The 144,179-nt window shown below is 46.4% G+C and overlaps 5 protein-coding genes, 1 long non-coding RNA gene and 4 pseudogenes across 11 annotated transcripts; 1 reads left to right on the top strand and 9 right to left on the bottom strand.

Moving 5' to 3' along the window:
* Nucleotides 1-17,939: 17,939 nt before the first annotated feature.
* LOC127310761 (uncharacterized) lies at nt 17,940-18,641 on the bottom strand. The gene has a single exon (XM_051341406.1). The coding sequence runs from the start codon at nt 18,639-18,641 to the stop codon at nt 17,940-17,942; it is 702 nt and encodes a 233-aa protein (XP_051197366.1).
* Nucleotides 18,642-35,470: 16,829 nt separating this feature from the next.
* On the bottom strand, nt 35,471-37,431 carry LOC127308808 (uncharacterized). The gene is made up of 2 exons (XR_007856809.2): nt 36,234-37,431; nt 35,471-35,935 (listed from the first exon to the last, which is right to left on the bottom strand). It is a non-coding gene; the product is annotated as an uncharacterized lncRNA (long non-coding RNA).
* Nucleotides 37,432-39,274: 1,843 nt separating this feature from the next.
* LOC127308809 (uncharacterized) lies at nt 39,275-41,659 on the bottom strand. Of its 2 annotated transcripts, none has more exons than XM_051339710.1 (5): nt 41,309-41,659; nt 41,002-41,214; nt 40,143-40,226; nt 39,898-40,005; nt 39,275-39,746 (listed from the first exon to the last, which is right to left on the bottom strand). In XM_051339710.1, exons 1-5 carry the CDS (start codon nt 41,537-41,539, stop codon nt 39,612-39,614), a joined length of 771 nt encoding a protein of 256 aa, XP_051195670.1. In that variant the 5' UTR covers nt 41,540-41,659; the 3' UTR covers nt 39,275-39,611. The 2 variants fall into 2 exon arrangements, with proteins under 2 accessions (XP_051195670.1, XP_051195669.1); XM_051339709.1 differs by having other exon boundaries at nt 39,275-39,749; nt 41,309-41,658.
* Nucleotides 41,660-58,289: 16,630 nt separating this feature from the next.
* LOC127308810 (protein ALWAYS EARLY 3) lies at nt 58,290-71,012 on the top strand. 3 transcript variants are annotated; one of them, XM_071821408.1, is made up of 20 exons: nt 58,290-58,569; nt 58,990-59,115; nt 59,190-59,285; nt 59,538-59,600; nt 60,038-60,115; nt 60,650-60,839; nt 62,834-63,072; nt 63,169-63,541; nt 64,284-64,367; nt 65,558-65,862; nt 65,964-66,011; nt 66,510-66,821; nt 66,917-67,095; nt 67,162-67,444; nt 68,301-68,459; nt 68,633-68,797; nt 69,101-69,241; nt 69,335-69,559; nt 70,195-70,485; nt 70,570-71,012. In XM_071821408.1, exons 2-20 carry the CDS (start codon nt 59,008-59,010, stop codon nt 70,741-70,743), a joined length of 3,513 nt encoding a protein of 1,170 aa, XP_071677509.1. In that variant the 5' UTR covers nt 58,290-58,569; nt 58,990-59,007; the 3' UTR covers nt 70,744-71,012. The 3 variants fall into 3 exon arrangements, with proteins under 3 accessions (XP_071677509.1, XP_071677507.1, XP_071677508.1); XM_071821406.1 differs by having other exon boundaries at nt 62,822-63,072; XM_071821407.1 differs by lacking the exon at nt 58,290-58,569 and having other exon boundaries at nt 58,975-59,115; nt 62,822-63,072.
* Nucleotides 71,013-72,906: 1,894 nt separating this feature from the next.
* LOC127310448 (heavy metal-associated isoprenylated plant protein 27-like) lies at nt 72,907-73,392 on the bottom strand (annotated as a pseudogene).
* A 4,662-nt stretch (nt 73,393-78,054) lies between these two features.
* LOC127308811 (heavy metal-associated isoprenylated plant protein 27) lies at nt 78,055-78,811 on the bottom strand. The gene has a single exon (XM_051339715.2). It carries the CDS (start codon nt 78,702-78,704, stop codon nt 78,231-78,233), a length of 474 nt encoding a protein of 157 aa, XP_051195675.1. The 5' UTR covers nt 78,705-78,811; the 3' UTR covers nt 78,055-78,230.
* A 4,051-nt stretch (nt 78,812-82,862) lies between these two features.
* LOC127308812 (vacuolar sorting protein 3) lies at nt 82,863-89,340 on the bottom strand. 3 transcript variants are annotated; one of them, XM_051339716.2, is made up of 15 exons: nt 88,269-89,337; nt 87,487-87,762; nt 86,837-87,033; nt 86,602-86,743; nt 86,120-86,398; nt 85,956-86,028; nt 85,593-85,641; nt 84,675-84,939; nt 84,482-84,537; nt 84,255-84,323; nt 84,035-84,146; nt 83,851-83,940; nt 83,512-83,682; nt 83,313-83,410; nt 82,863-83,214 (listed from the first exon to the last, which is right to left on the bottom strand). In XM_051339716.2, the coding sequence occupies exons 1-14, from the start codon at nt 89,214-89,216 to the stop codon at nt 83,318-83,320; spliced, it is 2,820 nt and encodes a 939-aa protein (XP_051195676.1). In that variant the 5' UTR covers nt 89,217-89,337; the 3' UTR covers nt 82,863-83,214; nt 83,313-83,317. The 3 variants fall into 3 exon arrangements, 2 of the variants coding, with proteins under 2 accessions (XP_051195676.1, XP_071677506.1); XM_071821405.1 differs by having other exon boundaries at nt 82,863-83,410; nt 88,269-89,336; XR_007856810.2 differs by lacking the exons at nt 82,863-83,214; nt 83,313-83,410 and having other exon boundaries at nt 83,544-83,682; nt 83,851-83,954; nt 88,269-89,340.
* A 5,894-nt stretch (nt 89,341-95,234) lies between these two features.
* Nucleotides 95,235-98,644, bottom strand: LOC127310763 (phytosulfokine receptor 1-like; annotated as a pseudogene).
* Nucleotides 98,645-114,225: 15,581 nt separating this feature from the next.
* On the bottom strand, nt 114,226-117,628 carry LOC127310764 (phytosulfokine receptor 1-like; annotated as a pseudogene).
* Nucleotides 117,629-133,241: 15,613 nt separating this feature from the next.
* On the bottom strand, nt 133,242-136,788 carry LOC127310765 (phytosulfokine receptor 1-like; annotated as a pseudogene).
* Between the last annotated feature and the right edge of the window lie 7,391 nt (nt 136,789-144,179).

Below are 144,179 nucleotides of genomic sequence, written 5' to 3'. Positions count from 1 at the left end.
TCTCTCGATCGGGAATGTACTCTCCCTTTCTGACCTTTTCAATTGCATCTACAAGCTTCGGTACAATTGCCTCAATTTTTTCCTTCCATTTTCCCTTCGCAACGATCAACCCTGTCTTTGGGTCCAACCCTGCCCCATGAGCGAACAACCAGAACTTGGACCGTTCGGGCCAGTCCCATGTCTGTGGAGTGATTCCATGATCCATCAGTTTATTCTCAAACGCTGTCCACTTCGGAATGGCACTCTTGTAGCCACCTGACCCCAAATGATGCGGAAGTTTCTTCTTTGCAGCATTTTCGGTATTTTTCTTCGATCGGGACACAAAAGTAGACGATTTCTTATACTCCTTAAATGCGGCCCAGTGATCTTTTATCTTCACTAGATTATCATCGAATACTGGATCTTCATTCTTATATTTGTCCCATAAATTTTTCTTGAAGCTCTGGAATTGTATGGCCATCTTCTTCCATGTCCATTCCTTGACTTTATTCTTCTGGCCTTCCGTCATGTCTTCCGGTAGGCTGAACTTTGTCATGAGCGTGTCCCAAAGAAATTTTTTCATCGCGTCGTTGACATAACTAGCACCACTCTCCGGGTTCTTCGGCTTATGCCACTCTTGAATGCTGATCGGTACATGGTCCCTAACAATAACTCCGGATTGACTTGTAAATTTGCGGCAAAACTCCTTGGGCTCCACTGGTTCACCATTATCCTTGAATGCCGTGAGGGCTAACCTGCCCTCGCACTTTAGCACCCGCGTCGGGCCTCGTTTTGATCTAACAGACTTGCTCGATGATCCAGAAGGCTAAAAGAAAAAATTATTCGTTAATAAGTGTAATACAAATAAATGAATGCATCTAGGGATGAACATATAGACTAATTGATACATAGATATACACCTCGCCGGAGTTTGTGATGGACACTTCGTTGTCTCTTCTAATTTGTTCAGACTCAAGTCCCTCGCCGAAATCATTCAGAAAGTCTTGGAAATCGTTGTCATCTCCATCGTCGGGTTCCGGACCACGGGCACTCTCATAGATCAATTGCTGCACCGCTTCTTCCCCCTCCTCATCTCGGACGAAGGTGCCGTCCTCCATACCTCAATGTCACTACAAAATTAAGAAAGCAATTGTATTTCATTCATCATGTAATGATCATGTAACAAATTAGAAGAGTGTGCAAGGGTTTCATACATAGCAAAATTAAGTGGGGTGTTCGAATATAGCAAGAAATAGTGGAACACCCTCACATAGCATTTAGTTCTTGTTGCAATTTTAATTTGGCCGAACTAGAGATGATGTCAATGATGCATGGCATGACGATATTTGAAATCCTCATGTTTTTCTGATGCAATAAGATATAAAGTTTGTGCAAAGTGTAGTTTTAAATACTTTGAAAAGTATCCAGATTTCAAATTTTTAGAAACAACAAAAAGAAATAAAAAAGGGTTTTGGTTTAAGCCGATGCGTGAGGGGGCAGGGTTGCATCCAGGCATGCCGGTCACGGCGAGGAGCGTCGCCAAGTTGCTCCCGGCGGCGCCATCTGACCCGCCTCGCTGTAGGATAACGTTGCATAGAAAACAAAAATTTTCCTACCGCGAACACGCAATCCAAGCCAAGATGCAATCTAGAAGACGGTAGCAACGAGGGGGTATCGAGTCTCACCCTTGAAGAGATTCCAAAGCCTACAAGAGGAGGCTCTTGTTGCTGCGGTAGACGATCACTTGCCGCTTGCAAAAGCGCGTAGAAGATCTTGATCACGATCGGTTCCGGCGCCACGAACGGGCAGCACCTCCGTACTCGGTCACACGTTCGGTTGTTGATGAAGACGACGTCCACCTCCCCGTTCCAGCGGGCAGCGGAAGTAGTAGCTCCTCTTGAATCCGACAGCACGACGGCGTGGTGTCGGTGGTGGTGGAGAAATCCGGCGGAGCTTCGCTTAAGCGTGCGGGATGTGGTGGAGGAGAGAGACCGCTAGGGTTTGGGGAGAGAGGGGGAGGCTAGGGCGCCGGCCAAGGGCAGCCCTAGGTGGTGCGGCCAAGAGTGGGCAGCCCCCTCCCTCTCCTCCTCATTATATAGGTGGAAATCCCCAAGTGTTGGTATCCAAGTCTTCGAATAAGACCCCAACAATGAAACCTCCCATATGTAGGGAAACCTACCCAAGGTGGGAATCCCACTTGGGGTGGGATTCCCCCCTTCCATGAGGGGGGTTGGCCGGCCACCCTAGGGGAGTCCACCTTGGACTCCTCCCCTTTAGGGTTGGCTGGCCATGCAAGGTGGAGTCCCTCCGGGACTCTACTTTCCATGGTGATTTCTTCCGGACTTTTCTAGAACCTTCTAGAACCTGCCATAAATGCACCGGATCATTTCCAAACTTGGAATATGACTTCCTATATATGAATCTTATTCTCCGGACCATTCCTAACTCCTCGTGATGTCCGGGATCTTATCCGGACTCCGAACAAATATTCGAACTCCATTCCATATTCAAGTACTACCATTTCAACATCCAACTTTAAGTGTGTCACCCTACGGTTCGTGAACTATGCGGACATGGTTGAGTACTCACTCCGACCAATAACCAATAGCGGGATCTCGAGATCCATAATGGCTCCCACATATTCAACGATGACTTTAGTGATCGAATGAACCATTCACATACGATACCAAATCCCTATGTCACGCGATATTTTACTTGTCCGAGGTTTGATCTTCGGTATCACTCTATACCTTGTTCAACCTCGTCTCGACAAGTACTCTTTACTCGCATCCGTGGTATGTGGTCTCTTATGAACTTATTCATATGCTTGCAAGACATTAGACGACATTCCACCGAGAGGGCCCAGAGTATATCTATCCGTCATCGGGATGGACAAATCCCACTGTTGATCCATATGCCTCAACTCATACTTTCCGGATACTTAATCCCACCTTTATAGCCACCCATTTACGCAGTGGTGTTTGGTGTAATCAAAGTACCTTTCCGGTATAAGTGATTTACATGATCTCATGGTCATAAGGACTAGGTAACTATGTATCGAAAGCTTATAGCAAATAACTTAATGACGAGATCTTATGCTACGCTTAATTGGGTGTGTCCATTACATCATTCATATAATGATATAACCTTGTTATTAATAACATCCAATGTTCATGATTATGAAACTAATCATCCATTAATCAACAAGCTAGTTTAAGAGGCATACTAGGGACTTCTTGTTGTCTACATATCACACATGTACTAATGTTTCGGTTAATACAATTATAGCATGATATATAAACATTTATCATAAACATAAAGATATATAATAACCACTTTTATTATTGCCTCTTGGGCATATCTCCTTCAGTCTCCCACTTGCACTAGAGTCAATAATCTAGTTTACATTTGTAAAGATATAACACCTTGGCCTTCTGGTGCTTTATCATGTTTCGCTCACGGGAGAGGTTTTAGTCAACGGATCTGACACGCTCAGAAACGTATGTATTTTGTAATTCATTTGCGTCTCAACGCATCACTCATTTTCAAATGAGTCGGCATTAAATATGTTTGGTCTTCTGGTGGAACCTTAATTCCGCGGTCTGAAATATGTCACTAATATTGTCACACACAATATAGCTTCAAAGTTCTGACTCTGTCGGAAATACACCAAGTTCTCAAAGAACCTCTTGACTTAACATCCTATGTCATTGTCAAAACAATGACATACTCTGCCTTCTTTTGTAGATTCCGTCACAATATTTAGAATTCTTCTAAATCTAGCATAGACAACTTCTAGCTCATTGTTCTACCTTTTAAATAACACTTAGTCTAATTTGAGATTGAAATTATATTTTATATGTGACAAAAACAATATCGGTGTAACACCTTACAGCGATTTGTTTGTCATTTCTTCATACAAAAATATATATGTATCCTTAGTTCTTCTAAAGTACTCAAGGATATTCTTACTGTCGTCCCATGATCATCTTATGAATCATTCCGGTATATGCTCATAACATTTTAGAGCACAAGATATCTGATTTTGTACATATTATTCGTGATCTAAAATCACTCATGTGTTTTTACTCATCGAGTGTCAGATACACTCAAATCTTGTTAAACCTTCACATGACAAGAACATTTTCTTAATATTTCTATATTGAACTATTTCAATATCCATTCTATGTACTTTGACTTAAACTTATTTTGTGTTTCAATCTATCTTCATAGATCTTGATACTAAATTTGTTTCAGTCCATATCCTTTCATTGAAGTTAATTCTCAATGAAACCTTTTAATCAAGTATATAATTACATCATTTATAACCAACTATATGTCACCTACATAAAGTATTATAAATGTGTCTTAGCGCTCCCACTTAATTTCTTGCAAATGCAAGCCTCTTCATCGTCTCTGACGAATTCAAAAACTCTTTGACTATTTCATCTGGTGAAGAATCCAACTCCGCGATACTTACTTCATCTAATTGAAGTTTGTATACCTATCTAGTATTTCACGGACCAGCAAAACTCTTGGTTGTATCTTGTATACACCTTTAATACACACTTCTGTTAAGTAATGTATTTTGCCATCCTACTAGCATATCTTATAAAAGAAATATGTAGTGATTACTAGAATAATCCACATAGACTATAAGCATTACTACGGAAGATCTAATCTTATCGTAGTTAACTCTTTGAACTTTGTCGTAAACAATTTTTCGACAAGTCGAGCTTCTTTTAAGGATATTTCATCCAAGTCTATAGATCCATTTACTTTCAAAAAGTATTCATCTATTATGGATTTCATGGCGTATGGCCATTTTAACGGAGTCAGGGCCCATCATAACTTCTTTGTTTGTAGTTGGTTTATCATTGTTCAAAATCAATCCTTTGTCCACAAATCATTTATTTGATCACAAAGTAAACCATACCTACAAGGTTCAATATGTACTTCGATTTCCATGGCTAAAACACTTTGTAGTCATGGGAGCCATGATCGTCGTGGTCGCTTCCGGAATCAATTTCCGATGCTGCGCTACACTGATCATTATGCTCAGGTTCATAAACCTTATCAAATTATATTGTCCTCCCACTCAAATACTTCACTAGAAACAATTTCTTGGAAATAAGAAACATTGACAAACACTTTTGTCTTTGTCTACATAGTGGGAAGAATTCCCAATCAATTCTCTGGGATAACCAACAAAGACATTCATCCGATTTTGGTTGTAAACTTATTTACTTATGCTATGCATACCAAAATTTTAAGAAAAGACTATTAGGATTCATACCCATACCATAACTCGTATGGTGTCATTTCAACGGATCATGATGATGCTCTATTAAGTGTAAAAGCGGTAGTCACTAAAGCATAATCCACAAAAATATAATGGCATCATAAAATTTTATCTCATCATTAATCCAACAAGGTTTGGATACATCTCTCGGATACTTCATCATCACTATGATACTCCAAGAAACGTGAGTTGTAGAACAATTTCATAACTCTCTTAGATGTTCGCTAAAACTCGTAACTCAAATATTTCCACCATGATCCAATCATAGATATTTGACTTTTCTATTACGATGATTTCCACTTCATGCTGAAATTTATTTGAATCCATTCAAAATGTTTCAAACTTTTCCTTATTGAATATATCCACATATATACTCAATTCATTGTTTTGAAAGTTTTCATGAAGTAGAAGAATCTCCCGCACACAACTATGCCCAGTGAACCACATACATCATCATGTATTTTTCACTAAGTTAGTTGCCCGTTCAACTTTTGGCCTATGAACGGTATTTTAATCACTCTCTTTAGAAAAGATTTGCAAGCGCCAAATGATTCAAAAATCAAATGACTCCAAAAATCCATTTGCATGGAGTTCCTTTATGCGTTCCTTTCTAACATGACCTAAATGGCGGTTCCACAAATAAGTGGAATTCAAATCATTTGCCTTATGGCATTTTAGCGTCTTTGTTATGTATGTGTGTTTCACCATTAAGATTTATAATAACTTATCCATCGTACATGGAGTAATGTCATAATTTAAACAACTCATTGTTTTTATTTGACCAGAGCAAAATAACAATTTATTAAGCTCTTTATTATAAATTCTAAGGGCTAGATAGAATGCCAATGACGAACATAATAACACTTTATTTTTGTTCCTGACGTGCATTCCTATCATATTCCTTGTCACCACTTAGGCCATTGTATTCTTGTATTGCGTTGTTTTGTATGACACTTCATACCAACCAATATAGTACTAATACCCAAGAATTTCATAGTGTGAGTTAACTAGGAATACAACCATAACATGTATATCATTTATATACACTTGAGCTAGACTTTCTAGTCTTCTCTTTTCTTTTTGCCAAAATATCTTTTGCAGTTTCTCTTTTAGCTTTCCTCATTATTCAGAAAAACACTTCAACATCATTAACTTCTAGGTTTGTTGGTCAAATACCAATAACCTTGAGGTTCTTACTTTGAAGTTGATCATCATATGACAAGTGTTCCAGATTTCACTATTAGTAACTTTGTAATATGATGAACAATTTCACTCATAATTTTATCCATCATATCATGACGACTTTCCGAGACCATGTCTCGTACATGCTAGGCTCGTAAAGTTTTAACCTTGGTATTTGCATGTGCAAATCTAGCTTGCACCCGTTGTATGCACACGTAGAATCTATCACACCCGATCATCACGTGATGCTTCGAAACGACGAGTTTTAGTAACTGCATATTAAGGATGGTCACTTCATGGATGTGCGAATATCCGTAGTGCCCCAATAGTTGGAGGATTGTGACGCCTTGCGTCTTCAACCTTCGTACATTCCCATAAAACTTATGAGTTCATGTAGTCTCACCAAATTATATTCTATCATCTTGCAATAAGGTCTTAGATATCACATATATCTCATACCTTGATTATTTCTGAAAACTAAATTTTCAGCTCCTTACTTTTCAAACAGATTTGAACTTCAAGTTTCACGGAGACAAGATAACTTTAGGTACTAATTGAAATCACAGCTCTTTGAATCAACAATGTGAGGTTTACTAAAAGTTTGCAATAGGACTTAATCAATTCTTGATTCATTAACAATACGGTACCAAACCGTAAAGTTTCTTATCAGATTTTAACAGTATTTCTATCTCACTAACAAGACTAGCGCATGGTAGAATATGGATGCCAATACTACAAAATTAATTCAAAATACTACTCAGACTATGTTTATGATAATTAGTTCATGTTTTAATCTAATTACTAATGAACTCCCACTTAATACAACATCCCTCATAGTTGTTAAGTGGTACACGATCCAAATTCACTACACCAAAAACCGATCATCACGTGAGATGATGTAGCTTCAATGGTGAACATCAACATGTTGATCATATCATCCATATGACTCGTGTTCAACCTTTCGGTTTCCGTTGTCCCGAGGCCATGTCTGTACATGCTAGGCTCGTCAAGCAAACCCAAGTATTCCGCGTGTGCAACATGGCTTACACCCGTTGTATGTGAATCGTTGAATCTATCACATCCGATCATCACGAGAGCTTCGAAACGACGAACTCAAGTTACAACGGTGCATACGAGGGAAGAACACTTTATTATCTTGATATTAATGTGAGGGATCATCTTATAATGCTACCGTCGCGATCTAAGCAAAATAAGATGCATAAAAGGATTAACATCACATGCAGTTCATATGTGATATGATATGGCCCTTTTGTCTTTGCGCCTTCGATCTTCATCTCCAAAGCACGGACATGATCTCCATCATCAACGAGCATGATCTCCATCATCGTCGGCGTAGCGTCAAGGTTCATGGCGCCGTCTTCATGATTGTTCTCCATGTAGCAACTATTACAACTACTTTGAAATACTACTCAACATGAAATTTAAAGACAACCATAAGGCTCCTGCCGGTTGCCACAATACAATAATGATCATCTCATACATATTCATCATCATATTATGGCCATATCACATCACCAAACCCTGCAAAAACAAGTTAGACGTCTCTAATTTGGTTTGCATATTTTACGTGGTTTAGGGTTTTCGAGAGAGATCTAATCTACCTACGAACATGAACCACAACGTTGATACTAATGTTTTCAATAGAAGAGTAAATTGAATCTTCACTATAGTAGGAGAGACAGACACCCGCAAAGCCTCTTATGCAATACAAGTTGCATGTCGAACGAGGAACAAGTCTCATGAACGCGGTCATGTAAAGTTAGTCCGAGCCGCTTCATCCCACTATGCCACAAAGATGCAAAGTACTCAAACTAAAGATAACAAGAGCATCAACGCCCACAAACCATTGTGTTCTACTCGTGCAACCATCTATGCATAGACACGGCTCTGATACCACTGTAGGATAACGTTGCATAGAAAACAAAAATTTTCCTACCGCGAACACGCAATCCAAGCCAAGATGCAATCTAGAAGACGGTAGCAACGAGGGGGTATCGAGTCTCACCCTTGAAGAGATTCCAAAGCCTACAAGAGGAGGCTCTTGTTGCTGCGGTAGACGATCACTTGCCGCTTGCAAAAGCGCGTAGAAGATCTTGATCACGATCGGTTCCGGCGCCACGAACGGGCAGCACCTCCGTACTCGGTCACACGTTCGGTTGTTGATGAAGACGACGTCCACCTCCCTGCCTGGCCGGGCAGCGGAAGTAGTAGCTCCTCTTGAATCCGACAGCACGACGGCGTGGTGTCGGTGGTGGTGGAGAAATCCGGCGGAGCTTCGCTTAAGCGTGCGGGATGTGGTGGAGGAGAGAGACCGCTAGGGTTTGGGGAGAGAGGGGGAGGCTAGGGCGCCGGCCAAGGGCAGCCCTAGGTGGTGCGGCCAAGAGTGGGCAGCCCCCTCCCTCTCCTCCTCATTATATAGGTGGAAATCCCCAAGTGTTGGTATCCAAGTCTTCGAATAAGACCCCAACAATGAAACCTCCCATATGTAGGGAAACCTACCCAAGGTGGGAATCCCACTTGGGGTGGGATTCCCCCCTTCCATGAGGGGGGTTGGCCGGCCACCCTAGGGGAGTCCACCTTGGACTCCTCCCCTTTAGGGTTGGCTGGCTATGCAAGGTGGAGTCCCTCCGGGACTCTACTTTCCATGGTGATTTCTTCCGGACTTTTCTAGAACCTTCTAGAACCTGCCATAAATGCACCGGATCATTTCCAAACTTGGAATATGACTTCCTATATATGAATCTTATTCTCCGGACCATTCCGGAACTCCTCGTGATGTCCGGGATCTTATCCGGGACTCCGAACAAATATTCGAACTCCATTCCATATTCAAGTACTACCATTTCAACATCCAACTTTAAGTGTGTCACCCTACGGTTCATGAACTATGCGGACATGGTTGAGTACTCACTCCGACCAATAACCAATAGCGGGATCTGGAGATCCATAATGGCTCCCACATATTCAACGATGACTTTAGTGATCGAATGAACCATTCACATACGATACCAATTCCCTTTGTCACGCGATATTTTACTTGTCCGAGGTTTGATCTTCGGTATCACTCTATACCTTGTTCAACCTCGTCTCCTGACAAGTACTCTTTACTCGTACCGTGGTATGTGGTCTCTTATGAACTTATTCATATGCTTGCAAGATATTAGACGACATTCCACCGAGAGGGCCCAGAGTATATCTATCCGTCATCGGGATGGACAAATCCCACTGTTGATCCATATGCCTCAACTCATACTTTCCAGATACTTAATCCCACCTTTATAGCCACCCATTTACGCAGTGGTGTTTGGTGTAATCAAAGTACCTTTCCGGTATAAGTGATTTACATGATCTCATGGTCATAAGGACTAGGTAACTATGTATCGAAAGCTTATAGCAAATAACTTAATGACGAGATCTTATGCTACGCTTAATTGGGTGTGTCCATTACATCATTCATATAATGATATAACCTTGTTATTAATAACATCCAATGTTCATGATTATGAAACTAATCATCCATTAATCAACAAGCTAGTTTAAGAGGCATACTAGGGACTTCTTGTTGTCTACATATCACACATGTACTAATGTTTCGGTTAATACAATTATAGCATGATATATAAACATTTATCATAAACATAAAGATATATAATAACCACTTTTATTATTGCCTCTTGGGCATATCTCCTTCACTCGCCCCATGGATGCCATGTCCTGCCTCGCGCCGCACCCGGCGTCCTTCCTCCCGAACACCTCCTCGCAGGCCTACTACACCGACGCCGCCATCGCGCGCGCGCTGAACAGCTCCATGCCCGACCACTACTCCCCGGGCACCGCCTCCACCTCCTCCCCGTCCTCCTCCTCCTCCCTCCTCGCCGACCTCCCCTACTCCGACGGCACCAACGTGCGTTCCGGAGCAAGCGCGCCGACGTGCCGCTCCCGGCCGACCCGGACCTCGACGTCGTCACCTTCCTCGCCACCCGCCGCCACTCGGGCGTGGTCGCGCTCGTCGACGCCGCCACGGGCCGCACGACCACCTTCGCCGAGCTCGGCGCGCGGTGGCCGGTGCCGCCACCGCGCTCTCCGCGCCGCCCTTCTCCATCGCCAAGCCTCGCGTCCTTACGTCGAACAGGTGGTGGGCGGCCGCTGCTGAGGGCATCGCCGCACGCGCCACCGCACGCAGCCGTGTGCGCTCCTCCGTTGGTGCGGCGTAGCGGCGGTGGCGAGGTGGGAGGAGGCCGCGCTGCGGCGTAGGCGGCGGCGGCGGCGGCCGCTGTGGCAACGGCGCCGGAGAAGGGAGGGAGCGAGGCGACGGGGGCGGCGCACATACTGCAGAGGCGCGCGCGAGAGGTGCGGGCGGCGGCCGACGGCGAGGCTGCGTCGGCGACGGCGAGGAGCGTGCGTCGATGACGGCGACGGCGAGGAGCGGCGCGGGCGCGGTCGTCGCTCTGTGCGTGTGAGGAGGGGATTTGGGGAAAAATTCCGCGCGCGGCTAAGTCTAATACAGGAGAAGACCCTTTCGTACCGGTTGGTACCACCAACCGCATTTAAAGACCTTTCGTACCGGTTGGTGATACCCACCGGTACCAAAGGTATTTTTTTTGTTTTCTTTTCTTTTGCTGTTTTCTTTTCTGTTTCTTTTTCTTTTCTGTTTCTTTTTCTTTTCTGTTTCTTTTTCTTTTCTGTTTATTTTTCTTTTCTGTTTCTTTTTATTTTCTATCTCTTATTTCTATTTCTCCTTTTTTTCTTTTGTTTTCTATTTCTTATTTTCTATTTCTTTTTATATTTCTTATTTTCTATTTCTTTTTCTATTTCTTATTTGCTGTTTCTTTTTCTTTTCTTTTTCTTTTTTCCTTTATGTTCATTTTTTTTCTATTTCTTATTTTTTTGTTTTCTATTTCTTTTTCTTTTTCCGTTTGTTTTCTTTTCTATTTCTTTTCTATAACCTTTTTTATATTTCTTTTCTACTTATTTTCTATATATTTTCTAATTATTTTTATATTTCTTTTCTATATATTTTCTTTTTATATTCTTTACTCCCGCCACGACGCCGTCCGCGCGGGAAAGTTTGCCGCCACGTACGATGTCGCGCGGGAAACTTTCCCGCCACGACGCCGCGCGTGGGAGGAAAAAGGCGGGAAAGAAAGGGCGGGAATAAAATTTTATTACGATTGAACTCGAATTAAAAGTACATAGCTTAACTGAAAATTAAAGATACATGGCCAAATTCTACTGTTGGAGTCATTCAGTCATACTCGTGCCTAGCCCTGTAGTAGTCGCCACTGTAGTCGTCGTAGTCGCCGTCATCATCGTCGCTGGCATCGGGGTCGCGGTACTCGAACGTCGGCGGATGAGCACGCGTGGGCTGGGACTGAGGGTAGCGCAGGCGGGGGCCACGGTAGGCCATGACGCCCTGGAGAGTCCGGCCGCGCCACCACAGCCGACGGCCGGCCTCGTTGAAGTTCGAAGGAGGCGGGCCGCCCTCCTCGTGCCTGGAAAGCGCCCTCTCACGCCGATTGATGAAGAAGCTTTCCCAAGTCGGGTTGTAGTCGGGATGCCCTTGGTGCACACGCCCTATGGCATCTTCGGAAGTTCCGCCTCGGAAAAATTTCCCTGCAAGCCCGTGGAAGACTCCATCTCCTCTAACAATGTTGGGGAAAGGGTTGGGAAATCTCCCGTGGCGGAACTTGTCGAAGATGCCCTTGGTGCACACGCCATATGGCATCTTCGGAAGTTCCGCCTCGGAATTTTTTTCCTGCAAGCCCGTGGAAGACTCCATCTCCTCTAACAATGTTGCGGAAAGGGTTGGGAAATCTCCCGTGGCGGAACTTCTCGAATATGCCCTTGGTGCACATGCCCTATATATGGCATATTCGGAAGTTCCGCCGAAAAATTTCCGCAAGCCCGTGACTTAACTAGTAAAACAAGCCAACCATCTCCATTGTTAATATCTTACATACAAGAACATCATTACACAAAAGTCAATTCCATATTGAGATCCACAACTTATGATCCCAATATGTAGCTAGCTAGTCTTCTCGAGTTTTCTTCGCCCGTTTCCCTTTCTTCATCGCGACGCAACCATGGACAATCTTCATTGTTTAAGATGATGCTTGGGTCAATTTTTACCTTGAAGGGTGGAATATCGTCAAACTTATTATAATCTTCGACATGTCCGTCTTGTCCTCTACTCCCACGATGTTTCTTTTTCCCCGAAAGAACTATGTGCCGCTTTGGCTCATCGAATGATGTGTCCTCTTGCCTTTCTTTTCTTTTTTTCGGTTTGCTAGACATATCCTTCACATAAAAAACCTGAGCCACTTCACTGGCTAGGACGAATGGTTCGGTGTCGTACCCAAGATTCTTGAAATCCACTGTAGTCATTCCGCATCGCGGGTCTACCTGTACCCCGTCTTTCAAAGTTGAACCATTTACACCGGAACAAAGGGACCTTGAAATTAGGTCCATAGTCAAGTTCCCATATCTCCTCTATGTACCCATAATATGTGACCTTGTTCCCATTGCCATCTTCTCGCATCAAAGCGGACACCACTGTTTTGGTTGGTGCTCTTTTTGTCTTGGGCGAAAGTGTAAAATGTGTTTCCATTAATCTCGTGCATCTTGAAAAGTCGATATAGTAGAAGATGGTTGCTTGGCCAACAAGTACAGCTGCTCGTCATCGGTGACATTCATGAGACGTGTTTGCAACCAACCGCCGAAAGTCTTCATGTGTTCTCCATCAATCCAATCTTCACGTTGCTCCGGTATTTAGAGCGTAAGATCTCCTTGTGTTCCTCTTTGTACGGAGCCACCAACATGGAATAAAGAAGAACTGTGTATTGTGCTTGAGTGAAAGAATGTCCGTCCATACACGAAGCTGATATCTTTCCTAGCGAGCCTTTTCCACGCAGTCTCCCCTCATAGCGCGATTCAGAACACCGATCAGCTTAAGGTCAGGAATAAAGTCAACACAAAACTCAATGACCTCCTCTGTTCCATAGCCCTTGGAGATGCTTCCTTCGGCCTAGCACGGTTATGAACGTACTTCTTTAAGACTCCCATGAATCTCTCAAAGGGGAACATGTTGTGTAGAAATACAGACCGAGAACGCCAATCTCTTCGACCAGGTGAACTAGGAGATGTGTCATAATATTGAAGAAGGATGGTGGGAACACCAACTCGAAGCTGACTAGACATTGGACCACATCCTTCAGAATTTTGTAGAGTAAGTGGATTGATCACCTTCGAGAAATTGCATTGAGGAACGCACATAGCTTCACAATGGGTACTCGAACATTTTCCTACAGAAGCCCCTCAATGCAACCGGAAGTAATTGTGTCATAATCACGTGGCAGTCATGAGACTTTAGGTTTTGAAACTTTTTCTCCGACATGTTTATTATTCCCTTTATATTCGACGAGAAGCCGACGGGACCTTGATGCTACTCAGGACTTCAAAAAAGATCTCCTTCTCCTCTTTGGTAAGAGCATAGCTGGCAGGACCTTGATACTTCTCTCGGATTCAGGTTGTTTCCTTCGTGGATACTTTGCTGGTCCTGCAGTGCATCCGGTGTATCTTTTGTCTTCCCATACACGCCCAAGAAGTTTAGCAGGTTCACGCAAAGATTTTTCATCACGTGCATCACGTCGATTGCAGAGTGAACCTCTAAGAATTTCCGTAGGGTAGCTCCCAAAATATCGACTTCTTCTTCCACATGGGTACGTGTCCGTCAACATCATGCGGAATGATTGTCCGCCGGGACCCTTTCCAAAGATCACTTTTAAATCCTTGACCATATCATATATAACTTCCCCATTAGGGCGGGTAGGCTTCGCTCGGTTATCTCGCCTCACCTCCGAAATGCTTTCCTCTCTTTCTTACGTGATGTTGTTTTGGAAGAAATCGACGATGCCCTGTGCACACATTCTTGTTTCCCAAATAATTACTATCAGCCTCACCTAAACAAGTGTGTGCATGCATTGTATCCCTTGTTTGACTGCCCTGAAATGTTACCAAGAGCAGGCCAATCATTGATGGTTACAAATAACAACGCTCGTAGGTTAAATTCCTTTTGTTCGTGCTCATCCCACACAGGCACACCTTCGTCACGCCACAACTCTAAAAGTTCTTCAACCAATGGCCTCGTGTACACATCAATGTCGTTGCCGGGTTGCTTCGGGCCCTGGATGAGCACCGGCATCATAATGAACTTCCGCTTCATGCACAACCAAGGAGGAAGGTTATAGATACATAGAGTCACCGGCCAGTAAGCAGGATCGGAGCTCGCTCTCCCGAAAGGATTAAAGCCATCTCGTACTTAGACCAAATCTTAAGTTCCTTGCGTCATCCGAAAATGACTTGAACTCTCTCGTCGATTTTTCTCCACCGCGACCGTCGGCGGGGTGTCTCAGCATCACATCTTTCTTACGGTCCTCTTTGTGCCATCGCAACAACTTGGCATGCTCTTTGTTCCGGAACAAACGTTTCAACCGTGGTATTATAGGAGCATACCACATCACCTTCGCAGAACCCTCTTCCCGGGGGTGGACTCACCCTCAACATCGCTGTGGTCATCTCGCCTGATCTTATACCTCAATGCACTACATACCGGGCATGCATTCAAATTCTCGTACTCCCCGCGGTAGAGGATGCAGTCATTGATGCATGCATGTATCTTCTGCACCTCTAATCCTAGAGGGCGTATAACCTTCTTTGCTTCGTACGTGCTAGAGGGCAACACGTTCTCCCCGGAAGCATCTTCTTTATTATTTTCAGCAACTTTTCAAATCCCTTGTCAAGTACCATTCTCTCGCCTTCCATCGCAAAGAATTCCAGCGTGGTACCCAGCTTTTTCGACCATTTTCGCAATTTGGGTACAACAGTTTGTTGTGATCCTCTAACATTTTCTCCAACTTCAACCTCTCCTTTTCATTTCCGCAGTTCATCTTCGCATCAAGAATGGCCCGACCCAAATCGTCATCCGGGTCATCAAAAATCGGCTCATCGAAAATGAGCTCTTCTTCAGCTTCGTCTTCCCCCATTCTACTACCACCGTCTTCGTGAATAAGGGATAGTTGTCACTATCCTCTTCTTCTTCGTTGTCTTCCAATATAACCCCTCTTTCTCCGTGCTTGGTCCAACAATTATAGCTGGGCATGAAACCATTCTCCAAAGGTGGACGTGAAGGGTCTTCGAGGTAGAGTAATCCTTCATATTCTTACAGAACTACATGGACAATACATGAAACCATTCGATCGCCTTTGTTTGCCTCAGCCACGTTGAGAAAATAATGCATGCCAGTAATGAACTCGGGATGGCACCGGTCACCGTACATCCATTGTCGACTCATCTGCATTTTATATGTATATCAAAAATCATTAAGTACACAACATCATGGATATATGAGTGACCAACTTAATTAATATTCAAGTTCATCACATAAAACTAAGTTTTTTTATAAAAAAGAAGAGGCTCACCGAGGTTGTACGGTGCCGGCTAGGGGACGACGCTAGCGATCGACGGCGGTGAGGACGGGGATGATACTAATTAAAACCTACAAAATATACCATAATTTCAGCTCAAATTGATTATAAAAAAAGTAAAATCCCTAACTTAGGCATTTCATCAAACACCTTGCTAGCACTAGAAAAATAGTACGAGTTAAACTACCAAAGAAATGAGCTAAATTAGGAACGCCGGAAGAAAGGATGATATTGCTAACCCTTGGATAGATGGAGGTCGTTAATCTTGTTAAAATGGTGGAGAAAGAATGAAAATTTGTTGGAGTGTGAGAGGTGCAAAAGTTTTAGAAATGTGAGAGAGATGAAAATGAGAATGGATCGGGGGCGGGGCAGGGGCAGTGAGCATATGAGGCACCCTTTAGTACCGGTTGCTAACACAAACCGGTACCAAAGGTCCAACCTTGGCCCCACCCTCACCTGCCATTCTGGCCGAAGACCTTTCTGCACTTGCCTTCCTAACACTAACCGGCATTTAAAGTCAGAATCTAACCGGTACGAATGCCTGAGCGTCCGAACCGGTACAAATGCCTCCTTTAATACCGGTTCGTAAGGGAACCGGTATTAAAGTCTTAGATGGATGAGAGGTTTTCTACTAGTGGTGGAGATGCTCTGAAAATCACATCGGGGTGTCTTGTTAGATCTGAATGCGTAGAATTTGGATGCGTTGGGTTGGCTTTGACCAGTGCAAATCCACTGCCATTTGAGGTTGACTCTTAGACTCCTGATAAGCCGGTCTTTGAGGATACAATAATATACTAGTATCATGCATATGATACTAGTGTATGGTAATATCTCTATAACATGTGATATCATGTACTAGCATCATAGTTTGGCGAGATGGTTCGAGCGGCCACTCAAACCTGGCCTTAACCACCTCTCCCATCCTCTGTCACCCTTCCCACCATCGCCGGCGGTTGCCGCCGGGCAAAGAATCTTGTACGGGAGGGGGAGACCATTGTTTCAACGAAAAATATAAGGTTTAGACGGCAATAAATATGATTATTTTATCACTCATCAGCATCCCCAAGCTTAAACAAAATATTATTACGGAGCCTCGAGAAGGAAGAAACTAGCATCAATTGTATTCTGAAGTTTAGATTAAAATTTGTGCAAATATATTTGAATTGATAAAAGCTATAATTGTAAATTGATATGTCGTTACAATGTCTAGGTGGCCAGATAAGGGAAGTTCAGTTAGATGTAAGCCAGGTGAAATCAGAATTCTAAGAATGTGTGTAGTGTTTTCGTACACGAGGATTCATAATATTTATTTTCTATATAAATTTTACAAAATATTAGCACAAGGAATCTAATGGAACACTTACATGTACATCCTCGCTCGCGTAAAGATGCACACATGCAAACATGTTGCAAATATATCCTAAAATAGAGAAGGCGTGATCCAAATAGGAGCCGATTCATCCAGCCAAGGAAATAACCTAGGCCACGCTTCACGAAGGTCCTGGAGGCTCCTCTTTTCAAAGTTCCAGATACCTAGGTCTTGTCGCACTATCTGGCCGAATTCGGAGCAGTCATCCGTGAGATAGGCGCACTTTGGTTGAAATGCCGGAAAGTCTATGGCTGATAGGCAGACGGCAGAGTTGTACCCAAGGAACAATGCGTGCTCTCCGATGCTTCGCAACTCCACCAGCTTCTGCCTTTCAATGTCGACCTTGAAGACTAGGAGCTCGCCCGTGGAGACCGCTATCTTCTGCAAAGACTCGCTTGTAGTATCTTCTTCCTCCTCTGTCTCTAGTTCACCTGCAGGATCATCTCTGCCGGTGAAATCAATGCAACCTTGGGATGTATAATGAGGGAGGATTTTGTAGATCCGGCGATGCTTGATTTGGGTGTGTGCCTCGCCCGTATCCCAGATCCTCCACACTTGGCAGAGCTCGCCAGACGGGGTGATGACGAGGTACTTGGCAGGGTCGCTAAGTGTTGTTACCCCACGCATGATCTTTGTCACGACCGGTGAAGTCTCGCCGCGCGAGATCAAAAACATAAACAGAGCCATCGAAACGCAGGCCATAAAACAATCCATTGCTGTCGTTGTAATGGACATCGTCCAACCATAGATCACGGGACAGCAATGTCCACCGCTCGTCGCCCGGCTTGGCAAAGGACAGCATATGGCGTGGCAGGTGCACTACCAGGACAGTGCATGTTGCCGCCGCATCGTCGCCCGCGGCGGAGATGGCCACCCTCCAATACGCGTTATCCCTCGCCCACTCGATGTCTTCTTCGGAGGGTTTATATTCTTCATAGGGGTTACCATTGTCGTCCAAGGAGATCTCTATGCATGGTATTGTCTTCACTGGCGGGAGCATGGCCTGGTCGCCGGTGACGGGGTTGAGGAGGTACGGGTCGGCGACCTCGTCGGTGGCGAACACCCAACCGTTTGAGGAGAGGAAGCGTCCCCTACCGTGGTGCCGGAAGGGGACGCGGAAGGTAGTGTTGGTGGAAGGGCAGTACAGGGCGGCGTGGTTGGGTCCGTACTCGTCGCAGGCGTACAGCAGGCACGGGGCCTGCTTGGGCGACCGGCAGCGGAGGGCGCGGAAGGTGGAGTAGGCGTCGTGCCAGGAGGTGCAGACGGCGCCGGATCGGATGAGGCTGGGGATATCGAGCGCCGCCATGACGATCAGCAGGAGGTCCTCCGTCAAGATCGACCAATCGGCGCCGCCGACCGCATCCGACCTGCTGCTATGTTGCGCGTGGACGAAGCGGACACCCAGATCAGACGTACGTGGAAAAAGTTGTTCGATGAGACGTACGCGGAAAAAGTTGTTCCAACGTGGACGTAGACTCTGCTCTACGTAACACAATTCAAACTGAAAAAACTGGGGACTCGCATTTTTATGCTTGCTGAAGAGATACAAAGACAAAGAGAGAATGAATGTTTTTTATTAATAGGGACCTGGGGTATTTATAGTACTCAACAGTCGTGAATACAAGTCGGTTCCTTTACATGCGTCTGTTCAGAGGGACGTAACTTTTCATAATGCACAGCGATTGGACAAAACTCTAACTGCTAGGTAGTTATGCTAGGGAAAATCCTAACTGCTATATTAGCCTAGATCTGACACTAAGATCTAACTGCTAATATTTCCTAACACTCCCCCTTGAACAACGCTGTATTCTAATCTTCATTGTCTCGATAATCTTCACATATCTCCGAGTGATGGAAAATCTGTGTAAGATCCCTGATGATTCTCGATCTTGAATAACTAACTTTTCTAGACATTGTAGAGTTGATATCCTCCGACGAATCCTGTAAAATTATAAGGAGAAAATATAGGAATCCGATATACCGTTCGTATAATAATTGTGCCAATAAACCTATATGAGAAATCGGTTGGAAAACTCATAAGGAAAAGTACAATATATTGTTATCGGATGATAAATACGGAGTACTAAGTTCAGTCCTGGGAAATTTCTCCCCTGAACTTTGCAAATTTCTAAGTCGTCTCATACCAATGCCACGAATGTATTTTTCAAACGCAGCTGTTGGTAAAGACTTAGTGAACAAGTCTGCAAGATTGTCACAAGATTTTGTTTGCAAAATATCAATTTCTCCATTTTTCTGTAATTCATGAGGAAAAAACAGTTTTTGAGCAATATGTTTTGTGATATTACTTTTAATATATCCCATATGCATTTGAGGAACACATGTAACATTATCTTCATAGATAGTCGTTGGTGATTCTGATGAACCTATACCGCATGAGGTCTGGATGTGATTAATCACTCTGCGAAGCCATACACGCTCACGTGAAGCTTCATATAATGCAATTATTTCAGAATGGTTAGTGGAAATTGCTACTAAAGTATGTTTAGTTGACTTCCATGAGATAGCAGTTCCACCGAATAAAAATACAAATTCAGTTTGTGATCTAGCATTATGGGGATCAGAAAGATAGCCGGCATCAGTATAGACAGTCAAAGTCATATCTTGACTCTTCTTATAGAATAAACCAAGATCTTTGGTACCTTGTAAATACCTGAAGATATTCCTCACTCCAGCCCAATGGCGTTTTGTTCGAGCTGCACTATGTCTAGCCAGTGCGAAGGCAATATCTGGTCTAGTACAATTAGCAAGGTACATTAGTGCTCCTATCGCACTAAGGTAAGGAAACTCAGTCCTAATACATCTTCGTTATCATCCCTAGGCCTAAAAGGATCCTTTTCCATATCAAGAGATCTAACGACCATGGGTGTTTTGGACGGATATGATTTATCCATATTGAATTTTTCCAAAACTTTCTGAACATATACAGGTTGATAAACGAGTATTCCTGAGGGAAGATGCTCAAGTTGTAAACCTAAACAGAATTTGGTTTTTCCCAAATCCTTCATCTCAAACTACGTCATTAAATGATTGCGTGCTACAGATATATCTGTCGCGTTACCAATGATGTTGAGGTCATCAACATAAACTGAGATGATGCAAAATCCTTTTGAGGATTTCTTTATGAAAACGCATGTGCAATCATCATTATTTGAGTATCCTTTCTGAAGAAGGAACTCACTAAGCCGGTTATACCACATTTTACCCGACTGCTTTAAGCCATAGAGTGACTTTTGTAATTTTACACAATACATGTTGTGATTTGTGTTTGGATTAGGGATTTTAAGTCCATCAAGGACTTTCATATAAATATCCGTATCGAGTGACCCATATAGATATGCGGTCACTACATCCATTAACTGCATTGATAAATTCATTTGTACTGCCAATGATATTAAGTAGCGAAACGTAATTCCACTCATTACAGGAGAATATGTATCGTCGTAGTCGATACCGGGTCTCTGCGTAAACCCTTGTGCTACTAGACTCGCTTTATATCTCACCACCTTATTATTTTCGTTCCTTTTTCGAACGAAAACCCATTTAGCTCCCACAGGGAAGACTTTTTGAGAAGTAGGTATTATTTTAGAGAATACCTATCTTTTATTAAGCGAGCACAGTTCTGCCTCAATTGCCTCCTTCCATTTAGGCCAATCCGAGCGCTTCAGACACTCTTTCATAGATTTGGCTCTGGATCCAGTTGAAGGGTTTTAGCAATTTTAGAGGAGAAATATGTGTCGACAAGTGTAGTCTTTCTATTGTACGATTCTCCCGAATCGATATAGTTTATGGAAATTTCATTGATTTCTTCAGGCACCGTGTGATTTTCCACAACAACGACGCCTGGTTGTTTCGATGTCCCAGCATTAGAATTCGTGTGCACATTTATGCTAGATTCTTGATGTTGAACATCATCTTGGTGTCTATCAACTTCAGGTTGATTTGCATTTACCGTCATAGATTTCCTTTATTTCCGCGGTGGCTTTGGAGAATCCTTTTCCCTTGAGACCAGATTTCTCCCCCTTTTATTTGCAATTGGGAGTTGAGTAGTTTTATTTGGTACCTCTACTCGTTCTGTTGCATTGACTGCAGGAATATATGATTTAGTGACACCTTTGTGATCATTAAATGCGTCTGGCAAGTTATTTGCAAAGTGTTGCAAATCTATTATTCTCTGAACTTTAGATTCAGATTCTTTAGTACGTGGATATAAGGATTGGATGCCTGTTACATTCCAATCTATTTCCTGGCATTCTTTGTGGTTTGTTTCTCACCCTAATGCCGGGAAATGATCCTCGTCAAAAATTGAATCAGCGTACCGGGCTGTAAGCAGGTCCCTGTTAGGGGTTCTAAATATTTTATAATTGACGGAGATTTATTTCCCACATAGATTCCAATTTTTCTATGGGGGCCCATGGAGGTACGCTGCGGTGGTGTTATCGGTACGTATCCAGCGCAACCGAATTTTCGCAGGTGGGAAATACTTGGCTGGTTGTCTCGTACTATTTGAAATTGGGAAGTTTCATGATATGCAGCTGGTCTGATTTGCATCAGATCTGCGGCGTGTAAAACCCCATGTCCCCAACAAGAGGTTGGTAAATTGCAATTTGAAGGAGATATGCCCTAGAGGTAATAATAAAGTGGTTATTATTTATATCTTTATGTTTATGATAAATGTTTATATATCATGCTAGAATTGTATTAACCGAAACATTAGTACATGTGTGATATGTAGACAAACAAGAAGTCCCTAGTATGCCTCTTAAACTAGCTTGTTGATTAATAGATGATTAGTTTCATAATCATGAACATTGGATGTTATTAATAACAAGGTTATGTCATTGTGTGAATGATATAATGGACACACCCAATTAAGCGTAGCATAAGATCTCGTCATTAAGTTATTTGCTATAAGCTTTTGATACATAGTTACCTAGTCCTTATGACCATGAGATCATGTAAATCACTTATACCGGAAAGGTACTTTGATTACACCAAACACCACTGCGTAAATGGGTGGCTATAAAGGTGGGATTAAGTATCCGGAAAGTATGAGTTGAGGCATATGGATCAACAGTGGGATTTGTCCATCCCGATGACGGATAGATATACTCTGGGCCCTCTCGGTGGAATGTCGTCTAATGTCTTGCAAGCATATGAATGAGTTCATAAGAGACCACATACCACGGTACGAGTAAAGAGTACTTGTCAGGAGACGAGGTTGAACAAGGTATAGAGTGATACCGAAGATCAAACCTCGGACAAGTAAAATATCGCGAGACAAAGGGAATTGGTAATTTATGTGAATGGTTCATTCGATCACTAAAGTCATCGTTGAATATGTGGGAGCCATTATGGATCTCCAGATCCCGCTATTGGTTATTGGTCGGAGTAAGTACTCAACCATGTCCGCATAGTTCTCGAACCGTAGGGTGACACACTTAAAGTTGGATGTTGAAATGGTAGTTCTTGAATATGGAATGGAGTTGGAATATTTGTTCGAGTCCCGGATGAGATCCGGACATCACGAGGAGTTCCGGAATGGTCGGAGAATAAGATTCATATATAGGATGTCATTTTATGTGAATAAAATGTCGCGGAAGGTTCTATGGAAGGTTCTAGAAGGTTCTAGAAAAGTCCGGAAGAAACCACCAAGGAAGGTGGAGTCCACAAGGGACTCCACCTCCATGGCCGGCCAGCCCTAGTGGGGGTGGAGTCCCAAGTGGACTCCACCATAGGGGGCCGGCCACCCCCACATGGGAGGTGGGAATCCCACCTTTGGGTGGGAGTCCTAGTTGGGCTAGGTTTGCCCCTCCTATGGAAGGTTTTGGTTTCGGGTCTTATTCGAAGACTTGGACACCAACACTTGGGATCCACCTATATAATGAGGGGCCAAGGAGGGGGCCGGCCACCCCAAGACCATAGCTTGGCCGCCCCCTTGAGTGGCCGGCCACCCCTCCCAAACCCTAGCTTTGCTCCTCCACTTCATATTTCCCGCGTAGCTTAGCGAAGCTCCGCCGGACTTCTACACCGCCACCGACACCACGCCGTCGTGCCGTCGGATTCAAGAGGAGCTACTACTTCCGCTGCCCGCTGGAACGGGGAGGTGGACGTCGTCTTCATCAACAACCGAACGTGTGACCGAGTACGGAGGTGCTGCCCGTTCGTGGCGCCGGAACCGATCGTGATCAAGATCTTCTACGCGCTTTTGCAAGCGGCAAGTGATCGTCTACCGCAGCAACAAGAGCCTCATCTTGTAGGCTTTGGAATCTCTTCAAGGGTGAGACTCGATACCCCCTCGTTGCTACCGTCTTCTAGATTGCATCTTGGCTTGGATTGCGTGTTCGCGGTAGGAAAATTTTTGTTTTCTATGCAACGTTATCCTACAAAGTGGTATCGCAGCCGTGTCTATGCATAGATGGTTGCACGAGTAGAACACAATGGTTTGTGGGCGTTGATGCTCTTGTTATCTTTAGTTTGAGTACTTTGCATCTTTATGGCATAGTGGGATGAAGCGGCTCGGACTAACTTTACATGACCGCGTTCATGAGACTTGTTCCTCGTTCGACATGCAACTTGTATTGCATAAGAGGCTTTGCGGGTGTCTGTCTCTCCTACTATAGTAAAGATTCAATTTACTCTTCTATTGAAAACATTAGTATCAACGTTGTGGTTCATGTTCGTAGGTAGATTAGATCTCTCTCGAAAACCCTAAACCACGTAAAATATGCAAACCAAATTAGAGACGTCTAACTTGTTTTTGCAGGGTTTGGTGATGTGATATGGCCATAATGTGATGATGAATATGTATGAGATGATCATTATTGTATTGTAGCAACCGGCAGGAGCCTTATGGTTGTCTTTAAATTTCATGTTGAGTAGTATTTCAAAGTAGTTGTAATAGTTGCTACATGGACGACAATCATGAAGACGGCGCCATTGACCTTGACGCTACGCCGACGATGATGGAGATCATGCCCGAAGATGATGGAGATCATATCCGTTCTTTGGAGATGAAGATCAAAGGCGCAAGAACAAAAGGGCCATATCATATCACATATGAACTGCATGTGATGTTAATCCTTTTATGCATCTTATTTTGCTTAGATCGCGACGGTAGCATTATAAGATGATCCCTCACTAAAATCTCAAGATAATAAAGTGTTCATCCTTAGTAGCACCGTTATCAAGTCTTATCGTTTCGAAGCATCTCGTGATGATCGGATGTGATAGATTCGATAAGTACATACAACGGGTGCAAGACAGTTTTGCACATGCGGATACTAAGGTGGCCTTGACGAGCCTAGCATGTACAGACATGGTCTCGGAACACGTGATACCGAAAGGTAGAGCATGAATCATATGGTTGATATGATGAACACTTTGAGTGTTCGCCATTGAAATCACACCTTTTCTCGTGATGATCGGGTTTAGGTGCGGTGGATTTGGTTCGTGTGATCACTAAGACAATGCGAGGGATATTGTTTTGAGTGGGAGTTCACTTAGGTTTTTAATTATGTTGAATTAAAATTTGAACTCAATATGTCATAAACTTAGTCTAAACTATTGCAAATATATGTTGTAGAGATGGCGTCCCCAATCAATTTTAATCAGTTCCTAGAGAAAGAGAAACTTAAGAGCAACGGTAGCAACTTCACCGATCGGTTCCGTCATGTGAGGATCTTCCTCTCTCGGCGGAAATCTGCAATTTGTGCTTGATGCACCGCTAGGTGACCCTCCCGCAGAAGATGAATCCGATGAAGTAAAAGCTGTTTACGCGACTCGGAAAACTCGGTACTCTCAAGTTCGGTGTGCCATCTGTGCGATGCTGGAATCCGATCTTCAAAAACGTTTTGAGCACCATGATCCTCACGAGTTGATGAATGAGCTGAAAGCTATATTCGAGACTCATGCGGCGATGGAATGCTATGAAGCATCGAAACATTTCTTCACTGTATGATGGAAGAAGGCAGCTCCGTTAGTGAGCACATGCTCGCCATGACCGGGCATGCGAAGAAACTCGATGACTTGGGAATAGTGATTCCTAACAGATCGGGGATTAATCGTGTCCTTCAATCACCGCCACCAAGTTACAAGAACTTTGTGATGAACTACAATATGCGAGAACATGAACAAGGAGTTACCCGAACTCTTTGTCATGCTAAAAGCTGCTGAGATTGAGATCAAGAAAGAGCACCAAGTGTTGATGGTCAACAAGACCACCAGTTTCAAGAAACAGTGGCAAGTCTAAGGGAAAATTCAAGAAGGGTGGCAAGAAAGCTGCCACGCCTCCTATGAAACCTAAGAACGGCCCTAAGCCCGATGCCGAGTGCTATTATCGCAAGGAGAAGGGACACCGGGAAGCGTAATTGCTCCAAGTATTTGGCAGATCCGAAGAGCGGCCTTGTCAAGAAGAAGAAAGAAGGTATATCGATATACATGTTATAGATGTTTATCTCACTAGTTCTCGTTCTAGTACTGGGTATTTGATACTGGTTCGGTTGCTCATATTTGTAACTCGAAACAGGAACTAAAGAATAAACGACAATTTGAAAGATGAAGTGACGATGCGCGTTGGAAATGGATCCAAGGTCAATGTGATCGCAATGCAGCACACTTCCTCTACATCTACCTTCGGGATTAGTTTTAAGCCTAAATAATTGCTATTATGTACTGCGTTGAGCATGAACATTATATCTGGATCTTGTTTAATGCAAGACGGTTATTCATTCAAGTACGAGAATAATGGTTGTTCTATTTTTATGAATAATATCTTTTATGGTCGAGCACCACAAAAGAATGGCTTATTTCGTTAGATCTCGATAGTAGTGATACGCACATACATAACAGTGATGCTAAGCGAATTAAACATAATGATCATTCTACTTATATGTGGCATCGTCTTGGTCATATTGGAGTGAAACGCATGAAGAAACTCCATCTTGATGGATTACTTGAATCACTTGACTTTGAGTCACTTGATAGATGCGAAGCATGTCTAATGGGAAAAATGACAAAGACTCCATTTTCTGGTTTGATGGAGCGAGCCATCGACTTATTAGAAATCATACATACCGATGTATGTGGACCAATGAGCGTAGCATCGTATGCGGTGGTTATCGTTATGTTCTAACCTTCACAGATGATCTGAGTAGATATAGGTATATCTATTTCATGAAACATAAATCCGAAACTTTAGAAGTTTAAGGAATTTCAAAGTGAAGTAGAAAATCAACGTAACAAGAAGATCAAATTTCTACGATCTGATCGTGGAGGTGAATATCTGAGTTATGAGTTTGGCATGCATTTAAAGAAATGCGGAATACTTTCACAATTGACACCGCCGGGAACACCTCAACGAAACGGTGTGTCCGAACGTCGTAATCGAACTCTCGTAGATATGGGTCGTAGGATGATGTCTCTTCCTGGTTTGCCGTTATCATTTTGGAGTTATGCATTAGAGACAGCCGCATTCACTTTAAATAGAGCACCATCAAAATCCGTAGAAACGACACCGTATGAATTATGGTTTAATAAGAAACCTAAGCTGTCGTTCCTGAAAGTTTGGGGTTGCGAAGCCTATGTAAAGAAGTTACAACCGGACAAGCTAGAACCCAAAGCGGAGAAATGCGTCTTCATAGGATACCCTAAGGAAACTATAGGGTACACTTTCTATCACAGATCCGAAGGCAAAATCTTTGTTGCTAAGAACGGAACCTTTCTTGAGAAAGAATTTCTCACTAAAGAAGTGACTGGAAGAAAAGTAGAACTCGATGAGATTGATGAATCTATACTCGTTGATCGCAGTAGCGCATGATCACGGAAGTTGTACATGCATCGCCTACATCGGCAACAGAGGAAGCTAATGATAATGATCATGAAACTTCGAACGAGGAAACTACCGAACCTCGCAGAGCGACCAGCGCACGTGCCACTCCTGATGCCTATGCTCCTTGTCTAAATGTCATGATTGTGGATAACAATGATGAGGACCTGCGACGTATGAAGAAGCGATGATGAGCCCAGATTCCAACAAATGGCAAGAAGCCATGAAATCCGAAATGGGATCCATGTATGATAACAAAGTATGGACTTTGGTAGACTTACGATAGCCGTAAGGCTGTCGAGAATAAATGGATCTTCAAGAGAAAAACAGATGTCGATGGTAATATTCGTCTATAAAGCTCGACTTGTCGCAAAGGGTTTCCGACAAATTCAAGGAGTTGACTACGATGAGACTTTCTCACCCGTAGCGAAGCTAAAATCTGTGAGGATTTTGTTAGCAATAGCTGCATTTTTCGATTATGAGATTTGGCGATGGATGTCAAAACGGCGTTCCTTATTGTTGACATTGAGGAAGAGTTGTATATGGTACAACCCAAAGGTTTTGTCGATCCTAAAAATGCTGAAAAAGTATGCAAACATCAGCGTTCAATCTATGGACTGAAGCAAGCAAAAAGAAGTTGTAACCGACGCTTTGATAAGGTGATCAAAGACTTCGGGTTTATACAAGTGTCATGGAGAGGCTGTATTTACAAGAAAGTGAGTGGGAGCTCCGTAGCATTCCCGATATTATATGTAGATGACATATTATTGATCGGGAATGATATAGAACTATTAAGCGTTGTTAAAGGTTATTTGAATAATAGTTTTTCAATGAAAGACCTTGGTGAAGCATCATATATATTAGGCATCAAGATTTATAGAGATAGATCAAGACGCCTAATAGGGCTATCACAGTAGTACATATCTGGACAAGATTCTAAAGAAGTTTAGAATGGACGAAAGTAAGAAAGGGTTCTTACCTATGTTACTGTGCAAGGTATTGAGTAAAACTCAAGGACCGGCTACGGCAGAAGAAAGAGAAAGGATGTGTAACATCCCCTATGCCTCGGCAGTAGGATCTATCATGTATGCCATGCTATGTACTAGACCGGATATAGCACATGTCGTTAGTTTGACTAGCAGATATCAAAGTGATCCGGGAATGGAACATCGGACAATGGTCAAGAATATCCTCGAAGTACTTGAAAAGAACTAAGGATATGTTTCTTTGTTATGGAGGTGACCAAGAGCTCGTTGTAAACGGTTACACCGATGCAAGTTGGAACACCGATCCCGATGACTCTAAGTCACAATCTGGGTACGTGTTTATATTGAATGGTGCTGCGATGGTCGGGCAAGCTCGAAGCGGTGCACGGTGGCGAAGTCTTCAACAGAATCGAGTACATAGCGGCTTCGGAGGCTTCATCGGAAGCGGTATGGATGAAGAGGTTCATTGTAGAGCTCGGTGTGGTTCCTAGTGCATTGGACCCATTAATCATTTCTTTGTGATAACATGGGTGCCATCGCCAATGCACAAGAGCCAAGGTCACACAAGAGGCTGAAGCATATCAAGCTGCGTTATCACTCGATTCGCGAGTACATCGAAGATGGAGAAGTAAAGATTTGCAAAGTACACACCGATCCGAATGTAGCAGATCCGTTGACTAAAGCTCTCCCTAGGGCAAAGCATGACCAACACCGAATGCCATGGGTGTTAGGTATATTACAATGTAATCTAGATTATTGACTCTAGTGCAAGTGGGACCTGAAGGAGATATGCCCTAGAGGTAATAATAAAGTGGTTATTATTTATATCTTTATGTTTATGATAAATGTTTATATATCATGCTAGAATTGTATTAACCGAAACATTAGTACATGTGTGATATGTAGACAAACAAGAAGTCCCTAGTATGCCTCTTAAACTAGCTTGTTGATTAATAGATGATTAGTTTCATAATCATGAACATTGGATGTTATTAATAACAAGGTTATGTCATTGTGTGAATGATATAATGGACACACCCAATTAAGCGTAGCATAAGATCTCGTCATTAAGTTATTTGCTATAAGCTTTTGATACATAGTTACCTAGTCCTTATGACCATGAGATCATGTAAATCACTTATACCGGAAAGGTACTTTGATTACACCAAACACCACTGCGTAAATGGGTGGCTATAAAGGTGGGATTAAGTATCAGGAAAGTATGAGTTGAGGCATATGGATCAACGGTGGGATTTGTCCATCCCGATGACGGATAGATATACTCTGGGCCCTCTCGGTGGAATGTCGTCTAATGTCTTGCAAGCATATGAATGAGTTCATAAGAGACCACATACCACGGTACGAGTAAAGAGTACTTGTCAGGAGACGAGGTTGAACAAGGTATAGAGTGATACCGAAGATCAAACCTCGGACAAGTAAAATATCGCGAGACAAAGGGAATTGGTAATTTATGTGAATGGTTCATTCGATCACTAAAGTCATCGTTGAATATGTGGGAGCCATTATGGATCTCCAGATCCCGCTATTGGTTATTGGTCGGAGTAAGTACTCAACCATGTCCGCATAGTTCTCGAACCGTAGGGTGACACACTTAAAGTTGGATGTTGAAATGGTAGTTCTTGAATATGGAATGGAGTTGGAATATTTGTTCGGAGTCCCGGATGAGATCCCGGACATCACGAGGAGTTCGAATGGTCGGAGAATAAGATTCATATATAGGATGTCATTTTATGTGAATAAAATGTCGCGGAAGGTTCTATGGAAGGTTCTAGAAGGTTCTAGAAAAGTCCGGAAGAAACCACCAAGGAAGGTGGAGTCCACAAGGGACTCCACCTCCATGGCCGGCCAGCCCTAGTGGGGGTGGAGTCCCAAGTGGACTCCACCATAGGGGGCCGGCCACCCCCCACATGGGAGGTGGGAATCCCACCTTTGGGTGGGAGTCCTAGTTGGGCTAGGTTTGCCCCCTCCTATGGAAGGTTTTGGTTTCGGGTCTTATTCGAAGACTTGGACACCAACACTTGGGATCCACCTATATAATGAGGGGCCAAGGGAGGGGGCCGGCCACCCCAAGACCATAGCTTGGCCGCCCCCCCTTGAGTGGCCGGCCACCCCCTCCCAAACCCTAGCTTTGCTCCTCCACTTCATATTTCCCGCGTAGCTTAGCGAAGCTCCGCCGGACTTCTACACCGCCACCGACACCACGCCGTCGTGCTGTCGGATTCAAGAGGAGCTACTACTTTCGCTGCCCGCTGGAACGGGGAGGTGGACGTCGTCTTCATCAACAACCGAACGTGTGACCGAGTATGGAGGTGCTGCCCGTTCGTGGCGCCGGAACCGATCGTGATCAAGATCTTCTACGCGCTTTTGCAAGCGGCAAGTGATCGTCTACCGCAGCAACAAGAGCCTCATCTTGTAGGCTTTGGAATCTCTTCAAGGGTGAGACTCGATACCCCCTCGTTGCTACCGTCTTCTAGATTGCATCTTGGCTTGGATTGCGTGTTCGCGGTAGGAAAATTTTTGTTTTCTATGCAACGTTATCCTACACAATTCTGCAATAATGGTCTAGCAATTAATTTTACTCTTTTGATTAAAGATTCAGCCAATCCATTTTGAGTATGAACATAAGGTACATAATGTTCTAGATGAATGCCTAAGGCCATACAATAATCATAGAATGCGCGTGAATTGAATTCAGCCGCATTGTCTATTCTTATTGTTTTAATCCTGTGTTCAGGATGATTTGCTCTTAATTTGATAATTTGAGCTATTAATTTGGCAAAGGCATGGTTACGTGTTGATAATAAACACACATGTGACCATCTAGTAGATGCATCAATTAACACCATAAAGTACCTAAATGGTCCAGATAAAGGTTGTATTGGACCACATATATCTCCTTGAATTCTTTCAAGAAAATTAACTGACTTATTTTTAACTTTGAGGTAGGATGGTCTAATAATTAATTTCCCGGTAGCACATGTGGTGCATACAAAATCTGATGACTTGGGAAATCTTTTCATTGGTAAATTATGACCAATAGAATTGCTTATAATTTTTCTCATCATACCTATTCCAGGATGACCAAGGCGATCATGCCAAGTCTTGAATTTATCAAGATTTTGAAAAATTATTTTGTACGCAACATAAGGTATGGGTTTGATGTATGTAAAGTATAATCCGGATGAAAATGAAGGGAATTTTTCAAGAGTTTGTTCCTCATATCCGTCGCTTTTTGTTAAAAGCAAATATTCTTTCTTATCCATCTTAACAGTTTTAAGATGGAAATCATTTGATCGGATATCTTTGAAACTTATAAGGGTACGTGTTGATTCAGGGTACAAGAGTGCATTCTGAATTACAATAGTAGTACCCATAGGGAGTGTGAATGTGGCTCTTCCTGAACCAATTATTGCTTTGTTACTCCCGGTTATAGTCATAACATCTTCCTTTCTCTTAGTAAGAGTTTGGAAGTATTTTGTTTCCCTTAAAATTGTGTTAGTGGTAGCACTATCCACTAAACATAATTCTTCTTCCATCGGATTTTTCCCGTAAGATTTCTTTCTCTGTTCTTTCTCCTGTAGCCTATCGATGGGGACAAAGCAGAGTGCTGATGACGTGAAGAGATACAAAGACAAAGAGAGAACGAATGGATGCTTTTATTGATAGGGACCTGGGGTATTTATAGTGCCCCAACAGTTGTGAATACAAGTCGGTTCCTTTACATGCGTCTGTTCAGAAGGGACGCAACTTTTCACAATGCACAGTGATTGGACAAAACTCTAACTGGTAGGTAGTTATGCTAGGGAAAATCCTAACTGCTATATTAGCCTAGATCTGACACTAAGATCTAACTGCTAATATTTCCTAACACTTGCATTATGACGACCAAGTTCTTTTTACAAGGATGGATCTTTCTCTATCAAAAACTGAGAAGATAAGTGGCTTAGTAATGTCAATCTTTGCGAACAATATCCTGATATTACGTGTCATAGATTGGATACTTTAGTAAATGTGATGCAAACTTCACTTCCGACTACGATGTTTAGACTAAGAAGGGCAATGGGTAAGGTATAGACAGGGTAGAGTAATATTATATTCATACCCATATAGTCAATTGGCACAATCTTCTACCCATACCCGTATCCACAGGTATAAAACTTCCCAACGGTTACCCGGTGGGTTAATTAAATAGTATACAAATTGTTCACAATTTTACATTTATCGATAGCAAATTTTATAAAAAATGAACCGTCTCAACTCAATAGCATATAGTTGAGTACATAACAATTATTAAAATATAGAAATCACAATCTCATATTCTAACTTATAAGTCAGCAAGATTAGAAGTGTCATGAAAAATCGATAATAGATGGGTAGGGTAGGGGTATACCTGCAGGTACAAGGTTGTATCCGCGCCCTACCCATAACTGATCAGGTGGTAGGGTGAGAGTACTACCTGCGGGTATAAAAGTGTACTTATACCCTACCCATGCGGGCACGGTACCCATATCAAATGTACGTGGAAAACGTTGGGACGTAGGCACTGCTCTACTTTTTTCGATATAAGGAATATATTAATATCAGGAAGATACAAAATACACCCAGCCTCTGCAATAATTTAATACCTTAATAGTAGTACGGATACACATAACCAAAAAAGAGAAAAAGAAACCAAGAAATAAAAGTCTTGCTATAGTATTCCGGTCCTAACAACAATAATATGTCCACCAACAAGACAACACCTGAATTCCAGGCTCTCCAAAAGCGACGCCTTCAAGAAGGAAACAGTGCACAAGCGTTATCATCGCCCGGTCAAAGATCTTAGGTTTTCATCCTAAGATAGTCCCCCTCTCAAAATAAGGCCTTCAACAAGGCCATTGCCATGCACAACCAATTAAGGCCAGAGCTTAGATTTTCACCATGAAAGGTCAGACTCTGAAGTTCACCTATGTTATCGCCTCCACATTCATATTGTTGTTGCGAAGCCCGGAACACCAAGCAAGCCCCTCAACAGCGCAGAGACTTGAACCTCCATTGCTAGTCCTCCAATCGGGTCTTCATGATATTCTTCGCATCTTACTTCACCATGGACCAAAAATTCAGCTAATGGCAGCTCCCTCCAGAACTAAACGGTCGGAATAAAAGCATGTGTGTGCATGACCGAATACCACCCGATCCAGCAAACTCCACGCTAGAGGTGCATTGTTACATTCGCCGGTGGAGCCTTTCAGAACTCAACACTCCAACCAGATCAAGAAGGACATGCCTCAGGCGCACATGTCTTCATATTCGCACAAGAGAAACCCTAGGGCCGCCACCTATATTCAGGTCAGGCCCCAACGCCGTCGACCATCCCATGTGGAAAGGGAAGCGCAACGATTTCCAGCCATGAGGTCGACAGGAACACCGACGCGCCATTGTGGCCCTCTAGGCCCCGACGGGACCAGATCAGGTCCAGCACCGCGCCACTGTTGCCCACCAGCCGTCGTAGCAGATAACACAATTCAAACTTAGGTAGAAAATGTGGGGATTCACACTTCTAGGCTGGACTTATGGCGACAAAAGGCTTTTTTATATGAGTCTTTTTGGGTAGATAAGTGGCTTGGTCATGCCAACCATCATGAACAATATCCTGTAATATACAATATTGTGTATCAAAACTTGAATAATTTAGCAAAGTTGATGGGAACTTCACCTCCCTCGTCTAGGGCATAAGCGAAATTCTAGGCAGTGCAACCAAGAAATTTTCTTTCTCAATAAAAAAATTTATACCATACTTCACGAACGAGCTAGATGGACATTATTCTGAAGGTAATTATTAAAAATATATGCATTTTCCTTATCTAGATTAATGTGTAATCACATATAACAACCCATATACATTTGTTGGTATAAATTATTTTGGCCTAGGCTGCCTAGGATGCTTAAGCATCGCCTAGACACTAGGCGAAGGCCAACCGCCTCGTTTACGCCAGCCTAGGATGCTTAAGCATCGCCTAGACACTAGGCGAAGGCCAACCGCCTCGTTTACGCCTAGCGCTTTTTCCAACCCGGGCATTATTACAAAGAACAATAGTTTGCCATGCTAATTGTGCCAAACCGTCTAGTTGCTTTATGGTAGGGCCAGTTTGTGATTTTAAGATGGCATTGTTGTTTAGTGCAACTCAATATGGTGCTGGAGATACGTTTCACCTCATGGAAACATCAAACATATATAGCTACGGTATTCTTATACTTGAGATGGTTACTAGAAAAAGGATCGAGCTTTCGTAATTTCGTGGAGATGTCCTTAGAAAGCAGAGTGTTGGACATTGTCGATGCGGAGTTGGTAAAAGAGCTTGAAAATGGTCCGGCGACAGCAGATGATCCAACAAACCAAAGAAAGATCAACTCCATGATTTCTCTACTTAAGCTTGGGGTGTTATGCTCGGAGGATATGCCATTCAGTATAATCTCAACCAAAGACATCATCAAGGAGCTTCATGCAGTAACATGTTAAAGCAGAACAGCATGATGACTAAAGTTGAAAATACCATCCCAACCGTTACAGAAAAAAAAATACAGTATATAGTAATTTGCAGCAAGTATATAGTAATTTGCAGCAAGAGATTGTGACATGTTGTGTATTTATAGAATGTTGAAAATCAACACAACAAAGCCGCCCAAAATTAGCATAGATTTGCAGACTTCAATAGGTTGTATGTATTACCTTGATTCAAACTGTATTTTTGTAAAATAAGCCGAGATATGCAACTTTGCTATCTTTGAAATTTAACTTCTAGGTTCTTTGGTTGATCTATGAGTGACTTGTAAATCGAAACAAAAATTAGTTGTGACTTGCACACCAAAACGCATTCCTAAAGTTATCTGTTTGCGAAGACTTGAAAGGAAGAGACCACAGCGCAGGACTTAGAAGGAAGCTGAGAGGATCGTGGAGTGAGCTTAAGATTTTTGTACTCTGCAGAGCCAAGAAAGGTGATCCCTGAACACTGCTTCCACAAGTGTGTGCATCAACAATATGACTCCCTTTCTTCAGCTCATTTATCGAACAACATTATATTGGTGCAAGCATTGCATAACATCTATGAGAATGATGAGATGCAGACTTAGGACAGAATGGTAGCAAAACAACCTCAGCCATAAAGAGAGCGCAGGTATAGATTTATGTTTCAACAGAGACAAAGACAGAGATGTTGAATTTCTATATCTACAAGGAACTGATAGACAAATCCTTTATAATTAGTAGTGTTATTTATATATAATATCTACAAAAAGCCCAGGAGGTGCTCAGAAACTAGTAGGCATTTTTACCCTTGAAACAAATCCTTGATACATAGGAATGGAAATCATAGTTAGACATGTCAATATTCCAACAATTAGGCATGTCTGAAACTCGGTCTCCATATGACACATTAAGGTTTCAGCACACCAAAAATGTCTGAAACTCAATTACACAATTTTAACCTTTGAAACTAATGACACTGCATTATCTAGTTTAGCATCCCTATTAGCTGCATGCCTAAACAATGCATTAGCAATTGTACTCTAAATCGAATGGTTGGGCTTCCCACATGCATCTTGACTATGCAATTAGCAATTTAGCACCATTGGTGATACTACAAAAACAAACACCATGCTTTCACAGATCAGCACAAGATCATCTGCCCAATCACCTAATGCTGCTCTTGTTGTAGGAGATTTTTGTGCACCTTCCTGCATGAATTTGTATTCCTCTGAGGCTCTTTATACCTGCACAGCAAAAAGGGCTTCAGAAACCTGAAGTATAAATTATTTGGAAACATCAAAAAAGCTCATTCGATGTTACGAGTAGAAAAATAGGAAAAAAAACAATAAATGCTAAATCATAAGGGAAACATGAAACAAGAGAGTGAGACGAGTACTATTACTCATCCCAAACTTATCTTCATAGTTTCTTCTGAAAAACTTTAAAATTGAAGATGGAACTTGAAATATACTAGAACCCTAGGACCAGGACGAAAATTGATTACATCAACAATATCAAAATGGAGGGTAATCATGACTGTACCACACTGGGTGAATCATAGTCTCCGTGCCTCAATTGAGTGATAAGACTTCCATGCCTTATGGATATGTGTTTTTGATAATCTCCTGAACATTTAAAATAAAGAGTAACTACCAGAGAATAAGTAGCTCCAGACATCCAGGAATATGGAATGTAGATGACATACCTGAGTGGTACCCATCAGTGCTAATATGATAGAATGGAATGCAAAGAACCTAGAGCCACAGAAATGAAAAAAAAATAGCAAAAATGAAACAGTAGGTTGAGACTTGTAATATTCCTTCTCCATCCATGTAGAGCCTTAACGTGTACTATAAAAAAGAGAATAAACAAATAAATAGCTGCTCTCAGTAACAACTTTTCATAAAATTGTGGCTCTAGTTACCCTTCCATGTTGACTATTTCAAAGCATGTAAGTTCCACTCAGATATTTGGCAAGTTGTTTCTAATTCTAATGTACAGAACTGCAAGGATACATATCGTACATACCGAAAAATATCATCAGCACAACACAGAGTCTCACAGACTACCAACGACAAAACAAAACTGTGATAACCTTCCATCCAAGTTCCTTGAATTTTCCAAGTATTTACTGTTAGCTTATAGCTATGAAAGGAATGAGAACATGAATATTGCACACCATACGAGATCACGAAATTTCAGTGTCCGGAACCACCGCCAAGTCAGTGCTAGTAGTTTTTCCCGCAAACTGCCGAAGGATAAATGGTTCGGACTCTACACTCTACTGTAACAGGGTGAGTAAGATCTCGCAGATGTCTTACTGATGCTCTAGAAATAATTTACCGACAGGCTAGGGACAGGTTTCCAAACTTACAACATGAGATGAGAACCATAGATCTATATATCCCAGAACAAGCGAAGGTCCTACAGCAAGAGCAAACGGATCCAAACACCTTCAGTTCAGAGCCGGCCGCTGGGTGTCCGGAGGAGACGGCCGAAGAAGACGGGCCGTCAAATCGGCGGCGCGCTGCAGCAGGCGCCGATGAGCAAGCCTGCCTGCCTGCCGTGCGTATGAAAGATGGGCGCCGCCACCTGATTTTCAGCTCGGGGCATGGTTTTGAAGTAGGTGACAGCAAGCGGCTGCGGCAGAGCCACGCTGCTCGCTGTCGCCCTCTTCAAAAGCATGGCCCTCGCTGTATTGCCCTGGTGATGCTGGGGAGAGGCTCCAATGGAGCTCACATCTTTGCTGGAACAAGGTGAAAGGATAATGGCGGCGGCAGCCGGCAGGCGGAAGATAAATAGGGATGAGGCAGAGGTGGTACGGGAACGGGAGCGATTAGGGCTAGGAGTTGGGCCCAGGCCGCGTTTATGGGCTGTTAGAGCAGTGCACGATTGTCATCAGAATGGGCCGTACGAGAGAAGCAGCGGCTACAGGGATGACTGAACCTGACTACCTGAGGTTCTGCTAAAAAAAAAAAGACTGAATCTGAGGTATGGACAGGGATTACTGAACCTGAGGTTCTCGAAGCCATGGCGGTGAGATAAGGTCTAAATCTCTCAAAGATCAGGGTAGCCAGCGACTATCTGGCCGTTATCACCATGAAGGAGCAAAACCTCGGCGGCTACAGTCGATCATCCAACAAAGAGCCGCATGATCTAGCTCGTTTGGTATGGGGCTTGCAGATTGGCCGATATACTTGGTGATCCGTCTGATGGCATTTGTATTCCCCGATTTTTGACATTTGAATAAAGATGCTGAATGATTTTAAAAAAATGTAAATAATCATGCAGGCTGCAGCATAGCCTTAATATTTTTAAGAATAAGTGCTTGCTTAGGTTTATTTTTCAATATCAGTTGGCTTACAGAGGGCACCGATACTATTTTGCAACCACAGAAATACAAGTAGAAATCTAGAGAAGACATCATCTCATTCTCAGACGGTTCTCATCTTCTCTTATGATTTCATAAGACACCCGTTGGAGATCTTGGTCTTGAAGGAGACCTCCCTCTTCCTGGCTTCCTGCTGACCTTGGACAAGTTGCTGCAGCTGCAGTTAATTATCTGCTTCTTCCAGCACTTTCCTCTTATTCTACTGTCGGGCTCCGGTAGATCCTCCACCACGCCTTGAAGCACCCAACTATCCGACTGACATATTTCTTGATATGGACTTTTGACAGAACTAATGCCTCATCTCAACCCTCGGGCAAAATAATTTCCGAATCTAGCCCCGGGGCTTAAAAAAAGGGATGGAGCCAAAGTTTTCAGGTTGGCGCCAAGAAAAAGCAGCCCTGAAGCAGGTTGGCACCAAGCCACACGCGCCGAAGTGAGGTCGGCACCAAGTGCAATGGCACCAAACTCCCAAGATTGCTTCGGAGCTGCTTTTCCTTGGCGCCAACATGCACAACTTTGGCTCCATACAAGTTGGCGCCGAATGCAGGTGTCAGCATTTTTCATCCATGATCTGATCGTTCAGTGGAAACATATGATTAATGACGAGGGCATACCTGATTGGAGGCAGTTGGGCCATGAGGCTGGACATATCGCACTCTGGATGTCACTCCTGATCATTGTCATCGCATCTCAGAGTGGAGCAGAGATCATCCATGATCCTACCCTGCCGCACTAGAGAAGGTAGTGAAGTTTGCTTCTAATACTCCGCATACAACCAGTCAAGTAGAATAAGATGGAGTACATTCTCAGTCTGTTGGAGCACAAGTACAAACGGACCAAGGAGAACAAGCTGCAATATAAGTACCAGTACAAAAAGTAGCATTTATCAACTAGACAATTTGTTGACATTCCAGTTAATTACTAGTATATCACCCTTTTTCGCCTTCCCTTTGCACGTATATCTGCTTGCCCCCTCACCTGTATACAAGCAACTGTAGTCTGTAGAGTACTATCTTTCATCTGCTCCAGTAATTCATGAAAATTCTTGTCTCCAACAAGAAATAAACATTTACGGTCATGCTCCCTGAGACGGATAATATCTCAGGATGACAAACTGTTCACACATCTGCCTGATGCAAATTTATACTTCCTATACGAAACTCAAATATCCATAGCTGACATAACACCAAAATGATATATCCATGACAAACGGACCACGATTAGGATCAAATTAACACTTCCACAACAATCTCTCACACATTTATAATTTATCACAGGCATGGAGCAAGCAGTGAGCTCAGCAGATTTTACGACTAACTTATGGAGAGTAAGATAAGTCTTACCATGAAAGAATCATGGCAACTGCAGCTACTAAAACAAGAAAACCTAGGCTACATGATTTTGGTTCTACCATCAAGAACCCAGCTAGTTGGTTAGATCAATGAAGCAGCACGCCACAGCCCTCAATGATGCCTAATTCTGGATATTCAGTTGAAGCCACTTAGAAGAAGATGTCAGAACGGCCGGCTTCACTTTTTGTGCACCCTGCAGTCTGGAGAGTTTAGCGGCAAGGGTGACAACGGATGCCTTGATGCATCCACGCTGTTGAAATCAATAGCCAGGCTGACTGGGCTGGTGTCCTTCAGACTTGATGATTTGCGCTTCTGCTGCAAGCAAAGCAACACGTTATTGCATCGCATCAACCATCTAATCAGTATAGTGAGAAAATAGGGTAATCCTAGTTCCTACCAACAAAATTTCTACCCCACGTGTATTGAAAATCAGTAAACACTTGATTTATGACAGGCATTTTACCTTGGTCGAATTACTGGCAGAGTGCTTTCTTTCAGATCGATTCAGTAAACTAAGCAGCCTTTTGTTTGCTTCATCAAGGGTTCTGTTCTCCTCGAATAGCAACTTAACCTTGAAGGAAAAAATGCAAGAAACTTGTAACCATCAGAACCACATTAGTGTTGCACAATATGATATACACTGAGAATACGATAAGTTGCAGCTACAAAACATAGCTGCAAGGACAAGAGTGCTTCAGTATGCAATACCTCCTCCTCTGCTTTGTTTAAATTAGTCTTGAGTATTTCCCTGTCCCTCTGCAGAACTTGCACTTCATTCTTTAATGCAGTAAGCTGGACATGGAGAATAACACAGATAAGATGAATACTGAAGTTTAAACAGCATCACATACATAGGTGGACAGCCACTGCGTCAGTAATTTCAAACACTCACCACACGAGCCTATATCTAGGAGCTAGGTAAGTACACGAGGGGTAAAAGGGCTTCTTGCAAACAGAATCTTATATCAATGTTGATCCACAATCACATATGCCAGACTGTCATTTGATTGATATCAAAGTTAGCGTCAACAGACTTTCAAATTTCATTTTGGATGCTAAGAAGAATTAATGCAACTATTGTACACTGTACAGAAATAGGGATAGGAAATGTACAACTTTCTTTGCTCCCCTGCTGCAACTTGCTACCATGAAATGTTCATGCCAAATGTTATGTATAAACGTCAAGATAGCACCGGTACATGTGTGGTTTTTAAACAATTATTTTGTGAAAAGCAAAGCTCAGTTCCCCCTAATAGTTAGATGTAGGTCCAATATCAAATCATCTGATGGAGCTGTATAGATCCCAGAACAAAAAAAAAACATGCAACATAATCAGCCAAACTGAATATGCAAGAACTGTGGATGATAGAATTCTCCAGCAGCCATGTATGTGCAACTAATTATCATCACACTGAGAAGAACCCACAAGCATGGACTCCAAAATTGGGATCGAGATCAAATGTAAACTATCCCACTGGGGGGCGAATCACTGGTTACTAGTCTAATAAGACTGGAACAGAAATTCTCGAGAAACTGAAACCGAGAGTGGCGGGCGCGGGGTACGGACATCGTTGGCGTCCTTGAGGCGCGCCCGGAGGTCGTCGTTCTCCCTGGCGAGGTCGTCGCAGGACTCCATGGCGCGCTCGAGGTCGCGCTCGTAGAGGGTGACCTCCTTGTCGAGCTTGGCGGCCTGCGCGGCGACCTGGGCGCGCGCGGCGGCCATGGCCTCCTTCTCCTCGACGCAGCGGCGGATCCCCTCGGCGTTCATGGCGGACTCCTTCTGCGCAATCACGTGGAGGAAACAGGTCGGTGAGACGAGATGAGATGAGAGGAGGAGGTGACGGAATGGACGGGGAGGGGGAGAGGGGACGGACCTTGAGGAGGTCGATGCGGCGGGCGGCGGCGTGGAGGGCCTCCTCGAGGGAGAAGACCTGGTCCTGGAGGCGGCGGCGGAGGTCCTCGGAGGCGAGGAGCTGGAGGCGGAGGGAGCGGTCCGGGACGGGAAGGCCGAGGGAGGCCCTGATGGAGTCGCGCACGTACTCGTCGGCGCCGCCCGGGAGCGCGGGCCTCGAGTGGGGGCCGTCCTTGTCTTCGTCCGGCGCCATGGATCCCGTCGCTGTCGCCGACGATGAGGAGGACGGCGACGAGGCGGCGGCGGTGATGAGGGAGGGGTTTGATTTTGAAATCGCTGCTGGTGTCTGGCGTCTCTGGCTCTCTGCTTATCGAAACGTGAGGAAGGGGAAGAAGAAGAGAGATCCGTTGGCACTTGTTAGCGGGCCGTTTTAGGCGCTGTCCGTATGGGGCTTCTACTCTCTTCTCTTGCTGCTTGCTGGCCCATCCCAGCCAGTTATAGTAATTTGTTTCTTTTCTTTTTCTTTGTTATTACTACTAGCAAGTAGCAACTACCCCTCCGTGCACAAATATAAGATGTTTTAGAAATTTCAAGTTAACTAAAATAAACTGAATACAAATGTGTATTTTCATCATGCCTAGATGATGGTTCTTGTGCCTTGGAACTTTGCTTGTGGCGCCTTCTTGAACTCGGAGAAGAGTGTCGATGTAGATCATGTTGGGGACGTTCTTGATGATCTATATGATGAGCTCGATGAAGATGATCATGTGCATAGTAACTCTCATTGTGGCATCGTCTTGAAGGTCCTTTATCCTCATAGTACTTCACGTAATCCTCCGTAGCATGTTCCTCGCTATCCATTTTAGTCACAAGGCAAGGTGTATAACTAACTGGTGCACCATGGTGCCTGTGATCTGGCACCCACGATGTAATTGTACGGTCATGATGTATGGTGCCTGGGCACCATGGTGCCCCAATTGAGATTCCTATATATGGTGGAAGGAAACTAAAAAAAGGTCAAAACTCACAACAAAATTGAAAAGGTGGTCCACGTCAGAGAACAACCAGTATGCACTCACGCACACAAGAACACACACAAAAGGCTAAATTTCTATATGGTGTTAGGTATGGATGTGGAAAGCAAACAGAAAGAACCAAAGAAAGAATCTATTGTCAAATGTGGGTAAAATCCAAAGTCAAAGTGTCAAGAGTGGTGATCTAATGTTACGAAAACACGGAAATACACACAATTGGAAAACCGGACGTTGGGTCGGACTGACCGACAGCAAAATCGGCAGGCCGGTTTGTGGCCGAAACACGTTTCGGTATATGATACGTCTTAAATGTATCTATAATTTTTTATGCTCCATGCTTGTTTTACACCAATTTATATATGTTTTGCTCATGCTTCGTTGCACTTTTGTATATTTTCCGGCACTAACCTATTAACAATAATTCCCTGTTTTCTACTGTTTTGTATTTCAGAAAAATTGTACATAAAATATTCTCGGAATTGGACGAAACAAAAGCCGAACTCAATATTTTTCCGTAACAAAGACAGACTTCAGAGGGGAGTCGAAGGGGGGCAGCAGGGCGGCCACGCCAGCCCTGGCCCGCGCCTAGGGGTGGTGTGGACCACCCTGGCCTCCACCGACATCGCCCCTCCGCCTATTTATTCACGATCTTGGAAAAACCCTGAGTCCCGATGACGGATAGATATACTCTGGGCCCTCTCGGTGGAATGTCGTCTAATGTCTTGCAAGCATATGAATAAGTTCATAAGAGACCACATACCACGGTACGAGTAAAGAGTACTTGTCAGGAGACGAGGTTGAACAAGGTATAGAGTGATACTGATGATCAAACCTCGGACAAGTAAAATATCGCGTGACAAAGGGAATTGGTATCGTATGTGAATGGTTCATTCGATCACTGAAGTCATCGTTGAATATGTGGGAGCCATTATGGATCTCCAGATCCCGCTATTGGTTATTGGTCGGAGTGAGTACTCAACCATGTCCGCATAGTTCACGAACCGTAGGGTGACACACTTAAAGTTGGATGTTGAAATGGTAGAACTTGAATATGGAATGGAGTTCGAATATTTGTTCGGAGTCCCGGATAAGATCCCGGACATCACGAGGAGTTCCGGAATGGTCCGGAGAATAAGATTCATATATAGGATGTCATTTTATGTGAATTAAAATGTCGCGGAAGGTTCTATGGAAGGTTCTAGAAGGTTCTAGAAAAATCCGGAAGAAACCACCAAGGAAGGTGGAGTCCACATGGGACTCCACCTCCATGGCCGGCCAACCCTAGTGGGGGTGGAGTCCCAAGTGGACTCCCCCTTAGGGGGCCGGCCACCCCCCCATATGGGAGGTGGAACTCCCACCTCTAGTGGAGTCCTAACTTGGGTAGGTTTTCCCACCATATGGAAGGTTTTTGGTTCGGGTCTTATTCGAAGACTTGGAGACCAACTCTTGGTAATCCACCTATATAATGAGGGGCCAAGGGAGGGGGCCGGCCACCCTAAGACCACAAGCTGGCCGCCCCATTGAAGTGGCCGGCCACCCCCTCCCAAACCCTAGCCGCCCCCTCTCCTCCATATCTCCCGCGTAGCTTTAGCGAAGCTCCGCCGGAGTTCTCCACCACCACCGACACCACGCCGTCGTGCTGTCGGATTCAAGAGGAGCTACTACTTCCGCTGCCCGCTGGAACGGGGAGGTGGACGTCGTCTTCATCAACAACCGAACGTGTGACCGAGTACGGAGGTGCTGCCCGTTCGTGGCGCCGGAACCGATCGTGATCAAGATCTTCTACGCGCTTTTGCAAGCGGCAAGTGAACGTCTACCGCAGCAACAAGAGCCTCATCTTGTAGGCTTTGGAATCTCTTCAAGGGTGAGACTCGATAATCCCCTCGTTGCTACCGTCTTCTAGATTGCATCTTGGCTTGGATTTCGTGTTCGCGGTAGGAAATTTTTTGTTTTCTATGCAACGTTATCCTACAGTGGTATAAGAGCCGTGTCTATGCATAGATGGTTGCACGAGTAGAACACAATGGTTTTGTGGGCGTTGATGCTCTTGTTATCTTTAGTTTGAGTACTTTGCATCTTTGTGGCATAGTGGGATGAAGCGGCTCGGACTAACTTTACATGACCGCGTTCATGAGACTTGTTCCTCGTTCGACATGCAACTTGTATTGCATAAGAGGCTTTGCGGGTGTCTGTCTCTCCTACTATAGTGAAGATTCAATTTACTCTTCTATTGACAACATTAGTATCACCGTTGTGGTTCATGTTCGTAGGTAGATTAGATCTCTCTCGAAAACCCTAAACCACGTAAAATATGCAAACCAAATTAGAGACGTCTAACTTGTTTTTGCAGGGTTTGGTGATGTGATATGGCCATAATGTGATGATGAATATGTATGAGATGATCATTATTGTATTGTGGCAACCGGCAGGAGCTTTATGGTTGTCTTTAAATTTCATGTTGAGTAGTATTTCAAAGTAGTTGTAATAGTTGCTACATGAGGTGAACAACCATGAAGACGGCGCCATGAACCTTGACGCTACACCGACGATGATGAAGATCATGCCTGTTGATGATGGAGATCATGTCCGTGCTTTGGAGATAAAGATCGAAGGCGCAAAGACAAAAGGGTCATATCATATCACATATGAATTGCATGTGATGTTAATCCTTTATGCATCTTATTTTGCTTAGATCGCGACGGTAGCATTATAAGATGATCCCTCACATTAATATCAAGATAATAAAGTGTTCTCCCCTCGTATGCACCGTTGCCAAAGTTCGTCGTTTCAAAGCATCTCGTGATGATCGGGTGTGATAGATTCAACGTTCATATACAACGGGTGTAAGCCATGTTGCACACGCGGAATACTTGGGTTTGCTTGACGAGCCTAGCATGTACAGACATGGCCTCGGGACAACGGAAACCGAAAGGTTGAACACGAGTCATATGGATGATATGATCAACATGTTGATGTTCACCATTGAAGCTACATCATCTCACGTGATGATCGGTTTTGGTGTAGTGGATTTGGATCGTGTACCACTTAACAACTATGAGGGATGTTGTATTAAGTGGGAGTTCATTAGTAATTAGATTAAAACATGAACTATTATCATAAACATAGTCTGAGTAGTATTTTGAATTAATTTTGTAGTATTGGCATCCGTTTTTCTACCATGCGTTAGTCTTGTAATTGAGATAGAAATACTGTTAAAATCTGATAAGAAACTTTACGGATTGGTACCGTATTGTTAATGAATCAAGAATTGATTAAGTCCTATATTGCAAACTTTTAGTAAACCTCACATTATTGATTCAAAGAGCTATGGTTTCAATTAGTACCTAAAGTTATCTTGTCTCCTTGAAACTTGAAGTTCAAATCTGTTTGAAAAGTAAGGAGCTGAAAATTTAGTTTTCAGAAATAATCAAGGTATGAGATATATGTGATATCTAAGACCTTATTGCAAGATGATAGAATATAATTTGGTGAGACTACATAAACTCATAAGTTTTATGGGAATGTATGAAGGTTGAAGACGCCAGGCGTCACAATCCTCCAACTATTGGGGCACTAATAATATTTGCATATCCATGAAGTTATCATCCTTAGTATGCACCGTTGCTAAGACTCGTCGTTTCGAAGCATCACGTGATGATCGGGTGTGATAGATTCTACGTGTGCATACAATGGGTGCAAGCCAGATTTGCACATGCGAATACTAAGGTTAAACTTTATGAGCCTAGCATGTACAGACATGGTCTCAAAAAGTTGTCATGAATTGATGGATAAAATTATGAGTGAAATTGTTCATCATAGTTACTAATAAGTGAAATCTAGAACACTTGTCATATGATGATCAACTTCAAAGTAAGAACCTCAAGGTTATTGGTATTTGACCAACAAACCTAGAAGTTATTGATGTTGAAGTGTTTTTCTGAATAATGAGGAAAGCTAAAAGAGAAACTGCAAAAGATATTCTGGCAGAAAGAAAAGAAAAGACTAGAAAGTCTAGCTCAGGTGTATATAAATGATATACATGTTATGGATGTATTCCTCATTTGGTCACACAATGAAATTCTTGGGTATTAGTACTATATTGGTTGGTATGAAGTGTCATAAAAAAACAACGCAATACAAGAATACAATGGCCTAAGTGACTGACAAGGAATATGATAGGAATACACTTCTGGAACAAAAATAAAGTGTTATTATGTTCGTCGTTGGCATCCTATCTAGCCCTTAGAATTTATAATAAAGAACTTAATAATTGTTATTTTGCTCTGGTCAAATGAAAAACAATGAGTTGTTCAAATTATGACATTACTCCATGTACGATGGATAAGTTATTATAAATCTTAATGGTGAAACACACATACATAACACTGACGCTAAAATGCCATAAGGCAAATGATTTGAATTCCACTTATTTGTGGAACCGCCATTTAGGTCATGTTAGAAAGGAACGCATGAAGGAACTCCATGCAAATGGATTTTTGGAGTCATTCGATTTTTGAATCGTTTGGCGCTTGCAAATCTTTTCTAAAGAGAATGACTGAAATACCGTTCATAGGCCAAGAGTTGAACGTGAAACTAACTTAGTGGAAACATACATGATGATATATGTGGTTCACTGGGCATAGTTGTGTGCGGGAGATTCTTCTACTTCATGAAAACTTCTAACAATGAATTGAGTATATATGTGGATATATTCGATAAGGAAGAAGTTTGAAACATTTGAATGGATTCAAATAAATTTCAGCATAAAGTGGAAATCATCGTAATAGAAAAGTCAAATATCTATGATTGGATCATGGAGGAAATATTTGAATTACGAGTTTTAGCGAACATCTAAGAGAGTTATGAAATTGTTCTACAACTCACGTTTCTTGGAGTATCATAATGATGATGGAGTATCCGAGAGATGTATCCAAACCTTGTTGGATCAATGATGAGATAAAATATTGATGCCATTATATTTTTGTGGATTATGCTTTAGAGACTACCGCTTTTACACTAAATAGAGCATCATCATGATCCGTTGAAATGACACCATACGAGTTATGGCATAGGTAAGAAACCTGATAGTCTTTTCTTAAATTTTGGTATGCATAGCATAAGTAAATAAGTTTACAACCAAAATCGGATGAATGTCTTTGTTGGTTATCCCAGAGATTTGATTGGGAATTCTTCCCACGAGACAAAGACAAAAGTGTTTGTCAATGTTTCTTATTTCCGAGAAATTGTTTCTAGTGAAGTATTTGAGTGGGAGGACAATATAATTTGATAAGGTTTATGAACCTGAGCATAATGATCAGAGTAGCACAGCATCAAAATTGGTTTCGGAAGCGGCCATGACGATCATGGCTCCCATGACTACAAAGTGTTTTAGCCATGGAGATCGAAGTACATATTGAACCTTGTAGGTATGGTTTACTTTGTGATCAAATAAATGATTTGTAAACAAAGGATTGATTTTGAACAATGATAAACCAACTACAAACAAAGAAGTTATGATGGGCCCTGACTCCGTTAAAATGGCTATACACCATGAAATCCAAGATAGATGAATACTTTTTGAAAGTAAATGGATCTATGAAAAGATATGGACTTGGATGAAATATCCTTGAAGAAGCTCAACTTGTCGAAAAGTTGTTTACGACAAAGTTCAAAGAGTTGACTACGATAAGATTAGATCTTCCGTAGCAATGCTTATAGTCTATGTGGATTATTCTAGTAATCACTACATATTTCTTTTATGAGATATGTTAGTAGGATGGCAAAATATATTACTTATCAGAAGTGTGTATTAAAGGTGTATACAAGATACAACCAAGAGTTTTGCTGGTCCGTGGAATACTAGATAGGTATACGACTTCAAATTGGATGGAGTAAGTATCACGGAGTTGGAATCTTCACCAGATGAAATAGTCAAAGAGTTTTTGATTTCATCAGAGACGATGAAGAGGCTTGCATTTGCAAGAAATTAAGTGGGAGCGCTAAGACACATTTATTACACTTTATGTAGGTGACATATAGTTGGTTATAAATGATGTAATTATATACTTGATTAAAAGGTTTCATTGAGAAATTAATTTCAATGAAAGGATATGGACTGAAACATATCTAGTGTCAAGATCTATGAAGATAGATTGAAACACAAAATAAGTTTAAGTCAAAGTACATAGAATGAATATTGAAATAGTTCAATATAGAAATATTAAGAAAATGTTCTTGTCATGTTAAAGTTTTAACAAGACTTGAGTGTATCTGACACTCAATGAGTAAAAACACATGAGTGATTATAGATCACGAATAATATGTACACAATCAGATATCATGTGCTATAAAGTGTTATGAGCATATACCAGAATGATTCATATGATGATCATTGGACGACAGTAAGAATATCCTTGAGTACTTTAGAAGAACTAAGGATATATATATATATATATATATTTGTATGAAGAAATGACAAACAAATCGCTGTAAGGTGTTACACCGATATTGGTTTTGTCACATATAAAATATAATTTTAATCTCAAATTAGACTAAATGTTGTTTAAAAAAAAGGTAGCACAATGAGCTAGAAGTTGTCTATGCTAGATTTAGAAAAGTTCTAAATATTGTGACGGATTCTACAAAAGAAGGCAGAGTATGTCATTGTTTTTGACAATGACAAAGGATGTTAAGTCAAGAGGTTCTTTAACTTGGTGTAGTTCCGACAGAGTCAGAACTTTGAAGCTATATTGTGTGTGACAATATTAGTGACATATTTCAGACCGCGGAATTTAGGTTCCACCAGAAGACCAAACATATTTAATGCCGACTCATTTGGAAATGAGTGATGCGTTGAGACGCAAATGAATTGCAAAATACATACGGTTCTGAGCATGTGAGGTCCGTTGACTAAAACCTCTCTCATGAGCAAAACATGATAAAGCACCGGAAGGACAAGGTGTTATATCTTTACAAATGTAAACTAGATTATTGACTCTAGTGCAAGTGGGAGACTGTTGGAGATATGCCCAAGAGGCAATAATAAAATGGTTATTATAATATATCTTTGAGTTTATGATAATGTTTACATACCATGCTATAATTGTATTAACCGAAACATTAGTACATGTGTGATATATAGACAACAAAGAAGTCCCTAGTATGCCTCTTAAACTAGCTTGTTGATTAATGGATGATTAGTTTCATAATCATGAACATTGGATGTTATTAATAACAAGGTTATATCATTATATGAATGATGTAATGGACACACCCAATTAAGCGTAGCATAAGATCTCGTCATTAAGTTATTTGCTATAAGCTTTCGATACATAGTTACCTAGTCGTTATGACCATGAGATCATGTAAATCACTTATACCGGAAAGGTACTTTGATTACATCAAACGCCACTGCGTAAATGGGTGGTTATAAAAGTGGGATTAAGTATCCGGAAAGTATGAGTTGAGGCATATGGATCAACAGTGGGATTTGTCCATCCCGATGACGGATAGATATACTCTGGGCCCTCTCGGTGGAATGTCGTCTAATGTCTTGCAAGCATATGAATAAGTTCATAAGAGACCACATACCACGGTACGAGTAAAGAGTACTTGTCAGGAGACGAGGTTGAACAAGGTATAGAGTGATACTGATGATCAAACCTCGGACAAGTAAAATATCGCGTGACAAAGGGAATTGGTATCGTATGTGAATGGTTCATTCGATCACTGAAGTCATCGTTGAATATGTGGGAGCCATTATGGATCTCCAGATCCCGCTATTGGTTATTGGTCGGAGTGAGTACTCAACCATGTCCGCATAGTTCACGAACCGTAGGGTGACACACTTAAAGTTGGATGTTGAAATGGTAGAACTTGAATATGGAATGGAGTTCGAATATTTGTTCGGAGTCCCGGATAAGATCCCGGACATCACGAGTAGTTACTGAATGGTCAGGAGAATAAGATTCATATATAGGATGTCATTTTATGTGAATTAAAATGTCGCGGAAGGTTCTATGGAAGGTTCTAGAAGGTTCTAGAAAAATCCGGAAGAAACCACCAAGGAAGGTGGAGTCCACATGGGACTCCACCTCCATGGCCGGCCAACCCTAGTGGGGGTGGAGTCCCAAGTGGACTCCCCCTTAGGGGGCCGGCCACCCCCCATATGGGAGGTGGAACTCCCACCTCTAGTGGAGTCCTAACTTGGGTAGGTTTTCCCACCATATGGAAGGTTTTTGGTTCGGGTCTTATTCGAAGACTTGGAGACCAACTCTTGGGAATCCACCTATATAATGAGGGGCCAAGGGAGGGGGCCGGCCACCCTAAGACCACAAGCTGGCCGCCCCATTGAAGTGGCCGGCCACCCCCTCCCAAACCCTAGCCGCCCCCTCTCCTCCATATCTCCCGCGTAGCTTTAGCGAAGCTCCGCCGGAGTTCTCCACCACCACCGACACCACGCCGTCGTGCTGTCGGATTCAAGAGGAGCTACTACTTCCGCTGCCCGCTGGAACGGGGAGGTGGACGTCGTCTTCATCAACAACCGAACGTGTGACCGAGTACGGAGGTGCTGCCCGTTCGTGGCGCCGGAACCGATCGTGATCAAGATCTTCTACGCGCTTTTGCAAGCGGCAAGTGAACGTCTACCGCAGCAACAAGAGCCTCGTCTTGTAGGCTTTGGAATCTCTTCAAGGGTGAGACTCGATAATCCCCTCGTTGCTACCGTCTTCTAGATTGCATCTTGGCTTGGATTTCGTGTTCGCGGTAGGAAAATTTTTGTTTTTTATGCAACGTTATCCTACAATGCCCGCCTCCGAAGTGATGCGTGAGTAGTTTATCCCTGGACTATGGGTCCATAGCAGTAGCTAGATGGCACACCTCATGTTTAGATCTTGTGAGCTGCCCTACACGATCAAGATCATCCTTATGTAACTGCTACATGTTGTGTTTGTTGGGATCCGATGAATATTAAATACTATGTTGGGATCGATTATATATTATTGTCAGATGTTATTTGTGATCTTGCATGCTCTCTGTTGCTAGTAGATACTCTGGCCAAGTAGATGCTTGTGACTTCAAGAGGGGGTATTTATGCTCGATAGTAGGTTCATGCCTCTAGTTTTCTGGAAGAGTGACAATAACTTCTAAGATTGTAGATGTGTTGTTGGTACTAGGGAGAAAATAACAATGTTTTATCCGAGGGTAATTCTATTTTTTACTTTACACACATTGCTTAATGCGATAATCTGTTGCTTGCAGCTTAATACGGAAAGGGGTTCGGACAATAACCGGAAGGTGGATTATTAGTCATAGATGTAGTTGGATTACAGTTTATGTTTTATGTTGTAATGTCCAAACGAATCTCATAGTAATCATCTTGTCATCTATGGTCAATATTCTGCCAATATACCGACCCACCACGGCGACCAATGGCCTTCTCCGCGTACAAGCCGGACATGCAAGCTAGGATCAATATGTGCTCCTCGTCTTGGGCGGCGGCGGCTGCCATCTCTTCTTCAAAAAGCTCGGCGAACATCTGCTCCTCCTCGTCGTCGGAGTCTATGTCCGACCAGGCAAATGGACGAACACCTGCCGAGCGTGTCGACGAGGCGCGACGCGAGGGAGTTGCTCGACGGCGGAATATTGGCAGACGACACGACGAACGGCGGAATATAGACTGTTGGATGGAGGGACGGCGGAGTTCAGGCAACCGACCGACGAATTGACGAGGGGTGGTGCCGGCGGCGACAGAGCAACAAGAGGGGAGAGGGATTTCGACGAGAAAGTGGTGGGGTTCGTGTGTTTTCTCGCCGACAGAAGGGGCCCGTCCCGCTTTTCTCTCGTCCGGAGTTCGCGAGCGGACCCCAGAGGGCCGGGATGGCCTGAGCTCTCCGAAAAGATTAAGGGCATATTCCGAAGAAAAACGAGGAACCGGGAACGCGGTTGGACCGAATAACAAACGTGTGACTGGGGCCTAGTCAGTCAGGGAGACCGCTCGAGGTGCTCTAACTCCCCCCTCTCCCCTCTCCAAGTTCGAACCCCGCATTTCTCCCTTTTCAAAATCCCCACCCCGCACTGTACCTATCTCCACGGATTCCTCCGATCGAGCTCCCTCCCCAATTCCCCTTGCGCTAGCCAGCCCTAGCTCCGTCCTCAGTTCCTCACCACCTCCCCAATCAGATCCGCAGAGGGGCCCTATCCGCCCCAACTGACGCGAGGCACGGCCGCCCTCCCGCGCCGAGGTCACCAGCGCACTCCCGGTATTGTTCCTATCCTCTGCGCGCGCTCTCTCGTTGCACTTTATCGCTTGTTACTCCATTCTCCGATTCCCGCGCGCCAGGTTCCGAGCTGGCCCTAACGCTAGCTAAAGTTCCCTAGGATGGGATTAGGGCGCCAGTCTGCTGCGAATTGGCCACGAATTATATTGCACAAAGATTAGAGGGTAAAAGAGGAAAGAGATTAAGCAGACGCATTAAAGCACAAAGTTCTTCATTCCATTTACGGTTTAATCAGCACATAGCCCAACTTTCCTTCTATATAACATTAGATCATCAAGGTTGTGTATGTAACACATGTTTCCTCGCGGAAAGTCTTCCTGCTTAAATTTCCTTTTCCAGTCCCCCTTTTCGATTCTCATCCAAAAGGCAGGCTACTGAAGCAAACCGTCTAATCTAATCTCCAGTGAACTGTATTTCAGCTTGTTCTGTGACTCTCAATGTCCTCAACCAGAAAAGTGAGAAATGTAAACAAGCGCTATGCCAAAATCAATGAAGATTGGAACGATAAGGATGCCGCTGCAGTTGTACATAAAAGTAAAGTGCGAGTAAGTATCTGCACTCTACTGTGGTTTATACAATCACATGGTTGATCGTTGATCATAGAAACATTTATTTGCAGAAGAAAAAGTTATCTGACCTTGGTTCTCAGTGGAGCAAAGATGAGCTGGAGCACTTCTATGGAGCTTATAGAAAATATGGAAAAGATTGGAAGAAGGTTTGTTTGATCTCTCTGCCTTCTTATTGTGGTCGGTGTGGGATTACTTTTATTAAACAGTTTGAAATTTGTTAACCGCATACTACACCAACATGAATAAGAACCTTGTTTGTGAATCACTCTAAAAGTGCAACACACCCTAAACCAATCATTACCACTCACTAATCCTAAATCATCGGGGTTAGGTCACGCTTAGAGCGATTGCATCTCATTCTTATGCATTATTGCATCTTTGCCAATCTTTTAAACATCGTCCTTACCGGACGATGATGCTATTTCAGAATTTGGAGTTATTACGCATCGAAGACCTTGTCTGCATAATCTTGCAGCCAAGAAAGGCAAGTTCATCACTTGCTCATGTCATTTGAGTATTTCTATCAAATTACTTGCAAAGTACTATGGTTATCACTATTGCATAAAAAACCAAAACCACTACTTTCATAACTATGAATATGACTATGTGGTGGGCAATGGAACCATGGATTGTGTTGATATGGTGGAGGTTCCATTGCAAGGGTTTATATCCATCTAGGATTAAACAACAAATGTATGATGATTCTTGTCTTAGTAATACCCGTGTTAACCATAAGATCCGGAGTGGGACGGAGTAGTCAAAAGTGTTTCCACCTCTCGTTCATCAACGGATGCGCTTTACCGTAGACACTTGTATCTGTCGGTGGCAAGCGGTAGGCTGGGGAAGCCTTAAGTCCCCACGACACTGTCCGTAGACACTTGTCGCTCGAAGAACAAGCGGTAGGCTGGGGAAGCCTTAAGTCCCCACGGTATTGCGGTCTATGATGGGTTGCAGCTACCGGCGTAGGAGTGTATGGTAGAGCCCAGCACTGTCGTCGTGGTCGGGGTCCACCTTGAAATCTACAGGAATAATGGGACCGGCGTGGACCCAGGGTCGGCGCATGCAACAACGGGTGGGTGTTCGAGGTAGCGGAGGAACATGATTGGCTAGACCTTATACCGGGCCTCACACCATAGGAAGTGTGGACGGGTTGCGCGTCCGGTTGGCACCAAGGTTAAGATCTCTTATGGGTAAAGCAACACACCTCTGCAGAGTGTAAAGAACCGTGACCTGTCACTCCCTGTTCCGGGATATGGAATCGCTATGACGCGGCGGAAAGGAGCTCCATGAAGTTCTACTAAACCGGTGAAGGCTGACGGACATAGTTCTTCTGAATAAAAGCAACCTTTTGAAGAAATGGTTATGAAAACCTGCATTGGTATTAGACTTTCTGGTCTAATGCTGTAGCTAGTGCATTAAACACCTCTTTCCTATAATGAACTTGTTGAGTACGCTCGTACTCATACCACTCTTAAATCCCCTGCTTAGATATGGAGGCATCAAAGGAGGATCTTCAGTGCAACTCGAAGACCGAGGAGTCAACAACTACTTCAAGAGACAGGACCCTGTCCGAGGAGTCAGATACCACATTCAACAAGGAGAAAACCTAGTTTAGCCATAGAAGGGAACTAGCTTCCTATACCTAGCTCCTACTTAGCTAGAATCTATTCTTAGCCCTATAGCTAGTTAAATACTCTACAAATAGAGTCTGTGATAAGACTAGACAACGAGTCGTTCTTCTGGAGTTTATTTGCAGTTTTACCTCATTGTAAAGTAGGAGGCTATGATGATCTTTTGTAACAGAGTCTGTATGTAATTCTATAGACATGCCTTGGACCCGCATATGTTTCTGTTGTACCACTCTGAGCGATATAATACTAGTGGAACGGTGTTTCATTGGTGTTATATCAGACTTGCATACTACACCATGCAGTGGTATGCCGGGTCACCACACGGCACTAACCTATTGATGAGATGCCGAAGAGCCAGTTGCTGTTTTCTGCTGTTTTTGGTTTTAGAAATCCTACAAAGGAAATATTCTCGGAATTGGACGAAATCAACGCCCAGGGTCTTATTTTCCACGGAGCTTCCAGAAGACCGAAGAGCATACGAAGTGGGGCCACGAGGCGCCGCCACGCTAGGGCCGCGCGGCCAAGGAGGGGCCCACGCCACCCTAATGTGTGGGCCCCTCGTGACGCCTCCAACCCTACCCTTCCGCCTACTTATAGCCTCCGTCGCGAAAACCCCTTTACCGAGAGCCACGATACGGAAAACCTTCCAGAGACGCTGCCGCCGCCAATCCCATCTCGGGGGATTCAGGAGATCGCCTCCGGCACCCTGCCGGAGAGGGGAATCATCTCCCAGAGGACTCTTCATCACCATGATCGCCTCCGGATTGATGTGTGAGTAGTTCCTCATCGGACTATGGGTCCATAGCAGTAGCTAGATGGTTGTCTTCTCCTCATTGTGCTATCATGTTAGATCTTGTGAGCTGCCTATCATGATCAAGATCATCTATTTGTAATGCTACATGTTGTGTTTGTTGGGATCCGATGAATATGGAATACTATGTCAAGTTGATTATCAATCTATTATATATGTGTTGTTTATGTTCTTGCATGCTCTCCGTTGCTAGTAGAGGCTCTGGCCAAGTTGATACTTGTAACTCCAAGAGGGAGTATTATGCTCGATAGTGGGTTCATGCATCCATTGAATTTGGGACAATGACAGAAAGTTCTAAGGTTGTGGATGTGTTGTTGCCACTAGGGATAAAACATCGATGCTTTGTCTAAGGATATTTGTGTTGATTACATTACGCACCATACTTAATGCAATTGTCTGTTGTTTGCAACTTAATACTGGAAGGGGTGCGGATGCTAACCCGAAGGTGGACTTTTTAGGCATAGATGCATGCTGGATAGCGGTCTATGTACTTTGTCATAATGCCCTGATTAAATCTCATAGTAGTCATCATGATATGTATGTGCATTGTTATGCCCTCTCTATTTGTCAATTGCCCAACTGTAATTTGTTCACCCAACATGCTATTTATCTTATTGGAGAGACACCACTAGTGAACTGTGGACCCCGGTCCATTCTTTTACATCTGAAGTACAATCTACTGCAAACATTGTTCTTTACTGTTCTTCGCAAACAAACATCATCTTCCACACTATACATTTAATCCTTTGTTTACAGCAAGTCGGTGAGATTGACAACCTCACTGTTACGTTGGTGCAAAGTACTTTGATTGTGTTGTGCAAGTTCCACGTTGGCGCCGGAATCCCTGGTGTTGCGCCGCACTACACTCCGTCACCAACGACCTTCACGTGATCCTTGACTCCTACTGGTTCGATAAACCTTGGTTTCTTACTGAGGGAAAACTTGCTGCTGTACGCATCACACCTTCCTCTTGGGGTTCCCAACGGACGTGTGCTTCACGCGTATCAACCGGCGACTTCCCGTTCCGCCTGGGGGTTGCTTCGATCCAAGGCGTAAGCGAGCAGCAGCGAACGGCGCGCCACCGGCTCCACGGTGCCGACGTAGTCGGGTTGCATAGGGGCTTGGTTGTAATTTCCTTTTTTGTGTGGACCTTTCTGTAATTTGGCCGTTTTAATATCATCTCCTTTTCTCGCAAAAAAAGGTAGGGTAAGTTATACCTATTGACGTTAGGCGGTGTCAAGCACACAAACTTGCGATGTTGAAGTGATGGCGTCAAATAAACCGTTCGAAATACGGGGTGCCCAAGTTGAAGTCTGTTGATGTAGGCGCGACAACGAATGTCACTACTAAGGCACTCAGTACCCATATCGTTCCAGAGCATTTACCTTGGCTGCCACCGCTGAGACTATCTCTCTCCTCTGGACCAAATCATCATTTTCCCCAGCTCACGGTAGGAATATAGCTCTGCTTCATTGTCTGCAATGAAGTCGATAGCCCTGACCAACAAGTTAGGCTGGAACAGCTGCGCCTTGCACACGAACCGGGGAGTGAAGATCGTCTTCATCTGAGCGTCGTTCGTGATCGGGATGCCGACATACTGACGGTGCTTCGGGTAGCACTGCAATCCAGAAGGACCAACTGTTAGGGCGACTCTCTCACTGATCTATGAATGAACTCAATGAGGCTTCATACCTGGATGTACTCGTCCGCCGCCCCTTCATCACCGTCGTAGAAGCAGCAACCATCTTCACTCCAGTCCAGAATGCGATCGGATTTCATCTTCATAATGACGCTCCACTTCGTCATCCAGTTTCTGATGTGGTTGTACATATGAAGAGTGGTGACATGTACGCCGACGAATGCAAGAACATCCGCGGCTACCTTCTTCATCCGATGCTCCTTGAATCCCATGTTGAAGCAGACACCGTTACGGACGAGCTGAACCAACCGGTTCAGCACAAACTCTGATAGCTCAGGTTTCCAAACCATGGCTCGTTTGCTTGCAATCAGACAGTCGGTGTGAGATTTCACAGTAGGCGCAGACAGATCAGGGGAGCCCAAAGGTATGATGGCCTACATGAGAAACACTAGCAGATCAAAGAACTAGCAATACCACATGGACATCCTTAAGCACTAGCAGATCAATGAACTACCACTAGCAGATTAATGAATAGCGAGATAAGTAAGAGCGGCCTTACAGTCAAAGGAGCCACACGCAACACCGAGATCGGGGAAGCAGGGGACCCTGGCGAAGATGCAGGCAGCATCACCGTCCCAGTGGATGAGTTAACGACGAGAACTGTCCCCGTCGTAGAGTCAGATGGAACCTGGAAAACCTCCACAACCTCAACCGACGACGAAGGAATGTCCTGCAATGGATTCGTTCAGACCCCGCTTGTGTACCCAAAAGATCTAGATCTAAGGATAGGGTTTGCAGAAGCTTAGCACAACTGAAGTCATCGACGCAGAGGAAGAAGACGACCATCCGCGACCAGTAGACGCCGCAAGAGCCGTCGTCGTCGCTGCAAGGCTCGCCGACCGTGCGGGTGAGGTAGAGCCGACCATATCGCTAGATCGGAAATGATGGATGAGCTCGAAACGGGGGGAATTGAGATTTTGATTTGCCGAGAGCCACCCCTATATATGGTGGTGAAAAAAAACTTGTTCCTGCACCTCTGCCCCCTCTGCCCCTCTCCAAGTTGGAACCCCGCCCGCATTTCTCCCTTTCCAAAATCCCCACCCCACCCGCACTGCACCTATCTCCACGGATTCCTCCGCGATCGAGCTCCCTCCCCAATTCCCCTTGCCCTAGCTCCGTCCTCAGTTCCTCACCACCGCCCCAAGCCCTCCCCAATCAGATCCGCAGGCCGCCCGGACTGACGCTGCGGACTCCCGCGTCGAGGCGCGCGCGCGCGGGCGCCCTCCCGCGCCGAGGTCACCGGCCACTCTCGCGCGCTCCCGGTATTGTTCCTATCCGCTGCGCGCGCTCTCTTGTTGCACTTTATCGCTTGCCGCTCTACTCTCCGGTTCCCGCGCGCGCGCGAGGTTCCCAGCTGGACGCTAGCTAAAGTTCCAGAGGATGGGATTAGGGCGCTGCTGCGAATTGGCCAGGAATTATATTGCACAAACATTAGGGGGTAAAAGAGGAAAGAGCTTAAGCAGACGCATTAAACCACAAAGTTCTTCATTCCATTTACGGTTTAATTAGCCTAACTTTCCTTATATAATAACATTAGATCATCAAGGTTGTGTATGTAACACATGTTTCCTCGCGGAAAGTCTTCCTGCTTAAATTTCCTTTTCCAGTCCCCCTTTTCGATTCTCATCCAAAAGGCAGGCGACTGAAGCAAGCCGTCTAATCTCCAGTGAACTTTATTTCAGCTTGTTCTGTGACTCTCAATGTCCTCAACCAGGAAAGTGAGAAATGTAAACAAGCGCTACGCCAAAATCAATGAAGACTGGAACGATAAGGATGCTGCCGCAGTTGTACATAAAAGTAAAGTGCGGGTAAGCATCTGCACTCTACTGCGGTTTATACGATCGCATAGTTGATCATTGATCATAGAAACATTTATTTGCAGAAGAAAAAGTTGTCTGACCTTGGTTCTCAGTGGAGCAAAGATGAGCTGGAGCACTTCTATGGAGCTTATAGAAAATATGGAAAAGATTGGAAGAAGGTTTGTTTGATCTCTGCCTTCTTATTGTGGTCGGTGTGGGATTACTTTTATTTAACAGTTGGGAATTTGTTCTTTAGGTAACCGCATACTACACCAACATGATTACCCGAGAAATTTATTTATTTTATCAAGCAGCAGTATTATCACTTGAAAATAACAAACATGCTTGTAACCTACCTCTTAGGAGGATTGTAAATCAAACTCTACCGAAGACCTGAATTTCTATTACTGATTGTTCATCTCAACTTGCAGGTGGCTGCTGCCGTCCATGATAGAACATCTGATATGGTGGAGGCTCTTTACAACATGAATAGGGTAAATCCCAGCCTTCCTTTGTGTTCGGTGGGTCGGTGGCTGTTCTGGACTGTCTGCACTTTATTACCTATCACACACCACCTTGTTTTAACTTTCAATCCTGACTAGGAAAAATGTGTGGCATGAATTTGTTGTTGTGATGTTGTTTCTTATAGCTTAGTGGGCTGATTTTAGCAAAGCAATACTTGAGTTTTTCATAGCATAAGATCCCAGGGCTGGCCATAGTATCAGTCAATAATCGTTGTGATATATACCGAGATCTTGGATTCCATCCATTTGGTTCTAGCCTTATTTCCTGCTATGCCCATATGTATGCATGATAGGCTGGTTAAATAGATTGTATAAGTTGCACAATTCATTTTGCATGTATTTGTCTTCCTTTTGCTATTTTTTTACGGTTATTCTGATAAATTGATCAAGCTCTGTTGTATGTCCAGGCATATTTATCTCTTGCAGAGGGAACTGCTACTGCTGCAGGGTTGATAGCGATGATGACCGATCACTATAATATTCTGGTAAAGTTAAACTTGAATGCCTATAATATTCAAGGTTCTGTAGTTCTTACCACGGATACCTGAAAATGTTGTGAAAGTTGAACAGGGATTCCATAAAGTACTATATTAAATGTTAGTTGATTCTTGATATATGTGAAAACTATATCAAGTACAGATTCCGAGAACAAGAACTATTTGTTGCATCTAGTAATATAATAGTATGAAATGCTTAGGAGGTGCAACTATTAAGATTGTAATAGTCATTTGTGTTGACTATATTAAGCTATTAAATGATTTTCAGGCTGACATCTCCATTACTTGTCCATCATTTATTGCAACATTCTTGAAGAGTTACTTCAACATCATCAAATGAAATGAATTTCTCCCTTGTAAGATTACAACACATGTGTTCTTGTGAAGTAGCAGAATGGTTGACCTAGCCCTTATGGTGGCATATGTGCAACCTTGGGTCACAGTTAGTCTGTCAGCGCACTATGCCATTTATTGCGTTTACCAAGAATGTTTGTAATTAAGGACATACGCTCTGAACTGTAGGATGGAAGTAACAGTGATCGCGAGAGTAACGATTCACTGAAAACTTCTAGAAAGCCACAGAAGCGTGGGCGTGCAAAGCTTCAATCTGTGTCGAAGGCATCTGATACACGCTACCCTGATCTATTGCAATCCCAGCCCACTTCATCGAGCTATGGATGCCTTTCTTCGTTGAAGAAGAAACGTTCAGGAGGTAATTTTAACATCAAAGTCTAAATGTGTTAGAAGAAATAGAAAACTCATACATGTCCTTTTCTTTTTTTAATCTTTAGTAGTAGATTTTCTAATTTGAGTCTAATAAAGTTTTATCTAAAAACGAAAACTAGGGGTGTGTGTATTTCGACTCAATCCAAGGGTCAGTCTTCCTGCTCCGAGACAGTGAGCACTTTGGTTCAGAGGTTTGGAGCAGAAAAAATGACGCGAGGGGAAATCAGTGCATTGGAATATAGGTACGGACCTATTTTAGTCGGCTACACACCTGTCTGCAGAGCAGCAAGCGAGGAGGGGTAAATATTAACTAGTTTCTTTTTTTTTTATACAAATAGCAAGCAATCAGGAGATAATACAAAATCAGTAACCTATTCCTTCAGGCGAAAGTTCATTTTCTCCCCTTCCTTTCAATCCATCCTTTTCAATTGCAAAGTCAAAATCCAGAAATAATCAAGAGAGATAAACTGTGGTCTGCTTCCTTTGCACGGCTTAGTGACGATAGAGGAGCGAAGGGCTCCGGCCTCCGGCCTCCGGCAATGCCCTCACCGGGGGCAGATCTCGCGGCCGCAAGTGAGAAACGGGAGCTGAGTGGAACACTGGTGGGCAGGCTGTGCTGGAGAGAAGATACAGAAGGGCGGGGCTGGTAACCAGCGCCCCCGCCTGCTGATAAACTTGCTTGAGTTCTGCAGCACTTGATCTTGCTCTCCCTCGCCTAAAGGGAATGGAGCATTACATTAGATACAGTGGATTAAGTGTAGCAGACATTTTGGCCTGAAGGTTTGATCCATGCAATGTCATATGAGATTTGGTTCGTTCGATCAGGTGCGGTTTCTGAACACGAACCATGCCCACCCCTAAGGGCATCTACAATGCAAGGTGCTTACAAAAAATAGACCCGGTTTTTTCTTAAGCACAGTGCCTATTTCTATAGGACAGATGCTTAATTAGGGGGACTTCTTTTTAGCTTCCTGAGCAGCTTCGAGGCCGTAGACAGCCGAAACCAAAAAGAAGTGTCCAGCTTCTCGTGAGCTTATTTCCACCGAGAAACGGTCGTGCAGTGCAAATCGAGAAGCTGCCTCGGAGGTGTTTCCCGAGCTTCTGAGACTTAAACCGAATCGACATTCAGAATTGCCCTTATTCTTGAATACAATTACATTGAGACTGCCATCGAAGTCTGATACCTTTTCCCGTGTCTCATGGCCTTGCCCACTCGTGATTCCTCCAGTCTCCACCCACTGGTGGTGCCCACCACCTTCCGTAGACAGTTCAATTTGCATTAAATAGTGCAAAAGTCTACTGACATCTGCTACTAACTCTGACTTCTACATGATTTTAATATAACTCTCGTGCAAAATAATAGACTAAGGGCAATACAGACTTTTAGTGGCTCAGCACATATCATAAGCCCAAATTCCACAAGCCGAAAAGAACAGGAACATCAGTTTCTCTCAGCTTCTGTACACCGGAGTTTTTACCCACCGCAATCCATAAGCCAGATTCTGCATAAGCATAAGCTTAAAAGAAGTGGCCCTTAGGCACCTCTGGTGCAGAAATAGCACACCTCCCTAAGCACCTCGTACATGCCCTAAGGAGAACACAGAACAGTTCACAATTTCATTTACCAAAAGCTTTTAAGTCTAAATTTATTCTCTGTTAGTGTTTTAGTTTTTGTAAACAGTTAACAATCTACAATTCAACTATGAGCACAAAACATTTCACAATCTACAATGAAATTGTGAACTCGTACATGTGTTCCCTTCTTATAATTAAACACGGATACATCTATGTTAAGTTCTTGTTGGCATGTGTTATTATTTTCTACTCTCTAACCAGGACTAACTGCTATTTAATGGTTGAAAATATGACCTCCGAAATTTGCTTCATGGCTGCACAGTATTAAGATCTGGCACTGTGTACTCATAAACAAAATTAGGATTGAGGTCTTGAAAGTTGAAACTTGTCTAGACTTGTTTTTAGGGAACAGGCCACGTGCTGTTGGAAAAAGGACCCCGCGAGTGCCTGTTGCAAGCATGTACCACCGAGATCACAAGATAGCAAAACCAGATGCTACTAATGGTGATGATGAAGGTGCTCATGTAGCAGCTCTAGCTCTAGCAGAGGTCTGTCAAAGAGGAGGCTCACCTCAGGTTTCTCAAACACCTGGAAGATCGAGTGATCATATGTTCCTGTCTCCTATTAAAAGTGCTGACAGAAAAGTAAGAACCCAGGATCTATTTGCTCTTTATCTCTAGTACACTCATGTTGCAAAGTAATTGCATGATCATATCTGTAATTCTGTATGATGTTTGCAGAATGCGGATTCAGAGATGGGAAGCTCAAAGATGCGTGGATTTCAAGTAGAAGCTGATTATCCAGAAGGTAGCTTAGGAAGCAGGGAAGCAGAGACTGGTGACCATCCCAAATATGATTCTTATTTTATGAATAATGAAGGCTCTGCATCTGGCAAGTCTAAGCAAAAATTAAAGAGGCCTCAGAGGAGAAGAAAGAAAGCTGCACACAAAACAGACAATCAATTCGAGGATGACAGAGAGGCTTGCAGTGGCACTGAAGAAGGGTACAGCGCCAGAAAAGCAAAATATGAATTAGAGGTGGACGCATTAGGAAGTAAAGCTTCATGGCCATCTAATAAATCAAGCAAAAGAAGTCGCCAGCTATTTTTTGGTGGTATGTCTGATCTTATCTCTTATTTTTAGAAAGGTAATGGAATTATTGAAAGATGATCACAGCATATTTTCTTTTAGGCTTCTAGCACAGTTGAAACTATCGGTAAGGTGGTTTATTGATTTGAGTCTTATCTTTTATAAAGTTGTACAGTAGTATTTTCTCAACTATTGAATACAATTCATATTATTGAATGAGAATAATAAACCTCTTCTTCGGAGTGTAACACAAACCCTTCTACCTTTTCAATGAAAAGAAACACAAAGGCTTTTTGCGTTTTCTCGATTTTTTTTTATTGAATGAGAATAGTATTCCAGCAAGAAGGACAATGGGCTAAGCTTCTCATATTTACATACAGTACAGTATTTTCTTGATTGTGTGGTGAAACATAAGTAGTGTCCTATGCTGCGGTGGTCAACCATCAGTATTATTTCAGAATATTTGTTGTCTTCCTTGGATTGTTGCATTTGTAAAATAAACTGACAATCTCCCTACCATGGAAAACTCAAACAGAACTATGTAATGATTATTACACTGAAATCGACATTGCTCTACAAACTTCGCAAGGAGGATCTGTTGTTCTTTGTAATACAGTCTGTTCATCTTTGCTTTGCGCCCACATATTATTAATTTTATTGTGTAATGGTTGCTAAGTTGTAAGGATACTTTGTTGGAATTCTTGCTTTCGTATCTATATAGCACAAACCTTTGGTCCTGATTTGCCTAATTGGACTTTGTTTGGCAGATGAAAGCTCAGCTCTCGATGCATTGCATACATTAGCTGATATATCTGTGAATATTCTACAACCTTCTTCCAATGCTGAATCTGGTTAGTCTTATCCCAGACTATGGTGCTAATTCAGAAGTGGCAATATATTTTTACTATTTAATTTCCATGCACCTCATTGTATCCTTTATCATGTAATAGTATTTACTTTTTTAATGATTATTTGGTGCGGTGGTGAAACCATGCAATGGACAGCTTGGCAGTACAGTTTAGTACTTAAGTTATTGCAATCGCTGTACAATGGAGTCAGAGCTGATTATCTGTGGAGCCAATATGTAGTTCTAATCTTTTGTGCAGTCTAATCTTAAAGGAATTCTGCAATCTGCATAAATTCCGGGAAACTCTCATTTGCAACTAGTTGCGCCCGCACCCCGTTTTTTGTTGTGACACTTCCAAGTTTTCAAAAAATGCAAACTAAAATTCTAGACATACATTGTGTTGTGTCTTGTGCATCTATGAAGTTTCATCCAAAAATATGTCAAAATGTGACCTGTGTAAAAAAGAGAAGACGTACGTAAATAGTGTCACGTACTATTTACACATCATTTGTTCTTTTTGTGTAGGCCACATTTTGACATATTTTTGGATGAAATTTCACAGATGCACAAGATACAATAGAATGTATGTCTAAAATTTTAGTTTGCATTTTTTGGAAACTTGAAAATGTCAGAACAAAAATGGGGTGCGCGCGCAACTAGTTGCGTAATATCCCCATACATAAATTCCTATACATACAAGGACCATTTATGTACCCCCACAGCTCCAAGCATGCCTGCACAACTGGTGCTGCGGTGCTGTCTTATGTCTTATGGAAGAAATGGATACAGCAAATGTTTGTATTATTATTATTTTTCCTTATTATAATGCTATTAAGCACCTGCATACATTGTTGACTAGTTTCTAGGCAACCCTGTAGCTGTGCAGATGCCTTCCACCTGTTTTACCTGCAACACACTTAACTTCATTCATCGGCTTCCATTTGCAACCACAAGACTTGTAGATACTGGGCATACTGTTCAATAATAAGTTTACTCACTGAAGTCAATAAATTGTTTAACCAGGTTCACAAAGGTAGATTTTTTGTAAGTTTTAGCAGTCCGACCATCATGTGAAAATCTCAGAAAAGTTTTGGACAAAAGTGGTTTTGCAGAGTTAGGTTTTGACCAATATGCTAAGTTTGTAATGTTTTGTGTTTGATTGTGCTATTGATACTGCCTGTGCTTGTTTTCCAGAATCATCAGCACACATTAAGGATGAAAGCAAAGACAATAAATCTGATGAGAAGCCAAATGAATCTGATGAGAAGCCTAGTGTTCCTGCAGCAGTACCACTTTTTGAGAAAAAAGACAACTCCAGAAAAACGAAGAAGATTAAAAGGCAGTCAGAACTTGTAAACATTGAGATGGTTACTAGGAAAAAAGCTAGACTTACTAAAGATCCACATCATGATGGAGGTGCTATTTCTGAAGTAAAGCAGCAAGATTGTAAATGTGGTGTTAAAACGGAGAAAAAGAAAAGAAAGTATTCCACAGGAAAGGTACCTGCAAAACTGTTACCTGTTGAACATGTGACAAGCCACAATATTGTTAGTTCTGTACGTTGCTTATGATTTGCATATATTTGCTGCTTTATGTTCAGATCTCCAAAGATGAAAAGAATGCACTAAAAGATATTGAGAAGACTGAGGTACGCATTCCACTTATAGTCTTGCCTTTTCTTTTGTTGCTCCTGATAAACAGTTTTCATTTAGTAAGAAGAACAAAATTAAGCTTTCTCTGTTTCTTAATCTCTAAACCTCCATTTGAACAACATACCTTCTCCCACTTAAGAGGAGAAAATACTTTTTTGTTGTATGACCTCCTTGTTTTTAAGCAACTTTCTCCTTCTCTTATCCATGTGATATATAGTTTTTTAAGTCAATGACATATAGCAAATGGGGAGACTACTAAGACATACATTGATCAAAGTAACTCTTATTGCTGTTGCCAAAGTATTCCCTTCCAAACATCCTGCCTTTTTTGTAAATTTTCCCTGGGTGACCTACTACAGTATGTCACTCCCAAACACTCCTTGGCTTTGTGAATTTAAAACTTGAAATGGCCAAGTTGACATTTTTCTTTCCTCCCGTGTTCTTACTTCTTAAATGGCAAAATATAATTTCGCTTGTATATCTGCCTTTGCTAGGTTTCTGCTGAAGAAGGGAATGTAGTTTCTAATAAGGGTAGGCATACTCATGTTAGTCCAGTTTCAAAACAAAACAAGTCTAAAGCACAGGAAAGTTCTCCAGCACATGATGATTTTGGAAAAGAAGCCACGGATAATATGGACACAAGACAAAATGCAATAACTCAGCAATCTGACTCGCCGTCGAAGGCTAGAAGCCGGCGCAAATTAGGCATTTTAAAAGCACTTACTCCAGAGTGTAAGCCTTCTGAGGGTGCTGATGATTCCTGCGATAATGTTACCTACTCAGTGCATAAGGTTCTCGATCTTAAGGTTTGATGTTTTGTCAAGAAACTTTTCTGACCTATTCATCTCATCATTTGCAAGGTATAGATGTTACAACTTATGTTTTCCCTGACCCCTTGCAGGACAAGCTCTCTCACTGCTTATCGTCACGTTTTGTCCGGAGATGGTGCATGTCCGAATGGTTCTATAGTGCAATTGATTACCCATGGTTTGCGAAGAGTGAATTTGTCGAGTACCTGAATCATGTTAAGCTGGGTCATGTGCCAAGGCTGACTCGTGTTGAGTGGGGTGTTATACGGAGGTCTGTCATGTTCAGTTGATTTGTTTGCTTCAGCTTTGTTTGTTTTCTGAGTCTAGTTTTTTGCAGTTCTCTTGGTAAGCCACGTCGATTGTCGAAGCAGTTTTTACATGAGGAGAGAGAGAAGCTTTCTCAGTATCGTGAGTCAGTCAGACAACACTATGCTGAACTCCAGTCTGGTGTTCGAGAAGGTCTACCGACTGATCTTGCTCGACCTTTAGCAGTTGGACAGCGTGTCATAGCCTGTCATCCCAAAACCAGGGAACTTCATGATGGCAGTGTTTTGGCTGTTGACCGTGACCGTTGCCGGGTTCAATTTGATCGGTCGGAGCTGGGTGTTGAGTTTGTGATGGTAAATGATATATATCTAATTTCAATTTTGATTATTTTCGTGGCATGTTTTATTTTATCTCTTATGGTTTAAAACGTTATCTACTGATTGGTTTTGATTTCATGTATTCCACTCTGCAATGCATGCTTTCAGTAAACTGTTTCTCTTCATTTGTCCATGTGGATGGACCAAAATAACTACGAGAGTAACTAATGCTGAACTGAAAACTAAGAGTAATACATTTTTGTTTTGTTTCTGTTCCATGTTTTTCACTTTTCCCATTTTGAGTATGCTTTAACCAATTACACTCATGTCTTTGCTTTAGAGCCTGGCTGGCATCACATTTTCGTGTTGTTATATCTATTTTTTGTTGCTGGGAATCATTAACAGTTGCTTAGTCCAGTCACAAAGAAATGTCGTTTTGTACACTCAGAGTCCGCAGAAAACAATTTTGATTTGCGACCAGAAGTTTCTACTGTTTACTATAATTGTAAAATCTAAAAAATATATATATGATAAGAGTATCTTTGTAAACATTAATCTACTGATATTTTCATATCTTCAATCTAAAAAACATAAAATGTTTAAATTATCTTGACTGCACAAATTCTAGGACAACTCTTGTTTTATTCTGGTGGGATAGCAGTATACATATTGTGTTTTGGCCCATTCTATTCATTTGTTTTATACCCGAGGAAGGGGCATTCCTATGGGAGAATTTTCTATCTGAGTGGCTTAGTGCAAATGTTTCTTCTTTATGTCTGTTCGAATATAATAACAAAACCAATGTAAAGATGAAATATCGCCATGTCAAATAGGTTGCTGTTATTCACCCACAAAAAAGTTGTTGAATGTTAAGGATATCTTTACTTTGCAGGATATTGATTGTATGCCACTACACCCACTGGAAAATTTCCCCGAATCTCTCCGACGGCAAAATATCGTGAATAAATACTACTGCAGCTTCCCAGAAGTAAAATTTGAGGATCGATCTAGAGAGTATGGTGGTAGCGGCGCAGCAAGATTCGTACCAAATGTGAGTTTCGCCGGTGCTGATGCAACTTCCTTTGTACTTTTTAGTCACTCAACAAGTATTTTAATGAAGCAAGCTAAGATGACAGGCGACAGCATATGTAGTGGGAGCTTTATAATATATGTACTCGATGTGGAATAACCTAACTGTTCCCCCTTGTGGAATTTCTTCAACAGGGAGACACATTTGATTCAGTTGCACACGCAAAAAATACTGGAAATGAGGCTACAGTTGCTGCACAACAGGCAATGTATAGCCAGCCATGTACACTGTCACAGCTACAGGATCGAGAAGCAGATATAAGGGCTCTTGCTGACCTATCACGCGCCCTTGATAAAAAGGCAAGTGCAACATGCTTGGGCTTTGTGATTGTGTTTTCTCTAGTGTTCGAAGATGAAAATGGAAACCACCTTTGTTATTAAAAGTTGGAAGTCATAATTGAGGATTGGAATTGGACGAATCCATACGACCATATGAGTCTGTTTTGGTTCCATGTTAGCCTGTGACTGAAGGACTCTAGAATCATCCAAATTCCACTGTGGGGCCAGTGTGCAATAATAATTTATTGGATAAACATGCTAGGGGATTTTTACGCGATCCAAGTGCACAATATGTATGTCTATGAACTATTTAATCTTTTGTAGGAAGCTTTGCTGGTAGAATTGAGGCACATGAATGAAGAGGTGTCTGGAAAGCAGAAGGATGGGGAAACTATTAGAGATTTGGAGCACTTCAGGAAGCAATATGCCATGGTGCTTGTACAGCTAAGAGATTCGAATGATCATGTAATTCCCAGTTCTAGATGTCACTTGCAGTAGTCTTTTTTGTGTGTGGATTTCATGCACTAACAAGATTCAACAATATATTTTCATACTCAGGTTGCTTCGGCCTTGCTTTCTCTGCGGCAACGTAACACATTTCATGGGCATCCCACGCAGTCATATCCTATTCCTAAATGCGTGGAAAACAGTGGTGCTTTTAATAGAACACCAGACACATGTAACCTTTTTGGTTATATTAACCAGGAGTCTGGATCCCAAGTCATGGAAATTATTGAGACTTCGAGGTGCAGAGCTAAGGCGATGGTTGATGTTGCTATTCAGGTTAGATAGTCATACTTATTTATACTTCTATCAGTATCATGTTATGTTATTCAGTCCAGGGGTCCTTGATATTCATGCCTTTATAAACGTTGGATGATCACCATCCGCATCCGATAGTATAGATCAGTCTCACTGCATGGTAATAATTAAAAGCATATATGTTGTCAGAATGCAGGAAGTGATCTCTTTTCAACCAGGTCATGAACCCTATATTGCTCTTTGGACTTCACCACTCACGAGATCATATTAATTAAAAATATTTCGAATTCGTAATCAACAGTAAATATTGAGTTAATAATGAAATGTGTGAAAATTAAAAGTGAATAAGTAGCAAAGAGAACCTACTTTTTTTTTATCAACAATCATTTATGTTCAGTTCAGTGCTTGAGGTAACTAAAGATTCATGGTTGGTTGATAATTCCTGTTCCATTTTTGTAATCTATTTTCTGTAGTCTGCACCCTCAGAATTATGTTTAGTGTTGGATACATGGAGCATTTAGCTTCTAGATTTTCCTTTCATGTCTGAAGCATTGCCTATTTTATTCTGCCCTTGTACATCTGATGTTACTGAAGTATACAACTTTGCTTTGTTATTAATTTACGTGTCTGCTGTTTACCTTTTTCTGTGTAATCAGGCAATGTGCAAAGTAAGTCACGGGGAGAATGCTTTTGCGAAAATAGGGGAAGCACTAGACAATCTGAATATCCGTGGCACCGGATTTGGTTCTAGCATACTAGGCATACAGCGGATACCTCTCGATTCGGGACAGGCAAATTCAGCCTGTCAAGATAACAGCACTTCTGGCCGCTTTGACCCTGCGACAACTAACGTTTCTGGTCCAAGATTGCCCAACGGCCGTGATTCTGAAACTCAGTTCCCTTCAGAGTTGATTTCATCCTGTGTAGCTACCATCCTTATGATACAGGTAAACAAACCATAGAGATGTTGCATATCATTCAGGCGTTATGTGCTGGTGTTCTAATGGGTATTCTTCCTTTGAATGCATCAGAACTGCACGGAGAAGCAGTATCATCCTGCCGAAGTGGCGCACATTCTCGATTCGGCGGTCTCGCGCCTACAACCGTGCAGCTCGCAGAATGTCCCGGTCTTCAGGGAGATCGAGATGTGCATGGGTATCATCAAGAACCAAATGCTGGCGCTGATACCCACTCCTAGTGGCTAGTGCGGCGTGGCTAACATTCTTTCTTGTGGTATACATATGTAGGGGAAGGAAAATTTGACGATGTGTATGTGCTTATGCAGTTGTGTATTCTTAATCTCACAGCCTGTATAAGGTGTAACTTATTAGTTATTGTTATATAGTTCTTGTATTCTATTAGTCTCGATCACTTCTTCATTTGAGGTAATCTTAAAGGAGCTCTAGTGAAGCCTTCGTATATTGATCACTCTGACTATTAGCGTAATTGGCTATCAAGATGGATAATAACACGACTAGACATGGTGGACACGGTGTCCTCTAAACAATGTTCAAGAAATCGTTAATCTTAACTTATCGGTCAGCCTCAAAATGGAGATTAAGCGGATTAATCGGATTAATCGTTTATCGGTCGATTAATCGATTTTATCGGTCGCCCATTTATCGGCTTATTTTTTTGTAAATCCTAATTTTCATCACTAAATTTTTCATAATATGGTATGTAAAAACAATATTGGAGTATTGAGTAGAAGAATTACCTTGATTCTTTGCATTATTTCAATCAATAAAAATAGAAAATTTGAGCTATTGCACAATTCTACAAGACCATAGGATGAAAATATCGACAGCCATACCGAATTTCAGCGAAATTTCATTGACAACCGGCCAAAATATCGGTCACCAGAGTGAAAATCAGACGAAATATCGGCTCCCAAATAGAAAATCGGCCGATATATCGGTGCAGCGATAAATTAGCGGATATGCTAAAATCTTATCGGTTACCACCCGATTCACGATAAATCGGTATGTCGGCCGGTTTTTTAAACACTGCTTCTAAATGAGCAATAATAACTCGCTAAGTTAATCTTTTCAATTACGTGAGATTATGTCCTTGATTTTTAAACTGAAGGCATGAAGCGTTGATTTAAATTAATAAAGTCGTGTGTCTGATAGATACAAGAATGCTGAAAAGCTTACAAGACAACACCCAACTCAAACAACAAAGATAAACCAGAAATGCAGCTTAACCCGATGATGTCCTCCTCGCAACAGTAGTAGCACCACGTAAGCATTGGCATTGAGGGCAGCACACACTGATCACCGACGATGTCAACGAAGGAACATCTTCCTCCTCCATCACCGAAGAGAGTCCCAAACCTCTCGCCCTGGATCGCAGGGCGCCGTACTGTCGGTAGGTGGAGATGTTCAGCCTAGAACAAGGAGAGATAGATTCCAGGAAACCAACCGAGTAGACCATACAGACCACCAGTGCGACGAACAACTTCAACGAGGACACCCAGGAGACGGGAAAGCTTGGGAGCAGCGATAGAACTCAAAGACGCAGTGGAGCCGAGCATCAGCCGCACCGCCAATAGAACCACACCAACCATAGCACCGTTCGCCGCTACACCACCGGTCCCCAGACGGCGCCTGCAAGGAGGGAACGACCCGCATACGCCGCCGCCATCCAATCAATCGGATTTTGGGCTTTCACCCAGGACGGGGGGGTAGGAGGCGAGGGGATGGGACCTCAGTGGCGCCTCACCACGGCGCCTCAAAGGCGTCGCCGCCACTTTGGTCAAAGACCGAGGATTTCTCCCGGCCCCAGCATGCCACACCGCCACAAGCCATCAAACACCGGCACGAAGCCACCCACCATTGAGCCACACCCGGCGTCGCCATGCCGCCCGCACGGACCAGGTTGCCGGTCACCAGCATCCACGAACGCAGCCGGCCGCGCGGACAACGTCCTCTCACCATCCAAGGCCGCCGCCTCGATTCCGGAGCCCCCACCGTGGAAGCCGCCGGATAGATCACCCTCGCCTAAGGCCCAGCTAGGGGCTGGCCATCGGAGGAAGGGGATCCCAGCGTGGAGATCTTCCACCTAGACAACTCGCGGGGGGCCAAGGGCTCAGATCCCCATCGCCCCCTTCACCGGCGTCGCGGGCTTAGCCCAGCGACATATCTAGGGGCGACGAGGAGGGGAGGTGCTGGCGGCGCGGCTGGGGTTTTGCCCTCTCGATCACCTAGAGGGAGCGACCCGAGGAGAGAGAAACGTTTGTGCTGTTTCCAGCCCGCCCAGCTCAAATGCGGATATTCCCGATTATGTCCTTGTTAAGCTATCGGCTGGAAAGAAGTGTCAACACCAACTAGTACTAGTACTAACTACGAACAGAAAGACAGCTACAACTACATGATGGCGCAGGCCGCGTTGGGGTTGTCGTCGGAGAACGCCGACGTGTATTTCACCTCCGTGGATGACGCCCTGCCGAGCGAGCAGCAGTGGGGTCGGCGACGACGTTCCGGACGTACCCGGGCGGCGCCTTCTTGTCGTAGGCGCTGGGCGCGTAGGGGCGCGGCACGACAGTCGTAGGGCACGTACGGCCACGGCTCCACCCGCTTCCCCGTCTTGCGCGCCACCCGCCGCGCGCATCACCTTCGCCGGGTCGTCGGTCGATGTACCCGGCGGTGACGGCCACCTTGCTCTGCTTGGGCACCACCTCGACGCCATGGAGGCCGTGCAGGGCCTTGCGGATCCGGCGCTCGCAGCCCTCGCAGTCAATCCGGACCTTCATCGATCTCCACCGTCGTCAGCTGCGGCCGCTTCTTGATGCGCCGCCGCGCGCGCTGCGTCGCCGCCGGGCACATGTCCGACAGAGCGTCTAGGATGCCCATTTTGTGGTTGATCGCTCTCTCTCTCTCTCTCTGTGTTGGGCAGGATCAAGCGATTGCAAGGTAGCGCTAGCTCTGAAGTAATATAAGGCGCGGGGATGGATGGCGTGTAGACGTCGAAAACGTACGCAAGGTCGCGCTCCTGTATGCGTCGACGCGCTAGCTGGTGATGGTGCGGCCGTCGTGTGCCTCCGATCTAGCCTCGGCGAGTGGCCTTTGGATCTGTGTCTGGCCAACCAGATCTTGCGTTAAGCCTACGGTGAATCTAGTTGGGGCTAGATCATAATGCGTCTTCGGTTGGGGCGCGGTAGTGATTTCTGAGGTGCGGTACTGATTTCTCCTCTGTTTGCTCTGCGTCCTCGCGGTGGCGATCGGATTTTGAATCAGGTTTGAACCTCGGCAAAAGTCGACTGCGTCACCTGCGGGTCTCGTTCCCTTGTTGAAGGCATCCCGATGACGTCCCTACTGTTCGAGACGATGGACTATGTCCTTCCGCCTCAATCTGCTCTCCCTAGGGCCCTCACTTCGTGCTAGCATCTCTGGTAGTGTCTGGTGTAGATCACCCTGTGATCTCTTGCTGGTGTCGCAGCCCTCTCGCAACATCAGCTTGACTAATTTTACACGGTCCTACTACGGTAGCTGAGGTCCTCGCTAGCGCCTTGGGGATCTTTGCTAGGTCGACGTCTGGTCATAGCTGTTGCCGGTATGCCTAACCCAATGGAAGGGCAAAATGTTAGGTCTAGACCTAGCCTGAGCTCCGGGGGTGGTGGTATCGGGTCTATGTGAAAACTTTGCAGGACCTCGTTCTATGTCGATGATGATGACGAGTTCGTGCGCCATTCACCTTCTTGGAGGCGTCGTCGCAAGACTCCCCTCCTTTGGTTCCTCAAGTTTTTCTAGGTTGCGGGCCCGTCGCCGAGTGTTCCCTTGGGCTGCAGTCTTGGCGCGGTGGAGGTTTGTTGGTGCAGAAACGGTCGTGATCGCTCCGGTGCAACATCAGACAAGGCACCCTCATCTTTGATGAAGCCCGCGCTTCGGCTTTGACGTTGTCTCTTGTTGTGGGTTTCGGTGTGCGCTCTGCGCGTTTGTGTGTTGTAACTCTTGGTGTAACTCCTAGCTGGTTGATGGTTTCGTTAATTCAAACCTAGCCTTATTTTGAGCATTCCGTCTAAAAAGAGGAGAGAAGATCATCGAAGCCAACAGGGGGCTCGATCGATCGTCTGGCAAGAAAAAATTGACATGGCGTAACTTTTTATTTATTTTACGCTTTAATGACTCATGCACAACGTTTTTTTATGTCAATTGTTTTTTTTGTGAGTCAATGTGTACGTAGTTATTAGTATACAAAACATAAATTTATGGATGTGACAACGCTAAAATGGTACAAAATAACATTTCTGCACCCTAGGTTTAAATAGTGTTTCTATATTTAATAATACCAATATAATCACACATACATGCATATACCTACATTTCATATATATACATATACGTATATGTATATATAGAGCACAAATCAAACTATCTAGACATTAAATTTGTTATCTTTTATGTGAAGAAATTAAATTTACCAGAAAAATCTTCATAGGTAGTTTTCAAGAATATATTTCCACGCTACATTCAAAATTGTAGTTTACATATATGTTTTATGCTATAGTATTTACAACAATTGACACTATAGTTTCATAATATTTTACATGTATAACTTTTCTAAACTTAATAGAATAATATAATGGTTGATAACACATGTTGAATCAATGAGTTTTAAATAAAAAAGTTTAATATAAACAAGAGATATATAAAGAATATTGTACATCATAACATGATTAGGTGGGCTACATACAAAAGGTAACATCCAACAACAAGCTCATGATTAGGCAATTTTGACTGTTCTCCACCGCTCATAATTTCAACAAGATTATGGCTTTTATCACATAGATTGGAATTGTATGACCTTTAGTTTCAAAGCATAGAAGGAATGGATAAATCTATTTTTTGTACAAAAAGTTGATCTTTCGACATACTTATCTGTATCCCTTTTTACATATATATATGTTGAATGTTTCTACTTGGAAATTTAATAAAGAAATTATAGGAAATGGTTTAAATGCCTTCACAATGTAAGATTCATAAATAAAAAATATGATGCCACAAATTTATAATAAATTTATTTGTGAATTCATGATTTGATCAATAATATGTCCATGCTACAAAACATAACAAAAATTCTATAGTTTTCTAAAACCTAAAATTATTACTCAACTCTACAAATTCAATATTTAACACTTCATATGTCCTTGTATACAAGGTCACAAACTCATATTTCAGATACAAAAACAAAGCCAAGTGAGAAATAGCATGATTATTCATGAGGAAATGCTCTCGGGTTTCGGGATAATTAAATATATTGATATTTGCATTAATAAGTATCATCCTACGAGATAAAAAGCTAATTCATTTTCTCGATGACTGTTAGTGACCTTGTATTGATGAAAAATGTATTTTTGATACTCAAGAACGGAGGCAGTATGTTTGTCCACCGCATGCATTTAAACATTGTCCTAATGCTATAGGTCATTTTATTTAAATTGGCTTCCTTGGTCGTTATTTCTAGACATTTTCCACTTCTTATCGATAGTATCAGGCAATGAGGATTGTTATGAAGTTGTTAATCAGTTGTACCAATGGTTTGATCGGCACGGAAAGCTTAAGCTTGTATAATTCAGTTTACTTCGAGTGCCCATGTTAATTATGTTTACTTCAATACTTTATTGCTACAGTAGTAAAGTGATTGTTTTAGCACTCTGCTTGTATATAGTTTCTTCCTCGTATAACTTTGGATTAGAGACATGTGTAGGAGTTTCTTTATTATTCATGATAGGTAGTCAATTTAATTTTGGCTTATCAAATACATAACCATATAAATATGAGAGGTGAGAGCCGAGGTTTGGTGCCAATCAATAGATTGATTATTGATAGGTGGCTCTCTGTTCTCTTCCTGCGTTGTTTGGTCTGTCCCCCGCCCACTATGGGAGTGTTCATGATGTCAATTTGTTAGACATGGTCAGAAAATCATGAGTATTACCCATTCGAAACCGCTCTAGTAGGAATTTTGGTTGTCTAGCCTGATTCAACAAAAAAAATTATGGTTTGGGTGCATTATTTCAATCCTTCGTGTTGTGAATCATATACTGGTTGTGATATGCTATTTAACACGGTTATGCCCAGTTGGTACCCCATTTTATGAACTTTCAACTTGGTTTAGCTTCATTTCCCTATTCATTAGCTCCTTGCTACTACATGTACTGCTCAGTTGTGATGGTATGTTTATTAGTAGTATGTTCTTATTCAGGCAATGTCCATGTTTTCTTAACATTATTATTCATGATTATGTTTTGTGATAAGAATATATTCACTTGAAGCGGACGTAGTCGCAGGTGGGCCAGAGGGTGGGCTAACCGCACTATGTCCGTGTTGACGCATTTGTACTCCAAATTTGGGTCGCGAATAGATCGATGCGAGCATGACGGTCACTATGGGTAGGTTTGGTTTGTAGCCAGAGCTAGCCTGACCAAATAATTGGTACGTCCCGTGACCCTGGGCTGCTGCTTGGTTTAGCTCCAAAATATTGGCTAGCCCGCTCCGCCCTGTGTATGTCAGTTCATTTTTTTGCCAAATCTTGGGCGAAGTGAGGGCGGGCAAATCCAGCGCCAAAAAATTGGTAAGGCGAAAATTGGTAGGGTGCACTGGGGCTAGAACCAAACGCACCCTATGTGTCGGGCTGTTGGGCTGGTGATTTGGCCTCCACGGGTCGTTTTGATGCAAAGAGACATGTTTGATCTGTTTGCGTCTGGGCAACATTTTGGAAGTAAATGGATGTCGTGAAGATGAAGACTGACATGTGTGTGGATGATCAGCATATATGGTTAATTTCAACAATACTGTTTTTTATGCCCAACATTTGATTTTGGGATGTTTAATGAATTCTTTTATAAACGATTACAATATTCAACATTACAGGACTTCCCATCCTTAGATGTAGAGATCGATACGAATTTCCATTACTATAAACAAAGCATGTAAGGAAACCTACCACATACACATGATTGAAGACTTCTGGATGCAGGAAACCACTCGTTGCGAGGTTCGCCCATTCATCATGCTCAGACTCGGTCGATGGTACTCCAACTAGACTGCGGCGAATTTGAAATGATTCTACTCAAAGGTTTTCCAGTGAGCTCCCACGACCAGTGGATGGTCGCCACACAAACGAGAAGTACCCATGCGTACTACCTCCTTTTCTGAATGCCTCTCACTCTCACCTATTGTTTCTTCTGAAAATCTCAACAATGTCATCGCGTTCCTCAGTTCGTAGTCTTGGAAATACTAAGAAGCAAGAGGGAAACTTATGTACAGTATATATAGATACAGACGGCGAGAGGATATGGCACCGCACTTTGGGTGTCAAGTAGGTGGATAGGTAAGATGATACGGTGTTCATTCATTCTAGAATTGCTGTTGCAATACGACAGCGATTCTGGTAGCTAGGCCTTCTTTGAACTGCCACCGGTGGAGCACATGTAAACACAGATGAAAGCTTCAAGTCTTGTGTACTGCATAGACACGAAACTAAATTCTTTTTCGAAATGGAGACACGAAACTAAATGGCGTGAAGCATAAGAGAATCGATATATAGTCGGATACAGCATATATAGTCGATATTGAGAATACATAGCAAATTAATACGGAAAATGCTTCGCTCGTACTGTACAACCTAACTACGTAGTACGTACACTAGTATATACAGTACTAACTAGGAAGAGAAGAACGGCTACAAAAAATTACATGACGATGCACGCCGCGTTGGGGTTGTCGTCGGAGAAGGCGGACGTGTACTTGACCTCCGTCGACGACGCCCTGGCGAGCGGCGCGGCGGCGGGGTCGGCGGCGACGTTCCGGACGTACCCGGGCGGCGCCTTCTTGTCGTAGGCGCCGGGCGCGTAGGGGTGCGGCACGACGTCGTAGGGCACGTACGGCCACGGCTCCACCCGCTTGCCGGTCTTGCGCGCCACCCGCCGCATGAGCTTGGCCGGGTCGTCGATGTACCCGGTGACGGCCACCTTGCTCTGCTTGGGCACCACCTCGACGCCGGTGACGCCGTGGAGGCCGTGGAGGGCCTTGCGGATGCGGCGCTCGCAGCCCTCGCAGTCGATCCGGACCTTCATCTCCACCGTCGTCAGCTGCGGCCGCTTCTTGATGCGCCGCCGCGTGCGCAGCGACGGGCACATCTCCGACAGCGCGTCCAGGACGCCCATTGTCTGGTCGATCGTCTCTCTCTCGCTCTCTGTGTGTTTCGCAGGATCAAGCGATTGCAAGGTAGCTCTAGCTAGTTCTCGACGGTCTGTGTGTGTGTTGAGCAGGATCAAGCGATTGCAAGGTAGCGCTAGCTCTGAAGCAATATAAGGCGCGGGGATGGATGGCGTGTAGAAGGTGCGCGTGACGTCGAACAAGTACGGAAGGTACGTGCGTGTGAGGAGACGATTGGCGAAGGATCGAGAGGCGGCCGGCGGGCCACTCTTCGTTGAGATGGGATCTCTGTTGAAAAAACCTGCCACGTCAACCCCCAAAATGTAGAATTCGACAAACGCGTCCTGCTGTACGAGGACGGCTTGGATTGCTACTCTTGACACATTTTCTCGCTTAATTTGGTATTCAGTTCCATCGGCTTTCAAGTCGGCCTACGTCCTTGTCAATAACCACGGGAACAAACAAAACAGATAGTCGCTCAATCATCACATGGCCGAGACCACGACACATTTTGAAGCGTCTGTAACTTGGTTCTCTAGATAATTTTTTTAAAAAATACGCAAAATATTTGCTATGTTTTAATTGCCTGGGACACTTCTTAACCCAAATATCATTAGCCTTCTATTTGATTTGATTTAGTTTGCTTAGGTTATTTACTTTATTTTACTTTACTTTACTTTACGACTTTTCGAATCTACACTTCTGATGTTACATTACTGAAGTGCTTAGCACCCGCTACAATCCAAATTCTAGCCTCCGCTTTGTTCTTAGCAATTTGATGGCATGTGATGATGTTCAAAAACTCTTGCTTTTTGTTCCTTCCAATCTCCCATGAAACAAGCATGATCATAGCGGGCATTGCCTTCCGCACCGCCCATTCCCATGACAAACTCCATTCACCACTCTTTTATGGTTCTATGATTTAATGTGAACATGCTGAGGCAGAGATATCATAGAAGTTGATGCATGAAATGGGAGGCACCCAAGCTATCCAAATGATGTCATGGTAGGGAGTAGCAATTAGGCCTTAAATTTGTGTTTTGTAGGCCGAGGACACTGAGTATGTGCGGTGGTGGACATCATCTCACAAAGGGTAAGAGTTGTTGAATGTGCTCAAGATCAAAGCCATGTTGGATATCGAGTGTTTTTTACCCAAAGTCGATCAAAAACCTCTATATCTTTCTCGTTGCAAGGGTTCCCTAGGCTGCTCCACACTTCAGTGTCATCAACCTATTCAAGCTAAACCCAACGGATCGTCAACTCGACAGCGAACTTCTGAGCTGCAAGATAGCAAGGCCATATGGAAGTTCGTCCTAGTTGTCGGGAAGGCTTGTAGAATATCATTGAGATCTTAATCCTCATCGGATTGGAGCAGCAAGACTTTGTTGGCAATTGGCACTCAAACCGGTAACTTCCCCAAACGTGGCAGCAGTGGTTGCAAAACATTGAATATCTTCTTTTATAGGAGCCTAAAAAAACACCTCTCGTTACCATAAAGCAAAGTCCTTGCAACCATGGCTTTTCCACGGAAAGTGTGTAGGTCTCCTCGAGTGGTTGCTTTGCAAAGAATTTGATTGATGGGATCGATGGCCAAGTCAAAAGGAGGGACGAGAGAGGGTTACCTTGCCAATGTATCCATACATTCTTAATGGGCCCACATGGAACACCATTTACAAGCACGACAGAGGTTGATGTAGAAAGTAGGATCCATATCCAATCACAAAATCTTGGAGGAAGCCATTGTGCCTAACAACATCCATTAGATAGTCCCAATGAACGGAATTGAGTGCCTTGTCGATGTCAAGATTGAACAACAAACAAGATGTTTTGTCGTTGTGAAATTTTCTCGCAAGGATGTACATACATGAAGTTATCATGCATACTACACTTTTTTATGATCATTGGGCGTTGGAAACCAATGGCAGAGCTATGTGCATGTCAGGGGGTGCCACTGCCCCAGCTTTTGACCATTCTCTGAAGAATTTTTTGGGGCATATGCTTAAATGGGAATTTTTTAACCTCCCCCCCCCCCCCCCCCAACTTACAGATTTTACATTTCGCACGCCTAGCAATTCTTGCCTCTCCGCCACTGTTGGAGACTAAGGTGTTCATGAAAGGGGCAATACGGGTGGCCATCATCTTCGCAATGAGCTTGGCAATGGCATGTATGAGACTTATCGGTCTAAAGTCTGTGATATCATCGACACCATGTTTTTCGAAATCAAGGTTATGTTGACGGAATCGAATGAAAGTTTGAATGCAATAAACTTTGAAATTGTTGATGGTGTTCATGATTTCCTTCTTCACAATGCTCCAACATGACCTGAAAAGGGCATCTGACTTGGTGTTGGATGAGTCTCGCAAGGAATGGGCTCATTTCTCTTCTCTCTTCTCTCTCTCCGCTACTGTATCTGAGCATCTCCTCCGATGCTCGAACCGAAGCCTCTCTCGCCGGCGTTGCTGGAAAGATATGGTGGAGGGGAGGTGCTAGACGCAGTAGTGTAGATATTAGGTTAGAGTTTGGTCCCGTAGTGGCGTATTGGAGTAGGCTGCCGGATCCCTCATGCCAGATATGGCACATCCCAGTTCTTGTGTTCTTTGCTGCTATGCTCCAGTGGCGGGAGCTATGGCAGGGAGGGGGACGAAGCTAGGCATCTCCACAAATGAAAATTGTCCGGTCTGGCGTTTGGGCGCGGCGCCGAACGGTGGCTGTTAGCCTTCTTCGATGTGCTTTCGAGGAGGAAGAAGGAGGAGAAGGGATCCAACGCGGGCTCCTTCAATAAGCACTTCCATCATCAAGTCAGCTTCCACTCTGTTCTCCTTGCTCTCTCGGTCGGCCATGGCGGCGAGGGGGGGAGGAGGAGAGTGGTGTGCAAGCTGCCGACAAATGGTGTTGGGGAGATCGTGGCATGGTTTCTGCGTCAGATGCGGAGATTTCCAAGCGACTACATCGTGTGGCCGCCGCTATCTTCGGCCAAAAGGATGGCCTCGTCATGCTCGTGCGTGTGTGCGCGAGTTCTTGCTTCCTCCATCGGAGGATTTTCTCCAGCCTCATTGTGGCACCTTCCGCTCCTGCTGCCCCAAGTGGTGTCGTCCCCGGCGGCGACAGGGGTGGCCGCATTTGCAGGCTATGCATCGGCGGTTCTTCTCAAGGACTTGATCACATTTTCATGATTTTTGTTAGGGTGCTCTGTATAAAATTCAAGGACTTGTTTGTTATTTTTCTTTTCATCGTTGTTCTTCATGTTAACATGTGCCCACCGCCTGATTAATGCAGAAATCTGGTCCTTCCGGACCCTTCCCCGTTTAAAAAAAAGACTTACTGCTGGTTTATTTCCTATTTTGCAAATGAAGTTCCTTGTGAGTATTGAGGGTATTCCGGAAGCGAACAATGTAGCTCGTAGTTGCATTCCGCCTATTCTTACCGCGGGCACGGTAGATTTGACTGAAGTCCCCCATGACTAACCATTTGACACCCATCGATGGTTCTCATCTTTGAGATTTACTAGATAATGTCCTTGTGGGAAACTTCACAAGTTATCCGGAACTTCCGGTTCAAGATGGAACATTCCACTGCATTAAAACAGCATACCATATGACCATTGCATAATGTTATGCTCGTTTGAAAAGATAGTGCTCTCGCCTTTTCACAGGAAAAGGACGATGTATCTACATGATTTATTCTTTCATATGAAAGTATTCTGCAGGAATACCTTCCTACCCCGTTAATAGTTGTTTCACTTCTTCAGCATTCACTTTCTAGCGATAAAAGAGCTATAGCGCGAAAGCAAGCGGCGCACTTGTTAAATTAAGCTACTATGTGTGTGAATTGATGTACTGAATATTGTTACGTAAGAGGTTAGAGGTACTACCTCTAGACTTTTTTAAGTCGACGCGATCGAACAGTTTTTCTGAAGGACGCTAGCTGAAAACGACATCCACTTGCGTCCATTTAATCCCAATGGAGGGAGTACAAAATAAATATGCTCAGAGCTTCTGAAGTTTGCATGCATAAACTGAAGACAAAGTGAAGATGGTCAGGCTGGGGTTTGGGTCAACATCTTTACACATTACTACACCATGGATATTAACAAAGAAAAAACTAAGTGGCCTTCAAAATGATGTACGGACAAGGAGAAAATCCAATTCACTCAAGAATTGGTTGCATCATGACTGAGATGTACTAGTCAAATTGATGTATGTGTCAATATTGTTTCTATCTCTCTGCTCGTCAGTTACACACGCCATTTACCAGAATGCTCATTTCTACGCCTTTACAGTGTGATGACTAATTAACAAACTATTCCTGTAAGTTATATCCCATCTTCAAGTGTCACGAGAAAAAAAGAAAACAGTATCACAGAGAGCCAACCAGGCTTCTCAACACATTCCGAGCTCATCAATTTCCAGGGCCATCAGAGTCTGACCCCCTTCACCATGAATGATAACGCATCGCAGAGCCCCCGAGCCCCGACCATGGTATGTATTTTAGACTGTTTTCAGAGGGAACTGTGCAGACTGTACATTGAATCGAAACATTTCAGAGTGTTCCACCTCTCTCGATGTTCATGGCAACCAATAAGAGGATGTTGTCTCAAAGAGCTTTGTTGGCCTACCTTCGCTACCTACTGACAAGCCAGCTCTGTTTAAATATAGCATCTTTCCTGAAGTTACGGCCTCGTCGTGAAACGGAATCACCTTGGTTTCGGTAGCACTGCATGTAGACCACAACAACAGAAATCAAATCTAGTGAAACTTTATGCAAAAATATTAGTAGCAAGCTAAACGAGAAAGAAACGCTCGACTTGTATGTACCCTGTAGCAAACAACTGAGTCGTCTGGGTACATGACAAACAGCTTTGTGCCAAGCCGAGCTCGACATGAATCACAGATGCTCTCATCAGTTAGCTGCACATGCCTTGATCTCTCCTCTAATCTTGTCAACCGTGCATCAAGGTTTGTCGCGAGTGATAAACTATGAACTATCTGATGACAGACACAGAGGGACAGAACAAACAAATGGAATTTGCAGGTCAGTTCTTGGGCAAGTTCAACATAAAAGCAAGCATGGTAAACAAGGGACACACATCCACCGAACTAGGGATCAAAAGTTCAAAAGCTCAGGTTGAATCCAGGAACAAAAAATATGCATACCTGCCCTTGGCGATGATGGTGCACCCGAGCTCTGAGCATTCGCAAAATTGTATCTGAGGCTAGTTGAAGAGGCATGTCGGAGGATAATCTCTGGGACAAGATTGCTAAAGACTTCAAAGTTCTTATCCTAATTAATTAAAGCTGTGTATAACAGGATCATGGCAGTAACAAAAGAAATTAATACCTCCAATACTTGTATGGGATCCAGAGATTTTCCGTGATTATGCAGAAGTCGGACAGCTGCTGTGAACATTGGTTCTCTCCCATTTTTGGGGTCCAAATACAAATCCAAAAGCCTGAGTTCAAAGGAATATGGAGACAGCGTAAACAAAGGAACAGAGATAATCCCATTGGATCATGATAAAATAAACTATATCCAGAATACTCGTAAGATGATAACATACTGAATATATGCATCATCTCGACCAATCTCTGCACAGTACTGCTCAGCAGCTTCGCTATCCTCCAGCTTCCTGCATCGCAGACCCACAAACAATAGTCAAAGCAACAGAACTGGAAGTGCTAAAGACATGATATGGCTAGTCCTACAGGTCCGGCTTGACATAAAACCACCACTGCTGAAACTTACAAGTTACTACAAGAGAAAAACAAGTGCAGGATAGCATCTTACAGTGCCAGTATCTGAAGTACAATGTTCTCTTGGCCCATTTTCCTATATAATATTGCCTGACAAAGAAAAACAAATGCCTTAGCATCTGAAACTTGGATGAAAGGACTAGCAAACCAGCAGAAAACACAATAGTGAACACAAAAGGAGATAAACATGTAACCGCATCAAGGAAGGTCAAAAATTGTAAGAACACCTTTTCCAGCCAAAGTTCAGATTCTTCTATAACATCAAGCACTTCTTCTGGATCATACAAGTCTGAAGATTGCAAAAATAATTGCAACCTTTCTCTCAACGAAAAAATGAACTGTACATCGGAGTCAATTTCTCTATCATCTTTCTCTCTGGAATTTGACTCCACATGAAATGCTTGCATGGCAGATTTTGACAGCAATAGTGCATATGATGTGTGGTAGTGAGGGTCATCACAGCCCTGATCCTCGATCAACCACTGCAAATATCTGCATAGAGTAGCTGATCATCAAACAAAACTGCCACATGGTAAATGAACTTTTGATGCTGATGATTGTCGAATGTCAAATGAAGAAGATTATATAATACTAACAAAATGCACAGGATATGACATGGACAACATTATATGATGACCATGTGCACAAAAAGGACTAATAGCAGGCATACAAGCACTAGTTTGACGCCCCATTATGATCAACTCTCAGCAGAAGATTTAATAACATAATCTGTGGCACTTAATCATTATGCAAAAAAGTCAGTATGACCTCAAATTATGCGCCATGGAAAAAATAAGATGCTTACACAGTCCTACCAAGGTTCATGCTACTGTACAGGCTGTTTTGCAACAAGATAGCAATTAGTTAGGCTGCTATTATTAGTGCATTGCTGAAGATCGTTTAAGTGTGTACTCCCTCCGTTCCATATTAGTTGCCGCTCATTTGGATGTATCTAGTCACATTTTGTGTATAGGTACACCCGAATCTGCAACAACTAATATGGAACAGAGAGAGTAGTAAACAAACTAGCAGTACAATTATATCACAATTAAATTATACCTCTCAAGATTTTATTTTCATTATGGAATCTTGAGAGGTTTAAATTGTCGAAGGTTTCATGGATGCATCATATCATTTATACGTACCTTTGGTGAATCCCAACCTTTCCTGAATCAAGGGCAGCAATAACCTTTTCTGCAGAATACCACCCAACAAAAACAAATGTTAACAAAGTTTATTACGTGTCAAGGTTATTTTAACAGCCCTAAATAACTAAAAAATGAATTTGAGGATGCAACCAGCTGTAATCACAGGATTGTGTGTTTTACAGAAAAACAGTCTTTAAGAGAGAGAGAAAAGAACGTCCTTCTATACTTGTACTCCCTCCGTCCCACGAAGGTTGTCTAAGATTTGTCAAAATTTGGATGTATCTAAAACGAGAATGTGTTGATCTTCCATGAATAAGCCAGTAAAAGATACTAGTGAATTATTTGAAACAAATCAATTACCAGCAGAAAGCTGTTTTTCCCGCATCTCAGATGTTAAAATTGCAGTTGCAAGGTCCTGATCAATGTCTGCTACCTGCATAAAAAAAATTCAATAATAATAAATATTCACAACATAATGAAACAGCTCATTATAAGATATCAAGTCCTTAGCATGAAGCACATACCCATCCAAGATGTTCCAGAACAAGGTCCTGATCAGATGTTGCTTGAAGTATCTTGGAGGCTTCGATAGCAGCAATTTGCTCACCAGACATTTTTTCAGCCAAAGCTTCATGGGAGTCCGTTTCAGGCAGATTAGGACGATCCTTCCACAAACCTGTGCTGTAATTCCTTGCTAAGATACGCCAGATAGCAACAGCTTGGGAGCACATTCCCTTACTACCATATAAGAAAGCAAGTGTCCGCTGATGTCCAGAGTTTTCCAACAGTGATTCTAGTTCCTCCTGCACCACCCATATTTTTTACAATAAATGCTGCTCCAATTTTGCATCATATGTGATGAAAGACTAAGAACAAGTCTACATCATACTATATTCTATCTTCAAATCCAAAGTAAATGTCAATTCCAGTATCACATAGTATAGTTATAATCATAAACTCAAGATGCTGCAGAGTAGGGATGTATTTATACAGGAAATATACATACCACAACACAGCTATTTTGAGATGATGCAAGCCTCTCCATGTCATCAACAAGATCGAGTGCTCTATAAAGGTACATCAGAAGAGTATCAACTCCTTCCATCTCTGCAGGAGACAAGGTCTTCTCACGTGCTACACACAGGTACCTAGTTTCATTTAGCATTCGGACATTGGTCGTTATATGCAGCCTCATTGCAATTCATAAATGAATATAAATACCGTCAAACGATAAACCAAACCTGATAATATTTCTGATAGCTAGTTCCAATAAATCAGCTCTACTTGGAGGATTTGAAAGGAAATCTTCATCCACAACTGTGTCCACACCTGCTTTTTTGAGAAACAATGCCCGTTGAAGTGTTACCAGTCCATCGTCAATAACTTCTTCAAGAGGCTTAGGAGGAGGATGCAAGCCCCAATAACGCTTTCTTGGCACCTAAATTTTGACAAAAACAAAATTAAACTATCACAATTTGAAAAGGCTAGTTAAAGATAAATCAGGCTAGGGAATCCTCTAGGTATTAACTACTAAGCAGCCAGCTGAGAATAAGGATAACTTTAAAATTTATTTCACAGTTCACAAGATGAGTTAACGAAATACAATATATTGATAAAAGTTGCTAGATAGCCTAGCTATAAAAGCTTCTCAAATTTTGTGGAATAGATCATACACTGAAAACCAATGGTTGAGTCAGATTAACTGAATCGTGCTAGAAGCTAAAAGCTTTATTCATCATGAACTTTTGTCATAAACAAGAATGCAAAAGGGGCCTTGCAGATACTTAAATCCTCATGTACATTGTACCCTAATTTCAAAATGGACAAACGAAGAAAAACAGCTATTCAACAATTTACTACAACTTCCCAACTAACTGACAATGTGACATACCAGATCCGACCAGCGATTAGGATCCCGCATGATGAATGGAAATATTTCTGCTGGTTGCATAGTCTCCGACAGCAAAAAATGATTAACAGCATCCTCAAAACGCAAGTCAAAGAATAGTAAGAATCCAAGCTGTGCATGGACAAAGGAGATCATATCCTTCGAGATTTCACCATCAGATTCAAACTCTTCCAACAAAGAAATAGCTTCCCTATAACTCTTTCTTCGCAATGGTGCCTTGATCTGTTCCACTGCAGATACTTTGATGTAGCAGAAAACCTGGACAAGTCATGCATATGTTAGTGTAACATGAGCACAGTCTGCAAAATTAAAATGGGAAAAGTAGGAAATAATTGGTAATAGTTGGTTGGTACGGTAACCGCTGTAATAAACTGATAACATGGAGCATAAAACTGTTGAAGTGGTGTCAGTCATAATGGAAAATTTTCCAACAATGTTGTGATTCGAGAGCAGCCTGCACACTTGTAGAAGCAAAGGGGAAATCATTTGGTTCGTAAGCTTATTCAGAGCTATTAAACTATTGCAAGTTCCTCTTCCCTACACATTTTAGTTTCAGTTTATGCAAATTATAAGTTGAATTTTCTTGCAGGCTCATGTAAACATGTCCAACTGTCCATTCAAAAACATCGCATCTACTTAGCATATTAATAAATGGCATAAGTAGTCACAGTATACAAGCTACATTCTGAATGAAACAGCATGTAGCTAGAAATTAGAATTCAGGAGCAAGTTCCATTAATGGTGAGTTAACGTACCTACTTTACCTTATAAGCCGTAGCGACCACAACGACCTTATCATCACTCGCCACGGTCAACGCACCAGCGCGGCTACTCTCGATCGCGATGGTCTGCAAGTGCGCCCCGTTCCTCCTCCTGTACACGTCCAACTTAGACTCCCCGGCCACCACCACGTACGGAAATACCTCGGCGATGCAATCCGGCCTGCTGTTGAACACGAAGCTGCTTCCGGAAGGGTGCCCGAACCGGTCGACAACCACGCCGACATTGTCCACCAGGAGCATCACCTCCTCGCCCCCGGACAGCGGCCTGATCCTGGGCGACCCGGCCGACTCCGGGAGAGCGAATATGTCCACGCTCTGCCCCGTCCCGCCGCCGCCGGTGGAGAAGAGCGAGTACCCCGAGGCGGCGCCAGCGAAGACCGAGTCCTCGCCGACCCAGGCGAGCACGCTGATGGCGTCTACGGCGGGGCCGGCGGCGATCTCGCGCGTCTGGACCTCCAGCTCGTCGGCCTCGCGCAGGGTGAGGTCGATGACGAGCAGCTTCTTCCCGACAGCGACCGCGAGAGAGCAGGAGGAGGGGGAGGGGGAGGAGGCGGCGACGGCGGCGACGTTGCGGAGGGAGCCGAGGCGGCGGACGGGGCGCGCGAGGAGCGGGTCGGCGAGGAGGAGGGCGCCGTCGGCGAGCAGGAGGACGCGGGAGACGGAGGGGAGCGGGAGGATGGCGGAGACGGGGCGGGTGGCGCCGGTGGGGACGAGGCGGAGGAACTCGGGGGCGGAGGGGGTCTGGAGGGAGAAGAGGAGCAGCTTGCCGCCGCCCGTGCCGAGGTAGAGGAGGTGCGGCGCGGAGAGCGCGGCGGAGCGGACGGTGATGGGGGTGGTGGCCGGGAGCGCGGCGAGCGCGGCCGGGTCGAGCGTCGCGAATGGGGAGAGGGCCGTGCGGGAGGTCGCGGGCGGCGCCGGGTGGGATCCCATGGCTGGTGTTGGAAGGGGAGGGGAGGGGCTAGGGTTTGGGGGAGGGAGACGCCATTGACGACGCTGGAAGGTGGACTGGATCACTCGAGGCGAAGCTGGAAGACGACTCAGACGGGTTGGTGCGACGGCAACTCCGATGCGTTTCCTACTTTTCTTGTTTTTTTTTTAATAAAAGAAGATTTAAATTTGGAATGAATAATAGAAATTTGGAAAAGCTAATATGGTTAAATTTCCAAACAAAGCTTGTATGTATCTAAAATATTTATATTAATGACAAATAATATTTTTTTTGAGAAACACAGTACAAACGTACACGCTCACATACACGCGCATACACTCACCCCTATACGCACACACGCACACCCTACCCCTATGAACACTTTCAAAAGACTGAGCCGACGGATTGATCTTGAAATTGACGAAGTCACCACAGGCGCCTCGCTGTCGACGGGAACGTCGCCTCCCACTGAGATTTTCCCACCGCTCTTGCTCCCACCAACCCTTTCTCGTTCTCTCCTAGATTCGGGCTGACAGGTCTCTCCCCTTCCCTTCTCTGGCGGTAGGCGGCGTTGTGGTCGGAGAAGAACCCTCCCCTTGTACATTAGGTGTAGTTTTGGGTCTAGAGTTTGTTGTTTGCATCTAGTTTCGGCTCCATGTCGTGGTCTTAGGTGCTCCTGGTGCTCTCGAACTGCAGCCATGGGTGATCCTCCTCTTCTTGCTCGCGGCGCTTCCATGGTGGGAACCGAAGGTGGCGGAGGAGCCGAAGGTGCGAGATCCTATCCAAATAAGCTCATTTATCCTCTAGATCTTGATCATGGAACTTGTTGTTCTGTGGATGTGATGGGGGCGGCGGGCCGGCTTTTCTTCTTCAGCCATCGTGGAGGTGGAGATGAAGGATATTGGGAAGTTGCTCTGCTTCGATCAATACAGCAAGGAACTACAGAAATCTTCTGAGTTTATCAACTGAGGCCAAGTTTTGCCTCAGTTATCCCTGGTCGACGGGGCCACTCCGTTTTGTGTTGTCGTGTGCACTGCAGTGTCTTTAACCTCCGGGCTAGCGTGCCATCAAGGAGGCCCTTAGCGACTCCGTCACAGCTCTCAACGTCAGCCCATCACCAAGTGGTCTCATCCCCAGCGCCAACGGCTGTGATGTCGAGTGCAACTCGTCGTGGTGGAGAATGATCAGAAGGATTCGATCGCTTTTTCATCTTGTTACGAGGTCCTTTATGTAAAGTTGTTGGTCCTGGTAGAATATTTTTCTTTTCGACCACTTTGTAATTTGTATCCCACCGCTAAATTAATTGCAGTTCCAGGTCCTTCGGGGCCTTACCTTGTTCCAGTAACATTGTGTCATCCATGTAACACGAATTCACAATTAGGGCCTTCTGGATTGAAGGGTTTTTTATAAGAATTTTGGAGAATTTCAATCAATAGATTTTTTTTATAAGGAAGCCTTTTGATCAATTGAGTAGCACCTCTATAAATTTCCATGGATTGCATTCCTAGTCCTCCATCAAAAAGAAATTTTAACACCCACTCTAACCTCCTTTTCACACATTCAAACATTCAATATTTAGAAAAACAACCCAATGTTTGCTAAATTGCATTTCTTGGATCCGGGCCTTTTACTAGTACATATGAGGACACATTGACAAGTAATGGTAACAATGAATAGAACATATGCTCTAGAACTTTCTACTTACAGATAAAATGAGACAACCGTTTTACGTGTGGAAACATCTGTAAGATATTTCTTAGATTCAACAGAGTATGCCAAGATACATAAGAATACAGAAATATATTTGAACACATGAGTATACATACATTTCAGCAAACTGGAGCAAATTAATCCAAGGCGGCACACAATCTTGTTTGTCATTTCCTTCCAAAATATAGATAGAACTTTGTGCAAATCGTATTTGTAATAGTATACATCTGAATTGTATAAGCACATCTCAAACAATTTATGGCATACACTTAATGCGGATAAGAGAGTGTGGGGAGACAGATTGAAGTGTTCTCTCAGGAGGAAATGATCCTGCCGTTAATGCCAAATCTGAAGGAACAACAAAAAAAAAGTGCAGACTTGCTTGTTTCCTCCACAAACATCGACGCCTAATCAACTCAAACGTACACAATATTTATATATAGTTAATGACAACGAGAAAACTACTAAAGATTAAGTTTCTTTGTAAAAAAAGTTGATAATATTTATTTGTAGCTTTACATGACTAATTTTGCTAAGAAACTATAGAAGTTAAGGGTGTACCTCAGGATAATGAGTTATAAAAAAGTAAAAAAGTTTAGTATAAATAAAACATTATTCATTTTATAAAATGAGTAATGTTTTATTTTTTAGGACAGTCTATATATAGCAAATAATAAAAGAAGAAGTGTTCTCATGGGATTTCCCGTCAAATCCTTCATCCGTATTCACGAGATAACAATTCAGTGACCGTACTTCCATGAGGATATATAGCCCGGAGACGACGGATAAGGTTAATTCAATTCATATAACTATAGTCATTGAATTAAATTAGCCTTAATGAATAATTAATTAATTATCTTCATTTAGCCATCATTTTGTTTCCATTAATAACAAAATGTACCATTCGGATATAAAATATGAATTCTAGGGTTCCACCACCACCCCTTAGGTTTGCCAAAATCCTCCCCATTTGATTGAGTTTTAGATATTCATGATGAGTCGAGTGTCGGGGAGACCCCTTGTTCATAAATATTTCCAATTTTACATTGCATACCATAGTTTCAGGTAGGCAATTACACCTTCTTAGTGAGGGTAATTGTGCCCTCACGTGGTCGAAAACATCTCTGGAGTTGGTTTAGCGATTGCACATGCACAACATTACACAACCAGAGATTTAATTACCGGTTGAAATACCGCGGTACCCGGTTGGTAAACGGAATTCCGAGCACCCTCTGATAAATGAGTTTACTGATAAAAAAATATCGGTCTATATATATTTGGACTGGTTTGTTAGTTCAATTTAAAATCTATGTGTTTCACTTCCTATGAAAGCCCCATGACCCAACTCTAACTTTCTATTTGAACTCCAAAATTTATATTTGAAATTTTAATATGTGACTGAGTTTAAAATCTAAATTTTGCTCGAGAATCTGGTTCAGTATTCCACCGGTAGAGGTACCCCAAACCTTGTGCACAACATCGTCCCACAATATAGTTAGATCGACAAAATTGTCTCCGCCAAAATCGACAGCGTTTTTCTCATCGCAATGTAATGTTGGTACACCCACAACGCTATCAATATATATGCAGTAGATATGTCTTGTTTGCGTTTGTGCATTCACGTCTAGGTTATTCTTGGTGTTTTAAGAATTGCATTGACTGTTATAGTCTGAATTTACAAGATGTAGTATTACTATCGTAGCTAGTTGTACGGTACTGTATGATCCTAATTCGCATAGTTAATCTGTTGTTGCTGATCGTTCGCCGCAACCAAAATCTGAAGAATTATCTACCGTGCTGCTCGTCGGAGGAATTCCCTGGGGCGGCGGTGCTGGCGATGGCTTCGAGCCGCTCGAGGAGCTGTTGCGCCGTGGGCCGCGCCTTGGGGACCTCTGAGACGCATGCGCACGCCAAGGTATAGTTTTGGGTCTAGAGTTTGTTGTTTGCATTTAGTTTGGTGCTCTCGAGCTGCAGCAAGGGCGTTAGGGTTAAGGTTTAGGGTTAGGGTTCCATGGTGGGAGCCGAAGGTGGCCGAGGAGACAGGTGCAAGATCCTGTCCAAATAAGCTCATTTATCCTCTAGATCTTGATCTTGGGACTTGCTGCTATGTGGATGTGATGGGGGCGGCGGGCCGGCTTTTCTTCTTCAGGCATCGTGGAGGTGGAGATGGAGGATACTGGAAGTTGCTCTGCTTCGATCTATGCAGCAGCAAGGAACAACAGAAATCTTTGGAGTTTATCAACTGAGGCCATGTTTTGCCTCCGTTATCCCTGGTCAATGGAGCCACTCTTTTATGTGGTGTTGTGTGCACTGCAGTGTCTTCAACCTCCAGGACGGCGTGCCACTTTGTAATTTGTATCCCACCACGAGGTCTAGTTCGAGGTCTCCTTCTGGGCCTTACCTTGTTCAAAAAAAGAGTATGCAAATACTCCTATCTACATAGCGGGTTTGCTAGCATGCTACTACAATTACACTTTCCTTGCTTTTCTAGACAAGATTTACATTTGGATAGATATATAGAAATTTTAAAAAGGTCGTGTTAAATTTGTGAGACTGTATACTGATCATTCAGCCCGCGGCAAAGAGAGGCATGCACGTGTATCATCGATCTAGACATGATGTGTGGCGGGAGAGCTAGCGGAGGAGGTGAACGAAGACAAGTAAGCATGTTACAGTAACATTGTGTCATCCATGTAGCACGAATTTCAATCCATGGAAACTTGTAGAGGAGCTACTCAATTGATCAAAAGGCAATCAGTAGATTGCATTCCTACTCCTCCATCAAAAAGGAATTTTTTTTCTTGAGAAACACAATACAAACGTAGACGCTCATATACACGCGCATGCGCTCACCACTATGAACGCACACACGCACATCCTACCCCTATGAGCACCTCCGGAAGACTGGCCGACGGATTGGATCTTGAAATTGACGAAGTCATTACAGACGCCTAGCTGTCGACATGAACGTCGTCTCTCACTGAATGAATATTCCACCTTTATGAGACAGATAGATATCAAACCTAGGGTTTGAATTTTAACACCCACTTTAAGCTCCTTTTCACACATTCAAACATTCAATATAAGAAAAAACAACCCAACATTTACTAAATTGCATTTCTTGGATCCGTGCCTTTTACTAGTACATATGAGAACAAATTGACAAGCAATGGTAACAATGAATAGAACATATGCTCTAGAACTTTCTATTTACGGATAAAATGCCGTGCTACATGTGGAAACAAGTGTAAGATATTTCTTAGATTGAACAGAGCATGCCAAGATACATAAAACAACATAAATATATTTGAACACATGAGTATACATACATTTCACCGAAGTGGAACAAATTAATCCAAGGCCACACACAATCTTGTTTGTTATTTCGTTCCAAAATATAGGTAGAACTTTGTGCAAAATGTATTTGTAATAGTATACATCTGAATTGTTTAAGCACATCTCATATAATTCATGGCATACACTTAATAAGGGTTTGCGGATAAGAGAGTGTGGGGAGATAGATTAAGATGTTCTCTCGGGAGGAAATGTCCCTGCCGTTAATGCCAAATTTGAAGGAACAACAACAAAATAAAAGTGCAGACTTGCTTGTTTCCTCCACAACTTCGAACTTTCGAAGGCTAATCAACTCAAACATACACAATATTTCTATATTGTTAATGACTACGAGAAAAACTACTTAAGATTAAGTTTCATTGTTAAAAAAAGTTGATAATATTTATTTGTAAATTTACATGACTAATTTTGCTAAGAAACTAGTTAAGAGGTACCTCAGATAATGAGTTATAAACAAGTAAAAAAGTTTAGTATAAATAAAATATTATTCCATTTATAACGTGAATAATGTTTTAATTATTAGGTAAACGGAATTTCCAACACCCTCTGGTAAGTGAGTTTACATGTAAAAAATGATGGTCCGCATAAATTTAAACTGGTTTGTTAGTTCAATTTTAAATCTACGTGTTTCACTTCATATGTAACTCCCATGACCCAACTTCAACTTTCTATTTGTACTCCAAAAGTTGTAAAGTTAAAAATTTAATATGTGACTGAGTTTGAAATCCAAATTTTGCTCGAGAATCGTGCACCCTTAAGAATTGCATTGATTTTTACTGTCTGAATTTTCAAGATGTTGTAATTACCATCATAGCTAGTGTGTACGTACGTATGATCTTAGTAAGTCGCATAGTTAATCTGTTGTTGCTGATCGTGGTTTGCCCTAAAATCTTTCAAAGTTATTTACGTTCTAGGTTATTATCGGTGTTCCAAGAAAAAAGTCGAAATGGTGCACGTACGGTTAAGAGTTGCATCGACTGTTGCAGTCTGAATTTACAAGATGTTGTACGTATTACTGTCATAGCTAGAGTGTACGTCATGTACGATCCTAATTCGCGCGCACATTTAATCTGTTGTTGCTGATCGTTGGCGGCAAAAATCTTTAAAAGTTATCTACCGCGCGTGCTGCTCGATCGTCGGAGGAAGTCTCCGGGTCGGCGGTGGTGCCGGCGGCGATGGCGTCGAGACGGTCGAGGAGCTGCTGCGCCGTGGGCCGCGCCTTGGGGACCTCGGAGACGCAGGCGCACGCCAGCTCCAGCACGCTCTCCGCCTCCTCCCGGTGCTTCCCTGAAGAAGACACGGCGGCGTCGACGGCCTCGTGGCCCCTGCCCTCGCGCCGCAGCCGCACGGCCCACGCGGTGACGTCCCGCGCGCCGAGCCGCGCCGCCATGTCCACGGGCCGCCGCCCGGTCACCAGCTCCACCAGCACCACGCCCATGCTGTACACGTCGCCGCGGTACGTGGCCGCGGGCAAGCTCGCGTACTCCGGCGGGATGTACCCCAGCGTGCCCACCAGGTCCGTCGTGACGTGCGTGTCGTCGTTCCCGCGCCCCAGCCGCGCCAGCCCGAAGTCGGCCAGCCGCGCCTCCATGTCCGCGTCCAGCAGGATGTTGCTCGACTTCACGTCCCGGTGCATCACCCGCGGTCTTGACACGCCATTGTCGCCGCCGTGCAGGTACGCCAGCCCGCGCGCCGCGTCGCGCGCCACCCGTAGCCGCGCCGGCCACGGGAGGACGTCGGCGCGCTCGTGGAGCCAGTGGTCGAGGCTGCCGTTGTCCATGAAGGGGTAGATGAGGAGGCGGACGTCCTTGCCGACGCGACAGTAGCCGCGGAGCGAGACGAGGTTGCGGTGGCGGACGCGGGAGAGCGCCTCCACCTCGGCGCGGAACTCGCGCTCCATCTGCTGGAAGTCTCCGGAGAGGCGCTTCACGGCGACGTCGTGGCCGTCGGCGAGCGTCGCGCGGTACACCATGCCGAACCCGCCGCACCCCACGATGCGCGAGTCGTCGAAGTCGCCCGTCCCCTTCACCACCTCGTCCAGCGTGATCACCGTCGTCCTCTGGGTGGCGGCGCTGTCGTCGTCGTCGTCGCTTGGGAAGAGGAGCACCAGGGTGGACGACCTAGTCGCCTCGAACGAAGAGTCGTCGCAGCTCTCGTCGCCGGCGGCCACCCTGCATGCGTTGTCCTCCTGCCGTCGCCTCGACCACGCTCGCCACGTTGCGGCGACGCCCACGGCGAGCAGCAGCGCCGTGCCCACGCATATCGCCGCCACGACGCCAGCGCTGGCGGCGCTCCTCCTGCGGCCACTGCTGCCGCTCGCGCCGCCCGCGGTTTGATTCCGGTCGCACTTCCGCACGTGGATGCCGCACAGGAACGGGTTACCCGCGAAGTCCACGCGCGAGAAGGTGGAGAACTGGCCGCCGACGGGGACCTTGCCGGAGAGGTTGTTATACGCGACGGCGAAGTGGGAGAGGAAGGTGAGCTGCGTCGGCCGACGGCGGGATGGCGCCGGAGAGCGCGTTGTGCGACAAGTCGAGGGACTCGAGGCTTGTCATCCCCGACAGCTCTGGCGGGATGGACCCCGAGAAGCCGTTCCAGCTCAGGTCAACGATGTGCAACCTGGCCAGCGCCCCCATCGCCGGCGGCACTCCGCCAGTGAGGTTGTTCCGCGCCAGCACCAGAGACGGCGGGAAGCTGCTCACCTGGTTGTACTGCCGTCCACTGGCCGACACGTTCCGGCGCATGAAGAACGGGAAGTCTGCACCGCCGGGTCCTCGTCGTTGCCACTGCCGTTTCCAGCCAGCATCGCCGTCATCCGCGTGAAGCTCGCCGGTATCTCTCCCTGCAGTGAGTTGTTGGAGATGTCGATGTAGAAGAGGCGGTCGAGCTCGCCGAGGAACGGCGGGATCGGGCCGGCGAGTTTGTTCCACGAGATGTCGAGCACCTTGAGCTTGCTGAGCCCGGCGATCCACGCCGGGATGGCGCCGGTGAGCTCGCAGTTGGCGATGACGAGCACCTGGAGGGTGGTGAACCCGTCGATCCCGGCCTCCGGCATCGCCTCGCCGCCGTGGAAATTCTTGGTGAGCACGAGGCTCGTCAGGTTCGGCAGGCGCTGCAGTATCATTAATGCCGACGTGACGTTGGAGAAGCCGTTGCCGGTGAGGGAGAGGAATGAGATTGACCGGAACGCGGCGAAGGACGGCGGTATCTCGCCGGTGAGGTGGTTGCGGCCGAGGTTGAGCGCCGTCATGCCGGCGCATTCGGGGAGGCTGGCGGGGATGGGGCCCGTGAAGCGGTTGGCGCCGAGGTCGAGGTACACAAGGCGGTTCACGGCGCGGAAGTCGAGGCCGATGGCGCCGGCGAGCGTGTTGTTGCGGAGGTTTAGGACGCGGAGGTTGACGCAGAGCGAGAGCGTGGCGGGGAGGCTGCCGTTGAGCAGGTTGCTGGGCGCCGAGAGCTCCTGCAGCGTGCCGGCGAGCGCGTCGAACACCTCCGGCAGCGCGCCGGTGAAGGCGTTGAAGGAGAGGTCGAGCCGCACGAGGGCGGTGAGATTACGGAGCCCCTGGGAGATCCCGCCGGAGAGAGAGTTGGTGTGGAGGACGAGGATCCGCAGCGACGTGGCGGCGAAGAGGTCGTCGGGGAGGGCGCCGGTGATGCCGTTCCCGTCGAGCGAGAGCTCGGTGAGCGACCGGCATTGGGCGAACCCGGCTGGGAAGTCACCCGAGAGCCTGTTCATGGACAGCCGTAGGACCTGCAGCCCCGGCGACGAGGCGCACACCGCGGCGGCGTCGACGGGGCCGAAGAACCCGTTGCCTGACGCGTCGAACGCCGTGAGGTTCGCCCCGCCGGGGAGCACCGGCAGGGCACCGCTGAACGCGTTGTACGACACGTTGAACACGCGTATTGCCGGGAGCGAGATGGAGATAGAGGTAAGCGCGCCGGCGAGCGCGTTGGAACTGACGTCGAGCGCCTCCAGGAAGCTGAGCCGGAGGATGCCTGCCGGCAGCGCGCCGCGGAGCGCGTTGCCTGAGAGGTTGAGCACGCGGAGGGCCGTCAGGTCGGTGAGCGACGCGGACACCTTCCCACGGAGCGTCCGGTTGGGCAGCACCACCCCGACGACGACGACGGACGCGCCGGAGCAGAGCACGCCGGGCCACGCGCAGCAGCCTTCATCGGGCGCGGCAGGCCAGCCGGCGACCGGAGCGTCGAGGCCGGCGGAGAAGCCTCTCAGCGCGTGGAGGTCGCTGGACCCGCAGGGAGGCGAGGACTGCGCCGCGCCGGTCCGGCACCGCGACAGCAGCAGGATCGCCGGCAGCAGCAGCAATCGCAGCGCTGCCACCAGTGCGCTACCTCTGCTTCGGCCCATTGATCATAAGCATGGACGCGTCAAGAATCCGAGCTTCTTGCAAGGAGAAGACCCGGAGGAGGGAGACGATGGTTGTTGTTAACTAAAAACTTGTTTGTGTGTTAGCTAGGTTTGACTCTTGGCTAAGTATGTTTAAGTTCTTATCGATCTTCTTCTCCATGAAAATCAAATGGTTGTCTTGGATGTATCAGGACTTATATCTACGTATGTATACACACATACTATTGTTTTGTTGACGCGGAATCAGCTGGGTGTCCGGTGTGTGATTGTGACCCCATCTGGTGCGGAAGTCGGCGCCTCCACCTGGGCGCGCGCGGAACTGGCGAGTCAACGGAAGTGGGCAGTCAACGGAGGGTACGTATGCGCGCGCGCGTGGATGCTCCTCACGACCCAAGGCCTGGCGGTATATCTACCGCGCGGATGGATGGATGGTCGTGAGTGAGAGCGTTGGGTGGGACCCAAGGCGCAAGACCAGCTGTACGTCCTACACCTACACGCTCGCGGTGCGTCTCCCACGTGGAGCCCACACGCGCTGATGGTGGGCTACGTATGCGATGCGGAAAGTGCAACGGCGCGCACGTACCATGGGTGGGACCCAATTAAGGCGTGACCACATGGAGCCACCACACGTATGTACGCAATGCAAGAAGCTCACCTGGAGTACCGATCTCCATTGCTTCTGCCCTAACGTGCGCGCGCGCGTGACAAACAAACCCAAACCCAAAACTAGAACAAACAGAGGCAGAGTCGAGAAACTAGAGAGATCGAAATAGAAACCCGAGGAAGACACAGATATATCACCCTGGAATCTTACAGAAAAGCCCAGAAAACATAAAACAATACAGAAAAGCCCTTCTGAGCTTTGGTGCCTTCGTCTCCGAGAAGGACGCTGCGCCGGCGAAACCCGCCGCTCGACCTCCGAAACCCTGGACAGGGAGGCTCCCCACGCGACAAGGGAGTCGACGCTCCTCGGTGCCGGAGCACCTCCACCCTGCTCGACGAACAGCGACACCTTCCTGTGCGCTCTCGCAATCGTGCATCTTCAAGGACGTCAAACACCGGAACCGCCATCTCCCGGACTCCGGCATAGGGGATGTCCTCCTGAGCACTCCGCAGAGCCGCAGACGAGGACGGGGCGCTAGATCCGCGGCGAAGCTCCACCGGAGCCGCACCGACGGAGGGGAAGACCGCCGCCACCAAAAGCCACACCGACACCGCCGCTTCCACCCGCGCCGCAGATGTTGGTAGGTTCTAGTTGGACTTCATGATGCGACTTGGTTAACCTTTTTTTGTGCGAACCTATTTAACCATATCATGGGAATGGTAAAAATGGTTAACCATTAAGTTACGAGTTAGAAAGAGTTAACCACCGGTTATTAAGGTTCGAACCAATTTTAGCATTTGGAATAGCAGAGTAACCCAGCTTATTAGAAAATGAGAACATGTTAACATACAACAAATAATCGCTGTGGAGAACCAACCCGAGGTTGGGTGGTTAGGAGGGTGGTTGTACCCCAGCCCACCGTAGTTCAAATCCCAAATTTGACATCTGTGTGTCTCATAAAGGCGGAATATTCATTCAGTGGGAGGCGACGTTCCCGTCGACAGCGAGGCGCATGTGGTGACTTCGTCAATTTCAAGATCCAATCCGCCGACTCAGTCTTCCGGAGGTGCTCATAGGGGTAGGGTGTGCGTGTGTGCGTTCATAGGGGTGAGTGTATGCGCGTGTATGTGAGCGCCTGCGTTTGTACTGTGTTTCTCAAAAAAAAAAAAACAAATAATCGCTGTGAAAAATAACGGAAAAAGGAGTGATCCAACAAAAGTATTTTAATGATCAGGTACATGGTGGTGAGTGCAGTAGACTGAGTCATGTATCTACTGACACTCGCAAAGCTTGAGTGCGGAGCCAAGGTAGCAGCGGCCTGACCAAGTACATGGTGGTGACCGCGTCGAGCAGAGCGTTGACACTGCTAGAGGTGTCGGCGGTCGAAGGAACGTGAGGCCGCGATGGTGACCGCGCCCGTCTCGCTCCGGACGGCAACTGGTCGGCTCAACGCCGGCGGCGGTGACCAGGCTCGTCTCGGTTAGGATGGCGGCATCGACGCCTGCGACGGTGACCGCGCCCGTCTCGCTCCGGCCGGCAACGGCCGGCCTCGAAGCCGGCGATGCTGACTTCGCCCGTCTCGCTGCGGATGCGACGAGCACGCGCCTCGTGGTGGAGGCCTCGTGGACGTGAAGCCCCAGGCTCTGCTTCGTTGAGTGCGCCTCCTCCTCTGCTCGCGATCACCAGAAGCAAAGCGTTCTTGAGGATGTCGTCGAGGAGCTGCAAGTGCAAGAACCACGCCAAGAAGAGCTCCCTGGATGCAAGAGGAGGAGGACGACGAGGTCCAGGTGGTGGAGGTGGTGGCCGCGTCCGGCAACGCGCAGACGACGAAGCTGCTCCGCCGGCGCGTCGTACGTGTGCCGTCATCCGCGCCGACGACGAAGCTGACAACGGCGGGCAGCACGAGAAGCAGAGCGCGACGATGCTGCTCGATCGGGCACAGGGAGGAGTTGCTGCAGAGCGTGCGGCGGTGCCGGCAGCTGCGGCAGAGGCCGCTCTTCATCGTCGAGCCATACACACCGTCATTGCCAACTGATTCATTAAATCAGCACGATATATACCACCATTAAATCAGCAACCGACCGAGATTGCAATTTTTCTACTCTATCTAGTACTACTAATCTAGTACTATGCAATGTACTACTACTAGTTGTAACCTCATCTGTCTACCGGCACGGCGCGTTGACATGAGTATACAATCAGTTGTCTCTGTATTTTCGTCATGGTCATTCAGTTCTGTCAGATATAATCTCTCTACTGTATCCAACTCATGCATGGCATTTGTCACGCCAAAGAATGAGTAGTTAACTCTACCTGAATTGCATACGGCGGTTGAATTTTGATACATGTATCTTGAATGTAGTTAATTAAAATGAGCCGAATATTGCTACGTATTTCTCTATTTAGGATGTTGGAGTAATTTAAATATAAAATTAGACTACATAAATGTTAAAATATAATTATTGATGTTTCACCTCAATTTATGAGCCCCATAACGCAACTTTTGTCTCTCGCTCAGACCACAAAGAGCACTTCGGCGTGGGTACTCAAGTATGCATGGTCATGCATATATTGTCCAACACATCAGCTGTACATATGTTGCTTCCTCACAGTAGATATTGTCCTCTTCTTATCTCATCCCTCCATTCCGCTCACGTCCAACAACTATATATTGTCCACCTCTTATCTCTTGTTCCTGCTTAGCTCTACGCCTAATGTAATGCAATTTCCGTCTCTCACTCAGACAAAAAAGAGCAGTTCGGCGTGGAAACTCAAGTACGCATGGCAGTGCATATATTGGTGGAGCACAACCACAAATCTTTTCCTTTTAATTCGAACATTTAGAGATCTCCACGGTTAATTTCTTAGAGCCATTCAACCCACATCTAGACATTTCCCATGTATATCTAGACATTTTATGGTGGCACACAAATTTTCGGAAAAAAGTAACATTTCTGTGTCCCGTGTATTTGATGCTTCAACATCACTATTCACTGAACATTTTTTTTTTGTCTTTTTTACACAAGTAACGCAAAATATTCGTTTTCCCCGAAAACCTATGTGAGAACATATAATGCCCATATATACACGTGAAATTTTATTTCCAATTTTTTAAATATTTTTTAGATGTAATATTTATGCATTTTCAATAATATGTTCATATGCACCTATGAGCCGGATGGCGAGCACAGCCTTGAGCAGCATCTCCATCTCGAGCTCGTCGTTGCCGCCGTCCACCATCACCAGCAATTAGCAGCAGTTTTCCCGCATTTTAATTTCAAGACGGGCCATTACCATTGAGGCAAGAGCGCCTCTTGTAGCGGAAGGAAACAACCAGCTGGCGCGTCGCGGTAGCGCTCTGAAAATACTAATCACATGCGTGCTATACTCCCACCCAATCCCGAGTGAAATCCATGCAAACAAAACCAACCTTCGATCATCCTCAACACGTGGCTAGCTACGTCACGACTGATCCAAACACGTCCTACCCATGTGTATTAGCGAGTCGATTCACGTGCTCAGCTCATGGCGAATCGACTTTGAAGAAAATGTTTATACTGTAAGATAGAAATACCTCCAGAGTTTTCTTTAAGAAAGAAAAGTATTGGTTAAGCTAATCAAACTTGCATTGATTAATAAGCTTAAATAGTACCTTTCTTTTTTTAAAAGAAAATTCAGAAATGGATCTTTTAATTGAAACTCCATTATTTGCTTCATGATTTATTTCTAGCTAGCTAGCTAGTTAAAGTCCACCAGCATGATCAACCATGCTAGTTTCAAATACAGCATTTTTTTTTTTGCTTTTCCTGCCCATCCACCTACTACCTTGTTTCCCGCCCGTAAGCAAAGCTAGGAAGGATATCAAGTATACTTTGCCACTATTTTGCATCTGCATATACACTAGCTCTAGAGATTTGCAACTATCTAGCAGGTATGCTAAGTAATTGAAATTTGTTTTTATACACTGCTGAAATATTGTTCAGCAATATACTTTTGGTCTAACAACTTTATTTCGAACAAGTAGAATAGACGATTTAGGAACTCGACACCCGAGGTACTTCTCCAATGAACATGAGCTATATAGTGAGTTCGGAGAAGGAGACGTCCGCAGCCACCAGCGTCGATGGGACTACATGTAGGAGTAGCTATGGATGATCTCCCATCTCAAGGGGGCCCATGTAGGTGTTGGTGAAAATGGTGTCCCCCCTCAAGGGAACCCGTGTCGATGCCAGGTGTAGTACTGCACCCTTCACCAGGTACACCAGAGATGTTAGCCAAACGTCACAACAAAATGCGCTGCAGTCAGCAGCGGTGCTCGTGTTGAAGAGGCATAAGCCGATGTCGCATGTGTTAAAGAGATGTCGGAGAACCCCGACGATAAGCTCGTAGAATAGCACCATGCCGCGGCCAGGTGTTTTCAATACGAGCAAGGCATCGGGGTTTGCACGTGGACTTCCGCCCCCAATGATGTCACCATCACCCGCCCCGGAGGCGTCGTCGCAGCGGAGCCGGGCTAGGCGCATGGCACCTTCAATAGGAGACGTGCGTAGCCGTGCTGAATAGAGAAGTAGACACGACAGAGTCGCCTCGGTGGGTGCCGCAGGCTGCACATGGACACCAGCACGACATCTTCAACGGGAGCCTTATCGTTGATAATGCATGTACCTTGCACTGTTGCACATTTTGCATTCTTTTCTAGCTGCATGCCTGGGTCGAGGCACTGAACGTGCATCTTCGCCCAATAATTTCCGAAAATTGCAACTCCGATGATCCCGGGAAAAGCTAACTTATCTAGAAGGTTCCGACGGTTGTCCACATGCCCGAATAAGAGCTTGTATGCAATATGGACGGACTCCCCAAAATGATGCGGCCACATGAAATCACGGTACCAAAAAAAATAGGGCGGGAAGACCCAACCAGTACGTAGGTGCCAAAATTTGGCTGGGAAAATCTTATGGTGGGCTAACGTTGGCAAGAAAAGTCCCCAAACCTACGCCGCACTTCGTAACCTCCCACGATTGGGGTAGGAAAGAGCGTGGTTATTCGTCGGATAACCCGAAAACAGAGATGAGGCCGAGATGACATGTGGAACTCTGTGCATGAGGTAGTAGCGCTTTGTTGAACCAAAGGCGCGCAAGAACGTGGCGAGTACCCACCTATGCACATCGGCTAAGGGCGCACACCGGAATGTTTGCACATAAAATTATAGGTACTAGCCTTCCCTGTGAAATGAATAGGATCTTCGAGTAAACGATGCTGCGAGGAGATGGCATGGAACGACGAGTTTCATGCCCCCAACTCATGCAGATGATAACGGTGCACGTAACATGAAGGGCACATGGAATAATGGGTAATGCTATCTACTAATACGGAGTACACACAAAGCCATCACCACCATAACGAAGCCACCCCACCTCATCGTACAACTAGCTTTATGTCTCTATGTCTCTATGACGAGGCTATATACGTATTTTGATTCACCGAGTTGCTGCAACATGAATATGCGTGCATGCTCTAGCATGGAGAAATTGGTTTTGTTCTAGATCGACTCACATCATCAAATGTTACTGGTATCAACCCTTATCTCTCAGAATAAAAAGTAGATATTATACGTAAAAGAACATAAAAAATAAGCCCATGGAAAATATGTAGCTCATCATCCATGCAAATTAACCATATTCCAGCTAGGTTGTTGCTTCGGTTCCAACCAATATGCATCTTCTCCTCCGATTGCTCATGCAACTCTTTTTTTTTTTTGCAAGAAAGCTGCGAAAACTAAAATTTAGGTGAGAAAGTTGCTGAAACGAGATTTTGGGAGGGAAAACTGTCAAAACGGAAGAGGGGTTCCAAAAATTGGGCGAGAAACAACCATGATACCAATTCGAACCCTTTATGATGATAAAGATAATACCAATTATTTGTGGTTATCTTGTACTACCTCCGATACCGGTTTATAGGCCCTGCCCTTATCCCTAGGTTGTATATTTGACCAACATAATACAAGGTATATATTACAAAACAAATATCATTAGAAAACTTAGATGTTCTACTTTTTAATGATGTAATTTTTGTGCAGGCCTGCAAATCGGGATGGGGGGAGACTTCTTTAAATATATTTCTTGCATAAGTTAAACTTCCCAAAACTTATGAAAATGTAAAAATATCGGGAGTATACCTTCCAAAAATGAATATCTTGGGGGGGGGGGGGGGTAGGGGGCCTTGCGAATCGGGAAAAGGCTTTCGGAAAACCTTGAGGGGAAATTACAGTGTGAGAAGGAGAGTGAATATATTTCTTACGCAAAGTCCGTTCATCCCAGGAAAAGCTAACTTCTTGATACGGTACTAATGGTTGGTAACACGCAAAAAATCGGAGCTCGTATGCAATAATATGGCCTCGCCAAAACACTACCGACACTTGAAATTGCGGTACGAACAAGGAGGGTGACAAGGTATTAATTTGTCAATGCCTATGGATTGTAGGCTAGGGTTTAGTTAGAAGTAGAGGGCAAGTAGATCTCGAAGGTTTCAGCCGGAAAGTACTCGACGATTATGAAAACTAGGGTTTGTAAACAATATTTCGATGATTTTCGTCCCCTCGACTCCCCCTTTATATAGGAGGCGGAGCCGAGGGATTCGTGTTGTACAAGTTACAGAGTCCGAGATGGTTTCTAACTCATCCCGCAAGATTGCAAATAACGCTTCCTATTACAACTCTAACTTTCCTTAATAATATCTTGGGCTTCCGAATCTTCTTATTCTTCGGGTAGTGGGCCTTCGCAAACCCCGGTACTATCTTCGGCAGGCCCATTTGGGATGCCTATGTCGAGGGTCCGAAGAATCTTTTGGTGCGCTAACGTTGGTAGGCTAAGTCACAAAACATACACCGCGCTCCGTAGCTTCCAACAATTTCGGGTTGGAAAGAGCCTGGTTGATCTAGAAGAAAAGGCGCACAAGACACGATGAGTATCCACACCTTCGTGATTTGGCCAAGGGCATGCGCTCTGAGGTTCAAGCATAAAATGATAGCTAATTGCCTATCATGTGCAATGAATAGAGTCTCCGAGAAACCCCGCTGCGATGAGACGCGTGGAACAATGGGTGTTACGCGCCAACTCATACACATGATAACGTCATGTGTAACATGAAAGGCACATGGCATGAACGGTAATGCGTGAAATGATAGGAAAAGAGAGCACGTGGAACGATGTGCCGAGCGTACTTGTTAGGACCTTAATAGGATCAAAGATATTGAGAGAAAATCCCCGACACTTTTTCTGTCTATCCGAACTTGTGGGTTGGTTTCGGAGGCCTAGAAGGAGTCTTTTGGTCCCGTAGAGTTTTTCCGATGTAGTTCGGGTCTAACATCAATCTAGTTAAAATAAAATCTCTTGGCGTGTTAATTCCTGAAAATCGCAAGTCTGGTGATCCAGGAAAAGCTAACTTATCTAGAAGGTTTCGATGGTTCGTCACACACCCAAATCATAGCTCCTATGAGTTGTTGACACATGAAATCACGGTACCAAAAAGCAGGGCAGAAACAACCCAGCCAATGCGCATGTGCTAAAATTTGGGCAGGAAAACCTTCTGGTGCGCTAACTTGGGCTGGAAAAGTCCTAAAATCAACGCCGCATTTCATAACCTCTTATGGTTGGGGTGGGAAAGAGTGTGGTTATTCTTCGGACTACCCGAAACTGGAGGCGGGGCCGAGATGACATGTGGAACTCCGTGAATGTGGTAGTAGCGCTCCAGTGACCTATGGGCATCGGCTAAGGGCGCACACGGCGATGTTTGCACATAAAATGATAGGTACTCGCCTTCCCGATGCAATGAATAGGATATCCGTAAGCGATGTGGCGAGGAGACAAGTGGAGCAACGGCTGTCATGCCGCACTACGGCAGAAGCTGGCTTTGCCGTGCGGCCATCTTGCACGACAAAGGGCTAATTTGCACGGAAAAGGCTATTTTGCACGGCAAAGACTAGACGGCAACGTATGTCACGGCAAAGGATCTTTGCCGTACATTTTAGCAAATATGCATGGCAAAGAGTCTTGCCGTGTGGGCGTTCTTTGCCGTGCGCCCGTCATCTTTGCCGTGAGGCACTTCGTTGCCGTGCGCCGGACGACCTTTGCCGTGTTACCTGGACGCACGGCAAAGAGGTTTAGCAAAATTAAAAAAAGACGCCCATCGCCACGCCAGGTCGCCGCGCGCCCGCCCATGCCCGCTGGCCGCCGCATGCTTGCCCACGCCCGCTCGCCGCAACAACACTCGAAGATGGCCGAGACAGGGAGGAGGCGGCGACGCTCGAGGATGGCCGCCACGTAGCTCCGGGGCCGCCGTCCTCAGCTCCTGCACCATCTCTGGGAGGAGTCAGGGATGAGAAGCTCCTGCACCATCTCTGGGAGGCGCCGACGCAGGCCGGGGACGAGCGCTGCCGCAGGCCGGGGAACCGGGGACGGGCGCCGCCGCAGGCCGGGGACGGGCACCGCCGCGTGCTGTGTGGCCATGGCGCTGCGCTCGGAGCCTCTCGCGCGACCCGCGTGTTGTGGAGTTTGGAGCCTCCAGCGTGTTCTCGATTCTGGACTGGAGTCTCCAGCGTGCACATATAAAAGAGTTTGGTGTGGGTGGTGGGGCCAAGGTGAGACGTGAGGTAGGCCACGTCACCTATCCGTGTGTTTACGGCTGTTCAGCTATACGATCGTTCTTTGCCGTGCGCGAAATTGTAGCTTTGCCGTGTTAGCTTCTTTGCCGTGCGCCGTTAGTTATTTTGCCGTGCAATGGTTCTTTGTTGTGCGCTATTAGTCGTTTTGCCGTGCAATAGTTCTTTGCCGTGCGTCGTTAGTCGTTTTGCCGTGCAATAGTTCTTTGTCGTGCGCCCTCTCTGCTGATACATCTTTGCCGTGCAGAGCCGCACGGCAAAGACAAGACGCACGGCAACACCCTTTTTTCCCGTAGTGCCGCCAACTCATGCAGACGATAATGTGGCGCGTAACATAAAGGGCACACAGAATGAGGTAATGTTCGGTACTAATACACACAATGCCGTCGGCACCATAACCAAGCTGCTAGCTAACCTCATCCTAGAACTAGCTTTATGTCTCTATGACGAGGCTATTACGTATATGCAGATCGATGAGCTGCTCCAATATGAATGCGTGGGCATGCTCTAACATGGATAAACAGGTTGTGTCCTGAATCGACTCACATCTTCAACTGTTACTGGTATAATCCTTATCTCATAGAATAAAAATAGATAATATACGAAAAAGCACATGAAAAAAGCCCATGGAAAATATGTATCTCATCATCGATGCAAATTAACCATATTCTTTGGTTTCCAACCAATATGCATCTTGTCCTCTGATTGCTCACGCAACTCTTTTTGGCGAGAAAGCTGCGAAAACCAAAATTTAGGCGGGAAAGTTGCTGAAATTAGATTTTGGGCGCGGAAACTGCCAGAACAAAAAATTGGGCGGGAAACAACCATGATACCGATTTGAAAGTTTTATGGTGAGAAAATAGATAATACCAATTTGTGGTGATCTTTGTACTACTTTAGATCTATTTATTACATAAAGTTAACTTTAGAAAATTTCTGAAACTAAAAAATCTAGGCGGGAAAACTACCAAAACTAAATATCTCGACGGAAGGGGGGCTGATGAAACGGAAAAATGTCTAGAAAACCGTGAGTGAGAAATTATAGCATGGGGACAAGTGTGGATTTTGTACCCGCATGCATGAGTGTGGGTGTGTTCTCGACGGTCAATTTATTCCTCGAGATTTCCGCTCGCCTTGGTAGATGAAAAGATTCATTTGTCTCTTATTTTATTCGAATATCGAAGCAAAATGATGTGCGGCAGAACCCACACCCATGCATGTTATTACAAAATTATTTCCCTATGAGAAGAGACTGGATTTTGTGCACATAGGCATGAGTGTGGGTGTGTTCTGGGCAGTCGATTTATTCTCCGAGATTCCCGCTCGCCTTGGTAGATGAAATGCATTTCTCTCTCCTCCTTTTATTCGAATATCGAAGCAAAATGAATGATTAGAGAAATACTTATTTGGTGCATATTCTCTCTCGATTGGTTCATGTACCACAATTATTTGTGGTGATCGTGTTGTGCTTTCCAACTGGTTATTAGACAAAGGTGACAACGTCGTCACTTGAGAAGTCATGGTGGCCTGAGAAGCCATAGACCTTTAGATGAGACAGATCCAACGGTGGTTCTGCATGGTACTGGTGCTTTCTGAGGGATTGTTTTCTTATCTTTTTGTCGATGGTGGTGTTCATGGAGGAGGCAACAACCAACACGCCATAGAATAGCCATGGCACCACCGACCCGCCATTAGAGTCATATGATGATACCATCCTCCCGCGATTGGGTTCCACCACCGTCCTATGTTTCGTCATCTACACTACGCTAGTGCCGGCTCATGGGAGATAGAAGTTTTTCTCGAGCACACACGTAGCGCGAGTATGTGCATGAGGAGTCGATGCCGATGGCGTCGGAGAATTACTACTCGGAGATGGTGATTTTTATTTCATAATGAAGCACCCAATTTTCCACAATTTTATGGATTATTTGGGTTTAAATCAATTTGAAAATTGATTTTATTATATTCTTCAAAAAATAATATTCATTATGTAATATATTTACAATACTGAGTTTTCCATGTTTAAAGTTATGGCAAATCGAAAGTCGTCGTTTCTTTGAAGTAACATGATGCAGTACGTTCTGCTAGGACTTTCCGACGACTTGGCGGCTTCATCGAGGTGTGCAAGGGGTACGCCTCGCGTGAGTATTTATCGGGAGACCTGTGTCGGTGTAAAACCAACACACGCTCATGTTGGCATGACCGGCGTGGTCGGCACTGTGACTGGGCCCGACGCCAAGTATATATACGGCAGTCGGCGCAGCTTGGGCGCCATCTCACAAGGTAGGTCACGGAGGAGCTGTTATGAGGCGTCGTCTGGTCGCCCAGCATGGCCACCGGCCACCGCCACTTCCTACTGATCAAGCACATTGTTGGGCACATACACATCGACGCGCATGGGGACATGCATCCATGCACATGTATTGCATCATTCATGCACATGTACGTATTGCATCAATACTAGCTTGTCCACCGTGCATGGCTAGCTTGGCACCGTCAGCAACGATATGCTGACGAGTACCTGCACCTGTACGCCAGCTTTAACCTGTGAGCTGAGTATTTCGCCATGCTGCATCTGCGAGATGAGCTGCTCGTGCTTGTATACACCTTGATGCACCGGAGTGAGCTGCGCCTGTACGCCTCGAGCCGAGCTGGGAACTGTACCCCTGCTCGCCGCCGTCTTGAACCTATACGCCACGAGCCATCGCCGGCGCTATTGTGTGCATCGACCTGAACCTGTACGCCGGGTGTCGGGCTGAACTTAGCATCAGGCCAAGCTGCGTCCGTCCACCGGGAGCAGCAGTACGCCAGACCGTGGTCCGTTCGTCCGTCGAGAGCACCTATACGCCAGGGCGAGCTACATCCGTCTGTCGGGGTGAGCTACATCCGTCCGTCGGGCCGAGTTGCTCCTATCCGCCGTGGTGCTCCACACCTGTCCTCTGCCTCCGTGAGCTGAGCCGCCCTACACCGAACTGAGTTGCTCTGTACGTCAGGCGTCGCGTTATCTGCATCAACGTCCGAGCCGCACATGTACGCCACTGCCAAGATGCACATGTACGCCCCGCTGGGCACGCAACCCCCCGCTTTTGACCAGACCACCACCATGAACAACGTCAAGGCGCTGAGCTTGTTGCCGTTCTTCATCAGAACAGCCACGGTCGACGGCTTGGTGCAGCTTAGGGTGTTGCATGTCCTCACCACCCACGACCGAACTAAGGCTAGGCAGCATGGAGACACCGTTGTGCTGTGCTAAGCTTGGCGGCATGTAGCGTGCAACATCACCTCCCTATGCTAGGGAGACACTACGCTAGAAGTCATTGATGTGTAAGTGGAAATTTGATGCAGTGGATATCAAAACTGTTGATTTTCATATGGGACTAGCCAGGCTAAGGAGAGTGTAACCTTGTGCTACTCTTTGACACCCCCGCCAACGTGTAGGTGCTGCTGGCGTGCGGCGTCTTCATCAACATGCCCAAAGATGACGATGTCGTGCCGCCGGTGTACAGCTCACGGAAATTGTTGTTGGCGTTCAGCTCGCCTATGTCGAGGCGCTGCTGGCGTGAAGCCCCTGGATGTCGAGGCGCAAGAACATGTTCTACTGCGCTGATTGCGGCCTCCCTCCGATGGACATGGCGCAGCATGCCGATGAGATCAAGTCGTGATGTAACATGCCGAGCAGATTAATCTCGACATGCATACAGATGGCCTCTTCCTCTACAGACGTCCCCAAGCTCCCGCTCATGCCGTATATGCAAGTCCAGTGCGGGCTCGACGCCGACCACTACACCGACGATGTTGGCCGAGCGCGCCCAGGTCTACGATGAGTTCGCTGACGATGATGCGGCGTGAGCATGACATGGCACTGCTATGGACAGCTGATTCGTCCTCGTCATGAGCATGATGCTTAAAGAGACGGGCGTCAGCGAGGACGCCGACAGAGCGGCGCCGGCAGCGTCCGTCAACCGAGAGTACTTTTCATACGACACATGGCCGTGGTGTAGCATGTCGAGCAGATCAAGATCGCCATGCTCATGCTCGAGAACCCGATCTTCGCTGCTTGTCGCCTTTTGCGGTAGGCTGAAGCTCCGACCGTCTGCCCCATCGTCGGGTCATACACCCATTGGCCCAGCTTCGTCGCGGAGAATGACACTAGTCACCAGACACTGCACCCAGGTTGCCAATTTGCCATCCCCGCCGGCGACTCCAACGGGCGTCGAAGCAAAAGGCTGGGTCGACGGATGTGGTTGTTGGCGGCGGCACCATGAGCTCCGCACTGTACCGTGGTTGTGGTGCAGCTTCGCAGGCCCCTCCGTTGCCACCGAACGATAGCTGATCCCGGCCACAAGATGTTGTCGCTTGCTTTGCTTCAGCCGGGCAAGAAGAACTGGAAGCGTAGCAAGAAGTTGTGGACGGGAGCGCGTGTTTAAACCTTGGCCTCTTGTGTTGATTAAAAGCTTGAGGCAAAAATAAAAATGACCAAACCGTGATATGGCTCTGTACCCTGTGTGGCCATTTATTAGAGATAGGTTCACCGTTAGGTCTCTATATATCATGCCTGACCAAGACCCCATTAGCTGTATTTTTGACAATTTCTGAAATACCTAACTGACAAATGGTATGGACCAGCAGGTGGCGTCAATCTTGAAGTCTCTGGCCCCATCAATGCGGCAGGAGCAAATGCTGCCCTGTTGAACACATCATTTCCCGTATCACGCAAGACTTCATTACGCAGTGGAAGGACCGCTTGCATTTTTATATTTGGTTGTTTCACACACTTCACAAGGTGGGCCAGTGGCGTGGTGGAGGAAACAAGCACTGCGAGGCTTTCTTCAATTCCGTTTCTATCCGCCGGCCCAATGGAATTCTGTAAAAGGCCTGTACAACCATACGGGAGTAAAATACAAGGGTACTACAATGTTTAGTCCCACCTTGCTAAGCCAAGAGGATGGAGACCAACTTATAAGGGGAGCTGTTTGTTGTCTCCTAGTTAGTAGTAGAAGCACATGGACCACGGACAAATAGCGCGTGCGCTCGCGTGAATATTCGCGACTTAAGACTTTGGACGCTTGGCGCGACCGCAGCCCTATTTTTTCCATTGTGCTAAATCAAATTATTTTCTGAGATTAATGTTACATATTAAAAAGATGTTGGTCCTTACAAATTTTGAGTGGTTTGTTAGTTCAATTTAAAATCTATGTGTTTCACTTACAGTTAAATACAGTTGCGTGAGTGGCCGGGGTGATTCCTACCCTAGCCTCCTGTCGATGGAGACACAAGATTGGAGACGAAGAACAGTGCTATGAGCAAGCTGGCCGGTTGTGGGGAACCGTCTTAATTGCTCTGTGGGGTTGTGGTATGTGCGTTTCGAGAGGGTGGGCGGATACTGTTTTATAAGTTGGATACTGTTTTATAACTTACCTCATTGCTCTAAAGTAGCACATAGAGTACTTTAATAACATCACTAAAGTAGCACATAGATGAATAGTGATACAAAACTCATATGAATCTCAATCATGTAAGGCAGCTCATGAGATCATTGTATTGAAGTACATAGGAGAGAGATTAACCACATAGCTACCGGTACAGCCCTTAGCCTCGATGGAGAACTACTCCCTCCTCATGGGAGACAGCAGCGTTGATGAAGATGGCCGTGGTGTCGATGGAGAAGCCTTCCGGGGGCACTTCCCATCCCGGCGGCGTGCCGGAACAGAGACTCTGTCCCCCGGATCTTGGCTTCGCGATGACGGCGGCTCTGGAAGGTTTCTCGTACCGTGGCTTTTCCGTATCGATGTTTTAGGTCAGGGACCTTTATATAGGCGAAGAGGCGGAGTCGGAGGGCTGACGAGGCGACAACACAGTAGGGGGCGCGGCCCACCCCCTGGCCGCGCCAGCCTATCATCTGGGGCCCACAGGGCCCTCCTCTGGTGGCTCTCGGGTGTTCTGGAAGCTTCGTGGGATTTTAAGATCTTGGGCGTTGATTTCGTCCAATTCCGAGAATATTTCCTTACTAGGATTTCTGAAACCAAAAACAGCAGAAAACAAGAACTGACACTTCGGCATCTCGTCAATAGGTTAGTTCCGGAAAACACATAAAATCATCATAAAGTTTGAACAAAACATGTAGGTATTGTCATAAAACAAGCATGGAACATAAGAAATTATCGATACGTCGGAGACGTATCAGCATCCCCAAGCTTAGTTCCTACTCGCATAGTTAATCTGTTGTTGCTGATCGTGGTTTGCCCTAAAATCTTTCAAAGTTATTTACGTTCTAGGTTATTATCGGTGTTCCAAGAAAAAAGTCGAAATGGTGCACGTACGGTTAAGAGTTGCATCGACTGTTGCAGTCTGAATTTACAAGATGTTGTACGTATTACTGTCATAGCTAGAGTGTACGTCATGTACGATCCTAATTCGCGCGCACATTTAATCTGTTGTTGCTGATCGTTGGCGGCAAAAATCTTTAAAAGTTATCTACCGCGCGTGCTGCTCGATCGTCGGAGGAAGTCTCCGGGTCGGCGGTGGTGCCGGCGGCGATGGCGTCGAGACGGTCGAGGAGCTGCTGCGCCGTGGGCCGCGCCTTGGGGACCTCGGAGACGCAGGCGCACGCCAGCTCCAGCACGCTCTCCGCCTCCTCCCGGTGCTTCCCTGAAGAAGACACGGCGGCGTCGACGGCCTCGTGGCCCCTGCCCTCGCGCCGCAGCCGCACGGCCCACGCGGTGACGTCCCGCGCGCCGAGCCGCGCCGCCATGTCCACGGGCCGCCGCCCGGTCACCAGCTCCACCAGCACCACGCCCATGCTGTACACGTCGCCGCGGTACGTGGCCGCGGGCAAGCTCGCGTACTCGGCGGGATGTACCCCAGCGTGCCCACCAGGTCCGTCGTGACGTGCGTGTCGTCGTTCTCGCGCCCCAGCCGCGCCAGCCCGGTCGGCCAGCCGCGCCTCCATGTCCGCGTCCAGCAGGATGTTGCTCGACTTCACGTCCCGGTGCATCACCCGCGGTCTTGACACGCCATTGTCGCCGCCGTGCAGGTACGCCAGCCCGCGCGCCGCGTCGCGCGCCACCCGTAGCCGCGCCGGCCACGGGAGGACGTCGGCGCGCTCGTGGAGCCAGTGGTCGAGGCTGCCGTTGTCCATGAAGGGGTAGATGAGGAGGCGGACGTCCTTGCCGACGCGACAGTAGCCGCGGAGCGAGACGAGGTTGCGGTGGCGGACGCGGGAGAGCGCCTCCACCTCGGCGCGGAACTCGCGCTCCATCTGCTGGAAGTCTCCGGAGAGGCGCTTCACGGCGACGTCGTGGCCGTCGGCGAGCGTCGCGCGGTACACCATGCCGAACCCGCCGCACCCCACGATGCGCGAGTCGTCGAAGTCGCCCGTCCCCTTCACCACCTCGTCCAGCGTGATCACCGTCGTCCTGCGGGTGGCGGCGCCGCTGCCGTCGTTGCCGCTTGGGAAGAGGAGCACCAGGGTGGACGACCTAGTCGCCTCGAACGAAGAGTCGTCGCAGCTCTCGTCGCCGGCGGCCACCCTGCATGCGTTGTCCTCCTGCCGTCGCCTCGACCACGCTCGCCACGTTGCGGCGACGCCCACGGCGAGCAGCAGCGCCGTGCCCACGCATATCGCCGCCACGACGCCAGCGCTGGCGGCGCTCCTCCTGCGGCCACTGCTGCCGCTCGCGCCGCCCGCGGTTTGATTCCGGTCGCACTTCCGCACGTGGATGCCGCACAGGAACGGGTTACCCGCGAAGTCCACGCGCGAGAAGGTGGAGAACTGGCCGCCGACGGGGACCTTGCCGGAGAGGTTGTTATACGCGACGGCGAAGTGGGAGAGGAAGGTGAGCTGCGTCAGCGACGGCGGGATGGCGCCGGAGAGCGCGTTGTGCGACAAGTCGAGGGACTCGAGGCTTGTCATCCCCGACAGCTCTGGCGGGATGGACCCCGAGAAGCCGTTCCAGCTCAGGTCAACGATGTGCAACCTGGCCAGCGCCCCCATCGCCGGCGGCACTCCGCCAGTGAGGTTGTTCCGCGCCAGCACCAGAGACGGCGGGAAGCTGCTCACCTGGTTGTACTGCCGTCCACTGGCCGACACGTTCCGGCGCATGAAGAACGGGAAGTCCTGCACCGCCGTGTCCTCGTCGTTGCCACTGCCGTTTCCAGCCAGCATCGCCGTCATCCGCGTGAAGCTCGCCGGTATCTCTCCCTGCAGTGAGTTGTTGGAGATGTCGATGTAGAAGAGGCGGTCGAGCTCGCCGAGGAACGGCGGGATCGGGCCGGCGAGTTTGTTCCACGAGATGTCGAGCACCTTGAGCTTGCTGAGCCCGGCGATCCACGCCGGGATGGCGCCGGTGAGCTCGCAGTTGGCGATGACGAGCACCTGGATGTTGGTGAACCCGTCGATCCCGGCCTCCGGCATCGCCTCGCCGCCGTGGAAATTCTTGGTGAGCACGAGGCTCGTCAGGTTCGGCAGGCGCTGCAGTATCATTAATGCCGACGTGACGTTGGAGAAGCCGTTGCCGGTGAGGGAGAGGAATGAGATTGACCGGAACGCGGCGAAGGACGGCGGTATCTCGCCGGTGAGGTGGTTGCGGCCGAGGTTGAGCGCCGTCATGCCGGCGCATTCGGGGAGGCTGGCGGGGATGGGGCCCGTGAAGCGGTTGGCGCCGAGGTCGAGGTACACAAGGCGGTTCACGGCGCGGAAGTCGAGGCCGATGGCGCCGGCGAGCGTGTTGTTGCGGAGGTTTAGGACGCGGAGGTTGACGCAGAGCGAGAGCGTGGCGGGGAGGCTGCCGTTGAGCAGGTTGCTGGGCGCCGAGAGCTCCTGCAGCGTGCCGGCGAGCGCGTCGAACACCTCCGGCAGCGCGCCGGTGAAGGCGTTGAAGGAGAGGTCGAGCCGCACGAGGGCGGTGAGATTACGGAGCCCCTGGGAGATCCCGCCGGAGAGAGAGTTGGTGTGGAGGACGAGGATCCGCAGCGACGTGGCGGCGAAGAGGTCGTCGGGGAGGGCGCCGGTGATGCCGTTCCCGTCGAGCGAGAGCTCGGTGAGCGACCGGCATTGGGCGAACCCGGCTGGGAAGTCACCCGAGAGCCTGTTCATGGACAGCCGTAGGACCTGCAGCCCCGGCGACGAGGCGCACACCGCGGCGGCGTCGACGGGGCCGGAGAACCCGTTGCCTGACGCGTCGAACGCCGTGAGGTTCGCCCCGCCGGGGAGCACCGGCAGGGCACCGCTGAACGCGTTGTACGACACGTTGAACACGCGTATTGCCGGGAGCGAGATGGAGATAGAGGTAAGCGCGCCGGCGAGCGCGTTGGAACTGACGTCGAGCGCCTCCAGGAAGCTGAGCCGGAGGATGCCTGCCGGCAGCGCGCCGCGGAGCGCGTTGCCTGAGAGGTTGAGCACGCGGAGGGCCGTCAGGTCGGTGAGCGACGCGGACACCTTCCCACGGAGCGTCCGGTTGGGCAGCACCACCCCGACGACGACGACGGACGCGCCGGAGCAGAGCACGCCGGGCCACGCGCAGCAGCCTTCATCGGGCGCGGCAGGCCAGCCGGCGACCGGAGCGTCGAGGCCGGCGGAGAAGCCTCTCAGCGCGTGGAGGTCGCTGGACCCGCAGGGAGGCGAGGACTGCGCCGCGCCGGTCCGGCACCGCGACAGCAGCAGGATCGCCGGCAGCAGCAGCAATCGCAGCGCTGCCACCAGTGCGCTACCTCTGCTTCGGCCCATTGATCATAAGCATGGACGCGTCAAGAATCCGAGCTTCTTGCAAGGAGAAGACCCGGAGGAGGGAGACGATGGTTGTTGTTAACTAAAAACTTGTTTGTGTGTTAGCTAGGTTTGACTCTTGGCTAAGTATGTTTAAGTTCTTATCGATCTTCTTCTCCATGAAAATCAAATGGTTGTCTTGGATGTATCAGGACTTATATCTACGTATGTATACACACATACTATTGTTTTGTTGACGCGGAATCAGCTGGGTGTCCGGTGTGTGATTGTGACCCCATCTGGTGCGGAAGTCGGCGCCTCCACCTGGGCGCGCGCGGAACTGGCGAGTCAACGGAAGTGGGCAGTCAACGGAGGGTACGTATGCGCGCGCGCGTGGATGCTCCTCACGACCCAAGGCCTGGCGGTATATCTACCGCGCGGATGGATGGATGGTCGTGAGTGAGAGCGTTGGGTGGGACCCAAGGCGCAAGACCAGCTGTACGTCCTACACCTACACGCTCGCGGTGCGTCTCCCACGTGGAGCCCACACGCGCTGATGGTGGGCTACGTATGCGATGCGGAAAGTGCAACGGCGCGCACGTACCATGGGTGGGACCCAATTAAGGCGTGACCACATGGAGCCACCACACGTATGTACGCAATGCAAGAAGCTCACCTGGAGTACCGATCTCCATTGCTTCTGCCCCTGCGTACGCGCGCGCGCGTGACAAACAAACCCAAACCCAAAACTAGAACAAACAGAGGCAGAGTCGAGAAACTAGAGAGATCGAAATAGAAACCCGAGGAAGACACAGATATATCACCCTGGAATCTTACAGAAAAGCCCAGAAAACATAAAACAATACAGAAAAGCCCTTCTGAGCTTTGGTGCCTTCGTCTCCGAGAAGGACGCTGCGCCGGCGAAACCCGCCGCTCGACCTCCGAAACCCTGGACAGGGAGGCTCCCCCACGCGACAAGGGAGTCGACGCTCCTCGGTGCCGGAGCACCTCCACCCTGCTCGACGAACAGCGACACCTTCCAGGCGCTCTGCAACTGCATCTTCAAGGACGTCAAACACCGGAACCGCCATCTCCCGGACTCCGGCATAGGGGATGTCCTCCTGAGCACTCCGCAGAGCCGCAGACGAGGACGGGGCGCTAGATCCGCGGCGAAGCTCCACCGGAGCCGCACCGACGGAGGGGAAGACCGCCGCCACCAAAAGCCACACCGACACCGCCGCTTCCACCCAGCGCCGCAGATGTTGGTAGGTTCTAGTTGGACTTCATGATGCGACTTGGTTAACCTTTTTTTTTGTGCGAACCTATTTAACCATATCATGGGAATGGTAAAAATGGTTAACCATTAAGTTACCAGAGTTAGAAAGAGTTAACCACTGGTTATTAAGGTTCGAACCAATTTTAGCATTTGGAATAGCAGAGTAACCCAGCTTATTAGAAAATGAGAACATGTTAACATACAACAAATAATCGCTGTGGAGAACCAACCTGAGGTTGGGTGGTTAGGAGGGTGGTTGTACCCCCAGCCCACCAGAGTTCAAATCCCAAATTTGACATCTGTGTGTCTCATAAAGGCGGAATATTCATTCAGTGGGAGGCGACGTTCCCGTCGACAGCGAGGCGCATGTGGTGACTTCGTCAATTTCAAGATCCAATCCGCCGACTCAGTCTTCCGGAGGTGCTCATAGGGGTAGGGTGTGCGTGTGTGCGTTCATAGGGGTGAGTGTATGCGCGTGTATGTGAGCGCCTGCGTTTGTACTGTGTTTCTCAAAAAAAAAAAAAACAAATAATCGCTGTGAAAAATAACGGAAAAAGGAGTGATCCAACAAAAGTATTTTAATGATCAGGTACATGGTGGTGAGTGCAGTAGACTGAGTCATGTATCTACTGACACTCGCAAAGCTTGAGTGCGGAGCCAAGGTAGCAGCGGCCTGACCAAGTACATGGTGGTGACCGCGTCGAGCAGAGCGTTGACACTGCTAGAGGTGTCGGCGGTCGAAGGAACGTGAGGCCGCGATGGTGACCGCGCCCGTCTCGCTCCGGACGGCAACTGGTCGGCTCAACGCCGGCGGCGGTGACCAGGCTCGTCTCGGTTAGGATGGCGGCATCGACGCCTGCGACGGTGACCGCGCCCGTCTCGCTCCGGCCGGCAACGGCCGGCCTCGAAGCCGGCGATGCTGACTTCGCCCGTCTCGCTGCGGATGCGACGAGCACGCGCCTCGTGGTGGAGGCCTCGTGGACGTGAAGCCCCAGGCTCTGCTTCGTTGAGTGCGCCTCCTCCTCTGCTCGCGATCACCAGAAGCAAAGCGTTCTTGAGGATGTCGTCGAGGAGCTGCAAGTGCAAGAACCACGCCAAGAAGAGCTCCCTGGATGCAAGAGGAGGAGGACGACGAGGTCCAGGTGGTGGAGGTGGTGGCCGCGTCCGGCAACGCGCAGACGACGAAGCTGCTCCGCCGGCGCGTCGTACGTGTGCCGTCATCCGCGCCGACGACGAAGCTGACAACGGCGGGCAGCACGAGAAGCAGAGCGCGACGATGCTGCTCGATCGGGCACAGGGAGGAGTTGCTGCAGAGCGTGCGGCGGTGCCGGCAGCTGCGGCAGAGGCCGCTCTTCATCGTCGAGCCATACACACCGTCATTGCCAACTGATTCATTAAATCAGCACGATATATACCACCATTAAATCAGCAACCGACCGAGATTGCAATTTTTCTACTCTATCTAGTACTACTAATCTAGTACTATGCAATGTACTACTACTAGTTGTAACCTCATCTGTCTACCGGCACGGCGCGTTGACATGAGTATACAATCAGTTGTCTCTGTATTTTCGTCATGGTCATTCAGTTCTGTCAGATATAATCTCTCTACTGTATCCAACTCATGCATGGCATTTGTCACGCCAAAGAATGAGTAGTTAACTCTACCTGAATTGCATACGGCGGTTGAATTTTGATACATGTATCTTGAATGTAGTTAATTAAAATGAGCCGAATATTGCTACGTATTTCTCTATTTAGGATGTTGGAGTAATTTAAATATAAAATTAGACTACATAAATGTTAAAATATAATTATTGATGTTTCACCTCAATTTATGAGCCCCATAACGCAACTTTTGTCTCTCGCTCAGACCACAAAGAGCACTTCGGCGTGGGTACTCAAGTATGCATGGTCATGCATATATTGTCCAACACATCAGCTGTACATATGTTGCTTCCTCACAGTAGATATTGTCCTCTTCTTATCTCATCCCTCCATTCCGCTCACGTCCAACAACTATATATTGTCCACCTCTTATCTCTTGTTCCTGCTTAGCTCTACGCCTAATGTAATGCAATTTCCGTCTCTCACTCAGACAAAAAAGAGCAGTTCGGCGTGGAAACTCAAGTACGCATGGCAGTGCATATATTGGTGGAGCACAACCACAAATCTTTTCCTTTTAATTCGAACATTTAGAGATCTCCACGGTTAATTTCTTAGAGCCATTCAACCCACATCTAGACATTTCCCATGTATATCTAGACATTTTATGGTGGCACACAAATTTTCGGAAAAAAGTAACATTTCTGTGTCCCGTGTATTTGATGCTTCAACATCACTATTCACTGAACATTTTTTTTTTGTCTTTTTTACACAAGTAACGCAAAATATTCGTTTTCCCCGAAAACCTATGTGAGAACATATAATGCCCATATATACACGTGAAATTTTATTTCCAATTTTTTAAATATTTTTTAGATGTAATATTTATGCATTTTCAATAATATGTTCATATGCACCTATGAGCCGGATGGCGAGCACAGCCTTGAGCAGCATCTCCATCTCGAGCTCGTCGTTGCCGCCGTCCACCATCACCAGCAATTAGCAGCAGTTTTCCCGCATTTTAATTTCAAGACGGGCCATTACCATTGAGGCAAGAGCGCCTCTTGTAGCGGAAGGAAACAACCAGCTGGCGCGTCGCGGTAGCGCTCTGAAAATACTAATCACATGCGTGCTATACTCCCACCCAATCCCGAGTGAAATCCATGCAAACAAAACCAACCTTCGATCATCCTCAACACGTGGCTAGCTACGTCACGACTGATCCAAACACGTCCTACCCATGTGTATTAGCGAGTCGATTCACGTGCTCAGCTCATGGCGAATCGACTTTGAAGAAAATGTTTATACTGTAAGATAGAAATACCTCCAGAGTTTTCTTTAAGAAAGAAAAGTATTGGTTAAGCTAATCAAACTTGCATTGATTAATAAGCTTAAATAGTACCTTTCTTTTTTTAAAAGAAAATTCAGAAATGGATCTTTTAATTGAAACTCCATTATTTGCTTCATGATTTATTTCTAGCTAGCTAGCTAGTTAAAGTCCACCAGCATGATCAACCATGCTAGTTTCAAATACAGCATTTTTTTTTTGCTTTTCCTGCCCATCCACCTACTACCTTGTTTCCCGCCCGTAAGCAAAGCTAGGAAGGATATCAAGTATACTTTGCCACTATTTTGCATCTGCATATACACTAGCTCTAGAGATTTGCAACTATCTAGCAGGTATGCTAAGTAATTGAAATTTGTTTTTATACACTGCTGAAATATTGTTCAGCAATATACTTTTGGTCTAACAACTTTATTTCGAACAAGTAGAATAGACGATTTAGGAACTCGACACCCGAGGTACTTCTCCAATGAACATGAGCTATATAGTGAGTTCGGAGAAGGAGACGTCCGCAGCCACCAGCGTCGATGGGACTACATGTAGGAGTAGCTATGGATGATCTCCCATCTCAAGGGGGCCCATGTAGGTGTTGGTGAAAATGGTGTCCCCCTCAAGGGAACCCGTGTCGATGCCAGGTGTAGTACTGCACCCTTCACCAGGTACACCAGAGATGTTAGCCAAACGTCACAACAAAATGCGCTGCAGTCAGCAGCGGTGCTCGTGTTGAAGAGGCATAAGCCGATGTCGCATGTGTTAAAGAGATGTCGGAGAACCCCGACGATAAGCCTGTAAATAGCACCATGCCGCGGCCAGGTGTTTTCAATACGAGCAAGGCATCGGGGTTTGCACGTGGACTTCCGCCCCCAATGATGTCACCATCACCCGCCCCCGGAGGCGTCGTCAGCAGCGGGAGCCGGGCTAGGCGCATGGCACCTTCAATAGGAGACGTGCAGTAGCCGTGCTGAATAGAGAAGTAGACACGACAGAGTCGCCCTCGGTGGGTGCCAGCAGGCTGCACATGGACACCAGCACGACATCTTCAACGGGAGCCTTATCGTTGATAATGCATGTACCTTGCACTGTTGCACATTTTGCATTCTTTTCTAGCTGCATGCCTGGGTCGAGGCACTGAACGTGCATCTTCGCCCAATAATTTCCGAAAATTGCAACTCCGATGATCCCGGAAAAGCTAACTTATCTAGAAGGTTCCGACGGTTGTCCACATGCCCGAATAAGAGCTTGTATGCAATATGGACGGACTCCCCAAAATGATGCGGCCACATGAAATCACGGTACCAAAAAAAATAGGGCGGGAAGACCCAACCAGTACGTAGGTGCCAAAATTTGGCTGGGAAAATCTTCTGGTGGGCTAACGTTGGCAAGAAAAGTCCCCAAACCTACGCCGCACTTCGTAACCTCCCACGATTGGGGTAGGAAAGAGCGTGGTTATTCGTCGGATAACCCGAAAACAGAGATGAGGCCGAGATGACATGTGGAACTCTGTGCATGAGGTAGTAGCGCTTTGTTGAACCAAAGGCGCGCAAGAACGTGGCGAGTACCCACCTATGCACATCGGCTAAGGGCGCACACCGGAATGTTTGCACATAAAATTATAGGTACTAGCCTTCCCTGTGAAATGAATAGGATCTTCGAGTAAACGATGCTGCGAGGAGATGGCATGGAACGACGAGTTTCATGCCCCCAACTCATGCAGATGATAACGGTGCACGTAACATGAAGGGCACATGGAATAATGGGTAATGCTATCTACTAATACGGAGTACACACAAAGCCATCACCACCATAACGAAGCCACCCCACCTCATCGTACAACTAGCTTTATGTCTCTATGTCTCTATGACGAGGCTATATACGTATTTTGATTCACCGAGTTGCTGCAACATGAATATGCGTGCATGCTCTAGCATGGAGAAATTGGTTTTGTTCTAGATCGACTCACATCATCAAATGTTACTGGTATCAACCCTTATCTCTCAGAATAAAAAGTAGATATTATACGTAAAAGAACATAAAAAATAAGCCCATGGAAAATATGTAGCTCATCATCCATGCAAATTAACCATATTCCAGCTAGGTTGTTGCTTCGGTTCCAACCAATATGCATCTTCTCCTCCGATTGCTCATGCAACTCTTTTTTTTTTTTGCAAGAAAGCTGCGAAAACTAAAATTTAGGTGAGAAAGTTGCTGAAACGAGATTTTGGGAGGGAAAACTGTCAAAACGGAAGAGGGGTTCCAAAAATTGGGCGAGAAACAACCATGATACCAATTCGAACCCTTTATGATGATAAAGATAATACCAATTATTTGTGGTTATCTTGTACTACCTCCGATACCGGTTTATAGGCCCTGCCCTTATCCCTAGGTTGTATATTTGACCAACATAATACAAGGTATATATTACAAAACAAATATCATTAGAAAACTTAGATGTTCTACTTTTTAATGATGTAATTTTTGTGCAGGCCTGCAAATCGGGATGGGGGGAGACTTCTTTAAATATATTTCTTGCATAAGTTAAACTTCCCAAAACTTCTGAAACTGGAAAAATATCGGGAGGAAACCTTCCAAAACTGAATATCTTGGGGGGGTAGGGGGCCTTGCGAATCGGGAAAAGGCTTTCGGAAAACCTTGAGGGGAAATTACAGTGTGAGAAGGAGAGTGAATATATTTCTTACGCAAAGTCCGTTCATCCCAGGAAAAGCTAACTTCTTGATACGGTACTAATGGTTGGTAACACGCAAAAAATCGGAGCTCGTATGCAATAATATGGCCTCGCCAAAACACTACCGACACTTGAAATTGCGGTACGAACAAGGAGGGTGACAAGGTATTAATTTGTCAATGCCTATGGATTGTAGGCTAGGGTTTAGTTAGAAGTAGAGGGCAAGTAGATCTCGAAGGTTTCAGCCGGAAAGTACTCGACGATTATGAAAACTAGGGTTTGTAAACAATATTTCGATGATTTTCTCGTCCCTCGACTCCCCCTTTATATAGGAGGCGGAGCCGAGGGATTCGTGTTGTACAAGTTACAGAGTCCGAGATGGTTTCTAACTCATCCCGCAAGATTGCAAATAACGCTTCCTATTACAACTCTAACTTTCCTTAATAATATCTTGGGCTTCCGAATCTTCTTATTCTTCGGGTAGTGGGCCTTCAGTAAACCCCGGTACTATCTTCGGCAGGCCCATTTGGGATGCCTATGTCAGAGGGTCTGAAGAATCTTTTGGTGCGCTAACGTTGGTAGGCTAAGTCACAAAACATACACCGCGCTCCGTAGCTTCCAACAATTTCGGGTTGGAAAGAGCCTGGTTGATCTAGAAGAAAAGGCGCACAAGACACGATGAGTATCCACACCTTCGTGATTTGGCCAAGGGCATGCGCTCTGAGGTTCAAGCATAAAATGATAGCTAATTGCCTATCATGTGCAATGAATAGAGTCTCCGAGAAACCCCGCTGCGATGAGACGCGTGGAACAATGGGTGTTACGCCGCCAACTCATACACATGATAACGTCATGTGTAACATGAAAGGCACATGGCATGAACGGTAATGCGTGAAATGATAGGAAAAGAGAGCACGTGGAACGATGTGCCGAGCGTACTTGTTAGGACCTTAATAGGATCAAAGATATTGAGAGAAAATCCCCGACACTTTTTCTGTCTATCCGAACTTGTGGGTTGGTTTCGGAGGCCTAGAAGGAGTCTTTTGGTCCCGTAGAGTTTTTCCGATGTAGTTCGGGTCTAACATCAATCTAGTTAAAATAAAATCTCTTGGCGTGTTAATTCCTGAAAATCGCAAGTCTGGTGATCCAGGAAAAGCTAACTTATCTAGAAGGTTTCGATGGTTCGTCACACACCCAAATCATAGCTCCTATGAGTTGTTGACACATGAAATCACGGTACCAAAAAGCAGGGCAGAAACAACCCAGCCAATGCGCATGTGCTAAAATTTGGGCAGGAAAACCTTCTGGTGCGCTAACTTGGGCTGGAAAAGTCCTAAAATCAACGCCGCATTTCATAACCTCTTATGGTTGGGGTGGGAAAGAGTGTGGTTATTCTTCGGACTACCCGAAACTGGAGGCGGGGCCGAGATGACATGTGGAACTCCGTGAATGTGGTAGTAGCGCTCCAGTGACCTATGGGCATCGGCTAAGGGCGCACACGGCGATGTTTGCACATAAAATGATAGGTACTCGCCTTCCCGATGCAATGAATAGGATATCCGTAAGCGATGTGGCGAGGAGACAAGTGGAGCAACGGCTGTCATGCCGCACTACGGCAGAAGCTGGCTTTGCCGTGCGGCCATCTTGCACGACAAAGGGCTAATTTGCACGGAAAAGGCTATTTTGCACGGCAAAGACTAGACGGCAACGTATGTCACGGCAAAGGATCTTTGCCGTACATTTTAGCAAATATGCATGGCAAAGAGTCTTGCCGTGTGGGCGTTCTTTGCCGTGCGCCCGTCATCTTTGCCGTGAGGCACTTCGTTGCCGTGCGCCGGACGACCTTTGCCGTGTTACCTGGACGCACGGCAAAGAGGTTTAGCAAAATTAAAAAAAAGACGCCCATCGCCACGCCAGGTCGCCGCGCGCCCGCCCATGCCCGCTGGCCGCCGCATGCTTGCCCACGCCCGCTCGCCGCAACAACACTCGAAGATGGCCGAGACAGGGAGGAGGCGGCGACGCTCGAGGATGGCCGCCACGTAGCTCCGGGGCCGCCGTCCTCAGCTCCTGCACCATCTCTGGGAGGAGTCAGGGATGAGAAGCTCCTGCACCATCTCTGGGAGGCGCCGACGCAGGCCGGGGACGAGCGCTGCCGCAGGCCGGGGAACCGGGGACGGGCGCCGCCGCAGGCCGGGGACGGGCACCGCCGCGTGCTGTGTGGCCATGGCGCTGCGCTCGGAGCCTCTCGCGACCCGCGTGCTGTGGAGTTTGGAGCCTCCAGCGTGTTCTCGATTCTGGACTGGAGTCTCCAGCGTGCACATATAAAAGAGTTTGGTGTGGGTGGTGGGGCCAAGGTGAGACGTGAGGTAGGCCACGTCACCTATCCGTGTGTTTACGGCTGTTCAGCTATACGATCGTTCTTTGCCGTGCGCGAAATTGTAGCTTTGCCGTGTTAGCTTCTTTGCCGTGCGCCGTTAGTTATTTTGCCGTGCAATGGTTCTTTGTTGTGCGCTATTAGTCGTTTTGCCGTGCAATAGTTCTTTGCCGTGCGTCGTTAGTCGTTTTGCCGTGCAATAGTTCTTTGTCGTGCGCCCTCTCTGCTGATACATCTTTGCCGTGCAGAGCCGCACGGCAAAGACAAGACGCACGGCAACACCCTTTTTTCCCGTAGTGCCGCCAACTCATGCAGACGATAATGTGGCGCGTAACATAAAGGGCACACAGAATGAGGTAATGTTCGGTACTAATACACACAATGCCGTCGGCACCATAACCAAGCTGCTAGCTAACCTCATCCTAGAACTAGCTTTATGTCTCTATGACGAGGCTATTACGTATATGCAGATCGATGAGCTGCTCCAATATGAATGCGTGGGCATGCTCTAACATGGATAAACAGGTTGTGTCCTGAATCGACTCACATCTTCAACTGTTACTGGTATAATCCTTATCTCATAGAATAAAAATAGATAATATACGAAAAAGCACATGAAAAAAGCCCATGGAAAATATGTATCTCATCATCGATGCAAATTAACCATATTCTTTGGTTTCCAACCAATATGCATCTTGTCCTCTGATTGCTCACGCAACTCTTTTTTGGCGAGAAAGCTGCGAAAACCAAAATTTAGGCGGGAAAGTTGCTGAAATTAGATTTTGGGCGCGGAAACTGCCAGAACAAAAAATTGGGCGGGAAACAACCATGATACCGATTTGAAAGTTTTATGGTGAGAAAATAGATAATACCAATTTGTGGTGATCTTTGTACTACTTTAGATCTATTTATTACATAAAGTTAACTTTAGAAAATTTCTGAAACTAAAAAAATCTAGGCGGGAAAACTACCAAAACTAAATATCTCGACGGAAGGGGGGCTGATGAAACGGAAAAATGTCTAGAAAACCGTGAGTGAGAAATTATAGCATGGGGACAAGTGTGGATTTTGTACCCGCATGCATGAGTGTGGGTGTGTTCTCGACGGTCAATTTATTCCTCGAGATTTCCGCTCGCCTTGGTAGATGAAAAGATTCATTTGTCTCTTATTTTATTCGAATATCGAAGCAAAATGATGTGCGGCAGAACCCACACCCATGCATGTTATTACAAAATTATTTCCCTATGAGAAGAGACTGGATTTTGTGCACATAGGCATGAGTGTGGGTGTGTTCTGGGCAGTCGATTTATTCTCCGAGATTCCCGCTCGCCTTGGTAGATGAAATGCATTTCTCTCTCCTCCTTTTATTCGAATATCGAAGCAAAATGAATGATTAGAGAAATACTTATTTGGTGCATATTCTCTCTCGATTGGTTCATGTACCACAATTATTTGTGGTGATCGTGTTGTGCTTTCCAACTGGTTATTAGACAAAGGTGACAACGTCGTCACTTGAGAAGTCATGGTGGCCTGAGAAGCCATAGACCTTTAGATGAGACAGATCCAACGGTGGTTCTGCATGGTACTGGTGCTTTCTGAGGGATTGTTTTCTTATCTTTTTGTCGATGGTGGTGTTCATGGAGGAGGCAACAACCAACACGCCATAGAATAGCCATGGCACCACCGACCCGCCATTAGAGTCATATGATGATACCATCCTCCCGCGATTGGGTTCCACCACCGTCCTATGTTTCGTCATCTACACTACGCTAGTGCCGGCTCATGGGAGATAGAAGTTTTTCTCGAGCACACACGTAGCGCGAGTATGTGCATGAGGAGTCGATGCCGATGGCGTCGGAGAATTACTACTCGGAGATGGTGATTTTTATTTCATAATGAAGCACCCAATTTTCCACAATTTTATGGATTATTTGGGTTTAAATCAATTTGAAAATTGATTTTATTATATTCTTCAAAAAATAATATTCATTATGTAATATATTTACAATACTGAGTTTTCCATGTTTAAAGTTATGGCAAATCGAAAGTCGTCGTTTCTTTGAAGTAACATGATGCAGTACGTTCTGCTAGGACTTTCCGACGACTTGGCGGCTTCATCGAGGTGTGCAAGGGGTACGCCTCGCGTGAGTATTTATCGGGAGACCTGTGTCGGTGTAAAACCAACACACGCTCATGTTGGCATGACCGGCGTGGTCGGCACTGTGACTGGGCCCGACGCCAAGTATATATACGGCAGTCGGCGCAGCTTGGGCGCCATCTCACAAGGTAGGTCACGGAGGAGCTGTTATGAGGCGTCGTCTGGTCGCCCAGCATGGCCACCGGCCACCGCCACTTCCTACTGATCAAGCACATTGTTGGGCACATACACATCGACGCGCATGGGGACATGCATCCATGCACATGTATTGCATCATTCATGCACATGTACGTATTGCATCAATACTAGCTTGTCCACCGTGCATGGCTAGCTTGGCACCGTCAGCAACGATATGCTGACGAGTACCTGCACCTGTACGCCAGCTTTAACCTGTGAGCTGAGTATTTCGCCATGCTGCATCTGCGAGATGAGCTGCTCGTGCTTGTATACACCTTGATGCACCGGAGTGAGCTGCGCCTGTACGCCTCGAGCCGAGCTGGGAACTGTACCCCTGCTCGCCGCCGTCTTGAACCTATACGCCACGAGCCATCGCCGGCGCTATTGTGTGCATCGACCTGAACCTGTACGCCGGGTGTCGGGCTGAACTTAGCATCAGGCCAAGCTGCGTCCGTCCACCGGGAGCAGCAGTACGCCAGACCGTGGTCCGTTCGTCCGTCGAGAGCACCTATACGCCAGGGCGAGCTACATCCGTCTGTCGGGGTGAGCTACATCCGTCCGTCGGGCCGAGTTGCTCCTATCCGCCGTGGTGCTCCACACCTGTCCTCTGCCTCCGTGAGCTGAGCCGCCCTACACCGAACTGAGTTGCTCTGTACGTCAGGCGTCGCGTTATCTGCATCAACGTCCGAGCCGCACATGTACGCCACTGCCAAGATGCACATGTACGCCCCGCTGGGCACGCAACCCCCCGCTTTTGACCAGACCACCACCATGAACAACGTCAAGGCGCTGAGCTTGTTGCCGTTCTTCATCAGAACAGCCACGGTCGACGGCTTGGTGCAGCTTAGGGTGTTGCATGTCCTCACCACCCACGACCGAACTAAGGCTAGGCAGCATGGAGACACCGTTGTGCTGTGCTAAGCTTGGCGGCATGTAGCGTGCAACATCACCTCCCTATGCTAGGGAGACACTACGCTAGAAGTCATTGATGTGTAAGTGGAAATGGGATGCAGTGGATATCAAAACTGTTGATTTTCATATGGGACTAGCCAGGCTAAGGAGAGTGTAACCTTGTGCTACTCTTTGACACCCCCGCCAACGTCTAGGTGCTGCTGGCGTGCGGCGTCTTCATCAACATGCCCAAAGATGACGATGTCGTGCCGCCGGTGTACAGCTCACGGAAATTGTTGTTGGCGTTCAGCTCGCCTATGTCGAGGCGCTGCTGGCGTGAAGCCCCTGGATGTCGAGGCGCAAGAACATGTTCTACTGCGCTGATTGCGGCCTCCCTCCGATGGACATGGCGCAGCATGCCGATGAGATCAAGTCGTGATGTAACATGCCGAGCAGATTAATCTCGACATGCATACAGATGGCCTCTTCCTCTACAGACGTCCCCAAGCTCCCGCTCATGCCGTATATGCAAGTCCAGTGCGGGCTCGACGCCGACCACTACACCGACGATGTTGGCCGAGCGCGCCCAGGTCTACGATGAGTTCGCTGACGATGATGCGGCGTGAGCATGACATGGCACTGCTATGGACAGCTGATTCGTCCTCGTCATGAGCATGATGCTTAAAGAGACGGGCGTCAGCGAGGACGCCGACAGAGCGGCGCCGGCAGCGTCCGTCAACCGAGAGTACTTTTCATACGACACATGGCCGTGGTGTAGCATGTCGAGCAGATCAAGATCGCCATGCTCATGCTCGAGAACCCGATCTTCGCTGCTTGTCGCCTTTTGCGGTAGGCTGAAGCTCCGACCGTCTGCCCCATCGTCGGGTCATACACCCATTGGCCCAGCTTCGTCGCGGAGAATGACACTAGTCACCAGACACTGCACCCAGGTTGCCAATTTGCCATCCCCGCCGGCGACTCCAACGGGCGTCGAAGCAAAAGGCTGGGTCGACGGATGTGGTTGTTGGCGGCGGCACCATGAGCTCCGCACTGTACCGTGGTTGTGGTGCAGCTTCGCAGGCCCCTCCGTTGCCACCGAACGATAGCTGATCCCGGCCACAAGATGTTGTCGCTTGCTTTGCTTCAGCCGGGCAAGAAGAACTGGAAGCGTAGCAAGAAGTTGTGGACGGGAGCGCGTGTTTAAACCTTGGCCTCTTGTGTTGATTAAAAGCTTGAGGCAAAAATAAAAATGACCAAACCGTGATATGGCTCTGTACCCTGTGTGGCCATTTATTAGAGATAGGTTCACCGTTAGGTCTCTATATATCATGCCTGACCAAGACCCCATTAGCTGTATTTTTGACAATTTCTGAAATACCTAACTGACAAATGGTATGGACCAGCAGGTGGCGTCAATCTTGAAGTCTCTGGCCCCATCAATGCGGCAGGAGCAAATGCTGCCCTGTTGAACACATCATTTCCCGTATCACGCAAGACTTCATTACGCAGTGGAAGGACCGCTTGCATTTTTATATTTGGTTGTTTCACACACTTCACAAGGTGGGCCAGTGGCGTGGTGGAGGAAACAAGCACTGCGAGGCTTTCTTCAATTCCGTTTCTATCCGCCGGCCCAATGGAATTCTGTAAAAGGCCCAGACAACCATACGGGAGTAAAATACAAGGGTACTACAATGTTTAGTCCCACCTTGCTAAGCCAAGAGGATGGAGACCAACTTATAAGGGGAGCTGTTTGTTGTCTCCTAGTTAGTAGTAGAAGCACATGGACCACGGACAAATAGCGCGTGCGCTCGCGTGAATATTCGCGACTTAAGACTTTGGACGCTTGGCGCGACCGCAGCCCTATTTTTTCCATTGTGCTAAATCAAATTATTTTCTGAGATTAATGTTACATATTAAAAAGATGTTGGTCCTTACAAATTTTGAGTGGTTTGTTAGTTCAATTTAAAATCTATGTGTTTCACTTACAGTTAAATACAGTTGCGTGAGTGGCCGGGGTGATTCCTACCCTAGCCTCCTGTCGATGGAGACACAAGATTGGAGACGAAGAACAGTGCTATGAGCAAGCTGGCCGGTTGTGGGGAACCGTCTTAATTGCTCTGTGGGGTTGTGGTATGTGCGTTTCGAGAGGGTGGGCGGATACTGTTTTATAAGTTGGATACTGTTTTATAACTTACCTCATTGCTCTAAAGTAGCACATAGAGTACTTTAATAACATCACTAAAGTAGCACATAGATGAATAGTGATACAAAACTCATATGAATCTCAATCATGTAAGGCAGCTCATGAGATCATTGTATTGAAGTACATAGGAGAGAGATTAACCACATAGCTACCGGTACAGCCCTTAGCCTCGATGGAGAACTACTCCCTCCTCATGGGAGACAGCAGCGTTGATGAAGATGGCCGTGGTGTCGATGGAGAAGCCTTCCGGGGGCACTTCCCATCCCGGCGGCGTGCCGGAACAGAGACTCCTGTCCCCCAGATCTTGGCTTCGCGATGACGGCGGCTCTGGAAGGTTTCTCGTACCGTGGCTTTTCCGTATCGATGTTTTAGGTCAGGGACCTTTATATAGGCGAAGAGGCGGAGTCGGAGGGCTGACGAGGCGACAACACAGTAGGGGGCGCGGCCCACCCCCTGGCCGCGCCAGCCTATCATCTGGGGCCCACAGGGCCCTCCTCTGGTGGCTCTCGGGTGTTCTGGAAGCTTCGTGGGATTTTAAGATCTTGGGCGTTGATTTCGTCCAATTCCGAGAATATTTCCTTACTAGGATTTCTGAAACCAAAAACAGCAGAAAACAAGAACTGACACTTCGGCATCTCGTCAATAGGTTAGTTCCGGAAAACACATAAAATCATCATAAAGTTTGAACAAAACATGTAGGTATTGTCATAAAACAAGCATGGAACATAAGAAATTATCGATACGTCGGAGACGTATCAGCATCCCCAAGCTTAGTTCCTACTCGCATAGTTAATCTGTTGTTGCTGATCGTGGTTTGCCCTAAAATCTTTCAAAGTTATTTACGTTCTAGGTTATTATCGGTGTTCCAAGAAAAAAGTCAAAATGGTGCACGTACGGTTAAGAGTTGCATCGACTGTTGCAGTCTGAATTTACAAGATGTTGTACGTATTACTGTCATAGCTAGAGTGTACGTCATGTACGATCCTAATTCGCGCGCACATTTAATCTGTTGTTGCTGATCGTTGGCGGCAAAAATCTTTAAAAGTTATCTACCGCGCGTGCTGCTCGATCGTCGGAGGAAGTCTCCGGGTCGGCGGTGGTGCCGGCGGCGATGGCGTCGAGACGGTCGAGGAGCTGCTGCGCCGTGGGCCGCGCCTTGGGGACCTCGGAGACGCAGGCGCACGCCAGCTCCAGCACGCTCTCCGCCTCCTCCCGGTGCTTCCCTGAAGAAGACACGGCGGCGTCGACGGCCTCGTGGCCCCTGCCCTCGCGCCGCAGCCGCACGGCCCACGCGGTGACGTCCCGCGCGCCGAGCCGCGCCGCCATGTCCACGGGCCGCCGCCCGGTCACCAGCTCCACCAGCACCACGCCCATGCTGTACACGTCGCCGCGGTACGTGGCCGCGGGCAAGCTCGCGTACTCCGGCGGGATGTACCCCAGCGTGCCCACCAGGTCCGTCGTGACGTGCGTGTCGTCGTTCCCGCGCCCCAGCCGCGCCAGCCCGAAGTCGGCCAGCCGCGCCTCCATGTCCGCGTCCAGCAGGATGTTGCTCGACTTCACGTCCCGGTGCATCACCCGCGGTCTTGACACGCCATTGTCGCCGCCGTGCAGGTACGCCAGCCCGCGCGCCGCGTCGCGCGCCACCCGTAGCCGCGCCGGCCACGGGAGGACGTCGGCGCGCTCGTGGAGCCAGTGGTCGAGGCTGCCGTTGTCCATGAAGGGGTAGATGAGGAGGCGGACGTCCTTGCCGACGCGACAGTAGCCGCGGAGCGAGACGAGGTTGCGGTGGCGGACGCGGGAGAGCGCCTCCACCTCGGCGCGGAACTCGCGCTCCATCTGCTGGAAGTCTCCGGAGAGGCGCTTCACGGCGACGTCGTGGCCGTCGGCGGCGTCGCGCGGTACACCATGCCGAACCCGCCGCACCCCACGATGCGCGAGTCGTCGAAGTCGCCCGTCCCCTTCACCACCTCGTCCGGCGTGATCACCGTCGTCCTTCGGGTGGCGGCGGCGTCGTCGTCGTCGCTGCCGCTTGGGAAGAGGAGCACCAGGGTGGACGACCTAGTCGCCTCGAACGAAGAGTCGTCGCAGCTCTCGTCGCCGGCGGCCACCCTGCATGCGTTGTCCTCCTGCCGTCGCCTCGACCACGCTCGCCACGTTGCGGCGACGCCCACGGCGAGCAGCAGCGCCGTGCCCACGCATATCGCCGCCACGACGCCGCGCTGGCGGCGCTCCTCCTGCGGCCACTGCTGCCGCTCGCGCCGCCCGCGGTTTGATTCCGGTCGCACTTCCGCACGTGGATGCCGCACAGGAACGGGTTACCCGCGAAGTCCACGCGCGAGAAGGTGGAGAACTGGCCGCCGACGGGGACCTTGCCGGAGAGGTTGTTATACGCGACGGCGAAGTGGGAGAGGAAGGTGAGCTGCGTCAGCGGCAGGCGGGATGGCGCCGGAGAGCGCGTTGTGCGACAAGTCGAGGGACTCGAGGCTTGTCATCCCCGACAGCTCTGGCGGGATGGACCCCGAGAAGCCGTTCCAGCTCAGGTCAACGATGTGCAACCTGGCCAGCGCCCCCATCGCCGGCGGCACTCCGCCAGTGAGGTTGTTCCGCGCCAGCACCAGAGACGGCGGGAAGCTGCTCACCTGGTTGTACTGCCGTCCACTGGCCGACACGTTCCGGCGCATGAAGAACGGGAAGTCCTGCACCGCCGTGTCCTCGTCGTTGCCACTGCCGTTTCCAGCCAGCATCGCCGTCATCCGCGTGAAGCTCGCCGGTATCTCTCCCTGCAGTGAGTTGTTGGAGATGTCGATGTAGAAGAGGCGGTCGAGCTCGCCGAGGAACGGCGGGATCGGGCCGGCGAGTTTGTTCCACGAGATGTCGAGCACCTTGAGCTTGCTGAGCCCGGCGATCCACGCCGGGATGGCGCCGGTGAGCTCGCAGTTGGCGATGACGAGCACCTGGATGTTGGTGAACCCGTCGATCCCGGCCTCCGGCATCGCCTCGCCGCCGTGGAAATTCTTGGTGAGCACGAGGCTCGTCAGGTTCGGCAGGCGCTGCAAAGATTGGCCATTAATGCCGACGTGACGTTGGAGAAGCCGTTGCCGGTGAGGGAGAGGAATGAGATTGACCGGAACGCGGCGAAGGACGGCGGTATCTCGCCGGTGAGGTGGTTGCGGCCGAGGTTGAGCGCCGTCATGCCGGCGCATTCGGGGAGGCTGGCGGGGATGGGGCCCGTGAAGCGGTTGGCGCCGAGGTCGAGGTACACAAGGCGGTTCACGGCGCGGAAGTCGAGGCCGATGGCGCCGGCGAGCGTGTTGTTGCGGAGGTTTAGGACGCGGAGGTTGACGCAGAGCGAGAGCGTGGCGGGGAGGCTGCCGTTGAGCAGGTTGCTGGGCGCCGAGAGCTCCTGCAGCGTGCCGGCGAGCGCGTCGAACACCTCCGGCAGCGCGCCGGTGAAGGCGTTGAAGGAGAGGTCGAGCCGCACGAGGGCGGTGAGATTACGGAGCCCCTGGGAGATCCCGCCGGAGAGAGAGTTGGTGTGGAGGACGAGGATCCGCAGCGACGTGGCGGCGAAGAGGTCGTCGGGGAGGGCGCCGGTGATGCCGTTCCCGTCGAGCGAGAGCTCGGTGAGCGACCGGCATTGGGCGAACCCGGCTGGGAAGTCACCCGAGAGCCTGTTCATGGACAGCCGTAGGACCTGCAGCCCCGGCGACGAGGCGCACACCGCGGCGGCGTCGACGGGGCCGGAGAACCCGTTGCCTGACGCGTCGAACGCCGTGAGGTTCGCCCCGCCGGGGAGCACCGGCAGGGCACCGCTGAACGCGTTGTACGACACGTTGAACACGCGTATTGCCGGGAGCGAGATGGAGATAGAGGTAAGCGCGCCGGCGAGCGCGTTGGAACTGACGTCGAGCGCCTCCAGGAAGCTGAGCCGGAGGATGCCTGCCGGCAGCGCGCCGCGGAGCGCGTTGCCTGAGAGGTTGAGCACGCGGAGGGCCGTCAGGTCGGTGAGCGACGCGGACACCTTCCCACGGAGCGTCCGGTTGGGCAGCACCACCCCGACGACGACGACGGACGCGCCGGAGCAGAGCACGCCGGGCCACGCGCAGCAGCCTTCATCGGGCGCGGCAGGCCAGCCGGCGACCGGAGCGTCGAGGCCGGCGGAGAAGCCTCTCAGCGCGTGGAGGTCGCTGGACCCGCAGGGAGGCGAGGACTGCGCCGCGCCGGTCCGGCACCGCGACAGCAGCAGGGATCGCCGGCAGCAGCAGCAATCGCAGCGCTGCCACCAGTGCGCTACCTCTGCTTCGGCCCATTGATCATAAGCATGGACGCGTCAAGAATCCGAGCTTCTTGCAAGGAGAAGACCCGGAGGAGGGAGACGATGGTTGTTGTTAACTAAAAACTTGTTTGTGTGTTAGCTAGGTTTGACTCTTGGCTAAGTATGTTTAAGTTCTTATCGATCTTCTTCTCCATGAAAATCCAATGGTTGTCTTGGATGTATCAGGACTTATATCTACGTATGTATACACACATACTATTGTTTTGTTGACGCGGGAATCAGCTGGGTGTCCGGTGTGTGATTGTGACCCCATCTGGTGCGGAAGTCGGCGCCTCCACCTGGGCGCGCGGAACTCGGCGAGTCAACGGAAGTGGGCAGTCAACGGAGGGTACGTATGCGCGCGCGCGCGTGGATGCTCCTCACGACCCAAGGCCTGGCGGTATATCTACCGCGCGGATGGATGGATGGTCGTGAGTGAGAGCGTTGGGTGGGACCCAAGGCGCAAGACCAGCTGTACGTCCTACACCTACACGCTCGCGGTGCGTCTCCCACGTGGAGCCCACACGCGCTGATGGTGGGCTACGTATGCGATGCGGAAAGTGCAACGGCGCGCACGTACCATGGGTGGGACCCAATTAAGGCGTGACCACATGGAGCCACCACACGTATGTACGCAATGCAAGAAGCTCACCTGGAGTACCGATCTCCATTGCTTCGCCTCGTACGCGCGCGCGCGTGACAAACAAACCCAAACCCAAAACTAGAACAAACAGAGGCAGAGTCGAGAAACTAGAGAGATCGAAATAGAAACCCGAGGAAGACACAGATATATCACCCTGGAATCTTACAGAAAAGCCCAGAAAACATAAAACAATACAGAAAAGCCCTTCTGAGCTTTGGTGCCTTCGTCTCCGAGAAGGACGCCTGCGCCGGCGAAACCCGCCGCTCGACCTCCGAAACCCTGGACAGGGAGGCTCCCCCACGCGACAAGGGAGTCGACGCTCCTCGGTGCCGGAGCACCTCCACCCTGCTCGACGAACAGCGACACCTTCCAGGCGCTCTGCAACTGCATCTTCAAGGACGTCAAACACCGGAACCGCCATCTCCCGGACTCCGGCATAGGGGATGTCCTCCTGAGCACTCCGCAGAGCCGCAGACGAGGACGGGGCGCTAGATCCGCGGCGAAGCTCCACCGGAGCCGCACCGACGGAGGGGAAGACCGCCGCCACCAAAAGCCACACCGACACCGCCGCTTCCACCCAGCGCCGCAGATGTTGGTAGGTTCTAGTTGGACTTCATGATGCGACTTGGTTAACCTTTTTTTTTGTGCGAACCTATTTAACCATATCATGGGAATGGTAAAAATGGTTAACCATTAAGTTACCAGAGTTAGAAAGAGTTAACCACTGGTTATTAAGGTTCGAACCAATTTTAGCATTTGGAATAGCAGAGTAACCCAGCTTATTAGAAAATGAGAACATGTTAACATACAACAAATAATCGCTGTGGAGAACCAACTTTGAGGTTGGGTGGTTAGGAGGGTGGTTGTACCCCAGCCCACCAGAGTTCAAATCCCAAATTTGACATCCGTGTGTCTCATAAAGGCGGAATATTCATTCGGTGGGAGGCGACGTTCCCGTCGGCGGGGCCGAGGCGCCTGTGGTGACTTCATCAATTTCAAGATCCAATCCGCCGACTCAGTCTTCCGGAGGTGCTCATAGGGGTAGAGTATGTGTGTGTGCGTTCATAGGGGTGAATGTATGCGCGTGTATGTGAGCGCCTGCGTTTGTACTGTGTTTCTCAAAAAAAAAAAAAACAAATAATCGCTGTGAAAAATAACGGAAAAAGGAGTGATCCAACAAAAGTATTTTAATGATCAGGTACATGGTGGTGAGTGCAGTAGACTGAGTCATGTATCTACTGACACTCGCAAAGCTTGAGTGCGGAGCCAAGGTAGCAGCGGCCTGACCAAGTACATGGTGGTGACCGCGTCGAGCAGAGCGTTGACACTGCTAGAGGTGTCGGCGGTCGAAGGAACGTGGAGGCCGCGATGGTGACCGCGCCCGTCTCGCTCCGGACGGCAACTGGTCGGCTCAACGCCGGCGGCGGTGACCAGGCTCGTCTCGGTTAGGATGGCGGCATCGACGCCTGCGACGGTGACCGCGCCCGTCTCGCTCCGGCCGGCAACGGCCGGCCTCGAAGCCGGCGATGCTGACTTCGCCCGTCTCGCTGCGGATGCGACGAGCACGCGCCTCGTGGTGGAGGCCTCGTGGACGTGAAGCCCCAGGCTCTGCTTCGTTGAGTGCGCCTCCTCCTCTGCTCGCGATCACCAGAAGCAAAGCGTTCTTGAGGATGTCGTCGAGGAGCTGCAAGTGCAAGAACCACGCCAAGAAGAGCTCCCTGGATGCAAGAGGAGGAGGACGACGAGGTCCAGGTGGTGGAGGTGGTGGCCGCGTCCGGCAACGCGCAGACGACGAAGCTGCTCCGCCGGCGCGTCGTACGTGTGCCGTCATCCGCGCCGACGACGAAGCTGACAACGGCGGGCAGCACGAGAAGCAGAGCGCGACGATGCTGCTCGATCGGGCACAGGGAGGAGTTGCTGCAGAGCGTGCGGCGGTGCCGGCAGCTGCGGCAGAGGCCGCTCTTCATCGTCGAGCCATACACACCGTCATTGCCAACTGATTCATTAAATCAGCACGATATATACCACCATTAAATCAGCAACCGACCGAGATTGCAATTTTTCTACTCTATCTAGTACTACTAATCTAGTACTATGCAATGTACTACTACTAGTTGTAACCTCATCTGTCTACCGGCACGGCGCGTTGACATGAGTATACAATCAGTTGTCTCTGTATTTTCGTCATGGTCATTCAGTTCTGTCAGATATAATCTCTCTACTGTATCCAACTCATGCATGGCATTTGTCACGCCAAAGAATGAGTAGTTAACTCTACCTGAATTGCATACGGCGGTTGAATTTTGATACATGTATCTTGAATGTAGTTAATTAAAATGAGCCGAATATTGCTACGTATTTCTCTATTTAGGATGTTGGAGTAATTTAAATATAAAATTAGACTACATAAATGTTAAAATATAATTATTGATGTTTCACCTCAATTTATGAGCCCCATAACGCAACTTTTGTCTCTCGCTCAGACCACAAAGAGCACTTCGGCGTGGGTACTCAAGTATGCATGGTCATGCATATATTGTCCAACACATCAGCTGTACATATGTTGCTTCCTCACAGTAGATATTGTCCTCTTCTTATCTCATCCCTCCATTCCGCTCACGTCCAACAACTATATATTGTCCACCTCTTATCTCTTGTTCCTGCTTAGCTCTACGCCTAATGTAATGCAATTTCCGTCTCTCACTCAGACAAAAAAGAGCAGTTCGGCGTGGAAACTCAAGTACGCATGGCAGTGCATATATTGGTGGAGCACAACCACAAATCTTTTCCTTTTAATTCGAACATTTAGAGATCTCCACGGTTAATTTCTTAGAGCCATTCAACCCACATCTAGACATTTCCCATGTATATCTAGACATTTTATGGTGGCACACAAATTTTCGGAAAAAAGTAACATTTCTGTGTCCCGTGTATTTGATGCTTCAACATCACTATTCACTGAACATTTTTTTTTTGTCTTTTTTACACAAGTAACGCAAAATATTCGTTTTCCCGAAAACCTATGTGAGAACATATAATGCCCATATATACACGTGAAATTTTATTTCCAATTTTTTAAATATTTTTTAGATGTAATATTTATGCATTTTCAATAATATGTTCATATGCACCTATGAGCCGGATGGCGAGCACAGCCTTGAGCAGCATCTCCATCTCGAGCTCGTCGTTGCCGCCGTCCACCATCACCAGCAATTAGCAGCAGTTTTCCCGCATTTTAATTTCAAGACGGGCCATTACCATTGAGGCAAGAGCGCCTCTTGTAGCGGAAGGAAACAACCAGCTGGCGCGTCGCGGTAGCGCTCTGAAAATACTAATCACATGCGTGCTATACTCCCACCCAATCCCGAGTGAAATCCATGCAAACAAAACCAACCTTCGATCATCCTCAACACGTGGCTAGCTACGTCACGACTGATCCAAACACGTCCTACCCATGTGTATTAGCGAGTCGATTCACGTGCTCAGCTCATGGCGAATCGACTTTGAAGAAAATGTTTATACTGTAAGATAGAAATACCTCCAGAGTTTTCTTTAAGAAAGAAAAGTATTGGTTAAGCTAATCAAACTTGCATTGATTAATAAGCTTAGTTAGTACCTTTCTTTGTTTAATAGAAAATTCAGAAATGGATCTTTTAATTGAAACTCCATTATTTGCTTCATGATTTATTTCTAGCTAGCTAGCTAGTTAAAGTCCACCAGCATGATCAACCATGCTAGTTTCAAATACAGCATTTTTTTTTTTGCTTTTCCTGCCCATCCACCTACTACCTTGTTTCCCGCCCGTAAGCAAAGCTAGGAAGGATATCAAGTATACTTTGCCACTATTTTGCATCTGCATATACACTAGCTCTAGAGATTTGCAACTATCTAGCAGGTATGCTAAGTAATTGAAATTTGTTTTTATACACTGCTGAAATATTGTTCAGCAATATACTTTTGGTCTAACAACTTTATTTCGAACAAGTAGAATAGACGATTTAGGAACTCGACACCCGAGGTACTTCTCCAATGAACATGAGCTATATAGTGAGTTCGGAGAAGGAGACGTCCGCAGCCACCAGCGTCGATGGGACTACATGTAGGAGTAGCTATGGATGATCTCCCATCTCAAGGGGGCCCATGTAGGTGTTGGTGAAAATGGTGTCCCCCCTCAAGGGAACCCGTGTCGATGCCAGGTGTAGTACTGCACCCTTCACCAGGTACACCAGAGATGTTAGCCAAACGTCACAACAAAATGCGCTGCAGTCAGCAGCGGTGCTCGTGTTGAAGAGGCATAAGCCGATGTCGCATGTGTTAAAGAGATGTCGGAGAACCCCGACGATAAGCCTGTAAATAGCACCATGCCGCGGCCAGGTGTTTTCAATACGAGCAAGGCATCGGGGTTTGCACGTGGACTTCCGCCCCCAATGATGTCACCATCACCCGCCCCCGGAGGCGTCGTCAGCAGCGGGAGCCGGGCTAGGCGCATGGCACCTTCAATAGGAGACGTGCAGTAGCCGTGCTGAATAGAGAAGTAGACACGACAGAGTCGCCCTCGGTGGGTGCCAGCAGGCTGCACATGGACACCAGCACGACATCTTCAACGGGAGCCTTATCGTTGATAATGCATGTACCTTGCACTGTTGCACATTTTGCATTCTTTTCTAGCTGCATGCCTGGGTCGAGGCACTGAACGTGCATCTTCGCCCAATAATTTCCGAAAATTGCAACTCCGATGATCCCGGGAAAAGCTAACTTATCTAGAAGGTTCCGACGGTTGTCCACATGCCCGAATAAGAGCTTGTATGCAATATGGACGGACTCCCCAAAATGATGCGGCCACATGAAATCACGGTACCAAAAAAAATAGGGCGGGAAGACCCAACCAGTACGTAGGTGCCAAAATTTGGCTGGGAAAATCTTCTGGTGGGCTAACGTTGGCAAGAAAAGTCCCCAAACCTACGCCGCACTTCGTAACCTCCCACGATTGGGGTAGGAAAGAGCGTGGTTATTCGTCGGATAACCCGAAAACAGAGATGAGGCCGAGATGACATGTGGAACTCTGTGCATGAGGTAGTAGCGCTTTGTTGAACCAAAGGCGCGCAAGAACGTGGCGAGTACCCACCTATGCACATCGGCTAAGGGCGCACACCGGAATGTTTGCACATAAAATTATAGGTACTAGCCTTCCCTGTGAAATGAATAGGATCTTCGAGTAAACGATGCTGCGAGGAGATGGCATGGAACGACGAGTTTCATGCCCCCAACTCATGCAGATGATAACGGTGCACGTAACATGAAGGGCACATGGAATAATGGGTAATGCTATCTACTAATACGGAGTACACACAAAGCCATCACCACCATAACGAAGCCACCCCACCTCATCGTACAACTAGCTTTATGTCTCTATGTCTCTATGACGAGGCTATATACGTATTTTGATTCACCGAGTTGCTGCAACATGAATATGCGTGCATGCTCTAGCATGGAGAAATTGGTTTTGTTCTAGATCGACTCACATCATCAAATGTTACTGGTATCAACCCTTATCTCTCAGAATAAAAAGTAGATATTATACGTAAAAGAACATAAAAAATAAGCCCATGGAAAATATGTAGCTCATCATCCATGCAAATTAACCATATTCCAGCTAGGTTGTTGCTTCGGTTCCAACCAATATGCATCTTCTCCTCCGATTGCTCATGCAACTCTTTTTTTTGCAAGAAAGCTGCGAAAACTAAAATTTAGGTGAGAAAGTTGCTGAAACGAGATTTTGGGAGGGAAAACTGTCAAAACGGAAGAGGGGTTCCAAAAATTGGGCGAGAAACAACCATGATACCAATTCGAACCCTTTATGATGATAAAGATAATACCAATTATTTGTGGTTATCTTGTACTACCTCCGATACCGGTTTATAGGCCCTGCCCTTATCCCTAGGTTGTATATTTGACCAACATAATACAAGGTATATATTACAAAACAAATATCATTAGAAAACTTAGATGTTCTACTTTTTAATGATGTAATTTTTGTGCAGGCCTGCAAATCGGGATGGGGGGAGACTTCTTTAAATATATTTCTTGCATAAGTTAAACTTCCCAAAACTTCTGAAACTGGAAAAATATCGGGAGGAAACCTTCCAAAACTGAATATCTTGGGGGGGGGGGGGGGGGGGGGGTGGGGGCCTGGGGAAACGGGAAAAGGCTTTGGCAAAACCTTGAGGGAAATTACGAGTGTGAGAAGGAGAGTGAAAATATTTCTTACGCAAAGTCCGTTCATCCCAGGAAAAGCTAACTTCTTGATACGGTACTAATGGTTGGTAACACGCAAAAAATCGGAGCTCGTATGCAATAATATGGCCTCGCCAAAACACTACCGACACTTGAAATTGCGGTACGAACAAGGAGGGTGACAAGGTATTAATTTGTCAATGCCTATGGATTGTAGGCTAGGGTTTAGTTAGAAGTAGAGGGCAAGTAGATCTCGAAGGTTTCAGCCGGAAAGTACTCGACGATTATGAAAACTAGGGTTTGTAAACAATATTTCGATGATTTTCTCGTCCCTCGACTCCCCCTTTATATAGGAGGCGGAGCCGAGGGATTCGTGTTGTACAAGTTACAGAGTCCGAGATGGTTTCTAACTCATCCCGCAAGATTGCAAATAACGCTTCCTATTACAACTCTAACTTTCCTTAATAATATCTTGGGCTTCCGAATCTTCTTATTCTTCGGGTAGTGGGCCTTCAGTAAACCCCGGGTACTATCTTCGGCAGGCCCATTTGGGATGCCTATGTCAGAGGGTCTGAAGAATCTTTTGGTGCGCTAACGTTGGTAGGCTAAGTCACAAAACATACACCGCGCTCCGTAGCTTCCAACAATTTCGGGTTGGAAAGAGCCTG

Source organism: Lolium perenne, chromosome 6 (genome assembly GCF_019359855.2).
Source record: "Lolium perenne isolate Kyuss_39 chromosome 6, Kyuss_2.0, whole genome shotgun sequence".
Taxonomy (NCBI): Eukaryota; Viridiplantae; Streptophyta; class Magnoliopsida; order Poales; family Poaceae; genus Lolium; species Lolium perenne.
This window is presented reverse-complemented; position numbering and strand designations above follow the sequence as displayed.

Coding starts and splice junctions, on each gene's coding strand:
- LOC127310761 (XM_051341406.1), bottom strand. CDS start 18,641: ATGGCGGCGCTCGATATCCCCAGCCTCATCCGATCCGGCGCCGTCTGC.
- LOC127308809 (XM_051339709.1), bottom strand. CDS start 41,539: ATGGCGCCGGACGAAGACAAGGACGGCCCCCACTCGAGGCCCGCGCTC. Junction 41,215..41,308: donor GCCGCATCGACCTCCTCAAG/GTCCGTCCCCTC, acceptor GTGATTGCGCAG/AAGGAGTCCGCCATGAACGC. Junction 40,006..40,142: donor TAAACAAAGCAGAGGAGGAG/GTATTGCATACT, acceptor TTTTCCTTCAAG/GTTAAGTTGCTATTCGAGGA.
- LOC127308810 (XM_071821406.1), top strand. CDS start 59,008: ATGTCCTCAACCAGGAAAGTGAGAAATGTAAACAAGCGCTACGCCAAA. Junction 66,012..66,509: donor AAGATATTGAGAAGACTGAG/GTACGCATTCCA, acceptor TGCCTTTGCTAG/GTTTCTGCTGAAGAAGGGAA. Junction 68,798..69,100: donor CACGCGCCCTTGATAAAAAG/GCAAGTGCAACA, acceptor AATCTTTTGTAG/GAAGCTTTGCTGGTAGAATT.
- LOC127308811 (XM_051339715.2), bottom strand. CDS start 78,704: ATGGGCGTCCTGGACGCGCTGTCGGAGATGTGCCCGTCGCTGCGCACG.
- LOC127308812 (XM_051339716.2), bottom strand. CDS start 89,216: ATGGGATCCCACCCGGCGCCGCCCGCGACCTCCCGCACGGCCCTCTCC. Junction 87,034..87,486: donor CTAATCGCTGGTCGGATCTG/GTATGTCACATT, acceptor GTCAAAATTTAG/GTGCCAAGAAAGCGTTATTG. Junction 84,147..84,254: donor CGAGATGATGCATATATTCA/GTATGTTATCAT, acceptor CTTTGAACTCAG/GCTTTTGGATTTGTATTTGG.